The sequence below is a fragment of the Pungitius pungitius genome, chromosome 10 (genome assembly GCF_949316345.1).
Source record: "Pungitius pungitius chromosome 10, fPunPun2.1, whole genome shotgun sequence".
In the NCBI taxonomy this organism is placed as follows: domain Eukaryota; kingdom Metazoa; phylum Chordata; class Actinopteri; order Perciformes; family Gasterosteidae; genus Pungitius; species Pungitius pungitius.
In genome coordinates, this window is record NC_084909.1 from 17,369,136 (window position 1) to 17,509,356 (window position 140,221).

The 140,221-nt window shown below is 47.8% G+C and overlaps 9 protein-coding genes across 22 annotated transcripts in view; 4 read left to right on the forward strand and 5 right to left on the reverse strand.

Annotated features, from left to right (window-relative positions):
- cln5 (CLN5 intracellular trafficking protein) overlaps positions 1-1,475 on the reverse strand; it is a 3,054-nt gene extending 1,579 nt beyond the window's left edge. Inside the window, exons 1-3 of the mRNA XM_037488159.2 lie at positions 1,283-1,475; positions 602-776; positions 245-470 (exon numbers count right to left, since the gene is read on the reverse strand). Of these exons, the coding sequence (XP_037344056.2) occupies positions 245-470; positions 602-776; positions 1,283-1,386 (505 nt within the window). The 5' untranslated portion in view covers positions 1,387-1,475. The remainder of the gene's footprint in view (positions 1-244; positions 471-601; positions 777-1,282) is intronic.
- An 850-nt stretch (positions 1,476-2,325) lies between these two features.
- On the forward strand, positions 2,326-4,354 carry zgc:162944 (uncharacterized protein LOC569993 homolog). The gene is made up of 4 exons (XM_037488734.2): positions 2,326-2,577; positions 2,880-3,051; positions 3,200-3,398; positions 3,949-4,354. The coding sequence occupies exons 1-4, from the start codon at positions 2,383-2,385 to the stop codon at positions 4,142-4,144; spliced, it is 762 nt and encodes a 253-aa protein (XP_037344631.2). The 5' UTR covers positions 2,326-2,382; the 3' UTR covers positions 4,145-4,354.
- A 98-nt stretch (positions 4,355-4,452) lies between these two features.
- On the reverse strand, positions 4,453-9,345 carry acod1 (aconitate decarboxylase 1). Of its 2 annotated transcripts, none has more exons than XM_062565028.1 (5): positions 9,150-9,345; positions 6,547-6,708; positions 6,119-6,208; positions 5,816-6,015; positions 4,453-5,425 (listed from the first exon to the last, which is right to left on the reverse strand). In XM_062565028.1, the coding sequence occupies exons 1-5, from the start codon at positions 9,306-9,308 to the stop codon at positions 4,465-4,467; spliced, it is 1,572 nt and encodes a 523-aa protein (XP_062421012.1). In that variant the 5' UTR covers positions 9,309-9,345; the 3' UTR covers positions 4,453-4,464. The 2 variants fall into 2 exon arrangements, with proteins under 2 accessions (XP_062421012.1, XP_037344627.1); XM_037488730.2 differs by lacking the exon at positions 9,150-9,345 and adding an exon at positions 6,918-8,077.
- A 42-nt stretch (positions 9,346-9,387) lies between these two features.
- kctd12.1 (potassium channel tetramerisation domain containing 12.1) lies at positions 9,388-10,104 on the forward strand. Its single transcript, XM_037488733.2, has one exon. The coding sequence runs from the start codon at positions 9,388-9,390 to the stop codon at positions 10,102-10,104; it is 717 nt and encodes a 238-aa protein (XP_037344630.2).
- Positions 10,105-31,107: 21,003 nt separating this feature from the next.
- On the reverse strand, positions 31,108-69,689 carry LOC119228447 (LIM domain only protein 7-like). Of its 10 annotated transcripts, none has more exons than XM_037488000.2 (30): positions 69,559-69,689; positions 69,227-69,409; positions 66,054-66,124; positions 63,195-63,264; positions 58,095-58,201; positions 51,914-51,944; positions 50,896-51,009; positions 49,841-50,063; positions 48,994-49,243; positions 44,884-44,913; positions 43,993-44,107; positions 43,031-43,167; positions 41,862-42,573; positions 41,210-41,473; positions 40,901-41,015; positions 39,891-40,052; positions 38,925-39,025; positions 38,773-38,836; positions 38,496-38,552; positions 37,379-37,404; positions 36,988-37,095; positions 35,848-35,934; positions 35,116-35,525; positions 34,489-34,544; positions 34,160-34,318; positions 33,699-33,873; positions 33,152-33,463; positions 32,423-32,531; positions 31,896-31,998; positions 31,108-31,791 (listed from the first exon to the last, which is right to left on the reverse strand). In XM_037488000.2, the coding sequence occupies exons 2-30, from the start codon at positions 69,293-69,295 to the stop codon at positions 31,769-31,771; spliced, it is 4,260 nt and encodes a 1,419-aa protein (XP_037343897.2). In that variant the 5' UTR covers positions 69,296-69,409; positions 69,559-69,689; the 3' UTR covers positions 31,108-31,768. The 10 variants fall into 10 exon arrangements, with proteins under 10 accessions (XP_037343897.2, XP_037343894.2, XP_037343895.2 ...); XM_037487997.2 differs by having other exon boundaries at positions 38,925-39,109; XM_037487998.2 differs by lacking the exon at positions 44,884-44,913 and having other exon boundaries at positions 38,925-39,109.
- On the reverse strand, positions 45,638-48,468 carry LOC119228449 (LIM domain only protein 7-like). Its single transcript, XM_037488010.2, has 3 exons — positions 47,724-48,468; positions 47,334-47,480; positions 45,638-46,923 (listed from the first exon to the last, which is right to left on the reverse strand). The coding sequence occupies exons 1-3, from the start codon at positions 47,855-47,857 to the stop codon at positions 46,131-46,133; spliced, it is 1,074 nt and encodes a 357-aa protein (XP_037343907.2). The 5' UTR covers positions 47,858-48,468; the 3' UTR covers positions 45,638-46,130.
- A 1,234-nt stretch (positions 69,690-70,923) lies between the features above and the next one.
- Positions 70,924-74,114, reverse strand: uchl3 (ubiquitin carboxyl-terminal esterase L3 (ubiquitin thiolesterase)). Its single transcript, XM_037489525.2, has 9 exons — positions 73,957-74,114; positions 73,773-73,784; positions 72,928-73,056; positions 72,603-72,759; positions 72,285-72,370; positions 72,018-72,065; positions 71,835-71,910; positions 71,658-71,716; positions 70,924-71,574 (listed from the first exon to the last, which is right to left on the reverse strand). The coding sequence occupies exons 1-9, from the start codon at positions 73,996-73,998 to the stop codon at positions 71,491-71,493; spliced, it is 693 nt and encodes a 230-aa protein (XP_037345422.1). The 5' UTR covers positions 73,999-74,114; the 3' UTR covers positions 70,924-71,490.
- Positions 74,115-74,987: 873 nt separating this feature from the next.
- On the forward strand, positions 74,988-78,917 carry commd6 (COMM domain containing 6). Its single transcript, XM_037489388.2, has 8 exons — positions 74,988-75,095; positions 75,204-75,281; positions 76,279-76,337; positions 76,727-76,792; positions 76,890-76,966; positions 77,219-77,387; positions 77,480-77,632; positions 77,721-78,917. The coding sequence occupies exons 2-8, from the start codon at positions 75,257-75,259 to the stop codon at positions 77,769-77,771; spliced, it is 600 nt and encodes a 199-aa protein (XP_037345285.1). The 5' UTR covers positions 74,988-75,095; positions 75,204-75,256; the 3' UTR covers positions 77,772-78,917.
- An 857-nt stretch (positions 78,918-79,774) lies between these two features.
- On the forward strand, positions 79,775-106,919 carry tbc1d4 (TBC1 domain family, member 4). 4 transcript variants are annotated; one of them, XM_037488567.2, is made up of 23 exons: positions 79,775-80,827; positions 90,253-90,381; positions 90,479-90,716; positions 91,045-91,289; positions 91,935-92,024; positions 92,488-92,592; positions 92,700-92,832; positions 92,911-93,002; positions 93,083-93,193; positions 93,464-93,586; positions 94,349-94,408; positions 96,334-96,551; positions 96,981-97,133; positions 98,797-98,954; positions 99,088-99,300; positions 100,947-101,108; positions 101,193-101,351; positions 101,464-101,564; positions 101,644-101,787; positions 103,127-103,286; positions 103,373-103,542; positions 103,623-103,799; positions 104,411-106,919. In XM_037488567.2, exons 1-23 carry the CDS (start codon positions 80,429-80,431, stop codon positions 104,639-104,641), a joined length of 3,771 nt encoding a protein of 1,256 aa, XP_037344464.2. In that variant the 5' UTR covers positions 79,775-80,428; the 3' UTR covers positions 104,642-106,919. The 4 variants fall into 4 exon arrangements, with proteins under 4 accessions (XP_037344464.2, XP_062420795.1, XP_037344469.2 ...); XM_062564811.1 differs by having other exon boundaries at positions 96,337-96,551; XM_037488572.2 differs by lacking the exon at positions 96,981-97,133 and having other exon boundaries at positions 79,776-80,827.
- The last annotated feature ends 33,302 nt before the right edge of the window (positions 106,920-140,221 follow it).

Here is a 140,221-nt window from a genome sequence, read left to right on the forward strand (position 1 = left end):
CTTGTGGGGATGACTTAAATCCAAATGCTAGATATTGAGACAAAAGGTCTCTAAGGTCCAACTGTGGCTCATGTAAGCAGCTTGATAACAACATGGGATACAAGGGATTTGTTGACAATAATACAAATACTGCCAATTTCGTTGCACACAAACATAGGCTTCCAAAAATTAAAACACCATTTTTTTAAATGTCCTTTTGCCCCCACGCACAGATATACAAGACTATACCCATGTGAAGTCTCACCTGTGAGGGTTCCGATTTTCTCCAAGGTGCCGTTTTGTGACCAGTGGAGGTCATCGATCCCCTCGAAGAAGCAGGCGGCTCCCTGGTTGCACCAGAAAGGCGCGTGCACGTCGGGCCTGACGTGAGGGAAGGTGCAGTTACCCAGCTGAAACAGCTCATACCACTCCATGGTGTAGTTGGCGCCTGATTCGGAGCTGCTGAACCCAACGGCATCGTGCATGATGTGCTGTGAACCAACGGAAAACCTTACATTACATTACATTACATCTGTCATTAAGACTTGAAAGTAAGTACATAATAAGACAATAATGAAGACGATGCATCTTATTCAGCATCCCCAGGATTCTGTAAACTTACAACTTTCCCCAACAAATCTCCATACTTGAATTCCCACACAGGTGTTTGCAGTCGGTACACTGAGATGACGTCACTGTCTCTCATGTAGGGGACACGTCCGTCCCTGTCCCCAGTGGGACAGAACGGATAGACAGCTTCACAGTAGGAGTCCACAGCGGGGCGACGATCGAACCGTCTGTTGATGCATCAAACACGCATTATGGCAGATGGAGAAGATTCCATCTGGCATCATTGGGCAACAACTAGAAAGTTATTATATTAATGTAAAATAGTAAAAATACTTGACTAAATCAGTGGTATAAATGTAGAAGAAAGTGAGAAACAAAAACTCAACCAAAGTCAAAGTACGTCAACATGCATAGTTGTTGAGTGAATGTACTTAACTTAGTTAGTTTCCACTGCTGATGGAATTTAAAACACGGCGTAGAACACATCACTTACTAAATTAGATTTCTCACGCGCTCATTCAGCCACAGGATCTGAATTCCAAAGTTCCCAAAGTCACTTAAACGCACCAGATATCAGCCCGAATAAAAAGCAATAATCGTACTTTAAGACTCGATCGATGAAAGTCTGACTGATACATTTACACTTTGTCCAAAGAGGCACTACAGTAAATGTCCAAGCTGTCACGTGATCGCACAGAGAAGAAGCAGCATAGTGAGCTGGAGGTCTTCGTACCTGTACGGGACGGGCCAGTGCTGCTGTCCGTCGTTAACTATCCGAGCCGCTACCGGGAGCAAGAGGAGCAGATTCAAGCACGCGACAACCCCCGCGGGACTCATGTTAAAGCCTCGCGACGTGAGCAACAGCAAGAGGCGACGGACACTCCCGTGATGCGTCCCCTCAGTGGGACTTCCGCACTGGTCACGTGCTTTTGTTGGTGAAACGAAATCACAGGATATGAGTTATTCACGTGAATATTACGTTGAACAAATTTGGAAGAAATGCTAATTATTTTTATTCTTCTATTATTTATCCATCGTGATCAGTTACAGCTAATGTATTTCGGGCTAACTTTTGTGCCCCGATATAAAGAGTAGTTAAAAAATGAAACAACATATATATACAGTATATATATACAATATATTAATAACAAACAATAAAACAAATAAAATACAATGATATTTACAATCTAAATGCATCGGCATATGAGTATGGATTCAATTAATCATTATCAACTTAGGTGGCACATTACCAGAGGTGTATGGGAAGCAGGCAGTTTTGGACCGTGTCGCAGGTGTCAACGAGGTGGCGTCTTATGCTACACTGTAACCACCATGCATGTAATGCAAGCAAATTGGCATTGGTAATTGTATGCGGAGCTCGGAATAAAGAGACTAAAAGCTTTTTTAATTTGTTTATGGCAGAACACGCGTCCGAACATGTTCCCCCCGTTCGTGGCTCTAACACAAATTTGAAATGTTTTAGGGCCTCTTCCTTTTCGTTCTATTATAGTGCATTGGCCAGTTGTATAAACAATGGAAATAGTACACATATCATAACAGTAATTGTATGATATATTAAATATGTAAATTGACCATATAAAAATGTGTCAGTGGCACCATTTCATGATAATTCATTTTGATGATCCGTTCATTTAATTTACATTACTTTTTATTGACGCATTACAGCAATCCAAATCGTTGGTCTGTTATCGTCGCAGCAGCAGCTCTGCGGCTCGGACACGAGGTGGCGCTGACGTGCAGAGACACCGGCTTCGTGGCCGCAGAAGAAGAAAAGGGGGCAGAAGGGCTCGTCCTCTGCGCTGACAGCCCGCCATGCTCACTCTGCTGCGCCGCTGCGCTCACAGCCCACTGACGCCCCGCGCCGCCCTCACGCTGAACACGAGCTGCTACGCCACAGTGATGGAGAAGCGCGTGGCCGTGGTCCTGGCGGGCTGCGGGGTCTATGATGGCAGTGAGGTTCACGAGGCCTCCGCTGTGCTGGTCCACCTGAGCAGGGGAGGCGCGAGTGTAAGTTTGACACCGCTGTGTAGTCCGACCTGCTCCGTGTCCCTTTTTTGTTGTTCCTTTCCCCGTTAAAACGGCAACACGGAAACCATCGAAATCATTGATGACGATGATAATTCCCGAGTCTGGTAAATTGAATTGAATGGGTCACATAATACTGAGTTCAGAAACTATGTTATCGGTGTGGCAGTTTTTTTCAAAGCCAGAAGTATAAATTATTTCATTTTTTTTTAATAATTAAAAAAAAAGTTGCAAACGTACATCAGTTGCTGTGTATCAGAGTCCGCATATTTTATCTTCTGCAGGTCAAAATGTTCGCCCCCAACATCGACCAGATGCACGTTGTGAATCACCTGAAGGGCGAGCCGTCCGAGGAGAGAAGGAACGTGTTGGTGGAGAGCGCGAGACTGGCCCGTGGAGACATCCAGGACCTGGCTAAACTCAGCGTGAAAGACCACGACGCCATCATATTCCCAGGTTCTCATTCATGCATTGAACGTCTCATGTCCTGCATGATTAAACATGAGAATAACATTGATTGCCATATTCCAACCAATAATCTTCCCTGAAAAAGAGTGTTTGAATGACTCCAGAAATCCCATTTCTTGCTGTCGTCGTCTCGTAGGTGGTTTCGGGGCGGCGAAGAACCTCTGCACGTGGGCCGTGCAGGGGAAGGACTGCGCCGTGAACGACGAGGTTAAGGCGGTGCTGCAGGCGTTCCACGGCGAGGGGAAGCCCATCGGCCTCTGCTGCATCTCGCCTGTCCTGGCGGCCAAGGTGTTTCCCGGCTGCGAGGTCACCGTCGGCATCGAGAAGGACGACAAGTGGGTCTCGACTCGGCTGAACGAGATCTGTCCTGAAGGGGAACTCTCATTTCACACAGTGCTGCTGCATACGGGACAGCAGTCGCAAAAAAAAAAGTATTTTATGGTTCCACTGGAAGCTGTGTGGAGATCAACTCCCTTAAATGAGGTCACTCGGGTCGGCATCAGTTAATGCTGCAGACCTGACATAAACGATACTAGTTGTGGTGTCAGAAACAAATGACCTCACCCAACTTCCTCCCGTCTGGTTCAGTACAGCTGCTCATAGTATACACGGTTTGAGTGTAAGCTTCTGAAAATGAAGACAAACATGTTGAAAAAGAAATGATACCTGCTATTCAGCTGCATCTTTATTTTTAAATATTAGACTGTCCATGAGTTTGGCTGCTAATACGCTGGATTATTCAGGTGCATGAGGCATGTTCTCTCCAGATGACTCGATATGATCTGTGCACACTGTAATATAACCAACCTGAGAATCCAAGACATGTGGTAAAATGAATGCAGAAATTGTCCACCGTAAACCGGCTCCTCTCCTCTCCTCTCTCAGGTATCCCGACACGGCCGACACCGCAGCGGCCATCACGCAGCTGGGCTGCAAGCACGTGAGCAAGAGCGTCGGCGAGAGCCACGTGGACGAGAAGAACAAGCTGGTCACCACCGCCGCGTTCATGTGTAACGCCCCGATACACGAGATCCACGACGGCATCGGGGCGATGGTGCAGGACGTGCTGAAACTCGCTTGATTGGACCGAGACTCCTCAAACGCCCTCGACCGTAACCCCCTCAATCGAAGCAACTTCCAGAAACATGTTGGTAGTAGTGATGTGCACTGCGTCATCTGAATTTATTTAGGCAGAAATCTTGGTCTGAGTAAATCTCAGTGGCCTGTTTTCTAATGACAATCAGTATCAGTGGTATGGTCTAAAAGAAATGCAATAAAATGTAGAAGTTGACTTTGTCAGCGTGCTTTATTTCTTGCTGCCATGGAAGGAAATTCAAAATATTTACAGTGATTTTTGTGGAAAAGTTGAACCATTTTCCTAAAAGTGTATAATGTGAACAATCACATCCTCCTCGTGCTGTACAGCTGCTCCTCTTCACTGCCCGTCATTCTCAGGTATGAAGTTAAGATCGAGCATTCCCTCACCCTCTCAATGTTCCCGACGATGTCGATCACGCCCTCCACCCCCTCCGCGCACAACACCGAGGACGCGTTAACGCTGAACTTCTCCGCCAGGTCCTCCTGACTCAGTGGCTTCCTCCAGTGGCCATAGAAGGTATCGCACCTGGCCGCGTGACTCTGCCCCTGCTCCGTCTCGATCTCCACCTCGCAGTACATCTTGTCGAAGCTGGGTGCGTTGTCCCCAGGAGTCTCCACCTCCACCTTGGACAGCAGCTCCTTCAGAGCAGGCCGGTCCATGTGAGCTCTGCTGAAGGAGGACACCGTCACCTTGTCGTCCAGCAGGGCCGACGAGGCGTTGAACTGAAACGAGTGCCTGGCTTGGTGCTCCGTGGCGGGGAAGGCGCAGTTGACGTACTTGGATGGCGGCACCCTGAGTGTGACCTTTCTGATGTGGCTGAGGTCGCAGTGGCCGACTGCGGCGGTGAGGTTTGCGCGAGCCGCCAGGGCCGCGTCCACCACCCAGTGCATCCCCAGGTGAGCGGGGATGCGCTTGAACGCCACATCCTGGTCTTCCAGGACCCACCGGAAGTCCGCGGAGGAAGGCGCTGCCATTGGCGAAGGACCGTAGTCCTTGTAGTAAACGCCAAACCCGCAGGTCATATCCAGGATGTCTGGGTTCCCCTCCAGCCCCATGCGGGCCAGCTGGGCGGCCTCCAGGCCTCGCCGGGCCGCGTTCCCGATGTGCAGGGGCTTGGTTTGCGTGGCGGCGTTGGCCAGCGGAGCCCCGGCAGAGGAGGCCGCGATGGCCAGAGCGTGGGCGCACTGGGCCGGGGACAGACCCAGGAGCTTAGCTGAGGCTGCAGCGCTACCCATCACCCCAACCACGCTGGGAGGGTGGAACCTGAGAGGGTTGGTGGGGGGGGGGGGGGGGGAGGACCGACACGTTAGGATTTCTTCTTCAACAAGGGATTGCTGATAATTAGTCGGTTAAACAAATATCCTTGGGATTCTGTGACGAAACCGGCTGTTTAAGGATGTTGCCTTGAACTTAAGACTATCGATGACTTGATTAAAGAAAGTAATCTGCAGCTCTCTGGGAAAAGCTGCTACTAAAAAGAACTATTCAAAATTGTCAATTGTTATGAATTCTCAAGGTTTGTTTTTCAACGCAATTACCTTAAACTAAATTCCATTCACCAAACTATCTGTGGCCACATGCCACTAGAGGTAGGTGTTGCACTACTGGTAACGTGGGTAAAGAGCCTGATGCTGGTTATTGCACACGTCTCACCTCTCGGGGATGTTGTAGGCCTCTCTGGAGAACCTCATGAGTCTGCCCTGCACCTCGATACCGACGTTGAAGGCCAGCAGCAGGTCCAGACCCGAGGGCTGCCTGGGCAGCGTCTCTGCCAGGGCCAGCAGGGCGGGCAGCACGGCCCCAGAGGGATGAGTCGCCGGGTGCCAAGTGTCATCAAAGTCCATGGAGTGGACCTATCCCCCAAACGATGACGGAGCAGGTCGTCAGAGATCGAAAGCACCACTTGGTGTCTGTGTGCAGTGAACATTAGGAGTGCCTTTGTTTGTGCGGTCTTACCGCGATGCCGTTGACGAATGCGGCGTAGTGGGGGGGGAGGCTGAGGTCCGTTTGACCCCAAACGCTGCTCCTCTCGTCAGACCGGAACACCTGAAATCAGACGGTGACTTGAGGACACGCGTGGAATCACATGGACGTAACTCTGAGCTCAGAAGGTATGTAATCATGAATCCATAAATAAGCCTGAAAGGGTTCATGTCAACTAATTGAGGAAGCACATGGATTGAATTTATTTCCTAGAAAATAAGTAAATCCCAGAAAAATATAAATTGGTCAGCTGTAAAGATATTTGATATTTAGTGTGTGAGTTTAGGGATCAACACGGACAACTTGCAATGAGGCCAAAAGATAACATATTTAGAATTCAGTTTGTTTTTTTGTTTCTAGTTGGCCTTAGTTCTTTATCATGAGTCCATCCGTGACCTTACCTTGCTGTATGTGAGCGCCTTGTTGAAGACATCTGTCCTGGTTCCTATCAGCCCGACGCCCAGGGTGTCCAGCATCATCCTTTTGCTCCTGTTAATCACACCATCTGTCAGCTGGGGGGTGTTGAGGCCGTGGATAGCAGCTCCAAAGCTCCCCGTAATGCCCTGGAGAGGTTAAAGCGGGTCAGTCAGATGCAAACCTCCAGAGAGACAGGCCAGTTGTGCAGAATCAAACCAGGCAAGGCTAAGTTGAAATATACTGCTTTTTTGTGTTTCTGCATTTAAAAAAACCCCAAAATGGGCCTATATTTATTCTCACATTGTGAAATGCTGACACAATATAACCTAAAAAAAAAGAAAGAAAACAGTTGTACCTTGCGTAGCATTGTTGTCCCTCAACAACTCCAACAAGTGATAAAACATCCAAGTGCAGCCTTCTTTTATAGGTCAGGACGATGTCTGAAGGCCGGACCACGACATTTTCAATGTGACTTAAAACCCCAAAACCTCCATGAGGAGAAGTGGGAACTTTCACAATGACTGGACTTCTGCCATTTGCTTTTCCTCATTTTCAACATATTGGCAATTCTCCTTGGTTTCTAGGTTTTTAGTTTTCAAAGCTAAACTCTAATCATGGTTGCTTTTGATGATTATTACAGTTATAAAAAGTAGTAGTAGTTATGCATGTTACAAACAAACCATACATGATTATAGTGAATCTGTGTTGTAGTTATATGGCCTGTTTTTAATCCTGCGTGAAGTGTAAAGATGATGATCGGTCAGAGCAGATCATCTGCTGTCTTTCACGAAGGGTCCCCAGATGACAGATATTGGAAATTCAGCTGTCTGCAGCAGGGAAATGAGTCACCATCGACACACAACAATCACAAGCGGGGGCTACCTCAGACCCGTTGCGTCAGAGTCAAATAAACATAGAGTCAAATATACAATATTTCCCAGTGTCATTAGGTGGGAGAAGTGCACAGTGGAAATCCCACCCCCCCCCTAACTCTTTTCATCTGACACCAGATGAACTGCAGTAACCTTTGACACCACCCGTCATGCTCAAAAAAGGATTGTGAATTGATATAGGACCTTTGCAAATTTGTATGTATTTGTACTACATTTGTCTATCAATACTTTCTGTCAGAGTTTATGTTGGTTTGGTCAAGTTAGAATTCAGACTACTTGAATGGGCGAAAGCTGAATGATTTAACAATTGATCATTTAGTGTAATAAATGTAACTGTCCATCATTTCAACAAGTTCAATCACTTTGAACATTGAATATCTACTAAAATACAATGATAAACAAAATGCATGGCCATCTATTAAATTAGTATGAGTTAAATGAGTGTTTGTGTGCTTCTTTGTGTGATTATTAAACATAAAAATTTTGGTATTTTAAAATAAATGTAAATAATTCTCATCCATAAATGCGTCGAAATGCTTTCCCAGTTTATTTAGAAACACTGTCCTCTGTCCACAGTGGGCCCTAATGAGAACGCAGGGTTCTAGGGTTAAGACTCGAGTAGTGAAAGGAAAGGGTGAAATTAGGGGGACTGTTAAAGTGAGGCTGGAATCCATTGTTGCATTGACCTCTTGATTGCAACACAGATATCTTAACATTTCTACTCAGAATTTTGTGTGTGCTCATTTGAATTTTACGATTTTCACATCATCACTTCTTTAAAGGGCTTTTTGATATGGCACCAAGTTCAGGTGAAAAGGTTTGATCGTTTGAAAAACAAATGTGAACCTGAAAAGTTTAAGTTTTCTCACGATTCACGATGGCTCATGATTACACCCCATGACTTATGATGACACGCCCCTCACAGTTGCTGCCCCGCCCCCTAGGTCACATGACATCAGGGTCAAAAGTCTGAATGTGAAGAAAAAAGATCCCAACGCGAGAAAAAAAATCTGAAAGTCAGAATATAAGATTTGAATCTAAAAACATAAAATCTGCAGCCGAAAAATAAAATACACTGAATATCAAAAAATATATATAAGTGAAGATTGACATTTTTTTAATAGAAAATTATAGAAAATTGAGTCAAAACTATATTCCACCCAAAAAATACTCTTCCTGCACATATTTTTATTTTGAATACATTATTGTTTTTCAATGTTCAAGAACAAAACTTGTGTTGATCAAACATTTTGACCGGGATTTGGCTTCATAGCACGTGGGACAGTGTGCTTCTTCAGATGGATGCTTTTCCATCCAGTTGCAATGGGTGGCACTCTTCCCATATTTTCTGAGCGTTTGATGTCTGTGCTGGAATATCTCTGGATAACATGAGCTGAAAAACAATCCTCCCGATTTGATGAATTGATTGAGTTGTCATCCCGAGGAGGGCTGCATTAACATTTAAACCCACACTAGTGCGCGCTTTAATTGGCGCATGGGACAGCTGTGTCTTTCTGTCTCTCACACACGTGCACACACAAATAAATAGAGGGAGAGGGCCGTGCGCGCGCTGTGACACGCGGGACCGCTTGCATATATTTGGGGGGGGGGTGTTGGGCTGGGGGGGGCAAAGACATGTGGTTAAATGCTAATTTTACAGTCGAACCCCGCATCGCCCACGCGCACTCACGCACGTGGTAGAGCCAAGGCTTCATAAACAAGCCGCTGGCACCTGGCTGCTCAGTGTTCCCACTGACCCCCACACTCCCGTCCTCGCAGAAGATGGCACTGGCCGACACGGAGCGCGCGGTCTCCAACTGCGCCGACCCCGGCTCCCCGTTCTCGGAGATCATCGAGCTGAACGTCGGCGGGCAGGTGTATGTCACGCGGCACAAAACGCTCATCGCCGTCCCGGACTCGCTGCTGTGGAACATGTTCAGCAAGAAGTCCCCCAAGGATTTGGCGAGGGACAGCAAAGGGCGCTTCTTCTTGGACAGGGACGGGTTCTTGTTCCGCTACATCCTCGATTACCTGCGAGACCTGAACCTGGTCCTGCCGGACTACTTCCCAGAGAAAAGTCGTCTGCAGAGGGAAGCCGACTTCTTCCAGCTGCGGGACCTCGCCAAGCAGCTGAGCCCCCGCGTGAGCAAGGACAACTCGATCAGCGACGAGATCGGCCAGAGCGACCCGGAGGACGGCGCGCAGCAGAGCGGCCCCTCCGGCGGCGCCGAGACTTTACGCGCCGCGTCGGTCGCCGGGGCGACGCGCTCCCCGTCTCTGGACTCCAGGAAGTCGGGCTACATCACCATAGGTTACCGCGGCTCCTACACCATCGGCAGAGATATCCAGACCGACGCCAAATTCCGTCGGGTGGCGCGCATCACGGTGTGCGGGAAGACGGCCCTGGCCAAAGAGGTGTTTGGGGACACGCTGAACGAGAGCAGAGACCCGGACAGGCCCCCGGAGAGATACACGTCCCGGTACTATCTCAAGTATAATTTTCTGGAGCAGGCGTTCGACAAGCTGACCGAGGTGGGCTTCCACATGGTGGCCTGCAGCTCCACGGGCACCTGCGCCTACACCAGCAATGACCCAAACGAGGACAAGATCTGGACGAGCTACACCGAGTATGTCTTCTGTCGGGATTAACCGGCAGCTCGAGTTGATGTAAATAGACATTTCATAATCTAGCGGGGAATGTCTTTTTAATATGCGTTTTGCTGTGTTGAATTCCGCGTGATTGCTGCGTATTGCTCCATCATTCTATCAATGGCAGCATTGCCCCCTCTGTTTGTTTGTCTTCCCTTTTCAGACCAGAGACACAAAATACCACTCAAAAGAATCCTGACCATTCGGACCACTGCTCGGGAAACAAAGTTGCCATCATACATCTCATAGGACTGGATGTGATTGTTCAGTCAAGTGTGACTCAGTGCTGTGGGAGTTGAGCAGAGTCCAAAAAGGAGCAGCTATTAGTATTCAGTGTCATTGTGAGTTGTGTGCTTGATCCCATGTTTTGGCCAAGTCTTGTATCATCCTCTCCTGCATCCATCTGTGTTCTATCACTGGCATGACTGTACGTGTATCTGCTTGCTCGGTAGAGTTGTGTTTGTTAAAAAAAAAGAAAAGAAACCTCTGCAGGTGAAATAAAATCTTGTACTTGACTATTGTCCGCACCGTTGCCAAATAATCATATCGCATCGTCAACATGTGCACAAAGTGCAGCACCATGCTGGCCTTCATCCGCGTCCGACCTTCTCCGCTTTGATCAGAGGGGATTCAGCCTCAAAGGGAGATGCCCTGCAGAATGCCAGCACGCCACGCCACCGAAGCTGCCAGCTCAACAAAATCCTCCACAGTTTGAACTTACTAAATCCGCTGCCACCAACTTCCCACCGGCTCAACTCGCGTCCCTCGCGTCACATCAGCATTCAGCTCACACAAGCAGAACAAAACTCCACATTTGAGTATAGTTTTGCATGTAATTACTCTAAGAGAAATACTTGTCCGTGTTTTTGCCACACAAATTCAGCGCTGATGCAAATGGTGCAGCTGCAAACACATGATGTCATTATCATTTCAAGTGTCAGTAATGAAAGGGTCCAGCTGCACACGAATAGGAAGGTCTGGTCTGAATGGAGAGGGGATTTGGTGCACCTCTTGTTGCAAGAGCAACGTTATGCCCAGTGTACAGCCAGCGCTGGATTATGTTTCATCCACATGACAAAGAGGCCTTTCATCTAGAGCCATGGGTGGGGAGGTGGTTTTACGGACCAGAGGCAGTGATGTAACCCCCCCCCCCCCCCCCCCCGATCCGGGAACGTCCTTCCAGTGGGACAGTCCTCTGGTTTCATGTCGGTCTGGTTTAATTTGGCCTTGGAAGTGTTGTTTTTGGAAGAGCGTAGAGCGTTGTGATGGGGATCAGTTTGAGGATTGTTGAGGACACAGTTTACTCGAATCATCTAGGTGGGACGATTCGATGGGCACTTCAGAGCACAGGGGTAAAAAATGCTGCCACGTTGGCTTGATTCCATATAGATTCCTCTGTTTCAGGGTCCTATGGGACACAGAGCCATCATTTGTGTTTTTAGTAACACAATGCAAGATAATATCTGGTTTAAAAAAAAAAAGAGGCAAAATGGCGACGTCTTCCATAACAAGCAGCCTGTGTTCTTTACATGGACCGCACAGGTCAACAAATGAGTTAAAAATGATCTTTGAGTCCCATTAAAGCTATTTGTGCAGGAGCAAGTTTCTCTGGAAAGTTCATATACAAACTCTACATTAAAATGCAGAATGTATTGTCAATGTAACTTAGTTTTGCTACTGGATGGAATACCTCGTACTTATCTGAGGTCAACGTGAGGTTTTAGGCAAAGCATGTTCTTTATTGGAAGACCTGAGTCCGCTCGTGTTTTCAGGGTCTTCAGCAAAAGCTCAAATTTGATGGTGGCTTCTTTGAGTTGAACCCACAAATTTGTGGCAGTCTAAATAATAATAACCACAACTACCGGTGACCCACCGCAGACAGAGCAGACATTGAATTTCATAAAAACATGAAAAACAGGAGTAATTACTTACTCCATACCAACGTTCACTGGACTAAATACAGGGGAGACCCCCCCGTCTGCACACAGGACAGCACGTGTGTCCCTGCAGGACCATGATGCCTCTGGCCTGTGGGAGGAAGCCCACTCGAACACGTGCAGCGAAGGCTGCCGTTTCTCGCTGGGCAGAATCCTTCAAGCTGTTGCAACACATGCAGATTTAATCCTGCTGGGCACTCGTAGAAATGAGTATGTTCCATTTGGTTTGGAAGGAGAAGGATTCTAAGGGCGCTCATTATCTGTAATTAAAATGTAATCATAGGAGGCACAGATTAGAGATAATTCTAGGAGCCATTGCTTCATTGAGACTGGGATCCCGCTGTCTTTTCCGTGTTCACACACAGGTATTTATATCCTAGTCACGGTATCTGAATGTAATTTTAATGTAATTACTTATTGACTTGCCATTTGTTTTGAAAATCATTGTGGAAAAGGGACGAAAACAACAGAACAACAACTATGATTGTGGCTGGTACTGAATTGTATGAAGTAGTAAGAATAATAACTGCTTTTGCAATTCACAGCACAGAATAAACACCAATGTGTTACCGACAATTGCCTGAAATTCCCATGATTGTGCTTCCTTTCAGTCAAATGCAAATGTGTTGTAAGGTTTTCCAGTATGCTGTGATGGGGGGGGGGGCAGAGACGAGATGGTGAGTGAAGGACAGGGGGACTTTGAATTGTCCACCATTGGACCACCACCACGTCCTGTCCCCCGTCCGATGAGCGCGTGCTCTGCGCTGAGGCCCCCGACACGAGCCGCAGCAGGTCCGCGGGGGGGGGGGTGGTCTCGATCCCATTCACCAGTCCAGGAAGCGTTTCAACTTCCCGAGTTATTCTGGATCAAAGTCGCTTTCATTAGCACATCACAACAGTAACCAAAGGACCAAAGGCGTCATTACTCTATAATGTCATTCTGAGTCAGAAATACATTTTAAACTCGACTTCAAGGCGGGGGGTGGGCGGGGGGGATGTAAATCAGGGGGGGGCCCATGAGAGGATTGCTCTCGCTTTGATGCAATTAGAGGATCCATTTAAAATCTTTTTAGTTTTTGATCACAATCTCTTTTACAGTAAAAGGTCGTAAAATAACCTTTAAAGCTTCATCAGTCGCTGTACTGCGATCACACGTCACACTCAGGTCCAACCAGGGGGAACATTAAGGTAACATTATGGGCACCGGGACTCACTGCGTCACAGGGGGCATGCTGGGAAAAAGACCTCTGACTATATGGGACATAAGATTTATTTTTTTAACCATAAATTATTGTGATATTTAGGTGGAGAAAGTTTCACCAGTCCTGGAATTCAGCACCACTATTGTTGCATCGTGTAAATATTATCTGCAGTCGCCTGAGCGCTGTTTTGGGAAAGTGAATGTAGTCCAATAAAAAACGTGTAGACTTGTCTGAGCATGAGGTTAAAGAGGAGATGCTCATGTTTGTTTTGCTGGGATTGGACCACAAGAAGGTAAAGAAGAGCTTCAGTTGAACATAAATAACAAAGAGAAGACAGCCACGGTTCTTATTCAACTCTCCCCAGGCGTGTAGCAGAGTTAAATTGACTCTGTGAGATTACATTTTGACTCTAAGCTGGTGTTTACTGTATATTGTCCCAATCTTGTCCGTGTTAAATCAACACTCAACATGTTAAAAATTTAACTCGGAATAAGTGTCAAAATAAATCTGCTCAGTGTTGAATACTTAGCTTATTTAGCTGATGCTTTTATCAAAAGCAACTTATGTTGCATTTTTAACACATGGAGTTTACATTTTAGAACAGGGAGCCATTCAGGGTTAGGTGTATTGCTCAGGGACACTTTGACATGGAACATGGGTAAACCAGGGTTTGAACCAACAACCCTGTGGTTCCTGGTGCTCCCTCACCAATCCATGCACCATATTACATGGAGTTAAGCCTGATACCAAGAATTGTGACACTGTACAGTTACATTTCAATCCGATCAAAGAGTTAATTTAACTCTACTAAGTGTTGCAAATGAATCTGATCTTGACACTGGATGATGACTCCAGCTCTTTCGTCCAATTGACTCTGTAAGAGTTTGCAGTGAGATTTCAACTCTGCACTTGAACACTTTTGTCCAACACCGGATAAATAACTCTAATGATTTTGCTGTGTATGACCTGCCTGCTTGTTGCAGTGAGGGCTTTGCATGATTGGGAGCTTTCTAGCTTTAATGTGAATTACATTAGCAGCAGCAGCAGTGATTTTGCGATACGGACACTTCAGCCAATGCAGAAGAAGATCGATTGATCTGTTTAAATCAAAGAACCAAAATGAAAGAAATAAAATGATCAAAATTATGGAGAAAAGCAGTGAGCCTTTAACTTTGAGTTCCTAATGTTCATTTATAGACTCCTCATTATTTTATACTTACGGTATATCCTAATTTATGATCAGCAGCATCCAGACGGATGTGCAGTAATGTTCCCTGATCACCTGAGCTGATATGCTGCTCCATCCCCTCCCATGGCCATTAAACATCCCACCTTGCATGCCGGCGTTTGTAAATTACAGTCATCAAGCAGAAAATGTTCTCTCCACAGCTGCTTGGTGCACTGAGGCCTCTCTTCTCACATGGAGCCCTTTGAGTGCTGCGTGTGTCCCGGGTGCCAAATGAGATGTTGTTTAAGACGGGAAATGCATTTATTAATGCTGTATGTGAGCCTTTTTGTTTCGTATCGGTTTTGAGAAAAAATAAATGCCGTTATGTATAAAATATTGATGATTACATTACATTACTTTTGTAAAATCTACAAGATATTATTAATTGAGTGCTTTTACTTTAAAATATCACATTTTTATGAATAGGTTACTTGGTGTTTGTTAGTAATTATGTATCCTAATTTGATCATTCAAACCAAATAATGTTAACTAAATAAGTGAAGGAATTGTACAACTTGACAACAAAGTTCACCTTTGAAAAACAGTGAAGTGATGAGTTAGGGATAAAAGTGTTTATTGGAAGGATTTTACATGTCTATATTTCATTCATTGATATATACTATATATACATTTGTTTCATTTAAATATCCTCACAGACTTTGAAAATTGAGTCAAATTAAATGTCCTATCAAATGTTTATTAAGTGTGTGTTCTTAAATATTGTATGTGTCCGTCACTAGTTGAAACTTTCACTAGTTGAAACTTTCACTAGTTGCCAAATAAAAGTTTGAAATAAGCTGTTTTGTGTTTTGTAGACAATGGTACGTAAACGTGTGAATCTTTACCTAGATTTTATAGAAGTAAATATTACTGATTCTTTTAAGTAGAGACAACTATTGAAGGCTAAGTATATTTCATATTAAAGATTTTTTCAAGTAATTTTTTTGAATATTTTTGATAAAAAACTATTCTTAATAGTACGTAAACTGAACTTAGAGTGCAAATGTTACCTATGAGGCAGTATGATATGAAGGTGTCTCCATCTGCCGCTGCCTGGGAGGCTGCCTCAAGTTGTCGAGTGGGATTCCCACTCGCAGGTCCACTCACTTAAATTCAGGGGAGTTGGTTTTGGTTCGCAGTGGTTTTCCATATTGGGTTCTGTTTGGAGAATCAGCCTCTCTGTGCTTAGAACCACAGGCAGCAGTAGACTGAAGAGACAACAACTCACTTTGAGCTTGAAGAACGTCTCAATGTGCACATTACTTTGGACGGAAGTGGGAGCACAGTGTGGTGGAAATCTGTGGATAACTGCAGCTCCACGTGTGCCGGTACACTTCAACACACTGTGACGCTGTGCTTCAAGTCAAATCAATACACGGTTCACTCTCCCCCAGAGAATCAAGCCTTTAAATGCGTCTCAAAAAATGTACTTCCAACAATACTGATTGATGTAAACTGTGGCTTATACATGAACCACAGCGGCTTCCTCTTTAACCATTGACTTGCCATTAGCTGTAGTTTAAGTTAAGTGCAATCCACATATGAACCCTCACTCTGTTCCCTCACTCTGTCTGCACTGTTAGCATGTATCTGAAGACAGCTGCGGGTTAGCTTAGCATAATATAGCTTATGACTGGAAACTCCAGCATAGCACATACCCCTCCTCCCCCCCCCCCCCCCCCACTGGCATTGATTACAAATGCTTTTAGGTTTATGTTATAATTGTAGTCTTATAATATCAGACAATTGATTTCCATGCAAAAGGTCCACTCTAAAGTATGGTATCAAGTTATTAAGGGCGATTAAATGTGCAAACCATTTGGCTGGTTTGCACATTTCTATCTGGCAGAATGCTCAGGATAGAAATTCAAAAATATTATTTGTGGCCCTAAATAAATGCACTATACCCTGAAGACTTTAAATGGCACATGTCATATCGACTCTGTAAAGAAAAGCACAAAGAAGGTATATTTGAGGATATGGAAAACATTTCCCAGTTTAATTTTTTCAACTGCAATCAGTGAACTCTCGCCGAAAACACTCAACGCGCAACGTCACAAGGGAGTTGTCACTCTTCATATTCAAAACAGCACTGGGCAATCACATCCAAACCCAGTGAAAAATTCCCTGGGGAAAAGGGACAATTTGTCTCACCGTTCTCCCAGTGAACCCCTTTTATTTCGTCTTTTGTCTTTTGTTTTTTAATGATTCGGAATACAAAGGAGAGCATACCGAAACACATGGTTGGATGGTTAGAATTATAATCAAAAACGTCTTATCAGTTCATTTTGTCCCATGTTGCTCTAATGTCATCTCAAATAGGCATCAGAAAAGACTTGAAACAAAAAAACAAACTTTTGCGCGTTCTGACCACAATAATATGTAGGAAAACAGTGAGAGGAAATGAGACTCCAAATGACAGCAGCCCTCTCAGTGGTACAACCACCACAGAGGCAGCTGTAGTGCTCAGATAAAAAGGAATAAATGTATGTATCTGCCATATCAGATTCAAAGCAAGAGCTGGTGGAGAAAAGGAAAAAACAATGCTCTGTACATATCATTTCACAGGTGATTTCATGGCTGATCGCCTGCCTGACAATCCTCTCCTAGTAGCTGGAGAATAAACACCGGAGAAGTTGATGAAAGCCTTTGCAGATGTTACGTAACACACACTAAAACAACAATTGTCTCTGAAGAGCTACATCAGGCCGACTGTTTGTCCATGCATGAACGAGTCGGTCTGATGTAGGAATGAGGACAGTGAATTGATGATGCAGCTATGGAGATCAGGCTTCATCACGGCATAGCGAACATCTGCTTGGCTCTTTTCTAACAGCCGTCCACCTCCTCCGCGGGACATCCTTCCAGGTTACAGCTTGATTGGATAACCCAGACACCTTTAAATTCTCACATGCAACGGCACATTAGAGTCTCCTTTTGTTTGAACAATTAACATATATGACACGGCTTTCATTAGTTACCGAGGATACAGATGTAGATTTAACATCTGTCTTGTGCCTTTGAATTGAGACACTCGAGCAGAAGTGTAAATCTGTAAATTTATTATACTTATAAGTGCACAACACGTGTGTGTTTTTAGGGTGGTTAACTTTTTTAATTGGATATTTATTCCATTTTAGCATTTTATGTTCTCTTTGATTTGACAGATTTATAGATTTAAAGATGTAGATGTTTTTAAAACAAATTGTGGACCAATTATTGTGAATTATTTTATTTGAATACATTGAAAATATTTAGTTTGACTCTTTTTCTTTTTTAAACTTTTTTAATGAATAGGTCCTCTGAGATCTAATTATACTGAATAAAAATAAATAGTAAAAATGGTTAAATATCTATGCTAATGAAACAAAGCTGTACCACCTGTGTATTGAGTGATGTTTGTTCCTGTTTACTAAAGACTGTTTTTGGGATCCCTGACAGTGCATCGAAGAAGCTGGGGGGGGGGAACCCAGAGACCTGACGACTACCGAAGGCCTCACTAACGCACGGGTTGTGCCAGCAGCCAAAAGTGTAGTACCACAACTTTAATCTCTGATTAGATGCTCCTTATCCTGTGAACTGGGAGCAGGTTTGGAAAAAACACCTGTGTGGTGATGGCATCATGTTGCAGCTCCTCCTCCATCATTTCAAATGATGGATTCGATGAGACTGAAAATATGTTTGCCAATCTGGATTTCCCTCTTACTTCGAGGGGCTGCTGTGCGGAGAGCCGTGCCGAGTCCTGTTATCAATGTGCATGTTGACTCTGTTGCAGAATCTTTTCGCTCAGTGGACTAATTCTCTTGAGTCCAGGTTTATTGGCATGAGCGTTAGATGACCCGTGAAGACGTTGCCTGGCTGTAAATGAGTGTCTCTCACAGATCACACGGAGGTGCAACAGCTGGTCTGATGAGCTGCACCCGTTGCATTCCTTTATCACTCAGAGACACACGTCGGACTGAGGCAGGTGACATTTAAGCCCCTTTAACGCCTGTTTTTTGGCCTCCGCTCCGAAAACGGCATACCCATGATCAAAGTGTCGGACGCCAAAATGGGTAGAATGTAAAACGCTGTTCCAGAGTGACCACTGGCTTACAAACCCCCTCCATGATCCCCAAAAGCTGCGCGGAAGGTGCCCGATATTGCTTGTGGTGCGCATACAATGGCGGCTGACCCTTATCTCGCAAAAAAAGAAAAAGCCCCCTTGATGCTTGGGGGTTATTCGGCAAGGTTTGTCTGAGATAATGATACGGATATCACTGGATCACTGGACGTCTGAGCCAGCGATTCGGTGTCTCATTTTCTTTGAAAAAAGCTTACATGAGCTTACATGCAAATATTCTGGACTCATTTGCATGACATATTTTCTAACTTGTTGGAGTTGTGTTCGGAGCATTTTCAAACGGCTAAGTGGAGATTGTAGCCAAATCTCTAATATTTCGAGCATTGTGAAGCATTCATATATTTGTTGCTGATGATGCACGTGATGATGGAAGTTGGCTCTTGCTCAGTTCTAACCACATTTGGCGGTGCTCGAGCAGAAAAGGTTTAAACCGACAGTGAATTCAGTGAACATTCCTCAACAAGGCAGCTGTTCAGGCCACAATGACTCACAGACTTGTGTGTCATTGAGTCAATGCAGACTTTTGTGGTTGATTTTAAGTTAATTTCGCCCCAAAATAATACAAGGAAATAAAAGATACAATCCAAACATACAACCTCCGAGGGGCCTCAAGTAGATGCGTACGGTGGGAAGATCTACTCACTACTGTACTAGACCAGCAATTCTGTCTGTGCTGCCTCTTGTGCTCTTCATCAAGTATGTCGGCCAGCTGCCTCCGTGTTCAGGTCCAACTTTCTAGATTTCTCCATCAGTCCAAGGCTGTGGGTCTGCCCAAGACAAAGGTCGCAGCAACACCATGTTCTTTTTATCATCACTTATCTGGCTTTGACTCCTGTCTTTGATGTTCTACACTCGAGCAGGTGGAGCCTTAAGTGGTGGGATGTTGCCCTCCACTCTGATCAAAAGCAGGCCCACATTACTGCTGCAAGCCCACTGGTGCTGAAAAGCATCACCTGGTCCATTCGAATTACTCACAGTACATTTTATTCTTCTTGATAGACAGGCGGTGAGGTGAGTGCAGCGTGGGGGAAAGAAGAGACAGATGTATGCTACAGGAACCACGGGGGGTCCGCTATTATACTGTGGCCAGCTGATCAGCCCTGTCAGCACCAGCATGGAGGCAATTAGAGCCCAATTTGCATTAAAATCCTATTCCACCATGGATTCATTACTCAGTCAAATCTGAACATGGTACACTTATTTTTTATTACAGGGTGAATTACACTCTCCAGTGGTGTCATTATCTTACTCCCCATTGTGAATTGACATGCTGTACATTCCTAAATAAATAAAAACAACAACTTAAAAACGTGAATCCATAAGTGCCCCAGATTTCACCATGTTCTAAAGATTCAGTACTGAAGTATAGCCTGTGCATCCATAGATGAGTAGCATAGCATGGCCACACATGGCTCCGGACGCTTTTTCTAAATGTTAACTGTTGAATAAAAAAAATAATTGGGATATCAAATAAATTGGATCCTTTCAAGCCAAAAGCTACTGAAAAAAAAATATTTTAAAGCACAAATATGTATATAATATATCAATATACCAATTATACATGTTACTGGCCAATAACAAGAAGAGTAGAGTTCATCTTAAAACACGCACAGGGTTAAACATGAAAACATTTGTGCCAAAAAAACATTAAAGGCAATTACTTTTTAAATCTTTGGAACGCGTATATTAATAACCTTTAGAAACCTGGCAGGTCACTTAACTTGATTTTAAGGATTTGTAATCTTTTGCATTTAGCACCTTTTACGGGCTATAGTATAAAGTAGTAACGTTAATCGCCTCGTTTTGTTAGTGTTGTTGCTTTGAGTCAGAATGGCAGTCCTTTTTAGATTTTTTCTTTTGTAACTCATCTTATGAAACTCTTGTATCATGGAATGGAAAATCACTTTTATTCTATTTAAATGCATCTCAGAGGATATCATTTGGCTTGTTGCAGTGAGTGTTTCAAACAGAGAACGTCTTGATCCTTCTTACATTCAGCCATGAAACATTGATTAAAAACGGCAGTGATAAGTCGCAGATATGACTTTGAAATGCAGAGGTGATTCATCATCCTGCTGCAGCATCAGGATTATCAGCAATGTGCCATGTGCTCTACAATGAAACCTTCTCGTTGGATTTAAACCAGAAGTATAATAAGAGCAGACTTGGAAGCTGTGCTCCCTCTTCTGCAAGGTTACTGGAAAACAAGAACAATTATGTAATAAATACATTATGCAATGTTAGGGCAATGCAAAAGCAAATTAGACTATCATCACAGCTTTAAGCTCAAGGGATTTACATATCCTGTTTGGACCAATCCAGCTATTGTTGGACTTCACTGAGGAAAACCCGTTTTTAAAGAAGAAGACATTGTCCTGCTGGAGCTGATGAAATAATATCTAATAAATGTCTTACCAGAGAGCACATGTGTCTCCACACTCAAACCCCAGCTGCGGGTGTGATCTCTGAGGGTAGAAGAAGAGCAGGGCAGCAGGTCCCCCCCCCCCCTCCACACAAGCCACTTACAGGACAGAGGGGTAAGCAACCAGCTTCACCCAGAGATGATCTTCTGCTCATCCTACTCACTTAGCCAGCTGATCTCCCCCCTACCTGGGCGGCGATCGACACCATGCAGGACGTTCTGTGGTGCGGATGAGGGGAAGTATATAAGTGCTATTGATCAACGATTGGCTTGGAGAGGGTTTGTGTTGGAGAGACAGCGGGTGGCTGTTGCAGGGGATCTACAGCCCAGCAGCAGCTTCAAGCGTGGGCCTATTGTTGAGAATATCAAACGGAGAGAAATCTCAATCTGCCACCATCGTAGAGGTCAACAGCTGCCACGCCTCAGTCAGGAAATCAAGCTGGCTGTGAGAGATTACAAAAGGGCGCAGGAGATTAGGGCTCCAAAAGATGTGAGATGAAACAACACGCGACGACAATGCACTCGTGCATTTTATCATCCGCCGTTAATGTTCCCTGTGCTACTTGACAAAGAGAAAAAGGCTGTTCTTACTTGGCCTTTAGTCACTGAAAATTGAACTGAAATGTCAGCAAGTGTGTAATTACTTGCTGAGAGCGTGTTGCTATTGGTTGCTTTCATGAGTCCAATCTGATATTCTACACTAAGAAGAGAGCGCTGTTAACATTACCAAGATAAAATCAAAATGGTGCCTCTTGCACAAGAGCTTCACAACAGTAAGAGACATGACCATGATTTTCGGGTGTGGAATAAACCTTTCAGACCGGAAGTGGTTTGTGCTGCACCCAGACCTTTACACAGCGGTGCGAAAAGCCACAATAAGCTGTCCGTAATGAAGGGTTTCAGAGAACAGCATCGTTGTTGTTGTTGTTGTTGCATTCTGAGAGAGAGAGGTCTCTCTTTTAGATTTTGATGCGGGATTGTATTCTGGAAGTGTTTGTCGAGCCTGGAGAAGAAGTGAGGTCCTGGAGTCTCATGGCCAGACAACCACCAATGAATTCTGGAATAGTTTCCCAGACACTCAGAGATGCTCAGTTTAAAGTCCTCAAGCGGCTCGCATTACAATGAATAGCGCCAGTTTCTTAAAAAAAAAAAGGAGCCTGGCTTAGTGGCGTGGTTAATTACAAAAAGGGATTATTCTCCAAAATAATTTAAACCGCGGGATGCGTGGGCGGATGTGGGGGGGCTCTGTCAATATCTCCCAAAACCTGGAGAATCAAAGAGGCTTCTGGGAGTAGAACACTGAATCTGTGCAATCTATGCAATATATAGTGGAAATGTGTGTTGCCCATAGACATTCAACATTTAGGTCATTCAGTCACACAATGTCTCATCACATCTGGATGTGATCCATCCAGCCACATCCTTACGTTTATAACCCAATGGGGTTCCACGTCACAACCCAGTACATGCATACATGCATCAATCATCAAATATTCTTATAAAGTAAAACATCAAATGTATGATTTGTGTTCCCAAATGCAGGCGGGTTGAGGAACAGAAATAAGTATTAACTCTGCTATCTGATCCCTTATGGAGAGATGAGCTCGTCAGTAACAAAACAAGAACATCCAACTCAGTACTAAAGAAACATCAAATACCTAAAATGTTGCTGAAACTATCTCATATTAATCTCCTCTTTCATTTCCTTAGATATAAGTGGGCAAGAGTTAATTAGTACAGCGCGCAACTCTGCCATCTTTTCCAAATATAGCCTGGCGCCTCACTACACTCCGTTCATGCTGTTAGCAGTGACATTTCCATCGCTCTCCATCTTTCCTCTCAAAATGTTTTTTTCCCTCACTGACACAGCACAGGCACATGTGCATAACACATGGTGATCCGCTGTGCCCGAACGCTTCACATCCTCCCCTCCTCAGGACATGAAGTATCAGCTCAGGAGAGCATGAAATTGAGCTTAAAGAGGAATGGGCGTGAGGGATGTTTTTCATGATAACCCAGAGCAAACAGCCAGCCATTAGCAAGTTAACAAGGCACACACTCCGATAGGCTTTCTCTGTGTGCCTCACGGGGGTCTGAGCAACACACACGGGGTTTAATGACGAACAGAGGTACGTTAATGGCTGCACTGCAAACTGGGAGGTCTGAGTACATCAATCTGTCCCCCAACTGTGGAATTCGTGGTGGAGTCTACCAACAGGTGATTTACACGGAGGGAACCTGGTAGAGAGGTTTGTGCGATGATCGATGTGTCTGTGCCACATAATCTAAGGGACACAGTACATACATGCACAGTGCACAGAATAAATAGACAATATAGACATATTTAGCTCTGTTGTAATTGGTCCATTGGAACAGTTTTTACATTCTTATTTTAAACAAACAGAGAGCCCCAGAACGTGAAAATATGTGGAGTGTTCATCCAAAACGGAACGGTGATTTAGGAGCAAGGGCTCGGAATCAAATCCCTCAGGGGCGCCCTGCTCCAGCCCCCCCCCCCCCCCCCCCCCACCTCCTGCTCAGCCCTGTGGACCTGCAGTCAAGTATGAAGAAGTCAGCAGCTGGCATGTCCACGTCCCGGACTCCCGGGACTTGAGGGCACGAGCCTCAGGAAGTTCAACTCAATCGCAGCCTCAAAATCAAAACAAAATCACGGAAAGTTTGGGTGTAAAGAATCGGAGGGACAAGTTGTTTCAGTTGTTTGGGTGGAGCGCTCGGGCCCCCCTTCACAATGTCGAGCCTTCACTATGTCAGAGACTCTCAGGACTATTGCATCCCCAAAGCTTTTATTGATGGCCGTTTTCACTCTTTGTACACGGGGACAAAAGCATCTGCCGGGGTTGCTGGCGTAAAAATGGTTATTATCAATATATTGACAATAGCTCAGCTCCTTTGTTGTTGTGCGAACAAAACGAGAAGCTTACAGTGCAGCAAATGATGGGTTCTGGAAAAGCTATTCACCATACTGTAATTAAAGCTCTGCAAGGGAGATAATGATGTTGAATGGACCACAGACAAAAGACTGGACTTCAGCTCTGCGTTCTAGTGGTGCTTTTCAGAAAGAATATTACCCGCTTGCTGCCGTGGCAACAACAAAGTCCCATTTTGACTTCACAATGTGTCATGCAGACAGCCCGAGGGCATTGTCTACACATTGGACCTACGCTGAGACATTTCTTCTTTTAACAGCAATGATTCAAGTCAAGATCAGAAATCACTGGTTCCCGTGCACCGACACAACAAACAAACCTTTTACGAGAATTTAGCCTGCACGTTTTTCCAGTTTTTGGTGGTTGGATCTTCCCACACAAGAGGATGGCCGACATGAAAAACACACATTGTCATTGCGGGAAAAACCCTTTCGTCAGGAGGACATCAACAGATGACACAGTGTGGCCAGAAGGTTTGAGAATAGAGGGCGGACGCCCTGAAACACTCCATGTTGCCTGCTAGCGCAGAGGAGACTAGTGTGTTCTATATTCCCGTCGGCGGGAAGCAAAGATGACATCAGGCACAGAAAGTGGGGCTTTGTGTAAGTGACATCTGCAGCTCTGACAAAAATAGGCCTCAAACTGATGTGTCATGAGTTTGGTTTTTGCCCATCATGGAAGAGACGCCTCATCCGAACCGCCCAAAACTCCCTTCTGACTCCGACATGCAACCAGTTGATCCTACGGAGAGAACCGCGACACTCTGGTTAGAGCCAGAGGAAGGTGAGGGATACAATCTGATCTATTTCAAGCTCCGGCAGCAAATCCCAAAAAATACAAAAGAAAGCCCTCCATTTTGCTTTATGTCATCTGTTGTACTGCATTATCTACAACCGAGTGTAGCCGGAGGATAATCCTAGAACGGGTCCTACTGAGCATCACACTCATGACTGAGACTTGTCTTCCGGGCGAATACATTTCCATTGAGGCAAATACAAAACAGACACATTGAGGAAGGTAAGTTGGGTTGGTGTGAATGTGAACACGTTGAACTTGTGATAACCGTAGGTCGGTAAATTGCACCTGCTGCCTCATAGAAAAATGTCTCCATCACACATCCAGCTGTTATGGAAGCCTTGTTATCATTGATTTGGAGTCGTGTTTCGACAAAAACAGTTTGGGAGCCACTGGTCGAAACGGAACCGTCTGAGAAGCATCTTCATTAAGGAGCGTGGGTTTTTATGTTGGTGGCAGTAGAGCTAGTTCACTGTTATCACAGTTAGACCCCAGAGGGAGCTCTAGTTTCTAAAAGAAATGACAGGTGAATTCACAACCCCATGATCCCTCACGTTTCAGGTACATTTGTCTCAATTTTAACACTCGGAAATCAAATGTGTCACTAAACAACTTTCTGAGAGGGAAAGCCGCCTCTGATGCTCCATCCAGCTCTTCCTTTATCCCCTGTGAGCTGACAGACCCACACAGCAGTCTGCTGTTAAGAGGACGGGCTCAAGGGGCAAAATGAAGTGTTACGCTGTGAACAGCTGCTTAGCTGCACAGACAGCTTTATAAATCAAAATGAAAGCATGTCTGATGCAAGAGAGACCGACGTGTCTGATGTACTTGTGTTCTGGAAGGTAGAGGGCAATCGTTGTTTGGGTTGGATTTATTATTAGAGACTAGCACCATCAATTTTGAACTGAATACTTAATCATATCTAAATATTTAATATGAAATCTTATCTTAAGGAAATATATGACACCTGCATAGTGAAAGCTAGTGTGAATATAGTGTTGTTTGGATTGTTTAACATAGAACCTGTTAGATGTGGTAAGGATCTGCAACAACTCAGGAGCCATCGGAGTCACAGCAGCAGCTTTAAAGATGCTCTCCGGGGAAAAGAGACACCAGAAAGATGCTTTTTAATAAAAGAGAGTTGAAGCAGTAGATTAGAAATCCGAAACTGGCCCAGTCCCAGTCTCTTGATGTCAGTGATGGTTGAAGATACACTAGCTGGAGGTCACCTTTTAGCTCTTTCCACCTTTATCCATGTTTTCGGTCGCTGCTAAATCCTGGCGGAGATATCTGACTCTTAAGCTGAAAGCTTCGCTAACTGTCTCTACTGTTTGGGGATTGAGTTAACAAAAAGACCCTATTTCAGGCATGAGGCAGGATTAGCACAAAAAAAAAAAAAAAATGAACCGTTCAGGGGAAATGTACAATAACCATGTTTTCTGAACTAGTTATTAAGTTGGGTAAAAGGTCGCAGAAAGTACGTGTCCTTAAATGAAACCCATACCACATCCTAGAATAGCAAAACACTGCGTACACACTTCAGTCACAGTTGATGATGGAGATTCATAGTCATTCAAAACAAAGAGTAAATGGTTTGGTTGATCGGGCGGTTTCTGCCTCTGGTTGGCTTCAGGCTATCCAGAGGATTACTGAGTAGCCCATATGGGAGAGAGAGAGAGAGAGAGAGCAAGAGAGAGAGAGAGAGAGAGAGAGAGAGAGAGAGAGAGCAGAGCAAAGCTGTGTCCTGGCGTCAAACATCCCGTGCTGAATGAGCGCCACTCATGCACAGTCACAAGCACTCTGCGCTGCTCCCTAAGGCGCACCGAGCGGAGCCAGGGACGCATTTAACAGCTCGGGTTCTTTTTTGTCTGCTCGTTTGCATAACCACACACACAGACACACACACACACACACACACACTCAGACACAAGCCGTTTGATCCCCCGTGTCAGACACAAAGATTTCAATGGACCTGGAACTGCACATTCAGATTCATAACAAAACTCAATGCCTGATCAATTGAAAAACTTTTTTTAATCTTTATTTATATCATTGAATTCACGTAAGCTCGTGGTGTCTTTGAAGGTCCCCTACAGCTTTCTTAAAGGTTTAAAGTAACAAGAATACAGTGTGCGTTACCATCGCTCTTTTAATCGGGATGAGGCATGAATCAATCAACAGGATTGACTCACAACATAAATCATATTTCCAATCTGGGCGTGATGATAAACAACCTTTACACATTCGCTGCCTGATTAGAGCTCTTCTGGGGTCTGTGTAGGTGTGTAAACTGCCATGATTGACACCTCGCTGACTCTACCGTTGTCATGGTTATCGGTCCATGGCATTTACAAAGTTCAAACGGGAGGTCGAAAGATATCAAGTTCCCTTGCTGAGGATTTATGTTGAAGACATGGAAATAAAGGAGCAGCATTGTTGGTGTGTTGTAAAGCAGGCCAGCTTTGTCTTTGGAAGTTAAAGACAAGCCTAGATATTAAGAGTAGAAAGCGCTTCTATCTATATTCTAATTTACTGTCATTGTTATTAGTAGTCATATTTATATTATCCCTGCTGCTGCTACTGCTATTGCATGTACAGCTGCGGTCATTAGCAGCAACAATTAGTATTTTGTTTGTCTGGCTATTAATGCAACAGCTGCCATCACTGCTTTTCCCTTTCTCTCATATGGATTGACTATGTTGTCATTTTATTATATTGTTGGAAGATGGATCCTCCCTCATGTGATCTCCTCCCTCCTTTTCTTCAGTTTTTGGGGGAAAGTTCCCCTCTTCCAAGTCTCCAAGAGCAGAGCCCTCTGAGGCACATTTCTATCCATCATATTAGCATGTATACATTTAATGGAATTAAAAAATGTAACGTAATGTAATGAAGAGTGTTGTCATAGGGTGATAGGTAGTGGTAATGTAAAATAGACACAGTTGGGGGCCATGGTAGTTGTTATGTTACTTTAGTAGGTCAGTGAACACGCCATAACAATAAAGGACACTACATAAAGTAGCAAAAGACATTTGTGAGGATGGCCAGGCCGGCTGGATGTTGCGGCTAGCGGACTACAAACAGGACCTCCATTACTCCTCCTCGTCCGTCCCTGCAGTGAGCTCCAAATGTCAAAGTCAATCTCCCAACATGAAATGAAGCACACATTTGTGTGTTTTTTGTGTGTGTGTGTGTGTGTGTGTTCGCTGCCTCTTTTAAGTTTCCCTCTGATAGAATTCTAATTAACTTGGTCCCGGGGTAATGAATGAGGACAGAAAGATGACCTCCTCATAACAAAGTGACAGACAGGCATTGAAGTTCCCACCTGTGGACTGGAGTCAACCAGTGGGCCTGCTGCAGAGCCTCCTCGGTGGTAGCGCACTTCGCTCGGCGTGACGGAGTCGGACTGCAAGTGACGTGCATCCGAAGACACGGCATCCGCTCCACATCTGTCCTCCAGCCCGGATAATGTTGGAACAGATGCCGCAGGGCGGGAGCGGGTGCGGCTTTAATAAATGAATGGCGTTTATGTGAGTGAACGTGATAGCATTCGGTCTCAGCGAATAACCGCGTTTATCTCCCTCCCCGTTTGAACCACACAACAGCAGCAGATAAAGAGTGGAGAGCGCTTGGCTGAGAATCAGTATTCCAGCTCACGCCCAAGGCATACTGAAGCAGGGTGAATTAATACGGGGACAGAAAACGCGGTCCCATGTCACCCCGGGCGTAATGCGGTCTCAAGCATATCAGGGCGCCCCAGCTGTGACCGGGCATTCTTATCATATCTGAGCCGTGGAACACTTTCCACACACCTCCGACTGGAAAAGAAACTCCATCACCATCTCGTTTCCGGTGTTACTTTTTCTTTCCTCAGACACTAACCAGGGGAGTGAAAATAAATCAGAGTGCTCTTTAAGGTCACAAGAGAAATCACAGATATTTCTGATTGAACATAGCTTCTTACTTCCATTTTTTCCCTGCATGTGGATGAATTGTTCTCTTTGTGATTGAACTATCCCAGGAAGGAGGAAAATGTCCTCCCTTGTGGAGAAGCATTATTCTTGTTGAGCCCTCAGTCATCGATGGGATCTTTCTTATTGGAAATTTGAAAATAACATAACTCTAAAGTTGAATCCTTTCAACTCCTCTCTCTAGCGAGTGAAGGATTAGAGTGAGCATTCATAACGAGGACAAATAGGGATCTGGGCTCATCACTTCCTCATTGAACAAAAGGTCACAGATCAATATCTTTGCACATGTTAAAAAATGAAAGGTTTCCCATCTGCGGATGAGAGGATTATCTGTTGATAATGAACAATCGATAGCCACCTGCGCCACCTGTAAAGGTAACCGGTAAGCGACCTACTGTTTGTACCTCATTTCACTTCTAATTAACATATTGACTGCAGGTAGCAGAAATGAAACAGATGCCCCTGATAACCGTAGTGCATCGGCTGAAACACAAAGCAGAGCATTCATCAGCAGCACCTGAGCGGTACGATAGGTTTTTAATGGAAAACCTTTTATGTTAGATTGCTGATACACAATTTAAAACGAATGCCTGAATTGGGATGATTTGTACCACATTTTGCTGAGCAAAAATCTATACGCGCCTTAGTAGAACTTTGCACTAATGTGTATACAAGACGTTTCACATTTAATAGAATACAATGTACTGTACCGTAGCACCATATTCAGCGTCAACACTTATCCATTATTTTCATATATGTGTGAAATTAAATCGAGCTCTATCATTTAAAGACCATTTCAAAAGTCATCAGCGTTTACATGGATGCATCACAAATACGGGTATGTTTCTAAATGTTCTTCTGTTCAAAGGTTCTCCCGTAACATTCAAATACTGTCTTCCCATGAAGTGAAACAGTCTCATTCCATTTGATGTGCTCCCTCATTGCATCTTTTCTTTTTCTACAGGTATGCATGGTCCCTGTAAGCCACGGCAACAGGTCCTTTAAGACCGTGTCACATGACTAATTATAGCATTGGTTCAAGCTGCAGGTGAATTGGCAACCTAATGGCTTCTCTTATTAAGTGTGGAGCTGTGGCGGCACATGGCAGGAGGGTCTGCTTTGTGTGGGATGTCTTTCAAACAGAAGCAAAAACGTCTTTTGGGTCAAAGCAGAGTAGAAATATGCCGTTTCTACTGGAAGAAGAAAGCAAATACAAATGGTCCTAGTGTGACAGCAGAGCTGCGCAGGGGAAAAACTCAGTGTCACATTTACAAACTAAACCAAAAAATCGTATAACTACTCTACTTCCATAAGGAATTCATATTACAAGCTACCCTCACACAAACAGCAGCAGTTAACATCCTATTGCAGCAGAGGGATCCTTTCCATCTTAAGAATCTTGTATCCCAGCGCCCCCTTTCGGTGAGTCCAGGCGGACCCTCGGCTTGAAGCCTCCGGTGTGGAAATAAAGCAAGTTTACAGGACTCACTCTGTTGAGTGTTGATCGAGAGGCGAAGAATCAATCAAGAGAGCCTCACCGGAAATCTACAGCAAAATGTGTGCGAAATGTTGTGAAATTCCAGCAACAGTCCATCAAAGAAAAAAAAGAGTTGTTTGTATTGTTCCTTTCCTTCTTGCATCACTACACAGGTCCTATTCTTCTGGGCGAGCTGCATCGCAGCCAAAGCCCCTGGGCCCCCTACATGGCAGCCTTGGCCCTGGGTTTTGGAGGAAAAAGATGGGATATGCATCCTGACTGGTTTTACATTCCTCATCCATTAGATATTCAGGCCCTGCTTCTTTTCTAGGCATTAGGATTAAAATATCTCTCACCAACGAGAGAAGCCAAGAAACCCCCCCCCCCCAAAAAAAAAGGAATCTAAAAATTTGAGATGCCTGCCTCCAGGGGCTGTCTGTGCTCTTCTGAAGACTAGAAGAGTGCTCGGCCCAACTTATTTCCATACAGCACATCGCTTCAAGTGAGCTTATTTACATCTGTTGGGTAAGGAGGACAGTTTTGTACACTCCTGCTGAAATGCATTCGGGGAAGCTGCGGACTAAAGATGTATGAATATTTAATGTGCCTATGCAGATATATCACGAAAAACAGCCAAAGAAATTGCATATATGCACCAAATGAAATCTGAATGACAAACTGGTGTCAGAGAGGCAGGTCAGCTGAACCCTTTGCACAATACGACTCATTGAAATTCCTTTCATTGACTGTGGCACCAAGGTGAGACGGACAGAGAGAGTTTAATGGTTTCCAATAAGAGGTACGGAAAAGCTTTGCATCGTTCACTGAGATATAGTTACAAGCAATTATGCAGTTTCACTTCCGGGGGTGTGGGGGGAGGGAGTCAACAAAAATCACACGAGATGAGCGTTTAGTCATTTTATTTACAAATGTTACCGTTTGCCTCAATGCCATTTAGTGCGATATATTGTTCACATGGAAACTTGTGTGTACAATTCCTCCATCCATCAGTGAAAACACCAGACAAGTGCTATTCAAGCAGACACCTTTAGATATGCTGAAAGGCTCCTAATAATCTTAATTGCTAATCCCACCAATGAAAAGGCACATAGACGCGATGAGAATACATTGGTCGACAGACCTGTTATTACCACAAGACTCGGCGGAAAAGAAGAAGCAAGAGCAAAATATCTCTCCAGATTTTGAAAAATCCGTCTCGGTGGACGTCATTACAAAGATCTGCCTCAATAATCTTATCAACAATTTCACCATTTGACTAATTTCTGTGGCTAAAACATTTAAAAACCTGCGGATGCATGCAGAACCCAAACATTTTGTACAACGTTAATACTTATTTAGATATAAACACGTTGAAGCCGATAACTTCTTTGCAAGCTAACCCTCTCGATCACACACGGAAAATAAAAAACTAAACGGAAGATCATTTTCATCAGCAAGATTCCTGCAGCCACAAAATGAACAATGAAGAAGGTGTGAGCGCGCTGACGCTCAGGGGTTGTTGTCACACGTCGTCTCTTCGTCTATCTGCTGGAGCACAGTCACGTCACATAGTGGTTGGCTGGCCAGCTGGGGGGGGGAGCGGGAAACAAAGCGCAGTGTTAGCGGGCAGAAATCCCCCCCCCCTCCTCCCCCCCTCCCCTCCACGGCATCACGTCGGGCCGCTCGCTCACCTTTGAATCGCACGTAGCAGGTGTTACAGTAGAGCTGCTTATTCCGTATTCGGACCTCGGCGCCGGCTGCCGACCCGCCGAGGTCACACTTGCAGTCGATGCACTGAGGGAGAGTGTATGAAAGGGAAGAGTTAGGGAGCTGCTCAAAAGCTGTTAGAGGACAGCGTCCATGTCCCAAAGCTGTATGAAAAGGAGAGACTGATGGAGGAAGAAGGACGAACGAGAGTCAAAGATCGGCAGGACTGGTCGCTTGTTCAGGTGCAGGAGGCCAAGCTCGAGTGAAGACCGGAGTTCCAGGGAAGGATCGACAATTAAATGAAGAGAGAAATAACGGACAAAGCGAGTGAGGGGTCGATTAGTCCGTCAGAAAAATACTACTTTGCTCAAGCTGTGAAAGAGATCAGGACCTGGGCATCCGCCAGGGTAGACGTAGAAGATGAGAGGAGTTCGGAGGAGTCAGGGACGAGGTGTGTTGGCGGCGTGCTCCGGGGGGGGGTAGGGGGGCCGACACGGGGCCCAGCGCTCACCTTAAAGCAGCCCAAATGATAACAGAGCCCGAGGGACTCGATGATCATGGCCGCTCCCTTTCCCAGCGGGGTGTCACAGAACGTACAGATTTTCCTGCCACTCACTGACCTGGATCACAGAACGCACAGCTGTGATTTTTAGACCCGCGCATGCATGCACAAGGTGTGTATGAACACACACACACACACACACACCACCTGGTTCACAACTTTTAAACTGTTTGCAAAAGGCCAATATTGGCCTCTGTTGTTAAATATTCCTTTTGGATGAAGGCCGATCACGTCCCCTGTCAAAATGGAGCAGGAGAACCTCCTTGACCATAGTACCAAACATTCTGTAAAATATTAATAAAGTTTATTGCATTCCTCATGAATGTAATTGCTTGGCACAAATTGGCATAATATTGACTAAATATATAACTGCCACTGTGTTGCTAGAAACACGTGAACAAAGATGCAGAGAAACAAAATGAGCATTGTACAGGGGATCTGGGAAATAGCTAAAAATACAAGAAAATGGGCGTCAGAGTTGAACCGGTCAGCTGTGGAGAGAGAGGGTGACCATCAACACACTCAAAAGCAGCACAAGTGAAATCCGTTGAAAGTCAGTTGCCCTTTGCCCCCACCACGGCCGATCAACACCAGCTGGAGCATGACATTCAACCCAGTGCACCAGTGAGAGGTTAGTCGTTGGGGGGCGTTAGGCGAAAGCAGCACTGTGATCTTTACCTGCTCTGCTGCTGGGGGGGGCCTCCCCCCGACGTGGGCTCTGGGGAGATGGTGGGCGACAGAGAGGACGGGGAAGGGGACACTGACTGCCGGGACCAAGGGGCGGAGGGGGTTCCCGCCCCGGACCGCAGGGAGCCCGTGGAGTAGGAGGATGGCAGGGTGGAGGAGCCAGGCCGCTGGGCCCCCGAAACCCCCCCGCCGTAGAAGGAAATGCTGCCGGAGAGCGCCGAGTTGGGCCGAGCGTGGCTGCTGGGCGTCCACGACGAGCGCCACGGGTTGTAGGAGGCGTCCAAGTTGTCGAGCGACTCACCTCTGCAAAGGCCACACCGACGCCGCGCCCACGTTAGCCCATTTAAAAAGTCTGGCTCCTAACTCAACGCGTGGGTTTTGCATTAGATTTGCTCCGATTCCAAATTTCTCAAAGTAAAGTCAGAGTAGCCAGACTTATAAATGTTTGAGTATTTAAGACGGCAACACAGGATATTAGTAAGGATTAAAAGCCAGCCACCATCATCACGCAACGGAGAGGCGACGCTCTGAGACGTACCTGCGCATGGGCGCCGCGTTGGAGTCGCTGGCGGCGGCGGAGCGCTGGCGGATCCAGCTTTTGTCCATCAGCAGCGGGGTCTTCTTCTTCATCTCGTTCAGGATCTGCTGGCGCTCCAGCTCCGCCTGCGAGGCCGACTGCTGACCCCTCCTCTCGCCCAGCCCGCCGCCCGCCGCTGCACACGGAGCGGTGAGGAGAGTTAGAATTTTAAAAAAAAATGACAACGCTTCCTGGAGGTCAAACATAGATCAAGAGGATGGGCCAGAAAGAATGAGGCCGTGATGAATCTGGTTGGATTACACCATTGTTAATCAAGACTGATCGCTTTGCAATTCAGTAGTTCTCAGTCGTGGACTGACTGATGCACCATTTGATTGGTCAGCTGTTAATCAAAGAGCTGTAGATTCCGTGGTTCATTGTGATCATGCCACAGTGAGAGCGGATCGAGGGGCCGAGCCCACCTCTCTCTGGCTCTCTGTATCTCATGGCGTTGAGGATGCTCCTCCTCTCCATCTCCAGCTCGGACGCCGCCCGCTGACTCCGGGCCTCTTTGTTGCTGGCGCTCCTCGCCTGCTCCTCCAGCAGCTGGTGAACCATCCCCCCCGGCCTCACATACACAGCTACAGCAGGCCACGGACCACGCAAATGTGCAACAGAACACCCGGTATCAAGTGAAACAATGCAAATGATGAGTGCTGCTGGTCTCACATTGCATTCGCATTCCATCACTTGCTGTCATTCAAATTAAACTAGAATGATAGGGAATGCCTTAATTTAAAAGAAAACTGACCTTTTCTCTCAGGGTTTTCCTCTTCATCAAGCTGAGGGGATGATTTAGATCTCGTCCTGTCAAATAAAATAGAATAACTGTTATTCAGGAAAGAAAAAAAAGAGCCATATTTACAGCCAAAGATTTTATAACCTTTTTTGTTACCATAACAAAAATCCAGGTTCTACTATTTTAATATGTCAGACATAGTGGGAAAAAAGGTGGTCGTATGAGGAAAGTGCGGATCGCAGACCAATCAGAGGCAACTCACTGGCCCGAGGCCTTCCACTTCCATAAAGAGAATGATTCAGTGGGAATGCACCGAGTGCCTGGACTCACACATGCATTATAATGTGGGTCAGAACAGAAAAAAAGTGGATTACTGCTTGAATTATACGTGACGTCAAAGGATGTACCTGGTGTACATGTTTTCAGGTAAAACTGTTCTTGTTTGTCAGAACCCAGTGTAGGTGTTTAATATGCGTGTGTGCATACAGCACTCAGATAAAGGTCAACTTGCAGCTGAACAGACGTGTGAATAAACCATAAAGCGTGTTGTGTTAACAGTGTGGTTATCCGCATGAAGGAGGGATGATGAAGGTGTGTGTGGGGAGGAGGAGGAGGAGGAGGAGCAGTGGCTCTACTGACCACTGCTGCTGCTGCTGCTCCTCTACCGCGGCTCTTTCACGCTCCCTGCGCTGCTGCTCCAAAGCTTCATGCCGTTTCCTCTCCTCCTCCCTCCTCCTCTGCCACCTCAGCTCCTCCTCCTCCGCCTCCCTCCTCTTCCTCTCCTCTTCCTCCCTGTCCTTCCTCTCCCTCTCCTCCTGCAGCCGCCGCAGCTGGAGCTCCTCCTCGTCCCTCTTCCTCCTCTCCTCCGCCTGCCTTTGGCGCTCCTGCTCCTCCTTTTGCTTTCTCTCCTGCTCCTCCTTCCGTTTTCTCTCCTGCTCCTCCTTCCGCTTTCTCTCCTGCTCCTCCCACGCAGGAGTGGTGGGCTGGCCGACGGGAGAGAGGGGCGATGGAGTGCTGACGCCTCGCCCGCTCACCTCCAAGCGCTCCGGCTGCAAAAGAGAAGGGAGGTCGGGAAAAGAGGAAGCCCACCGTGGCACCAGTCTGACCTTTGTCAACCTCCAGGAGGAACTGAAGGCCGGCAGAGGAACTTGGGTCATTCCCAGAGGGTTTTGAAATTCCATCAATGGGGAGTTTTTGTTGCAAAACTATGACCCGCAGAGACTTTGATGAAACATAACCTCACATGATGCGTGTGTCGTGTGAAAATCCACATGACAAGACACGCTCGTTGCTTTCCCTTTAACAAGGTCAGAACGTCTCCTGAATACCTCGGGCCACACAAGTATTATACGAATAGAACCCTCTAGTCACCTGTAGTTGGTCCACACTCCGAGCAGCCTCCTCCTGATCCTTGAGCCACTCGCCCTGTAACTTCTCCTGGTCGCGTTTATATTTCTCCTGGGATGAAAAGAGGAGAGAGAGATTCTATGCATGCACATGCTCACGCTCACACACAGACATTGATAATGAAAACACATGTATTCTATTCAGGACCGTAGGAAGAAAAAGCTCATCTGATAATAGCATTCATTGTGTCTGTATTGTATCGAGATCATTCCAAATTCACCAACATGTTATCTAACCATCTTGAAAAGAAGCCTTCCCAGGCCGGGAAGTCTCCCCGGCACGTCATGAAACCAGGCCATGTATCCTACAGGGAACCACGGCGGAGGAGTAAAGCCTTCGCCGCTGCAGCGGTTCTGCTTGGACACCTTTGATCTCCATCCACAAATAGGCCGTCGAAAAAACACCTTGCGACAGGATTCTACTACATTTAAGGTGGATACTCGAAAGAGATGCCTTTCTGTCTCAAGCCCATTGGGGGCAGTTTGTTTTGATTGTGTGGACTTCCTGGTGTGTTACTTAAAGCTCTGAGCCCCGTCCCATTGTAAGATTACAGTATTTTAGACATATATGGATTGTGAGGCTGATATTTAGACAAACCTAGCTGAAGCTAATGCAGTCTAATAGTAAGGCAGTGAGTCCTGCCTTCATGCAGCTCATCTCTGTCGAAGCAGATTTAATGATTCAACTTCATTGTCCTTCTGGCAGCTGAAGGTTTTGAGCGCTGTTGAATTTTAATGTGTTTTACTATGAGGTGCTGACCCAATATCAGAATATTGGATGTAGTCGATACAAATTAGAATTTGAGCCTCATTCATTTATAAATGTGAAAAATAACCCAAGGGAATTTTTCCACAAAAAATAAATTAAAAACAAAATACACACTGCTAATTGCATTCCTTATCTACTTCCTTCCTTTCTGAGTACCATACACCTCTCTAGTAGACCAAACAAAATCTAAGATTGTAGGTGCTTGTACCTGATAAACTGGCAAATGAGTGCATATTTGCACATATTTATCGATGCAAGTAGGTCAAAGCTCAAGGCCCATTGCTATGACGTAGTCGTATGTCCCTGTTGCTTTTACTCCGCTGTGCCTTTATGTACCTGCAGAAGGCGCTCCTGTTCCTTCTGCCATTTCTCTTGTCTTTTGCGCTCCTCTTCTGGGTCGAAGGTCCAGCGGCCGGAGGATGATGTGATCGGAGGAACAGGGATCTGCAGACGGGGAACAGCAGCATTACATCGGCCATCACCCCGGATAACCTACTCCCTGACTTTGTGTTGTCGGGTCATTCAGCCAGTTTTCTTCAATATACACTCAACAAATGAAAGCTCCCTAAGATCATACTTAAGACATCTGGCCACTTAAGGAGCAGCAGCTGAAGTCCTTTGATATGAATGTAAGATTCTCAGAATGGTTGCATACATTGAAATAACCTTGCTTTTAAGACTTCCTGTTACAACAGCAAACACAACATGCACGGGTATGACTACTCACATCTGGCATTGCAGACTCTGATCCTCCTTGAAAAGGAAAGAAAAAGCATCCAGTCAGTACTTCTGGCATGCACGGGCAGAGCAACAGAGGAGAAGTAACCTTGAGGCAATGGACTGTAGCAACACAGAGTTGACAGGCTTATTAACTTTTTCAACTGCATTTTGAAGTCAAGTTCCAAGTTGCTCGTCGAAAAGGACAAACAGTACTTTGTGTTTTCATCAAGCGCCCAGAGCAACAACCGTTACATTGTCGGCGCCAGGCCTTATTGATTCTCTCAATTCACCACCAGGTTGACATTTTGATTGGATGTCAGGCCCCATAGGTTTCTGAATAGGAAAATCAATAAACTGATTGTGAGAAAAACAAGATCAAACAAACTGGTCGGAAAAACACACACTTGTGAGCAGCATGCGTTCTGAGGGATGCGCTACGTGCATGCAGGGAGTGTTTTTATCTGCAGCAAAGTGTAGTGGAACCGTGTGTTAAACTTGGAGCATTCAACGGAGCTCCACAAACACTGCAGGACTTCAAGTGTTTGTGCTTGGTACCCTGGGGAAGTGTCTGACATGCCGACCAGCCTCTGGAGCTGAAGGTACTGCTTTGATACATTCCTTTTCCTTTATACATGCCGTGGTCTTGCACAATCTAAGTGGCCTGAGCCTTTTGATCAGACAACAATTCTTTAATTTGAGCCCAAAAATAGCACCGGACTCGGTGGGTTCGAAAAGCAGGTCAGAGTCCCTGGTAGTACCAAGCAAAGGGGAGGAGGTCACTGCACACCCTGTTTACCACAGAGGTAGACCAGCGCACTGACGCGGGACCCCGAGACACCTGAAGGAGGGGAGGGGCCGCAGAATAAAAGGTTAAGGCAACCGAACAGAGCCACGGAGGAATCAGTGCGGACGGCTGATTGATGAGTAACCCATTATGGATTGACCAATCAGACATGAGGGCCAGACCGGGGAGAAACATGCAACACACCGTGGCAAGCTGAGACAAAAGCACAGAGAACCCAGCCACCAAATCACAGAGAAGTCACTATATTCATTATTTGTATATCATTATTTGTGTCATCATAACAATCCACACACCCCCAAATCAGTTTTTTTTTTTTTACCTTTTTCAAAAAACTCTGACCTCCGTTTTAAGTTTTTCAAAGATAAGGGTTCTGAGTCTACATGAGGGATGGAAAACAGGATACATTAAGGGCACAGTAGAGGAGACATACCACCTTATAGTATCAATACAAGAATTACAATTATTCCTTTTAGATAACAGTCCAGTTCTTACAAAGACATTTCCCCCAAAGCAAAGTCAATACTGGTGCATTTCTGTCTTCAGCACACAAGCAGTGATCAATTCCATAACCTTCTGATGTGTGCTGTGCTCTTTACCTTTGTTCCTCATGGTCACCGCCGGCTCACGCAAACCTCCATTTACTCCATTTGCAGCTATGTCCTGCGGGGGGGGGGGCAGCTCATTAAACCGGGGCACAGAAGTTAAACTTGATTTTAAAATCTGTGGGAGTCCACTCCGGGTCACTTACGAGGGCTGGGGGGGCGGGGGCCTCTGTGGGAGGCAGCTTTTCCACGGAGGCGCGTGAGGTGAAATCCAGGCTGGAGCTGGGGGGGTTGGCGTCGGGGGAACCTAGAAGCATCGGATGATCCATACTGGTCAGATTGATGGTCTTATGGCTTTTAAACGGCATGGGAGGTTGATCTCTGTCCCAGTCTGCATGCAGTCAATGCAATGGCAAAAACAAAAGGATGGCACAGGATGTGTATTTTGCACAAAAAGCCACGTATTCTATGCCTTTAATATTTGGTGTTATTGGTGTTCACGAAACCCAACATTCAACCCAGAATTGTTTATTTACACGAAGAACGTTATGAAGCAGGTACCAAGGTGGCTGTTATGGTGTTATTACAGAGAGCAGCAGGGTGTGACTGAGAAAACCTCCAATCACTCTTCACCATACTAGTGGAAATTATGTCTGTTAGTTCTTTGGGACACTGAGGTGGTTGGAACAAGTAAGCCTGTCACAGCAACTATGTGCACACAGCGCACTCAGGGGACCCGGAGAGGGGTTAGGGCCACACGAGGAAAACACACTGCGTGGATACACAGAGGAAGAAGTGCAGATGAGACAGAAAAGGCAGAAGAAGAAGAAACAACCAGAAGGAATTAAAAGGGAAAACGCAGAAAGTAGAAATGAAAACCACTAAGGCCAACGCAATGCAACAACTCTCCCTCGTCAGGTGATGAAACAATCAAACGTTGCAGGTTCTTCACCGCTTAGCTGTCATCATGTCATTCATGGATGGCTTCACAATAGTGAAACGGACCAATTTAAAGTGTCAAAGCGGTTTAGCAACGCAAGCGGCATGAGCAGCGCTGTCAGTCCAGGAGTGCAACCCTTAATGTGGTTAAATTCAATCTCCACACACACACACACACACACACACACACACGCACACGCGTGCGCCCGCACACAAGCACACACACGACTCACTGTTCCTGCCGTAATGGCGTATATCCATAATCAGACTGCCCTCCTGCAGGGCCTCCTCCATGCAGGACTTCCAGTCCCTGTAGCTCATTTGTGCCACCTGGTGCCCGTTCACCGTCAGCACCTCGTCCCCGACCTGAAGCTGGCACATTTCTGCCGGGCTTCCTGCACGAGACAAAGGAGCGTTGACGGGAAGGAGCACACGTTGTACCGATAAAAGGGACACGGTCACTCAGAGGAGCTATCGATGCGCTGTTTTAATCATTTCACTGAAATGGAACTTACAGGATATCATCAAGTTTTGAGACATAATAATTTGAATTACAGTTAACAGATAACAAACACTGCTAGAAGATACTCCCAAGCTACTCCCAAAATATACCTTAGATTGTTTTTCATTTCCACAACCGCCCAGTGAAGCAAGACAAAAAATAGGTTAGATATGTTTATATTTCTGTCTAACTCCTATTAATTAAGATCATGACATGGTTAATAAGAGTATTGCTCAATGACTGCACGGCTGCATCTGCAGAACCGTAGATGAGGTCATGGTACCTTATCCTGCGTCAGCATGCTTTTCTTTTTATTATTTTTAGTTCTTTATGTTCGGTGTTCTGGTGTTCTCAACCAATTCTATTTTAACATTCACACAAATGGTGTTTCATGTGCGTTGTCCCTACAACTACTGAGAAGACAATGAAAAAGCGATGCATAGCGACAAGTACGTCATAACTGGTAAGACGGAGCCAGACCGTTGATGCTTGATGCGGTGTTACACGTATTAAATGAGAAACGAGCGAAGGTGGAAAAAGTTGCATGGAAAAAGAGGCTCAGACGCAGCAGATCTGACCCAGATGGATGCTGCCCTACATACTGTAAGGTCTGGCAAGGCCGCTGCGATGACCTTGAAAACCTGCTGACGCCCATCCAGCAGCGCCTGGCTGCACATTATACAGGAAGGTGAACAACGCTTACAAACCCTGCTTGTTTGAGGGTGCATCTCTGCGGTTTACCTGGCTGGATGGACGAGACGCGAGCTCCTGTAGAGTCCCAGGCCGCCTGGAAGCCAAAGTCCCTGCTGCTGTTGGGCTTCTGGTTCAAGCTGATCCGCTTTTCACAGAAGTTCTCCTAGAAAGCCAAACACAGGAGCACAGGTGAGTGGAGACAAAAAATCTCACAGGGAGAGTTTGGAGATCGTGGTGTCGGGTGTGCTTAGGCAATAAAGCCTTGTATAATCATTCATGGCTGTTCATTAAATGCCACTTCCAATTCATTTACCACAAAGCTGCTGAAAATGTCGCTGCACAATCACAACAGTGTACCTGGCTGCTCTCCGTGGCCGGGGCTTCAGCCTGCACATGAGGAGGGACGGGGGAGACGCTCTGCGTAGGGAGGAGGCTCTCCGTTTTGTCCTCTTCCTCCTCCACCTCCTCCTCCTCCTCCTCCTCCTCTTCCTCGGTGCTGTGGGCCGAGCTGGACTGAGACTGGTGCTCCTCCTCCGAGGTCATGTACTGGTGATAGCGGCTCGGCGCCGATATCTTGTTGAAAGCTGCGTCGCCGTTGACACGCTTCTGTGGGTCATCCACCTGCTCGAGGGGGGATCACATCGTGTAAAAGGGACTTGAACAACACAGATGGATTCATAAAATACTGATTGTAAAAGAATTCATGGGGTTTAAGGTGGAAATGTGCTGTCAACCCTTTAAATGAGAGTGAAACGGTTTCCTAATCTTGAGAGCCATTATCTGATGAAACCGTGACAGTAGTGAATGTGATGCGGGCCTAAATTAGCAGCTCTGACGCTCGGGTTAGCGTTCTAAAAACACTCGCGTCATCCATTATTCACGCAGTAATCAGATCGCACGTATGAGTAACAAAACAAAAGACACTGTACCTGACCAACGAGAAAAAACATTTCTCATTGTCAGCCCCTTTTTGCTGAGTGACAGATGGGCAGAACGGTCGAGTACTCACTGTAAAGACACGTGGAATAGCGCTGAGGCGCGACGACTGGGTCCCGAAGGGGCGTGGCGTGACCACAGAGGTCAGGCGAGCGCTCTCTGCTCTCTGGTAGCTCCTGGGGAGGGAGGCGGAAACCCGAGACACCCCGGGAGGCTTGGGTTCCATTGAGCTGGGCTGTGCTTGTTGTTGGTACGGAGGACCAGAGGAGGGGGCCCCCGCCTCGGTCTGTGGGGCCGACAATGGGAGCCTCGGCTCGGGCAACTTTTTCAGGGAGCTTGAAGACGGCGCTGCCTCGACTGGGCCGACCGCCTCAACTGGACCGACCGCCCCGACCGGGCCGCTGCGTTCTGAGGCGCCGCGATGAGAATTTGCTGCCGCCGCCAGAGGCCGGGCCCTGCGGGAAAAGCCGGGGCTGCTGGGAGTGATGGGAGTGATGGGGGGGGTGGTGGTGATGGGAGTGATGGCGTCCAGAGCGTCGCCTCGCTGTGCGGTGGGGGGGGCAGCAGCGGCCCTGCCGGCAGCCGGGGAGGCGGCTCGAGGCCCGTCCTCTTTCAGAGGAGGCTCGGGGGGTTCAGAAGTAAAGTCGGGAGTGTCAATGGTGTAACTCCTGGGGGGGAGGGCCCGGGTACGAGGAGAGGCCACGGGCTTCTCAAATACGTCCTCGTCATCCAGGAAAGACAGAGATCCAATGCGACCGCCAACGCTGTTGTTTCCTTTATTTTCCCTGAAAACAGAAGAGCGGATGGGGGTGGATGAGGGGTGTGTGTGTGTGTGTGTGTGTGTGTGTGGGGGGGGTGGACAGTGATGGTAAAATTAAAGACGAGGGTGGAAAAGGATGCAATTCGGGCAGATGAAGAGGAGTGAGTGTCAGGGCGGAAAATCAAAGGGTTGAAAAGAAGGGTGGGGCAAATGAGGGGGTTGTTTGCTGCGATTCAATTACACTTTCACACTGAAGGCACATTTACAGAGTTTCTTCATTCACTCCAGCACAGACAATCCTCTCGAACCTGCGTCAGATGGCACTCAACCTCTCACGCATACCTTCTCTTCTATTACCTTAGCAAAGTATCTCCCTCTGAGGGTTTCAAAAAAAGGCGTGGAGAAGGAATTAATTCAGCGCGTGTTGCTTTTAGTGGTCAATCTTTATCATTACCCCTGCGCTGCTGATCAAAGCTTCTTACCTCTCGTCTTGCATCTCCTTTAAGGTCTTGGACCTTCTGCTGCCAGTCGTGCTCTCCTCTATCTTCTCCCTCTCCTCTTTCTTCTTCACTATATCAGAGTTGACACTCCTGCGCCGGTTCTTCCATTTGCTCAGGTCCTGTACAGAAAAAAAGAAGCCCATCGAACCTCATGCATCATTTTTAAGTTAAACTTAGATCTGGATCACAGCAGAGAGGTTGTGCTGCCTGACTGTACATCTGGAAAGTAGGGAAGTTGAGAAGTAAAAGACAAAAAAAGACCAAAAAAAACATGCAGAATGGGCTAGATATGTGCTGCTCTATTTGTGGGCTTTTGGCTCCTCCCAGCTCACCTCTCCTGTGTATTGGGGACTGTGTGACCTAAATGCTACTTTTAGACGCCATTATATTGCTAATGACACCAATCAGACTGCTGACTGACAGCAAGTCACACAAACATGGATTACGTATTATCACTCTAAAATTATCCTCCTTAAAACTGCGCTTTTAACATTAAAGGTTTTTAAGATTGGAGCATCCGCTATACTTTGTAAAAGGATTTTCCAGTAATAACCCCCACCTCAAAGTCAACTTGACACAAAGCAATGCAGTTGTTTTCATCCCAGCGTCTCTGTCCCACATCATCTGTCCATACATGAAGTGTATCGTTAGTATATACAGGACGTTGTGTATCCTGCCACAAACAGGGATTTGGAAATGAGGACAGTCTATAGCCAGAGGGCAGCGCTGCCCCAGTCAGCGTCTGCCTCCGTCTCTGGCTTCCATCTGAGGCGCTGTCTCTTCACCCTGCGTCCCACGGCCTGGACCCGGCAGATCACGCGCCTACCTGTCACTTCTGTGTTGGGGGCCATCGATTTTGTCCTGGTTATCTCGATTTGTAAAAACAAGAATGGAGGGATAGCGGAGTCGTGCGTCAGTGCTCGGCAGACATATTATTTACTCACATCCTGCCACTTATCCTCAGTTTCCTTTATCTGCTCGCGGTACTTCTGCAGCTCCTCGTAGCGGGTCTGCCGGGCGATGCTGGAGTCCACATCGATATCGCTCGTTGATTTACTCCTGTGGAAAGGAAGAGTTGAGTTTTCAAAAATCAACAGCTCAAGTGAGAGGTGGATCGGACGTTTAGTTTGCATATCCGTCGGGAAGCTGTACAAGTAAAAAAAAAAAAAAAGAATAGGTACTGCATGCATTCTTGTTGTATCAAATAAATAGTTAAAACAACCACCACATTCTAAATAGTCCAAATTATTTCCAATGTATACTTTGCATCCATATGTTTGGATGTTGCCGCTGGAAATAAGTCGGAGCTTTAGAGCTTTAACCAGGTCACCGGGTGTTAGTTTGAAACACAGCACACGGGTCAACCACAACGGCTGGGGGGGGGATGCTCAGTGGGTTAGTCACATGTGTCTCAGCGCTGCCCTGCCATGCAAAAAGAAATCACTCCCGGCCTCCAGAAAAGAGCCCTGTGGGTCCTCACCTGTTGAGATGTTTGCGTCAGGGTGGACAGCCCATCGCTCAGTGAGGAGTCTCACTGGGACGCGTTTAGTTTGACCCAGCGTGTATCGCTACTGTGTGCGTCTGTCCACTGGCTTTGTCAATGGAGCAGCGGCACCACCCCCCCCCCCCCCCTCCGCACCTCCATCACCCCATCACCCAAAAACACGCACGGCCCCCGTGCCAAAACAAAGCACCGTGTTGTGTGTCAGCACTTAACAGGCCGGTGAGTGAGAGGAGCAGCACAAAAGCAGGGGAGGGGTGCGGCCGCACAGGGGGGGGGGGGGGGGCGAGCGAATGCAGACGTGCCACATTCCTGGGAGCCCGCATCAACTCACCCGTCGAAACTCTCCTGCGCTTGCGGCTGTCTAGGGAACCGGAGAGAGCCAAACACAAACAAAGTCACATTTCTGCCAAGGGAGCCTGTGACAGCGAGCGCGTGAGAGCGGCCCTCCCAGGCGAGGTCATCCCCTGCAAGCTGGTGGGGGCCACAAATGTACCAATGAACCAAGCTCGGCTGGATTTCACTTCCCCCACTGAGAAGCTTACAGTTATACACAATATATACATATACACATACTATTTTTACTCTTACCCACATTACAAATATCCAGTCGTAGCAGCACTACAGCCTGAATCGTTTTCCAACTATAGGCTTAACTGTCCATGTAAGGTGTTTGCATGCACGTCCCCGTGAAGGATGCCGTCTTTCAGAAGACTCCACCATGTCGGTGGTAGCACAATATGTCATGCGTGTGTGTGTGTGTGTGTGTGTGTGTCTGTTGATGTGCACACCCTGCGGTGCAGGTTACCATGGAGTCCGCGATTCGTATCTTCTTTTGGAGCCGTGGGAAATTTCGACAGGGCTTTCAAGTCTCCGCAACAGACGCGACTGCATTCTTAGAGATTGTGTTCAGTACGTTGTGTTCATGTATTACTAATAGGCTTCAACTTTTCTACACTCACACCTGTGCGTCTGGCGCTTTGCATGTCGGTGTGAAGTTCCCTCTCCCAAGGAAAACACCACTGAACCCTGGACAGGTCCGTGTTGCTGTAGGTGTCAGGTGAGTTCAACAAACGGGCCACATTCCATCACGAGATCATGAAGTCTTTATTTTCTTTATTAAGCTCTTATATATATATTTTCTATTCACAGGCAAACGCGGTCTGATAGAAAAACAAAACCAATGACTAAATGCAGAACTCTGTTGAAACAGCGCTGCATTGTTGCTTTGTTCAAAGTCACTCTTCATAAACACAGTAGCGGCAGGTTTCCATGCGCTCGGCATGCACGTGGCACGTGTTGCTACGGTAAAATGAACCACACCCCCTTTGTGCTGGAAACCCGTAGTTTGTCTCTTGTTGACAGGGAAAACACCTTCTGGTAACAACAAACAATAGAATAAACAAGAAGACGTAGCTGTCGCGGAGGCCTCTGTTGCAGTTGTGACCGACCAAGTGAATAATGAAGGCGGCTATTTGTTTTCATAAAGAAGATGGCCCTCAGACCAGTCCCTTACAAGTTGGAACAACAGGTATCTGATCGGACACATGGACGGTCCACAAAGTCAGGAGGAACACGTCTTTACAACTTCAGAGCAGCCAGCCTCTCCACCATGAGCCTCTTCTTGTATCTCAGCCGGCCGGCTTCCCTAATCTCCTGCCATCTCTGCAGGTCGCCCTCGCTGCAGGGCGACGGCACTGAGGGCGCCATCCGGTTGGCCCGCGCGTCTCTCTTTGAGCTCTGGCTCTGATCGGAACAGAGTTTCCGGACGAGCATGTCATCCGTCTTGGGACGTGGCTCCTTCCCGGCCCCGTCCTGTCCGTGTGCTGCTTCCTCTCGAGTCAGGGGACACGGGGGGCACAGGAGTCTGGCCTTGAGATCGGGAGGCAGAGCCCACGGCTCGGGGACGGCCATGGGGGCGTAGTGGTCCGGGGCCCCTGAGAGCGGCCGCTGCTGCGCGGCCTGCCGGGCTTTCTCCTTGCGGTAGACCACGTCGTCCCGCTCGATGTCGGGGTACTGGTCCTCGTCGCCGGCGTGGCGCTGCGTGACGATGTTGAGCTGCGGCTCGGACGAGTAGGCCCGGCGGTGCGCTGAGAGCTGGGTCTTGGTCATGGCCATGTCCGTGTTGGACTGGAAGGCCAGGGTGCGCCTGGCGAACATGTCGTCGTTCTCCAGGTCAGGGGAAAGGCTCTCATAATCAAAGGGGTCCGGGGGCTCCCGGGGGTCTTGGCGCCCCAAGAGGGCCCAACGCTCACATTTGACCAGCCTGGGACCCGAAGCGGGGTCCACTGGGGCAAACACCAGAGGGGGGGGCTGTAACAAGGGGTGTTGTGTCTTGGGGAGCTGTGGGAGAGTGTGTGCTTGCGTGTGAGGACTGCAGGGGTGGGCAGAAGAAGACAGAAGGACAGAGAGGTGATGAGTGCATGCATGTGAACTGCATCAAGAGCAGGAAAAGGAGGAAGAGAAACATACCCGCTGCCATATTGTGATATTTGATTCAAACATATGTTGATCAAATCAGGATCACTCTAAATAAAACTGCGACAGAAGCTGCTATCCCTCGAATAGATTGTAATAACAATATCAGAAGTCTGAGTGCCAGCCTATTCTCTGCAAAGGTCAGTGCAAGAAAACTGCTCTATAAAGCGTGTTAAGGACACTTCCAGTAGCTTGTCACTATGTATTATTATTAGTATATTAGAAAGCAGCTCCTCATATTGCTCTTTTGTAATGTGGATGCTCTAGAACATCCCGTCATTGTCACATCCATGCAGCTGTATGGACCTTTTCCCCACAACTAGGGTGGCGCGAGCCGAGGCCTCGTGCGTGTGGGGGTGAGAGTGGGGGGGGCCAGAGGGAGGGCGGGCAGAGGAGAGCCAAGGGCTGATGTCGCAGTCGGAATCGTCCGACGAAGAGCCCGACTTCTTATAGCTACAGCCGAGGGAGGCGGGGTGCAGAGGATAGGAGCAGAGAGAGAGAGAGAGTCAAAGGGAAGGGGGGAGAGCAGAAAGTAAAAGTAAGTTGGAGGAATCTGTACCGAAAATGCAGTGAAAGAAAAGATTGTGCAAGAATAAGACATTTTATCCATATTGGTACTGTGTAAAATATGAGGTAATGCAAGTATGTATTTATATATGAAAGAATTCCATGCTGGATTGCAATGGCCTCACACACCTGAAGCCTTGCATCTTCTTGTACCAGGGTCTCGTCTGAGAGCCCAGTTTGATCTTCTGAATGTGAACGTCCTCTTCGGGCGTCCAGAACTTTGGCAAGAACTTGTCATAAGACACCTTGGGTTTGGCGCCCATCTTGCGGGAGTAGAGGTCATCGTGGACGGGGTCGGCGTAGCCCACCTCGTCGTCCTCGTCCTCGGAGTCGTCGTAAAGCTCCGCGAACAGGCTGCCGGTGGACACGGGGCGGCGGTGGTCCACCCTTACGTAGCCCTGCCGGGGGGGCCGCGCTCCCCCACTGTGGACACGGCCGCTGCTGCTCGAGAGAGACAGCCAATCACACGTGTCAAAGAGACCAACTTCGGCAGCAGCACAGCACGCCAGTCACGCAAAGAGTTGCAAAACAACCGCAAACGAGACGAGACAAGCCAACCAGACGCAAGCTCAAAAACAACAAGCTGTAAAAGAGGCAAAACGTTGATTTGAGAAGGCAATGTCATCCAAATCACTCCTCTAAGCTCATCAAATTCAAGAGGCGCAAACAAAAGGCGTGCTGCAGCAAAAAATCTCAAAACAAGTCAAACAGAAAGAGCTTTCAAAGCGAGTACAGAGCTCTGTTAGACGCATCGCACTGCAACCAAGGGGCGTTGCTCATGGTTACTGTCAACCATGCAAACTGAGGGTAAGAGAAGCGCGCTAGTTGGTGCTCATCGGGCAGGCACACCAAAGTCACACGGTCGCTTCGCGCTCTCTGACCTGAGGCCGGTCACATTCGGTCGCGGGGCAACGCTGGGGGACAGAGTGGCCGTGGGCTCGGGGCCCCCGCCGGCCTTGGGACTGACTGGCACGGCGAAGTTGACGGGAGCGGCCGGGGCCGGGCTGTGAAAGCGTCTGCTGGCGAGGTCGTCCAGGACGAGGTCGGGGTCCGGCCGCTCGGCGTCCGAGTCGCTGGCGCTCTCGTCCTCGTCGGCCCACTGCGGGGGAGGCGGGGGAGGCGCGCTCGGAGGCTCCTGGCGGGCGCCCTCGGAGAAAAGCCCCGTTTGGCTGAGGCCCGGCGGTCCACGGGAAGATGAAAGACAACGACGGTACACAACCAAACGGTGACCATTCAGCACAACAACACCACGACCAGCGACATGACGGCAGAAGTGACAGGGGTCAACTCCAGGGGGGGGGGGGGGGGGAGAAGACCTTTGTGTGCGAACACCTCGTGTATCTTTTGCTTTGAAGAACCAAATGAAACAAAGAGCTCACTGCTGGGGGGGTCACGGTACCTGGTGAGTGTGGCGCCCTCCTCTGTGTAGGTGGGGTTGGCCCAGCTGCGGCGGTTGTCCTCGTTGCGCTCCGCCCGCTTCTTCCTCAGCGGAGCGGGCACGTAGGCAGAGGCTTTGTCTTTGGTGGGCAGGAACTGGTTAAACTGGGCGCTGGCCTTTGGCGTGAGGGTTACCGACCGGCGGTAACTGAGGCCGCTCTTGTTGTCGGCCATGCTGAAGAAGGAGTCGGCCTCGGCGTCGCTGAAACAACCTGAGGAGACGAGGGGGGGGATAATGTCAGGAGCGAAAAAAGGAGGAATGAGGTGTGAGCATGGTGTGGATTCTGGCGTGACTCTGGAGGAGTAACAGAGCGGTGCAGGGTGGGGAGAGGGGGGGCTACTCATTTACAAGCCGTAGTGGAATGTCTCACTTCCCGGTCCTACAGCATGGGGGGCGGGGGGGGGGGGGGGGGGCACTGACCACTACTTCAACCTTACTTTTTGTCATGAAACAAGACTGCAGATGTCCTTCTTTGGGTACTTTTTCACTGAAAACCTCCACGTTCACACCACTAGAGGGCAATAGGTGTTTGTTTTCACTGATGGGAGGCAACTTTCTGGCTCCGATGCTGCATAGCTTTCCACTTCACAAATATGTGAAGTTCTGGACAGAACCAAGATGAAATTTGAGAAGGTCTGAACACTTAAATGACAATCTGCAGCTAGGATGTGAGGGGGCTAACACAAACCAACATGTTGTGATCTGTTGAATTCCTCAAAGTCAACTTTAGATGGAAAAAGAAAGCGGTGAAGAGCAAAAGATTTGGATTACGTTTGCATAGAGATGCAAAAGACATGAGTTGTCTTACCCTCGCTGCTGCCTTTGACAGTGATGTCAGAGGAGATGCTCTGGGATCGGGAGCCCAAAGAGTCCAAGCTGTCCCGGGAGTCGTCTCTCCGGTGTCCTCCTCCCCCTCCTCCCTCTCCTCCCTCTCTCAGCTGGTAGGGCTCCTCTCGCTCTGCGCACCAGCTGTCTCCAAAACCGCTGTCTCTGACGCTGCCGCTTTTTGGACCGGACGATTCCTGCAGAGCCTTTTATTCACACACAGACACAGACACAGTCAGACAGGCTGCCAAGGAATATTTTGCTCAGCAGTGTGTGTGGGGCGTTAGAGGTCTAGCAGGTAGAGAGTCTGCACTGGCCTCTCGTGACTGGACATGCTCCTGTACAGTCCATAAGAGACGATGCATTCACTGACATCTCTGTCAGGGTCCTGCCTTTGATGGCTATTTACTGCCCGAGGACCTTTTTGATGGCAACACATAAGCAACCCCAAAGCCACTTTAACCAGCGGAGCTAAGAACAAGCCAAAACATGAAGATGTTTTTTCAGATCTGTAATCCATCAAATCCTAGCAGACAACACAAGTCCACAAACTAAACCCTGCCCAACCCTGCGCCACTCAAACGGATTATCATAGCTAAACATACAGGACGGCGAGGTAACCGACTGCTATTACCGAAAACCCCTGCAGTCAGTTTAGATCATAGGGGACTTGCTCACCAGCTCCTTTAAATCCTTATGAGAGCAAAGTGCCAAATTCAACAACTAAATGAGCAGGGGGTCAGAAAAACAGGCTCCTTCAAAGAGAAGCTATTTTCACCGGCAAATAGGAGCCGACTGTGCGACCGTGCTGTAAACAAGATTTGAAATAGCAGAGTCAAGGGATGGGGTCATCTATGCCGTGATGTGATTGCGTTTTAGAGGCCCGAAATCCAAGGTCCCTCTGCCTTTCACAGACATTCTTACACACATAGTGTACATACTGGGGAGAGGATCCAGAAATATACTGGGCAATATACTGGGCAGTGACTGTAAAAGAGGATCTCCGCCATTATAGATGTGGTTTATCCACTGCCTTACCTTGTATAGTGCAGTGCCCAGTAAGCCTTCAAACGCCTTCAAATTCAGGTAGGACCCGTCATAGAAACCGTCACACTGAGATCTTCTGCCAAGCCAGTAAATGGTGATCAGCACCTGGAAAGATGAAAACAGGTTCTTATACACAGCACACACGTGGAATAAAAGGCGGAAGAACTACCGTCTCCGACTCAAAGCTCCACCTTTGCCCCAGAGCGAGAATGCTCCGTGCAGGTGATTGTTGTGTTAGTCGGCTGCCACCAGGATCAGCAGTGATATCGCTGCTCTTGCTTTCAGGCCCATCCAGAATACTCTGTTGCTGTCTGTGTGTTGGGCTCCGGCAGGTAAACAAACGTACAGCACACGGTCACCGCTACTTTGCAACGTTTTGCTGTTCCCCGTTTACACCATACGGTTGGATCAAACACGGTGGCGCTGTGATGATAAATACTATGCACTTAGTGGGGCTTTAATACCTTCCAGGTTACTTTTCAATTTATTGGATGAAAACTTGTTTCAGTCGCAATATCTTGTTCATTTTCAAGAACAATGTAGAATGAAAGCATTTAAATATGACATAAACCCCACGTTGGATTGTCATCTTAAGAAGACGTGCAATGTGCACCTTTAGGAGCCCCTAAAATAATTCCATCCACAAAATGAATCCGTAAGAAGAAGAATATCTCAAATTGAGTTTAGTGTCTGTCTGTATATCATTTATTTTTTTTATTTGTATTTCTTCTCAACCCGGTTCCTCCAGCTGCTTGTCCCAAATATAGATGAGGCGCTACAGAGGTCAAGTAAACTCATCCCTTTCTAATCCTTTTTATTTTCATTTCTTGTACTTAAAGTCTTGATGGATATTTTGATATTGCACAGCTCTTTGGGGGGACACAACAGGCTTTTCACACACACATGTAGGTAGTACTCACTGACACCCCTATGAGGGATTCTATTTTTATCAATGAAAACTGAACGTCTGATTTTTCCTTTTAAAAAAAGCGTATATTTTTCCACTCACATTTTTCAGCCTCCTGTCGGTCTCTTGATGCCTGCGAGAGAAAGGGCACACAACAGACGTGTGTGTGTGTGAGAGCAAGTGACAATAAAAGGACAGAGGGCATGCTTGTTGGGCGCTGAAAGGGCTGGAAAGTGAGAGCACAATCCAGACCGACTGCCAGCCCTTCACTCACCTCGCACACAACAACACGCGGGCAGAGAAACAAACACACATTTCTGGAAAAAATAATTGCAATCCATAAAGTGTTTTATGTGTGCGTCTATTTTTACACTAATCACACAATCAAGCGCCTGTAAAAGCAGCTAGTTAAAGCCGAGGGCCATGAGGAATGATTTTGTTTGTGATTTCAAACGATCTATCTAATAACTGAGGATTTCCCCCCTGAATAGCTCCACTGTTGCCTGTTGCTGCCCAGCTCAAACACAATTTCCGTCGTATTTCTGGGGTTTAACACAGTTGACCCGACAAGTCAGCAAATCACGCTGAGCGCTTCAAGTGAAACCAAACTACACTCAGTGTCAACCTGCACGCCTGATAAATTCCTTTTTTTTGTGTCTCATGTACATTGTGTACCTGTTGCCTAAGGGGACTCTGGTGTGTATTTAGAGGGTCAGTAAACAGCAACGGCGTCCGCGGTGGCCTTAGCGGCGACAGGGGAAGATATAGATCCCCCTCAGCAGCTCCGCACGCCGCACATTCCAGCTACGCCGCGGTAACACAATAGCCACACAGGACTCTCTTCCCAGGAGCACTTGGATTGCATTTGCTCAGAGTCCCTTTCCCAGCATGCAATGCGAGCAACGCCACTGCTCCAAGTGCGTTGCATGTGTGGCGTCGACACCTGAGCCACGTCAATCAAGCGCCGGCTTCGTATAGGACTCAAATTCAGGTGGAGGAAGCACACACACACACCGAGGACGAGTAGTTGGAACACATCATTTCAATCAGGGCCGCCAATCAAACTAGTTTACGGAGACATTAGATTGTCTAACGCAGCCGACTTCACAACTTTGACGTATAACTTAAGCATAACCATTTCCTGTTGCTTTATATTTACACTTATAAACACTTTCACTTTTTAACCACAAACTTTACCTGACAGCTCCAGTTACTCGACGGATTGCACATTGGTAAAATACAACAGACTGGTAAACACAAATCCACTGGGAAGCGGAACTTTCTCACCAGTATGCGTCATGCTCAGCAGCGCTAATGCTAATTTGCCAGCGGCGGAGACTGAAATGGACGGTTACCAATTTACAGCAAATTTATAGGCCCAATAAAAGAGGTGGGAGGGAAAGAAAAAATGCCCTCTCTTGTGTGGCTTGGAACACCGTCACAACGCCTAAGATTATAGCAGGGTCAGCCAGACCCCCAAAAATACCAAAACTACCAGCCCAGTGCTTCTCGTAATGCTTATTTATTGCTGATAGGGATAGCTGTGTGTATATATATATATATATATATATATACACACACACAGCTATCACACACACACCTAAATGGCTATTTTCAGGCTTCCAAAGGAGCTTCGGGACTACTGAAATCATCTGAGAGCTCGTATGGTCGAGGGTAATCATCAACAGAATGTCATCCGAGTAACACGTAAATTCTGCAGAGAGGACACTATCGGTACGTATATATGCACACACATAAATCTATACATATATATATACACACTGCATGACGTCCGTCGTGTGATTTTATTTTTACACGGCACATATCTTCTGATCTTTTTATGAGTTACCAAATACTTCTGAGACGCAGGCCTTTGTGGTCGTACTATGTTTAATGTTTGGGCAAATACTATATATTACAGTACTGTACGTTAGCTCTCTGTCGTTGTAGGCAGATTGAATTGCGTGTCTCCGTTGTGCCAAAAGGCACAATTCCCTTTGACTGGAAGCAGCCGAGGAGTGTGTTCTGCCAGGACAAACCAACCAGACAAAAAAGAAACACACGCAACCGTTGAAATGTGAGCCACGACTCTCAAACGTTTGGACAAATGACTCCCACACAGGAGCCAGAGTAAATAGTTCCCACTAGGCCGATCAACCCCCACCCCCCCCCCCCCCCCCCCCCCCCCGCCGTGTGCCGCGACAGAGGAGAAACGTTGGCGGCGCGAGACCACAGGATGGGTCTCCGTCCATTGCACACACCGACAAGACGACAAACAAACCCAAAACGAGTGGGTGTGCGTGCGCGATGAGAAGCGTACCTCTGCGATGGAGGTATCCTGCTCTGCAGCATTCACCGTTCATCATTTAAAAGACACACCCAGCCGCTCTCTCCCCGAGTGGCCCGCCCTGAGCGTTGGAACAGAGGGGGTCAGCCACAGGAGGAAGGCCCATCATTGGACTCGTGAGAGACACTGCAGCCTCTGTGCAGCACACATACGACCCTTGTGCTTTTTTTTTTTTTTTTTTTTTTTCCTCCGATGCGGCACGGGCCGCGTCCAGTGGTGTGGACACAATCTGCCACAAGAAGTGACGGCAGTGCCACATACTAAAGAACCACACCCCGACTCCTGCCGCAGCGCACAATGCACCCGAAGGCCATAGAGACGTCGCCACAGCAACAACAGCACACACACGCGATGTGGGCTGTAGTATTGAGTGAATCATGATAACAGGCTGCGTAGATTTTTTGGGGGGGGAAACGGCACATTCCTTCAGGTCGATCAAACATTTGATTTGATCCACAGCCAGGGAGGCCGTTGCGTAAACTGAATCATATAAGAACGCCGCGCAGCCACTCCTCTTCATCTATTGTTTGATTCCACATTCCACAAAAGGACTACTTTGATGTACCTGCCGATCCGGTGCGGGTTCTTTTTTTCCACAGTCAACCCGTGTCAATAATTTGCTTAAAAATCAAACGAGTGAAACTTTGGACCCCTCTCAGCGGGGGACTTGTTTTGGCAGCAGTGGGTCATGGAGCCAAAGCTGGACTCATAAGCTCTTCCCCTCTAGCACGCAGTAGTACTTTAGTAAAAAGTGCCCCATTTAAAGACATCAGCATAATGCGCTTTAAACCTGTGTTAACTGATTTAAGGAAAACTTAAAGTTTTTGCGTGACGATTTCACTCATTTGGAGTCGTGTTTCCGGTGCCTTGTTGAATTCAAGTCAAATTTGACCTCTCTTTTGAGCTGAATGAGCATGAGAATCGCTCAGCAAGAACAAGTACACCAGCACAGTGTGTGAACTTACAGTGTGATGACAAATAAACACTGCAACATCCACCTTTCAGGGCAGAAATCCTTCAGCATCGTTACGACAAGCAGCACTCATTCAGACCTTCAGAGGGTCGAGCATCGAGTTACCATCTGAAATTTCCAAATGGCCGCTAAGTGCCTTTAAAGGAAGGTTAAATTGAGCACTTTTCGACCATGATTCATGTGAAGCACTCCAATGCCCCCAGGCCTCATTTCCTGGGCAGCTGCTATGTACAGAGGTGGCCTAAAGCAGCCCGTGGATCACATATGATTAATCCAAGTCTTTATCAGATAGCAGGTTACACAACACGAGGCAATAGAGCAATGTGTGCTCCATATGGCGTTAGGGCCAAAACTACAACCACCACCAGGCTCAAAGGTCTACAAGGAGATCCAACGATCTTTTATGGCCCGGTGTGAGTTATACTGTGCCCTCAGCACGCCTTGCTTCAATATCATATGCATATCTGACTCAAGCTTTATGCATGAAGGAAGATACTGAGAACTAGATCTCCAGTACCAAGTACAAATAGGTTCTGAAGGAACCGCAGATGAGAAAAACAGATCCATCTCAGGTTAGAGAACAAGTGTTCAGGGATTGTAAATCCCTCATTTTGTTTTATTGCGCCTTTTTTATGCAGATTAGGGCTGTCATTTATTTTCATTTCCTCAATAAATCCATTCATTGTTTGAGCTTTGGAATACCAAAACGTTTGAAACGCCATTTCAGAAGTCAGAATATGTGTGAATTTTCATGGATAAATAATTTAATATGGTACGATTTACACTGTTTCTACACTCAAATTCAACCAAAAGAAAAGTAAGAAAAAATTACATACATTCAAATGTATAAAGGTTCAAAACATCAGAAAAGAGTAAAGGGGAACAAATGCATGAGTGATGCCTTTACGAGGGAAAGGAAAGTTACAGCACCAACACGATAACAGTCTACTGCTGATGACACAGAGAACCGGGAAGCTGAGCGAGGCACCTGTCAGACTGGGTTTAAGGGAGTGGAGGTTGGACACACACAAGTGGCAAAGACAGCTGATCTCTGTGTGTGTGTGTGTGTGTGTGTGTGTGTGTGTGTGTGTGTGTGCGTGCATGAGCCTTATTTGCCTACAGGCTCTGATAAGCCACGCTGAAATAAAACCATTGCTTGTGCTCGTCTGCGGCCATGTTTGGGATCCACTCCTCATGTTACTCTGTGAGCGCCATCTCTCTAGTGCCGCAGAGTGGGGGGGGGGGGCACGGGGGGGACACCACAACACTGTGCCACCAATATTTCTACATTTCAGCCTGATACAACAATGCTGCATTTAAGAAGTGGCTGAAAATCGACTTGAAGAAAGAACTGTGAGTCGGGGCAGCTGCAGGTTCATCAGAAAACAGAATCGGAAGCTGCGAAAGTACCAAAGTACAAGAAACCGCTCATTTAGGTGTTTATTCCTCTGAGGAAGAACCGGTACTTTCTAACTTGCACAACCCCAGGTGACCGAGATCCAAACCACATGTACGAGGGGGGGGGGACACACACTATTAAAAGCTCTTGTCAAAGTGACCCCCTGGGTCCTTAAATTAGAAAGTGACCCTCCCTCCCCCCCAAAAAAAACAGCATGCAGGCAGACATGGCTGCAAAACAGCTGAGTGCACCCAGCTCCAGCAGCACAGTGAGAAAAAGTCAAAACAGCGTTCACTGCATGAATCTGGGCGCCATTTGGTTCCACATTGCCATTTACTGCCTGTTTCATAAGAGAAAGATAATGTGAGAGGGGAAATGTGTCACAGGTGATCCAAAGATCGCCTCCGCATTTATGACCCTGCATGTCTTACAGAAGGTGTGTCTGGATGGGAACAGTGCATTCAGATTTGTTTATTGAGAGTTCATATTCCAGTGCGCAGTACATCGACCTCCTTGTGTGTGTGTGTGTGTTTTGTTTATGACTGCCGTGGTTTTCATACCATTGTACCACCGAAGAATGACTGACCCTGTGTGGATCATGGGAACAATGGTCTTCCACATTGTGGCGACATCTCGGAGGAACAGCTCAGAGACACACGCTAGCTCTACTTTGAGTGATGTGCCTCAGCAGTAGCCCGCTTATCGACGTGATGTTCAACAACACGCAGGTATGGCTGTCACAAGCCCTTTTCTCTTTGTGCTTCCACACTGACTGCACTGCACTCTCAGTATCACCTTCCTCCGAAGGCGCACCTGTGGGAAATAACAAGGACGGAACAGGTTGTTCAACATACCGCCGGCATATCCAACCGGCACGCAAACGCCAGTAGAGCTGCTGCCTGAGAGGGAAAAGTATAAACAGTGTCGCTGTGTTTTTCTTTGTCCCGCTCACGCTCTGGCCGAGCTTGTTTCTGTTGACTCCATCAGAACAGGATACCTTTCTCCGTGTTTCTATACTGCCGTGACTGGATCATTGTGTCAGGATCTTCGATTCTCTAGAGCTGCACCAAAGAGGAAATCACAGCGGACACGCTGGACGGCACGTGGTCCTTCTTCTAGTGTAGTGCCATCAATCATAGAATACACGGTCCTGTTGCTCTCCCTGACATTTCTTACATTTTTTCCTTTAACCCATTGAATGTTTTTTTTTTGGGGGGGTGGGGGGGCTTACTGTGTAGCTGTGAGGGTCCTAGGACAGAAGTTGTCACATGCGTGGATTGTGAAGCTCTGGGAGGCCAATTGGCTTTACGGGATTTTGAGATACACAAAATAGAATGAATTAAATTGAATAGTTTAGGTGAGTGCTCAAGAACGCAAGAAATCAAAAAATACTGAAGTGCCGCTTAAAACACGCCTCCCACGAGGGCACACGTGCTCTGCACTACCTTACATGTCAGACTTACACGTTTATACTTTAAGTGTCAACACAACTCGAAAGATTACGAAAGATAACCGCGTGAATGGCGTGAACGGGGCTCCGGTGGCTCATCAGCTCAGGACTTACTTGACTGTGACTCTCGTGGATAAGTCCTGGAGATCTCCGGGGTGAAAGAGCTGCGCCTCCTTTAGTCCGAGCTTCCGGCAGGCTTTGAGGAAGACGTTGAGGTTGTCCTGGACAAGGAACAGAACGTGGATGAGGGTTGTCCACCTCCAGGAGGCGAAAAATAATCACACGAGAATTCTCTGGCCGCGAAAGCCGCCGAAAACTCACTGCTTCCAAAGTTCACATTGCCAGTGAGCAGAGACAGGACGAGGGAGGAGCATGTGTGTGGCAAATAAGAAGGGACCCAGTGCACAGCACACACACAAACACACTGGGGGAGGGAGGGAGGGAGGGAGGGAGGGAGGGAGGAGGCATGACAGGAGGTGACGGACAGCAGCGAAGCTACCTGTGGGATGGGTCAGGATGGGGACAGCCTCTAACCAGAAAGGATGACATCAACATCAAAGCTCTGCACGACCCACCCAACCGGCTGTGCCAGTGTAGAAGACACACACAAACACACACACACACGCACATCCAGGCACAATGCCTGCTGCGCTCTCCTTCTCCTCACACCCTGAAACCGTCCCCTCCCCTTCCTGTCAAGCCCTTCACTCCAAAATACCTGCGGTGGAGTATTTTGGAGACATTTGGTTGCTATGATACAAGAGGTCGGTTGACAAAAACCGATGGGAGGACATGGGCGTGTCCTCAACGTGTCAATCATTTTATACTGCCTACAGTTGTATTTGTGTGCACGACAAAAAGACATTTGGTTTGTGTCTATAAATATACATGCGTTTAAGCACTCATCTTTCAGTGCTACTCCCGTTTGTCTCGTTCGGCACTTCCTCTGGGACAGAACTCCTTAGGAGGGTTTCATGTAATGACACATGGCCCCAACGTGGGTTTGGAATAATTAAGGGGTAGCTGGTTCTAAATTTAAATGGCAAAGATGCTTATTAGCAAATGGCAGGGACAGTGTTGACCTCTCCGTGCAGTAATCCCTCGCTGACAGCTTTGCGTGTCCCTCAACAGCACTTTGCCGGGCCCTAGGGGTCACGGTGGGCCCCTACAGGCCATGGACCAACCCCCCCCCCCCCCATCTGTCAACAGGCACCGGGGTCACCCGTTATTCATTATAACGGAAGATCGCTCTGCTTTCTACTGCTAATAGACATGACATCGGGCAGAAGAGAGTTGGGGAACTGCTGATGACATCACTGCGTACAGTGGGTGTGACCTTCAATTCTCACCTTGTGACCCTGCGACTCACATGCTCGTTTTTCCCTGACACCTCATTTAGGACCTGCGTCTATACAGCGTGTACGGCCACAGACCGCAAAGCATTACTCGCCTCAACTCGCCTCAACATTCAAGCGCAGGAACTCCGTATGTTAAATATGCTTTAAGCCCAACGCATACTGATATTTAAAGTTGAAGAAATTAGTCAGTGCTCTTTGGTGGACAATCTATGCAACTGTGATCCAGACATGATGCTGGTATTTCATACCGGTCATTTGTTGTCACCGACACGTGATGAAATAATAACAGAAGGCTAATGACTTATAACTTATATACTGGCCCAGATTGATTGATGATCTGGGTGGAGGTAAAAATGTTCTGAAACAATGGTATAGAATGGTATAAAACCAATGATGGAAGGCCCCTGGTCTCCCCCTCGTGAAGCCAACACTCACCATAACCCAATGTCAATAAGGCCTGTAGGTATGACTGTAAGCTCAAAGAGCATTACCAACACACTTAAGCGACCAGCCGCAGAACATGCAGAGATAATGATGTAGAAGGAATGTTATGCTGACTTGTGCCTGCACATAATCCTGCTAAATATGCTGCACCCATCCAGCAGCCTCCTAATCCTCTCATGCAGACCCAAGGAACCCCCCCCCCCCCCCCCACCTCCCGATATTAAGCACTTTCACACCGAGAGTCAGAAGAATCGACTTGCAAGGTGTCCGATTCGGATCCTTATTCCGGTCCAGTTGGGGTCGCTCTGTTTCTTCTACTGCATTCCTGGTCTAGGATGGGCCTTCGGTACCTCTACCCCAAACGGACCCCTTTCGCAGCACCTTAATTGCTAGCTATGGTTAAAACATCAGGCGACTCCTGGGACAATAAACCCAGAGGAGATGGAATACTGGAAATGTTGCTTCTCATGAAGCAGAGCCCCTCTCCCTTTTCCTCCAGCTGTCAGATCCAGACATAACACGCAGCCATACAACACAAACAGAGGGACTAAAACACGGCCGGATGCCTGTCATTGCTCGCATGATTACACAGACATTTACAGGAGTAAAAACACCCTTGGGGGTCATTGGAACTGTCGGTTTACCCCCTCCCACCGCTACCTCTGCTCACAGAGGAGTTGGCGTACGCGGGAACATCCAATTACGGCGCAGAGGCCGAGGGAGTCTTCCCAGACTCCGTCCCCCGTGGACTCAACCCAGGGATCCAGATCCGGGCCCCCGCTCACACTTCGCCTGGCAGTCTCGACCGCACAACGGTCCGCTTCCTGCTTCAGCACCGGGGTGCCGTGACCTGGGCCCACGCGTGGCTGGCCGCTCAGCCACAGGCGGGAGAAGTGGGCCGACGTGGGGAACATTCCCGAGGACACAAGTGAAGCCAAGGAATAGTCCTGGCTCCGGAGCCAATGTTGCTAAATGTTTTTGCAAAACCAGAGCTTTCCGGGCTTTTTGCCCCGCTCTTTTCCATCCCTGGGCTTTTTGGGCACCTACGTTGGAAGCGTGTTGTCCACTTGAGCGCTGAATAATCATGCAGCAGATCTAAATCCACAGCTTTTGACCCGAACGCCAGGACACTGTTTGGGTGTTGGCAGAGAGCATTGCATTGGGCGGGCGATTCAAGTTGTTCTGTGGATGGACATTACAGACACACTGCTCGTCTTCCTCCTCTGGGTTTTTCCTCCTCTGATAAAATATACAATCAATGCTTACATGGTTTCACAATGTCAGAGAACACAGCTAAATTCCAGGACACTATGGGCGAGTGGAAAGAGCCCATCCAAACCACACATTTGGGAGTTTTACTGCTTTGTCTATTTGCGTCTGTGGATATCTCCCCTTCTCCAAACGTTTGCATAATGCCTCATTTGCATTATCAACAGGCACGTGGAGACAGACCCCTGCTCTTTTGCCCTGGATGAGAAAAGTGCAGCCCAATTAGTTCTGCCTTTAATCAATATATAAGAATCAAACTGACTTTCTCTGTCATCAACTCCCCCCAAATGTGTGAGTTAGTTGAGACCGTTTTTTGCCTGTTATTCATCGATTCAATTTGAGTTAGTTTGTTAACAAAAATAAATAGCTTGAAAATATCCTACTGTGTTGTTTATTTGATTATGGATCATTTTGGTGATGGGTGCCCCGTTGTTTGGGTTTGAGCACCAGAATGTGTGCGCACGTGCCTGATTAGGAAACACACTTTGTTTTTTTGTTAACCTATTTTCCCGTAGTAGTAGTAGTGACCCGTGCAGCGGGAGGAGAGACGACCTCCGCAGCGCTGAATACTTTTCTCCCACCGCAGTGAGAGCTGTGAGCGACGGTTGTTTTTTGGAGAGCTCTCCCCTTTTCCCCCCCCGTGCGGTCGGCAGTAACTAATCGGCAACCGGGAGCCTTCACGTCCGCTGGAGAATTTATGATCAGGAGAGGAGACACATTGGGTCTCGTTACCTCAGGAGTTGTCCAGGCCAGTTGTGCTACAAACCGTCCGAAACAGGCTGCCAGTAAATGTCCCAACACCGATATGGTGCCCCCCCGGTTGGGTTACTGCAAGGACCATGTTTGCTCTCAGTTTCTTCTGCTGGAGACTCGTCCTCGTCGTGCCAAACACGGCGAGTGGTTCGGAGGCCGGGCGGCTGCGTTGGGGTTGGGGCTCTCTGTAATTCCTCCAGACAGCTGCACTCAATTACTCCCACAAGAGAGAGAGAGAGCTTTGTGAAGGATGGGTTCAAAAAAGGTAGGGTTTTCAACCCTCTACTTCCCGAGCACTCGCGTCCAGACACTCCCAAAACATTGGTCCCACTGTGGCCCAAAAGGCCTCAATTTACAGACACTGTGGGGTGTAAAAAGGTGAAAAGGCTCGGGAAGCCCTGCTTTAATAACAGGTTGTTACGTGAGCCGCGCTCTGCCCTCCCCCGACCTCCCGTCACTCAATCAAAAACCTAATTATCCTCAGCGGCACAAAGACCGTTCTGTCTGAAATGACTTTGATTGAACGCAGCCTCGAGCGCGGCAGACATCATATTTAGGGTGCGCTCAAATGCGGCCAAATGCGCTCCTAACTTGTTAGCACGGACGGATATGAGGAGCGACAAGTCACTGAGGCAAAGGCCTCTCTCTCTCTCGCTCTGTGCACCACAGCAGACCAGCAGCGGAGGGAAGTGGGAAGGTAGGATGAGCGCCTGAGGGCACGTGAGGAACAAATATACATTTCATTTGTGTAGCGCTTTAAAAAAAAGGTACACTTTACATGATGAAAAGTAAACGCGATAAACAATGGGAGAAGTAATAACATGAACAGAGGTGATGACATAACAGTAAGAAACAAAACATTGTGGCAAACATAGTTAACTGGCATCACGGGTTGAAGGCAGCGTTGTAGATGTGTATCTTTTGAGGAGGGACATCCTGGGGACAGATATGGTTTCGTGGAGATATATATTTCTTTTTTAAATGTATTGAACCGTTTCCAAAGTCGAAGCCCCGTCCTTTAAATATCATGTAAACATATGAAAAGTTTGAAGGCCGATAGACTTTTTATTGAGGCCTCTAGCTGTGAGTGTCCTCCAAATTAATATATTTACTTGCACTATACACCAAACTTTCCAGTTTCAATATCAATATTCGGAAGGTTTATATACCTAAATGAGCTATCTGTTGGCCAGATTGTCTTTATTTATAGAGTGATACATAGCGACACTCAAAAATACTCTCCGGAAAAAATACTTTAATCTAATACATAAACAAAGCCAAGCAAGAACCTTTGACCTAGCCTTTATCTCATTTATAGATTCCTGTAGGTCATCAGGATAATGCCTTATTTACATATTTAAACAGAAATAACTTATTAAACAAGACTTACCAGGCCAGCGATAGGTGTGGGCAGCCGGTTAACCCTCCTGATAAGACCAGGCTTGATCTTGTTGATCAGACTGCAAACAAAAGAAAGAGAGGAATAGCATCGGGGAAGGGAAGAGGGCAAGTGAAAGCACTCGTTGGTTGGCTGGTCTGGTCTCACTAAAGCCAAACGTGTTGCAAAGCCTCCGTGTTGTGTGTTTACGACTGTGTTAAATGGCGGCCACCTGGCTCCGGTTTAGTAGACGGCCGGTGGTGCACTGTGATGTAAACACACGCGGCTCCTCTTCTGCTGCTGGAGCCAACCAGAAATGAGCAACCGCTCGGGTGTTATTCAGAGAGTTTTTTTAGTCAAACACATTAATGATGCTTGTGAAACAAAAGTCTGAATATCCCAAAGAAAAAAAGAAAAGAAAATAAAGTCACTTTTGGATCACAGCGGAATTAGCGGCAAAATTTACTCCGAATGAGGCTACAATTTATAATCAATCTGCAGATTGTTGGCATGATAATGACGCGTTCTGGGCTACACAAAACACCAGAAATAGGAAAAATGCCCTTTTCAATTAGAGCTCAAGGCAACGTCATCAAATGTAATTTTTCTTTTACAACCAACAGTCCAAAAACAAAAATTATTCAATTTACCACAACGCAAACAGTAACAGTATGTGAAGATTGTAACATCACATATATTATTGAATTACATATCGCATATATTAGAGATTACAATCACATATATTAAAGATTACTAACAACTTTATATGGGTTTTTGATCTCTACAACATGTTTCTTCATGTTATTCGGTCCTTTGTTTCTTATGTAACGTCTAAATGGAAAAAGTGTAATATCAGAGTGTAGCACAGCAAACAGGCGACGGGGGGTGGGGGGCAATAGAATGCAACAGGAATGCGATCTTAAGTTAGTCATTTTGCGGTGAAACAATAGAAAGTGGTGATGTGCCACCAGATAACACCCGCTGTGAGCCAAGTAGGATGTAATCATGTGCGCGACCCGGACCAAACATTCTTCTGCGAGCAGCTGTGATAACCACAACACAATGGGAGCGCGGCCTGCGTATCTGGGTTGAAGTGATTTCAATCTCTGCGCCCACCTTTTTCTCGCCGACAGCCCCCCCGAGCCCAAGAGTGTCCACGCTGCTCTCGAGAAGCGAGCAATCAGCGGAGTCCTGCCCGGGTCAGCAGAACAGGGAGCTTTCTCCTCTCGACGATGCTGATTGAGGTTTACAAAGATTCTGCATGGGCCGCTGGGATTTACAGCTTCCCGCTGATGCATGCAGAGCACATGGCTGTGTTCATCCACAGGGCACACACACACAAGTACAAAAAGGGACATGATGCTAACCCTATCACACACACACATGTACAAAAAGGGACATGATGCTAACCCTATCACACACACACATGTACAAAAAGGGACATGATGCTAACCCTATCCCACACACACAAGTACAAAAAGGGACATGATGCTAACCCTATCCCACACACACATGTACAAAAAGGGACATGATGCTAACCCTATCACACACACACATGTACAAAAAGGGACATGATGCTAACCCTATCACACACACACATGTACAAAAAGGGACATGATGCTAACCCTATCCCACACACACAAGTACAAAAAGGGACATGATGCTAACCCTATCCCACACACACATGTACAAAAAGGGACATGATGCTAACCCTATCACACACACACATGTACAAAAAGGGACATGATGCTAACCCTATCACACACACACATGTACAAAAAGGGACATGATGCTAACCCTATCCCACACACACAAGTACAAAAAGGGACATGATGCTAACCCTATCCCACACACACATGTACAAAAAGGGACATGATGCTAACCCTATCCCACACACACATGTACAAAAAGGGACATGATGCTAACCCTATCACACACACACATGTACAAAAAGGGACATGATGCTAACCCTATCCCACACACACAAGTACAAAAAGGGACATGATGCTTACCCTATCACACACACACATGTACAAAAAGGGACATGATGCTAACCCTATCACACACACACATGTACAAAAAGGGACATGATGCTAACCCTATCACACACACACATGTACAAAAAGGGACATGATGCTTACCCTATCACACATGTACAAAAAGGGACATGATGCTAACCCAGTGTGTCCCTTACCGTCCAACAAGGGGGGGTGGTACCATCAGGGGGGCAACTCCTCTAGTCCAGTCTATGGGAAAATGGCTCTCTTGATTTATTCCCTCCGGTACACATTGTACACATAACTTTATGGTCTTAATCCCTAGTTTCATGATGGTCCATTTCAACTAAGCATTGTCTGCTTCAGGGTGGGGCTAGAGTGATTGACAGGCCTCGACCAATGGCGTCCATGGCGTCCCTACGTTACTCCTCAGTAGTTAAAATATGGTCACTTTTGTCCCCTGGTTGCAAAACACGAAGATGTTGACGAGCTTAATGCAGAACTCCGCTTCTGTCTATGGCACAGATAGATTTGCTCACTCATCAGGGCTCCCTCCACTCAACAAAGTGAAGAATGGCACTCAACAGATCTGTGGCCGCAAAATCCTCTTGAAATAGATCACGCTTCGCATCCTCAAACAATTCCACAGAGAGCAGATCCGACACCGGGGGCATCGAATGACCTCACTATACAAGCTCCATTGTGCTGTCTGCGAAACACTCAGAGGCTCGATTCATGTGGCAGACAATCAAACAGCGACCCGGCGGGGGGTCGGCCTGGGAAATATCAGCGACACTTTGCGCCCGAGTGCAGAAGCCGGAGGAGAGCAGGGGGGCTTCCAGTGGAACGAGTGGCTCGAGGGGAAAGTACTTACTCACACAGCAGAACGCCGTTCTCCAGCGCCGATCGGAAGTCGTCGCTCCAGAATCTTTTCTTGGTTACTGCCTGCAACAACAACAAAAAAAAAGGGATACAAAAACCGTGAGGGAAAGAGCGAGAGGGGCTTGGTGAGGAGAGGAGGCGGGGGTTATCGCGAGTGTGTGTGTGTGTGTGTGTGTGTGTATAGGGTGGGGAGGTTGGAGAAGAAAGGTAGGATGTTGACAACAGTAGCAGAGGAAATGAGAGGTATTTCCTTTAAGTTCCTACAGTGTCTCCGGGACAGAGTTGAGCGCTGTCCTTCAGGTGTTCCTCTCCGCAGGCTCAGCCTGGTCCCCACTTGGGTGCTAAAAGTCGCCGGTGAACTGAGTGAACCGAGAGCTGTGCACAAGCGGTTTCGGGCTCCGGAGCATCTGGAGCGCTGCAGAAACACAGCGCCGAGGCTGCAGCCTCATGCCTTTCCCATGATCTCAAAACCACCAGCGCGGGAACACCAAGAGTCATTATGCAGGCGCTGCGTGCACGCACGTGCACTAACACACACACACACACACACACACAGCAGATACATCCAGACAAAAATCCTGCATTTTAAACACGACATATACAGTTATAGCCGTTGATTCATGCAGTCTGTGTTGTATAACACATACTTCCTGTTTTTGTTGGAGTGTTTCCATCCTCCATGTCTGGACCAATCAGCATCTGAGCTGCTAAATCCAACGCGAACCCCAAAACAACCAGAGGGTGCGTCTACCAATTCTGCAGAACCGACTGTGTTTAATCCTTTGCATTGTAGAGAATACCAAAGAAACCCCCCCTTAAGAGATATCGCGCTAAATGGTCCCAGTCTATCGATGAATTGTGAAGAACCCTCCTGACCACACGCACTGCCATGTGTTTGACTTTAAGTCTTTCATTTAGGATACAGACAGGGCAGATGAGCACGCCTTAATTACTCTGTAAGTAGAGTAATGGAAGACAGCTGCCGTTAACCAATGCACACACGCACACACACACACACTCTCTCAAACACACACACAGGGCAAAACAAGTCAAATGACCAAATAGGTGGGATGTGCCCTTCCCTTTGAAGGGACAAAGCAGGGGCAATCACAGGCTCAGCTAAGTACAGGCCACCGTTTGTTAGAAGCTCAAAGTAACCAGAGGAGTACAAGCTCACTGGAGGACATTGTTATTATTATTTCAGTTTTTGACACAACGTCCTGCTACACCTCTGACCACTCCCCGGGTAACTTGAGACGGCCTCAAATACCCATCATTCCTAGGGAATTAGACCATACTGTAGTAGATTAAAGTATTTCCACAACACGATGAAGCTGACGTTGGAAATACTTGTTACCTGCTGCTCCTTCATTGACAAAAATAATATCCCAACCAGACGCTGAATACGAGGAACACAGACAGACGAGCAAAGCTGCAAACACACACACACACACACACGAACGGTGCGGGGCAGTTGGCATCTAGAATCCTGCTGTTCTGTGCGTGCAGCTTCATGTAAACGGAGCAGGTTTCTCCCTTTCCTTCATCTTCATTAGAGGCTCCCTCTGTCTCTCTCACTCTCCCATTGTTTCCACAACAACAAAAGCACCCAGAAGCACGCAAAAAGCACGCGAAGGCCCACAGCGCTTTCTGTGTCCAATGACTGCAAGAGGAGGATGAGCGCAATAACCGCCACGGCGTTGTTGCTCCCTCTGATTGGCTGCCTTCAGAAATCCCAGCGGCATTCATAGGCCGTGTTATTACGTGACGTTAAACACGATCTGTGGCTGTGGTGAAGCCCGACGCCCTGTTTGAAGAGCTATTCAAACCGTTTTGGGTGACACCTACCTGGGTGGCTCCCTGAGAAAATAAATGCTCCATCAAAAGCTACACAAAAGAAAAGTTGGCATGGTGTCCCTGATTCAGTTGCAGATTCGGAAAGATTTATCCTTTTTCTGACACCTTAAAAAAACGGATAAAGGAGCGGTAATAACATGATTCAATTAGCTGGCGTTATTCTGAGCTTATGTGTACAAGTCGACCACAGGCATGATCTTCTGACCTGTAAGTTGCGCAGACACGGCCACTTGTTCCTGCTCGTCAACACGTACGGCCTCTCCCGTTCAATTAACAAGGGGCTCCATTATCCCGCGGTTGCAGGACGCGGCGCACGCCGTGGCCTCTGTTCGCAGCCATGGCAGTAGCTAATGCAGGAATGTGTCCATGTGACGGGGCACCAGACCATTTAGTCTAGTTCTCTCTCTTTTTTTTTGTTTTTGTTTTTATAACAATACCACCAACCTCGGCGTGCACACATGAATCGGTTGAAAGCCCGAGCAGCGCCACAAGCCCCCTCACACCTTCACTCTGCGTGTACCTTCTACCTCTTCAACCTGCTTCCTGCGCAGCCCCCCCCCCCCCCCCCCCTCACTAATCCTCCTGCCCCCACCGCCGCGCACGAGGTAAGCTGCCACAATGGGCCAGTGTGTGGGTGTGAGAGACACTGATGTCACATCGGGAGAATTTGGATTCACCCCCCCCCCCATGAAATTAGAACAATATTTGTTTAGTTGCAGCCACCCCGCTGGGAAGGGAATTTGCGAGATGAGAAAACATCATTTCACTCCTCATAAAAAAAGAAAGAAGGAATGAGAGGCTGGATGGTGGAATGGAAGCTTTGAATGATGTTGACATAAAATGGAAATGATATGGGACTTGCTTTAAAGTAGCTGGTGGGTCATTGTGTAGCTGGTTTGCATTTTGATTTCCGCAACAGGAAGGAGGAAACTTTATTACTAGAGAAGGAATCACTTGTTGAAACCTGCACTCTATGGATGACAGGTTTTACAGAAATGGCCAGAAACGGCGAGCCACAAAGTGTGACTGCTTTCTTCGTTATTTCCCATCCATTAGTCACATGTAATTGAATGCTTCTCATGCCAATAATACAGCAGGTGTCATGAAGCGTGGGAACCCTGCGGCGCGTTGATATATATTCTTATATTCATAGATCAGTTGTTCCTGATTTAATCCCACTCAGCTTTTCACTGAGCAGAACAAAACCCCTGAAAATCCGGAACTAGGATGGAAATAAACCTCAGCCTTTAAACCTCACACAAAAACACCTGCTCAAACACATCTCTCTAAAGAAAGGTGTCCGCTCACCTCAATCCATCTCTGCGCCTCCTCGTAGGCTTCGTCGCAGCTGACGGCGGACTGCTCGCGCCACTCCATCACAGCACGTCAGTATCCGCGCGGTACCCGCATATAAAGACCGGAGACATCCAAACGTGGGCCGGTCCTAAAGCAGCAGGTCTCCACGCACGCACGCACGCACGTACGCACGCGCTGAAGGAAACAAAAGGCAAAACCCGTCAGTAAAAAAAAAGGTGTAAGCCAACTACTCACTCGTGAAAAATGCCTCCTATTGTTCGTGCCCTCGCTGACCGTCGCCGCCTGAATGCGAGGCGGAGCGGCGTCACCTGGCCGCGGCTTACCTGCTGCTCCCGCCCGGCACACCTGGGGCGCGTTTGGTTCCACACCTCACGCTCCGACTGCGGGCTCGCTTTCCACCCAGACGGGAGGGATTCACTTCTGAGCTAAGCTTAAGCCAGCGTGAAGGCTTGAGCGGGGGAGTGAGGGGTGGGGGGGGGGGGTGTCAAAGTGGGGTCCGAGGACCACCCACGGGTCCCTCTGAGCTGCTTCCAGGTGAAAGCACGCCTGCGCGGGCCCGTTATTCCCCCCCCCTCCGGGGATTACTGTATTCACGGAGGGGCGAGGCGTAACCAGCCAACCCCCCCGCAGAACAACGCTTGATCGGGTTAAAAAGTTGAGTCCTTGGATAAACTCTTCCTACTTTGAAGAGTTGGCTCGTTCACGATGAAACTAATCGCTCTCCTGCAGCGCCACCCGGCGGCGCCTCGAGAGCAATGCAAGGCCACTGAGTAATTAAACCTTCATCACTTGCTAATGTCATTGTTTAAGCAGCATAGGAAAGCAATGTTGAGGTATTATAGTTTAACCAGTTATCATCTTCAATGCTTGAAGATCCCTGCTAGCAGAATTAATCTATTCAGAATCAAACCCTACATATAGAATCATCACTGTGCGTCAAGATGGAAAGCATTAAATGTCCCAAAATTATCCAGTGGTTCAAATTAGATCCACATTGACCAGCAACATTAAATTGTGCTTTTATGTCCACGCAGTGGTTCACTCTAACAAGATATTTAGTCAAATTAGCTGATGTTACAACTCATTCCTGGTTGAATTTAACCAGCCTCTTTCAAACTTCTACTCATTTGATTTAATTTCACCGTCTTAGTGATTTAGTGACTACAGAACAAACAAGTCATGCCAGTGATGTAAATATCATGGATACAACTCAAAGATGTCCAAGTGTAGTGTCTTACATGTAAATCTATTGTCCCATTTCTCATTAAATAAAAAATAGTTGAATCCTCAGTACACACGGGAGTCTTTATATTTTAGATATCTTCTCAGCAGTACCCAGCCGAGAACTCAAAGTAGGAGGATCCTCTTCACACTCGTCTTCTTGCGTGTCCCTAACTAGCAAACTGTAACCATGTGTCTGTTCCCTCGTTGATTGAGAATCTTCTGCTGTTCACTTGCCTTCGATGCTGCACCGATCCAATGAACCTGTATTATTTCTCTTGTATCAGTGTCATGCTGGGCCACTGCTGGGTGGAACAGAGAAATCTGGACCAGAATTGCTTTTCTTCCTGATACAGCTGTAGACATAACAAGCCCATCAAAGTGCAATGTATATATTAAAAGGTTTCCGGAAGGATGAATTACTACAATGCTTGTGTTACAGAGAGGATCGACAAAATAAATGTTTAGTAAATTTGCCTTTTATTTGACATTCTTTTTAAGAAAATGTAGGCACCTTCCAGGCGGATGTACACCCTGCATCAGATTTTGATAATCTGCTTACAACAGCCATAGGATGTCATTTTCAAAGCTATGAATAAAATTAAAGCCTTGCTAAATACTTTTATCCAGCGGTTTGGACAGATTGGACATTTCAAAACAAAATCACCATATGCAGTATGCAACATTGAAGAAAGTTATATTTCTCAAAACACTTCATGTGAACAAACTTAAGTGCAGCGTCAGGATAGCACAGCTGATATCGGTTTAGAGCTAGAGGATTCAGCAGTGGGTAACTGGAAGAGTTTGATCTTAACAGGAAATACTTTTACTCCAATTCCCTTAGAATTTAAAGTTATTCATACCAAGAAAATGGAACAATACTTCAGAATGATACCCCTGATATTTTACGATATTCCCCATGGATATTTTGCACAAAGAAAAAACAAAAATCCAATGAATTCAGCACTTGAGAATGTTTGGCAGTAGTGTTTTCTTTTGTTTTTGCTGAGGGACAGAAGGGTGCTTCCTCACAGTTAATCTTTGGAGAGGGCGATGATGGTGAAACGCAGCTCCTGAGGGTCGCGAGCCATGAAGACCTTACAAACCTCTGCAGCGTCCTGCGGGGCAAACAAACACATCATGACTCGCAACTCAGAAACATTTTGTAAGACACTTTGCCTGTTTTACGATGCAGTCTTACCTCCAGGAAACGATCTTCTGAGGTTTTTCCGTGGACAATAGGGAAAGGCTTCCGGCCATCTAGATTCATAGGAATACATTTTAAAAGATTATTTAGGTCCTTAACAACGAGACAAAAGCTGCTTCATATTTTTGATGGAATATAATAGAGAGAAATTGGGAGAGTGCATTAACTCACCCAGTTCATATAACTGTCCTCCGACATTCACAAAAGCTATAAAATGAAGGTTCACTTTCTCATCTAAACTCGGGGCCTAAAAAAGACAAGAAGGATTTTGAGTATTAAACATATTCTTAAACAGAAAACCAGAGGTGTCGCTGTCTGAGGAAATCCTCCTTTTGCTAAGACTTCAATACAAACCTCAGTCTGCCCCTCCTGTGCACTGGATTCATGTGTAACACGTATGCTCTGAAACAGAAAGTAGGAGGAAGAGGCGATGAAGGTAAGCAGAGTTTCCATATATATATATATATTATGGATTTATGGTCATTTTACCAATCTTCTGGAAGTAAGTAGGTCAGTACTATTATCATCACCTGACAGCTACAGAGCCGTTACGCTAAATTGTAACTTACCAGGATAAAGATATTTTTCATCCCTCAAAACATTAACTACTATAAACTATACCTCGTCTTTTTCCAGGAAGGCTGCCCTTTCCTCTGCAGTCATTTTGGACGTTTGTTCAATGAACTTCTTCAGTGGAGAATCGGAATCTGAGCACAAAGGACAACATGCACAAAGAGATTGTGAATACATTAATGTTTCTTTTGTATGTGTCCTCTATTGTACGGGGAACTTCTTAAATACACTCAGAGCTGTAGTCATCTGATTGCCCTTAGAAATTCCACTGAACAGTGTTTCGGGAGGGGGAGGGTGGGGCCAGATGTTCCATGCTAAAGCACATCTCCACCATTAAATAAGATGTGGGAAGCATTAAATACTCACCAAATTCCAAATGAGCTTGATTGTTTGCCACTGCATGTATTAATCCTATCGTTCCACAGGCATTTCCAATAGTTTGCTTGATGAAGTAAACGTCAGGAGAGACCTCCTGCCGCTGACCCTTGAGTTTCTCTTCTTCTTCTTGCTTGAAAGCCTCATACTTCACAGAAGGAGGAGAGAGTATTCTTTTTTTTTTAAAGCATGGACATGATCCTGTAGAACATGTATCCAACCTGCTAAGTCCCAACATGCATGCATAATGTACAGATCTCTATTATGGTCTGGACATGGAGCCAATATATTGGAAATCAAGAGAGGAAAAAGGTACCTTATCGGTCACTGGGAAGAGAAGGAGCACGGCACACACTGGCCTTGGTACCATACCGAGAAGCTCTGGATCCAATCCGTAGACATCTCCAAATTGCCAGGTTGGTCTCATTCCCAAGCAGTTGACAAACTACACAGAAACCGACAGTTTGTTTATTTACATCTTTGCAAGTTAGACGAGAGGAACGCAAAGTGAAGCCATAAGTAACAGCTGGCTCAGGATGCAAATGATTCATTTACTGTCTAACATGTTAAAGTAAAACACTAAACATGCAAAATCAAGTCAATGTTATTACTCAAAGGAATACCCTTTTCCTGTAGATATTTTGGTACCATGCAATGGGGAAATAGGAATATGCATTAAAGACAGGTTTTTAAATCAAATCCCAAGCAATTATTATTTATTAACCTATACTTTATTGGGAAAGTATTTGACATCTGTACAATTGAAACAGGATAGTTATCCCTTTTTAATAATTAAATGAATAGCCTAGAAAGGAACCAGTTGAACAGTTGTTTCCCCTCAATACTTAAATGTCAAACTAAAATCCTGATGAACTGATGACACATCCTCCACCCATTGTTACGTCGTTATGTGGACAACATTGGTGTGATTAATCCGATGTTACATTGAGAACTTCCCAAAGCCTCACAAAGGAAACATCTAATGCAGGCCAGAGGTTACACTTTTAGTTGGAGGATATGGAGAATGTCACCGGACAGCTGCATGTTGTTACGTTGGATGTAGCATCAATGCTGGGTAGGCCTTGTCCCTCTACGAGTGTCCCATGCCGCTATTTATTAAGACCCACCTGGTGTTAAATTACATCAGAAGACAATTCTCACCTTGGTCATGACCTGAAATGAAACCACACAAATAAAATGATTAAAATGTTTTAAGGATTCGTCGAAGCCGCCACACCGGTATTCAGCTTTTGTTCCAACTGCTAGCTAAAGTGAGCTAGCTCTCACATGCTTGTCTATGAATGGCTTAGATAAAAATGTTTGAAGAAGTAACGTCAAAACATACTTCTGGATTTGACTCCAGGGGCAACCAGCGTGGACTGTCCATTCTGAAGTCACGTCAACAGCTACTTTCCCGTCTACGGAGAACTAAAACGCTGAAACTGATTTGCCAGAATGTGTTTGACAGCTCAAATTCACTTCCGCGTGAGGAGAGTGACCCTTACATTTATGCAAATGCAGGGGGACCTTCTTCTTCATAAACCTGAATTACACCACACTTAATACTTTACACCATACAGATTCAAGGTACCTACTTTATAAACGTGGTTGTGTTTTTTTACTACCGCATATACGTGTGTTATGGCTATTTATTATTATTAAAGCATTTTAAATGGGCCTCCACACACCCCGAAAAGTGGATCATTCCAGAGTCGCAGGCATCTTTTAGACGTTGGAAAGACCTGACAGGGGAATTAGTTGCCCCGGTCCCGTTCAGTTCTTCATAGAGCAACATCTCGCCCCATTTATTAACAATGGCCGTGTTTCCAATCTCAATTATTCATTATGTTTTACGAGCAAAATGAGGAAAGGGGAAGAAAATAAATCTTTCAACTGGGAAACCCGTTTGATTCCTCGTACGTATTCCCGTCGCCGCTAAGAGGCGCTGTTAACGTACATTAGCCTGGTTGTCCATGACTGCTCGAAATAGCCTTCAGATTATTCATTGAACTTTCTTCTTTTCTTTCCACTTGAAGGTGCCCACCATCTTATATATGTATATAAAAAAACCTTCAAAATAAAACATGTATAACTGAATTACTTAATATATTACTCAATACAAATATCTTTCAATCACTTTCCACAAAAATTACACTGCTAATAAAACTTTATAAAACTTGAAATACTTTAAGGCCTATTTTGTACTTAATGAGATCGCTTTGTTTACATCCAACTTAAATCCATAATATTAATTAATTTTGAAATTGCCGGTCACCCAACCTTTCCGACTGTAGATTCAGAAAATAACTTATCTTTTATGTTACTCATAATTTGGCCAAGGTGAAATGTCCCTGCTCCTTTTCCACCAGCAAGTTTTGTACAGCCCAAACCTCATAGTGGACGACGCCCCTCCCGCGCAGCAGGTGGCGCTGTCTGGTTGCGAAAAGAAAATAAACAGAAGAGGAGCGCGACAGATTATCTTGAGTGAGAGGACCTTTCGCTGCACAAAAAGTGTCTCGGCGTATTGAGAGGATACTAACAAACGTTTATAATATATTATTTTGTTTGACATGTTCTGACGGGGTTTTACAGTCGCTAGTTGGCAGCACGGCTCGGCGGTCTAACGTGAACTTGTCAGAGAGAGGATGCCTGCAGCAGAGGAATCTAATGGTGAGTTTTAATTTTCACCCTGTTTCTTTACCGCAAGCCTTACGGTGTTTTCACAAGACTACAGTTTCACTACAAAGGAATATACGCTTCTCCCATCCGTGGATTTAGCATCGTTAGTTCAACACGGTAGTTAATGTTTTCCTGTATTTCCTCAACGAACCATAACGTTACCCCTAACCCTAATGCCGCACCCGGTATAACAGATTACAGATGTATTCACATGTATTTTACATTCATTATATTCTGGCAGCTGTGCTATGTAAAAAAAAATAAAGAAGAAAAAGAGGCTTTAACTCGTTTCTCTAGTTGCGGATCAATAACCCATCCAGGTATTAGGGGGACGGCCATCTTTGTTTTCATTCGTAAATAAAGAGGCTGGTTCTCAAGACCTAGAAAACTAAGAACGGACTTGAGTTCTCCGGAGAGTAGACTCCCCAGCTGTTTTGATGACGTCACCAGTCGCTAATGGATTTATTCATCTAATAGCGAATGAATGCATTTCCCTTATTTTTGAGCTGCTTGATCTGATATTAGCACTTTAATTTGTAATCATGTCCTTCCTCAATTTGTGTTGTGTTTAGAACATGGGCTTCATCCTCGATTAGCCATGAGACACTTTAGTCCAAAAACTGCTATATTCCATTTTCGTGGGAGGAAAAAAAACCCTAAAGTGTTTCTTAAAGAAACGAAACCATTATGTCCTCTGACAACTTTCTTGTAATTTAGAAGAATTGCTGAATTTTATTTTCATTTATTTATTATTTTAAATTTTGTGTTGCCTTATGGGCTGTAACTTGTTATCGTTTGGCGTCTTGTCTTCCTTCATGTCCTGTATTACGTTAATTGAGTAAGAGAAAATTATTTCTACGAGATTTTCTAGTCCAAAAAAGGCTGATGTAGTCAAACTGACATGTCATGGAGGAATCAATTTCAATTGGCTTGCGTGGCTTATTAACGTCAGACTTAAAGCGTGACTTGCTTCATTTCTGTACTTCAGGTGTCAACAAAGTTGTGGACAACATCTGCCAGCTTTCTCCACATCTGTTGACGGAAGCAGTGAGTACATGGGACCGTTCTCTTCATGTTGCATGCAGGCCAAGAAAAGGGGTTATTAAAAACCAAACAGTAAGAACCAGGTGTAAAGCAAAGCACAAGAAGAGCACGAGTCACACGTTGTGTCGTCATTGTCGGTCCTGCTACAGATAGAAATATCTTAATGGGCATAAATGTAGCGCAGCATCTCTCTTTGCGGGTCCTCTCGTTATGTTAAAGCTGTGGCGGAGCAAACCTCCCAGTGGGATCGACAACTGAATGTTAAATACCAAACAAAGGTGCTCATTGTCGGGCTATTAGCGGCCGCGCTCTACACAAGTTGCACAGGATGTGGCGTCGTCGCCATGGAGGCTTCGCTGCAGTTCCGATAACTAATCTTCTAATCTCCACAGTGTCAGCACATTCTGACTTATCTTCAAGGGCAAACCGGGGGAGTGGATTCAGCTGAAATTTCTGACGTGAGTCAATATTTCCCTGGATATTTGTTTAACTTCAAGTAACCCAGCTTCCCAAGTTCCTCTTTCATTACTTGTTTTGCTCTTTTTTTCTGGACAGAGATTTCAGAGAGCTGGAGTCCGACTTGAACATGAAGCTCTGCAGAACATGATCAGATTTCTCCTGTTAACATTCAGGTATCTTTTGTCCCATTTTGGTTTCTTCTGTTTTTTTCTAAATGTGATTGTTTCAAAGCATAACGCTGGCGAATGTGTCAGCCCGTGTTTCTTCCTTATGTTATTGATGGAGGCCCACTGTCCTGTAGCATTGCCGCCGATCTCGTAACTCTGCTTGAGCAGCTTTTATGCGGGGACATGTGCCTGGAACATGGCTAATCCCTACATAAAGGTGCACTTAATTACCGTGTAAGGAGACACTTGTGTTATCAGGTCCGCTGGGAAGAGCGGCCTCTCTGGGGATGACCTCGTGTCCAGGCTGGAGGAAGGCGGCAACAAGTGGCCAAAGGCTTCCCTTCAGGTGTTGCACAAGCTGTGGAGTGACCATGGTGCATTGGTCCATGCCCAGCAGGAGGTCCAGGCCATGCTCAGCATTGGCCAGGTGTGCCCTACGTTTCATTTTCATGTATTTCTTAAAAAGCTGCACACACAGTTTGTCTCTCGTCCAGGCTCATGTTGGCTTTATCTTGCTAGTTAGTGGACATGCAGTGGAAGCTGGGCGTGGCAGTGAGCTCCGACACCTGCCGATCGCTCAACTCGCCGTACGTGTCTCTGCTGCTGAAGATCGTCGAGCCCCCCGGACAGATTTGTCACAGATCTTTTGAGATGACCGTTCCACAGTTCCAGGTCGGTGGTTGTTGGTGTGAATGTAAAGTCCTTGGTGCAATCTATCACAGGATTGATTTTATGTTTTTTATTTTTCTGTCCTTTGCAGAACTTTCACAAGCAGCTCAAGGAGATGGCTGCTGTTATGGAGACAGTGTGATTGGGGCCAGTGCACCTAAGTGCTTGGGGGAAATCCCCCCCCCCCCCCCCCAGTACATGTGACCATCATGTGACCATCAGAAGGACATGTGCTTGACACGTGTGTGCGGGTCTTTTAGTTGTCCCAGAATGTGGAAAAAAATGACTGCACATGACCATTGTCTGCCTTACACATCTGTTTTCCCACAGATTGTATCACCGTCTAAATTACTTTTCAGGACATCTGTTCCAATAGTTGAAAATTCTTTTCTCTTCTTTTAATGCCAACATCAAGTGTACTTCCTCACATTAACCTGAAATAGGCAATGAATCCCTCCTAAAGTTACTACGAGGAACTTTCATTTTGTGTTGAATTTGGCGGCCCCTGTGGACAAAAGTGGTAGTGTTCACAAGGACCAGATTGCCTTTAGAAAACCCAGCATTTTACTTCATGAGGGGTCTGTCAGTCTAGTAGTGGGCACAAACGCAGACAGCTGGAGCAACAGAACTTTATTCCTGGATTGTTTAATGATGCTGAGGTTCTAAAGCACGAATTAAAAACTCTCATACCTCAAACACAAGTCTGCGTGTTTGAGCAGCGTTTCCTGATTTGGCAACAAAGGCATCCTAGAGGCGAGTGTGCACTTGACAACACAGACACGCAGTCGTGCACACACAGCAGAGGAGAACTACGGCCGCTTTGTATGTGTCAAACCCGACACCCTGTCTGCGCTTACCCCCCCGAGCACAGCAAAATCAGATCCAGGCCCGAAGACAGTGGGTTATAAGTGATGATCCAGAGGGAATAATTGTGTAATGGTACAAAACGCTGTGGAATGGTATTGCATCAAAATGGTTATAGGTATTTTGATTTGTTACTCTAGCAGTGGAGTGGGTGGACAAAATGATTTTAACTGCCAGTATAACGTAGTACAATACACACACACACACACAAACACACACACCATTTCCAAACCAAACCTGAACTCTTTAATAGGATGTAATGAATGCCCGGGAGACTGCATTGGCTCTGTGTAACTATGTTGTACTTTGAGGGTTTACAGAATCAAAATACGTTGCCCCAGGGAACATGAGGTGTGTTTTTTTTCTACGGCGATAGAGTGGGATTATCCCACTTTATTGCATCCTTTTTACAACATGGTGTTGTTTAGAAATCAAGACTCACGATGCAGTGAAATGGTCCGTGTCAACTTTCAACCTTGTCTAATTTCTGAAAGCTTTCCTTAAGGTGACTTTGGCCCTTTTATCACTGTGCTCCGTCCTCACTTGGTGCCATATGACAATGATGCAATAAACTGACTAAATGTAAAAGTTGCAGTGCATGATTATTACATCACAACCTTACATTTCATAGCAAAGTAAAGCAATTACTGTGGATTACTACCATGGTTTACCATCTCCCTACTCTATGTATTCAGGGCAGACACTAGGAAATAATTGGGTACTTTTTAAGTCTAATGGTTGTTCCTGATGTGAAGTCAGAAGGCATTTTGGTGGAGACACCAGATGCCCTTTTAACAATCTAGTTTCCAAATGTTTCCATTTGCATTTCGATTTTTGACAATGCATCGTAGAGAATAAATAGAATACGACCTCAGTGCACCAATAACACAACTCCAGCTGTGTAATACAAACCAAGATGTGTAAACACGTGCTTCTCCCCAGTAGGCTGCAGAGCTCCTGTGGCTTCGGTGGCCTCAGCGAGGAGGTTAAATATGGCACAGGCGCTATTTTGGGGGACAGGAGGACTTCTCCGAATTAGATGGGAACTCCAAGACTATGAATAAGCTCAGACTGCTATTAAACGCTTCGTCCTCGAACTCTTTCCAAGTGTTGGTCCGAGTCTGGATCACCGCGAACAGGCCACGAGGGGCCCGCAAACACGGCTCCACGCCACCGTGGGAGCGGCTTTCCAGTTGTGCACGGTGGAGAAGAAGGTGGAGCCTCTCTCTTGTCTCTCTCCCCCTCCCCCCCCCCCCCCCCCCCAGCACATGGGATGGTTGGGCGGACACAGCCGCTCCACCTTCACGAGGACTCTGTGGAAGACGGGATCACACACCGCAGAAGAGGCGACCAACACGCGTGCGAGGACCCTTGTGTGTTTTGGAATAACAACACAAACAGGGAGCCCCCCCCCACCCCCACCCCACGGCTGATCCGCGGTGGGACAGGACTCGAGGGCTGGGTCTGTGGCGCGCCGCCCCGTTGTGCGCTCAGCAGCAGGGTCAAAGAAACCAGATTCCTCCGGGTGACTTGTGTTTACACGGGAGCCGTGCAAAGACGCGTTCGGGCCAAGCGAGCTGAGCCGCGCCAAGCACGGGTCGCTCCGTCGTTTTGGGTCGCTGCCCGTGCACACGGCGGAGGACGGGGCCAGAGAAAAGTGGGAAGTTGGGATCAAAAGAGTGACTTCGGATGACATGCAGCTGATCTCCGGGCCGAGCACATGCGCGTAGCGAGTCGCTTGGTGGCGTGCAACTTTCCCCCGTGGGGAGGGACGTGGGGACTGCTGCAGACTAACTGACACGCTCACTACGCGCGGTGTTGTCGTTTGCAGGCGATGGTGCATCGGGATCGGTTCTTGAGTTGAAAAGTAAAAGTCTTTTGAGGAGCCGCGTCGCAGCCAACGAGCCTCGGCCGAGAGTCCCGCCGGAGGTCGACATGGAGACTCCGGGCGAGCGGGAGAGCAGTCCGCCGAAGTCGGAGCGGAGGTTCGCGCTGACCTACGTCGGCTGTTCGTCGCTCGACAGCCGGACCACGCTGCCCATGCTGCCGTGGCTGGTGGCGGAGATCCGCCGGAGAAGCGAGAGGGGCGACTGCGGCCCCGCGGTGCAGCCGAGGGAGGTTCAGCTGGTCCTCAGCCCCCCCTTCGTCCGGTGCGTGCCTTCCTCCAGCAACAGCTCGTCGGTGTTCATATTCGAGCACAAAGCGCAGCTCGTCTCGCGCTTCATCCACAACAGCAATGACCTCACCTACTTCGCCTACCTGACGCGCGGCCAGCCCGACAACCCGGAGAGCGAGATGTGCTGTCACGTCTTCAGGGCCTGCGACCCCAACCAGGTAGGGTCCCCCCACCCCCCTCCGTAGAGAGCGCAAACACGTGACACAACAACAACAACAACAACAACAATTATGCCTGTTACTCCCTCTAAGAGAGAGAGAGGAGAACAGAGAGGACATTGTGCAAATGATAATGAGGGGACTAGTAGTGTTCCATCAAATAACACATGTTATTACTGTATTATTGATCTTGCTCTCTATCTTTCTGCAAAGTCTAATGTCAGGGTTTTTACTACGGCCTACCTTACTGCAAGTGAAAACACACCACACGAAATATGTCTAAATCGAAAACACCTTTGGGTGATAGGTATGTCATTTAATCTCACACACAGAGCAGATTAGTCAATGGTGCGAGCGGAACTGCTTTGGTATTAAGTATTTAGGCCACCGTCCATTTGATGGGAATAATAAACAGAGAAACTGGTGGCTGTAGTGTGACAACAGCAATATAGGCATAATATGGAGTCAGCACATTTACAGGCTGGGTTAGTAACCGAAATGTGCTAAGCAGCCCAAAAAGAGTCAGGAACATGGGAGTTGGTTTAAAAAAAACAAACATGCTGCCTCTTTTTCTTATTTTTGCCCGAAAACACGGTTTGGGTCCCAGACTTTTGGGTACGGGGCTCCCCATGAGTTAACAGTAGTGCCACTGTGCTGTGCTGCGTGTGTGTGAGAGAGAGAGTTCTCAGTAGTTTTTTTTTCTGGGTTTTTATATATGAATCCCAAGTATCTTAGTCCTTCACCCCGTTGATGCTATTTCTGTCCACCCAATCGAATAAACCATTGGACATAGCAGTCAAGGCTATTTGTTTAGCTGCCGAAGGCCGAGCGCAGGAGAGGCAACGTGCTTCGGGCCTCTCTGCTGGCCTTTTTTCAAAGTTTGCTGCAGTCAAGGGGAGAGGCATCTTGAGCATGCCTCAAACGGCATAATTACGCAACCCCGAAACCGGTTTGGCCGCCGGTGAGGGAGCGAATGTGCAAGGTGGACCATGTGGAATGCATGAGGACTTTTTCCACTGGTGCAGTAATAGTTCATTACCTTATTATTTTACAGGCGATTCATATTTACATAAAGATGTTTTGCTGTGCTTTGGTGGAATGTCTATGTTTCAGACATTCTTCCTCCTTGCCTTGTTTCAGAGTAACAGGCATATTTTTTAAAAAAAACACTATTCCTAGCTCGGGGCCTGAGCTGAAAGACCCCTAGCATCTACCATTATGATGTGAAAGGTTAAAAATAAAACAGAAGTCTTTGTATCCTGAAGAGAGGCGCGGCTTAACTGCTTTTTGTCAAAGTGGGACAAAGATATGCAGTTTTAACAAGTTGAAATGTTAAGTAAGCAAAGTTTTTTACATAAATAGTGAATGTTTCATTTTGTGTGTGCTCCTTTTTTAAATCTTAACTCGGCTCAAAATGCAACTCCCCTCCCTGTGTATTATTAATGTGTTTGAACCCGTTCTTAGAGCTTATGCGCAAGGCGCCGCCGTGGATAGTTATGCGTCCGTGGTTTGATTGTTGCATTTTGCCTCCCCAGTGAGACTGATGCACACATTTGTGTCTCGTCACATCTCCAGTGTGCCGTCATCCAGGCAGCAATAGGCTTGCTGCTCGTTTTAGAGCTCAGGCCCATGTGGTTCCCACCTCTGCTCGCACTTGGACCTGGACCACAGTGGAATCGCTCACGTGCGTCTGCTGGGTGCTGGGTCATCATTCAGCGACACGTTGTCAGGCCGTGATAAGGATCACGTTTCACAATTAGAAACTAAGATTCTTATTTGGTTTTCCTGATTGATGACTTCATCCATATCTTAATAAATGTTACATTTAAGTTGTAAAGTAGCTTCGCATGTTGGAAAATATTGCCCGGTTTTACCATCCTATGCTTCAAATGTCATATGACTCAATCTTTTTTTTTTTTTTTCTTTAATAGAGCCGTTGAGTTGGGACATGAACTTTGTTACACTACAGTGCTCAGTTTGTGTTCGGGCTAATGGAAAAGCACTGGGGGGACGTCCCAGCTGTGGTGAAAGCAGTAAGGTGCCTTGGGATTGGAGAGCTCCAGCCACACAAAGACGGCTATGTTGGAAGCCAGAGGGTTTACCCAGGTTGTACACAAGCCACAGGAGATGCATCTATTTCAAGGGCTGGTTTCTGTTTCAGTGTTTCATTCTCCTTGTCTGGTTAAATAGTTAAAAGTCCACTGTTGAAGTTTTGACGAATTGCTGTAATCTGATTTATTTATTTAGAATATTTACGCATGAACTTTGGGGATGGTGTGTGTTGTGTCCCTAGGGGGGGGTTTGATTAAATGGTGCAACAGAACAACGTGTTCAGCTACTGTTTGGCAAAATATTATTAAGGTGCCACGGTTGGTTCGACGTGACGTGAGCCATGCAGCGAGAGCGCCCTCGGACCACCAGATCAGCGGGAAACTCAAAATCCTCATGTTGGTTTCCTCGTGAGCTCTGAAGCAGCCGCTGCTTGTTTGGACGGGCTTTGGATCACAGGTATTGTTGGACAAAGCCGGGCAGTGACGGGTGAAGGTTGGATGTAGAAACCAGTCGGAAGGAGCATTACAGTGGGAGGCTATGTGGGAATAGGATACGGGTGTGGGGAGCGGGGGGAGGGGCCTGTCTTCCCTCTAATCCCAAACAGCTCTTTGCCTGTCTGTGCCGGCTGAGCACCTGCACTGGTTCTGTATTAGGTTGACTGCAAATAATTAATCAAATGGTGCCGTGGCATCATCTTACTCGTGCATAATCCACGAGTAACTTCAATGTGCCTGGGTGGTGGTGTTTTCTGACCCGGCAGAGCAGCCACCGAGGCCTCTGAAAGACCTTGTGGCGAAGGCACCACTGTGGCCAATGCTTTTTTCCAAATATGCAGGAATTAACTGGGATGAACTGGACATTTTGGGGTAATTTAACTGTATTTACCTTGTCTTATATGACAAAACAACATTTTATTTGTGATAAGCAGACACGAATGAGCAAATTTCTAATACATTATTATAACAAGAACAATGAATAGAAAAAGAGTGAGTGTATATATTACAATTTAGCTAAACATGGCTGCAAACTTGTAACTATAGTAAATCAACCTTTTACCCTGGACATCCACATTAAATCACTGTAACAAGGAGACGTCATTGAGCTGGTGGCCGTAACCGGGCAACCGGAAAGATTTTTCAGTTTGGTGCAGCAGGATTGGCGATCTGCCGTGGACCGACATAGAGATGCGCCCTCACTCGCTCACAGGTGCTCGGAGACCTCCCACCCACGAGTATCTCGATGATTACAAGGGTCGGTTCTGTTTGAGTTAACAGATGGCCGAGTATGTACGAACAACACAACCACCCACCACCTGCCCTTCTTCCTCATCTCTGTGCAGCTCTCTGTCACTAGCCACACACGCTCTACCCTTTGGGAAGCCCTTGGAATACGGGACTTTAAAATAGCTCGTGTAGCGACAGCAGGAGTCGGGCATATTTGATCCCTCTGGTGTCTCGTAGAATAACTGGACTCCATACAAAGCAGGATGTTTGTCCTTTCCTGTTATGCCTACTCTCCGGCTTGTGGTCACAACCTTTGCTGTAAGACTGATTTTGTTACATAACCTCCCTCTTCAGTCCACATAATAAAAATGTTTGCTCAACAGTCAGTTGGTTGGTCCTATCAGATTGCCCCTGTTTGTTTTAGCGCTCATTGTTGTCCCAACCCGGCTATTTGACTGACCTTGACTGGGGCCCTCGTTCTCACCTTCTAGCGAGTTGGCACTTGGGGGTCTGTCAGTCCCATTGTTGGCCAAAATAAAGAAAACACTGGATTTTGTAAAAGGGCTGAAAGATTGACTGCCTTTTTGAAATCCCAATTGCTCAAGGGGGCGCTTAGAAAGACGTGCATTTGTCTGTCGTGACTTGTTTGGTTGCTTTTCCTGGATGCGAGTAAACACACATCCTGCTTTGTGCACGAGCTCAACAACCTCCAAGTGCCTCACGCACCCAGTGACGCAGAAACCGGCTCCGTGACCTGCACGTCTCCGATTCCTTCCGGGCCTTCTGTTGTGTCCTCGGTCCCCTAGTGTGCAGGCGTTTACTGTCTCCTAATCCACTTCTGTTTCCAATGAAGCGCTTCGGTCTGCCGTTGACTGATCCGAGTTACTTACAAATACTCTGTGTGGTGGCGGGCGTGGTTTCAGCCCGGCTGCAGAGGGGAGAGAGGGGGAGTGGCTCGGGGAACAGTGCCAGGTGAGAATAATAACAATCACCTGGGGATAATGACGTGTGTGTGTGTGCTCTCCCCGACATATAACAGTGAGGCGGGGGCGAGCGAGGGGGAGAGGAGACGACGAGCGAGCCGGACGCCGGCACAGTTTCCCCAGGAAATACAAAATAAAAGCACTATTCTGCACGACCAAGGTCTCGAGTCGCTTTGTCCGGAGCCCGAACGACCCACATCACCTACAGTGGCGCCCAACTCGGCGGGGACCGGAGAATGTCGAACAAGGAGCAGGGGCATAGTATGACGGCCCAGCCAGCGCTCGCACTGGGCCAGATGATAGGGGAACTGGCGGCGATTCAGCGGCACCAAGCGGAGGCCAACCGCCAATTCCTGGGGGCACTCCAGGCACAGGTAGGGAGGCAGGCCCAGGCCCTGGAGCAATTGGTAGCACAGTCGGGACCCGCGCAACCACCCCCGACCCCAACGGCCATGGCCAGCCTGACCCTCCACCGGATGACGGCGGAGGATGATGCCCAGGCATTCCTAGAAGCCTTCGAGACGACGGCGGAGGCGTGCGGGTGGCCAGCAGGGGAGTGGTCAGTCAGGCTACTCCCGCTGCTAGCCGGGGAGGCGCAATCAGCAGCCATGGGGCTGCCCCCGGCGGCCCGGCGGGACTATTCAACGGTGCGCAAAGCGGTAGTCGACAGACTGGGGCTGCTGCCGGAGGACCACCGGCGACGGTTCCGGGGGGCCAGGCTGGGACCCGAGGACCGACCATTCGCCTACGGGCAGAGGCTCAGGGACGCGGCCGCCAGGTGGCTTCTGCCAAACGGGGTTGGAGCAGCGTCGGACGTCCTCGAGAAGGTGGTGCTGGAGCAGTTCGTGGAGGGGCTCCCGGCCCGGACGGCGGCGTGGGTCCGGTACCACCGGCCACCGACGCTGGAGGCGGCCACCACCCTGGCCGAGGACCACCTGGCGGTGCACCGCAGCGGACGGGGCGGCCGGGAGGGAGCGCTGCCTGCGACGCAACCGGCAGCAGCGCCAGCCGGAGGGAGCCCGCAGCGGACCGCGGGGCGGCCCACACCGGCCCTACGGCGGCCGCCGGCAGCGGTACACCGGGACCCCCCGACCGCAGCAAACCCCGGCACCCTTCCTGACCCAACGGGAGGTTCTCAAACGCCAGGGCAGGAGTGCTGGAAGTGCGGGCGGCTCGGCCACCTGCGGAGGGAGTGCCCGCTGATGGAGGTGGGGCAGGTGATCCGGGTCGCCGGCGCTCCATCACCCTCCCCCGGCCCGGGAGCGACGTACCGCGTTCCGGTAAGAATCCAGGGGGGTACACGCCAGGCGATGGTGGATTCGGGCTGCTCGCAGTCCATGATACATCAGAGCCTGGTTCGGCCAGGGGCATTGGTAGAAGCGTCGCGGGTGAAAATTAGGTGTGTGCACGGGGACATTCATGAGTATCCCATGGTGTCCGTCGAACTTAGGTTCAAGGGGAGAAAATATAGAATAAAGGTCGCGGTTAGCTCCCACCTGACGCACTCCGTAATTTTGGGAACGGATTGGGAGGGATTTAACACGCTAATGGGAGAGGCTGCGGGGGTGCGTTCACGACCGACAGGGACATGCGGTATTTGTGCTGTGCTCAGCGGTGACGCGAGGTCGTCCGACGCCGCCGGGGGAGGGGGGGAACCGGCGGAGCCTCCCGTGGAGACCCCGGCGGTTCCCGAGTTCCGCTCCATGGAAGATTTTCCACTCGAGCAGTCTCGTGACGATACTCTACGCTCAGCCTACGACCAGGTGATAAAAATTGATGGTCATTTGGTGCGCCCTGACGCAGCACAGTCGTACCCGCACTTCTCATTGATTAGGGACAGACTGTATAGAGTGAGTCGTGACACTCGAACGGGGCAGGAAAACACCCAGTTGCTGGTGCCGAAAAGCCGCCGGGAAATGATTTTCCAGGCGGCTCACTATAATCCGATGGCGGGTCACATGGGATACGGGAAAACACTAGACCGGATAATGGCCCGATTTTATTGGCCAGGCATCCGGGCGGGCGCGCGCCGCTGGTGTGCGTCCTGCCCGGAGTGTCAGTTAGTCAATTCACCAGCCATCCCGCGTGCCCCGCTGCGGCCTCTACCGCTGGTGGAGGTCCCGTTTGAGCGCATCGGCATGGATCTAATCGGGCCATTCCACCGGAGCGCACGCGGATACCGCTTTGTGCTAGTCCTCATGGATTATGCAACCCGGTATCCGGAGGCGGTGCCATTGCGCAATATCTCTGCAAAGAGCGTCGCGCAAGCACTGTTTCAGGTCATCTCCCGGGTTGGAATCCCGAAAGAGATTCTAACAGACCAGGGCACCTCGTTCATGTCGCGCACACTGGGAGAACTTTACGGGTTACTGGGCATTAAGTCCGTCCGCACCAGCGTTTACCATCCCCAGACTGACGGGTTGGTGGAGCGGATGAATAGGACGCTGAAGTCCATGATTCGTAAATTTATTAGCGACGATGAACGTAATTGGGATAAATGGCTTGACCCTCTGTTGTTTGCAGTCCGCGAGGTTCCCCAGGCCTCCACCGGGTTTTCCCCCTTTGAGCTTCTGTTTGGCAGATCACCAAGAGGGGTGCTGGACCTTATTAAAGAAAGCTGGGAGGAAGGTCCGAGCCCCGGGAAGAACGAGATCCAGTACGTCCTGGACCTGCGAGCAAAGCTCCACACACTGGGTAGGATGTCACGAGAGAATTTGCTCCAGGCCCAGGAACGACAACAGCGGCTGTACAACAGAGGAGCCAAGCTGCGAGAATTCACACCGGGAGAAAAGGTACTTGTATTACTTCCTTCTTCCAACTCAAAACTCCTGGCTAAGTGGCAAGGGCCCTTCGAGGTCACACGCCGGGTGGGGGATGTTGATTATGAGGTGGTGCGGTCTGACAGGGGCGGGGCTACACAAATATACCACCTCAACCTCCTGAAACCCTGGAGGGAGGCGGAGTCTGTTTCTCTGATTTCCACAGTATCGGAAAGAGAGGACCTGGGGCCGGAGGTGCCAAAAGCGGCCAATCCCACCCCGCTCCCGTGTGAGGGTCATCTCTCTGAGGACCAGAGAGCAGACATTGACCAGTTGCAGGAGCGGTTTGCTGATGTGTTCTCCCCCCGGCCAGGCCGCACCGACCTGATAATGCACCGAATCGAGACACCCCCGGGGGTGACGGCGAGGTCACGACCCTACAGACTACCCGAACACAAAAGAAAAGTGGTCCGGGAGGAATTAGCGGCTATGTTGGAGATGGGGGTAATAGAAGAGTCCAACAGCGCCTGGTGCAGCCCCATCGTTCTGGTGGCCAAGAAGGATGGGACTGTGCGGTTCTGCGTGGACTACCGCAAGGTAAACGACGTGTCACGATTCGACGCCTACCCAATGCCCCGGGTCGACGAACTCCTGGACCGGCTGGGCACTGCACGTTTTTTTACGACCCTGGATTTAACTAAGGGCTACTGGCAGATTCCCCTGTCGTCAGAGTCCAAAGAGAAAACAGTTTTCTCCACTCCGTATGGTTTGTACCAATTCACCATGCTTCCCTTCGGCTTGTTCGGTGCCCCGGCCACGTTCCAGCGCCTCATGGACAAGGTGCTGCGCCCGCACGCCGCGTATGCTGCCGCCTACCTGGATGATGTGATCATACACAGCACCACCTGGGCGGAGCATGTGCGGCGGGTGGACGCGGTGCTGGAGTCGCTGAGGCGGGCCGGGCTCACCGCCAACCCGGGGAAGTGTGCAGTTGGACGGAGGGAGGTACGGTATTTGGGGTACCACTTGGGGGGGGGGCAGGTGCGTCCCCAGGTAGACAAGACAGCGGCAATTGCAGCCTGCCCGCGCCCCAAGACGAAAAAGGAGGTGAGGCGGTTTTTGGGGCTGGCAGGCTACTACAGACGGTTCATCGCCGGGTTTGCGGACCTCACCAGCCCCTTGACCGACCTGACCCGGAAAGGTGCGTCAGATCCGGTCCAGTGGTCGGAGCAGTGCCAGCGGGCGTTTGAGAAGGTAAAACAGACTCTCTGTGGGGAGCCACTCCTCCACACACCTAACTTTTCTCTCCCTTTTGTGCTGCAGACCGACGCGTCGGACAGAGGGCTGGGGGCCGTTTTGTCCCAGGAGGTCGAGGGGGTCGACCGCCCGGTGGTCTACATCAGCCGGAAACTGTCGGAGAGGGAGGCCAGGTACAGCACGGTGGAGAAGGAGTGCCTGGCCATCCGGTGGGCGGTGGGCTCCCTGCGCTACTACCTCCTGGGACGCTCATTCACCCTCTGTTCGGACCACGCCCCGCTCCAATGGCTCCACCGCATGAAGGATACTAACGCCCGGATCACTCGGTGGTATCTGGCCATGCAGCCTTTTAACTTCAAGGTGGTCCATAGGCCGGGGACGCAGATGGTCGTGGCGGACTTCCTCTCCCGCCCGCTGGAGGGAGGGGGGGGGGAGTAAGCTAGGCCGGACGGCTCCCCGGCCTAAGTCGGGCGGTGGGGGTATGTGGTGGCGGGCGTGGTTTCAGCCCGGCTGCAGAGGGGAGAGAGGGGGAGTGGCTCGGGGAACAGTGCCAGGTGAGAATAATAACAATCACCTGGGGATAATGACGTGTGTGTGTGTGCTCTCCCCGACATATAACAGTGAGGCGGGGGCGAGCGAGGGGGAGAGGAGACGACGAGCGAGCCGGACGCCGGCACAGTTTCCCCAGGAAATACAAAATAAAAGCACTATTCTGCACGACCAAGGTCTCGAGTCGCTTTGTCCGGAGCCCGAACGACCCACATCACCTACACTCTGCCCCTCTCCTTTTTATTCTGGCCTTGAGTTATTTAAAGTTGCAGGTCAGGTCACGGTATTTGTTCATCAAAACAAGTTCACGTGTGAACTGCAAGTCTAAACATAGTTTTGATGTTGTGACTGCTCTTTGTGCATTTAGTCTACACGTGTGTCCAACCCCTACATTGGTTATGATGTGACTTTAAACACCATAGAAACAAGTCCAAAACTGTCTTTTGGAGTTAATGGGGTTTTAGCGAAGCAGATACCTGCTTTGTTGTTGAGTACTGACTTAAGTTATTCATAGAGAAATGTCCAGTTCATTTCCCTTTCCCCCTTTTGTTACGCTTTTCCTTGTTAATGTCCTCCCATTTGTCCACTCTCCTCTCTTAAAGGTCTCCGAGGTGATCAGCAGCATTCGCCAAGTGTCCAAATCGGCCTTAAAGGCAGACGCCAAGCCCAAACAGGAAGCGGACGAGGCCTTCTACAACTCCCAGAAGTTTGAAGTGCTTTACTGTGGCAAGGTGCGAACGAATGCGCTCCTCGTCTTTTTAAGTGATTTTCCATTTAATTTGGTCCCATTGCGATGATACAAATCATTTGAAATCCCCCAAAAAACAGGTGACAGTTCTGCACAAAAAGGCTGCGGTCACCCTCATCGATGACTGCATCGACAAATTCCGTCTGCACGAGGTGGAGCGCAAGCGCCAGCGACTGCCCGGAGGGCGGCGAGGGTCCACAGAGGGAGCCTGTGTGGAGTTCCAGATGGGGGGGGGAGGAGAGCCCATCTCCTCGGCTCTGAATGAGCGCATAGAACACACGGAAGGCCCTGGAGTGGAGGACACGACCGGAGGTGGAGGTGAGAGCCCCCTCCGCGTTGTTAGGATTGAACAGTTTATTTTGCTTAGTTTGTCAGGTCTAATCTCAAAAGGCCAGATACCATGGTGTCAAAGCAAGTGTGATTTTTTTCAGTTAATCATTCATCTAGAAATACAAACTATATATACAAGGAAAACACATTATTTCCACGCAGGTATATAACATCATTGTATTATTCTCCGTTATTGCATGTATTAAAAACGTTGATGAGTTGATTAAACGGGAGTAGAAACTCTTCCGATTGGCCATGTGTGCACGGAGAAGTATTGTAAGTGTAAATCAACACTAGTCTGCTGCGGGTGTTTCAGGTAAAAGCGCGTCCAACGGCGGCAGTCAGAGCGGCCTGCGAGGAGCGTTCCCAGAATGCATCCTGGAGGACTCCGGGTTCGAGGAGCCCCAGGAGTTCCGTGCACGCTGCAGCAGCCTGGCCGGGAGCCTGCAGCGGAGGCCCGGGGAGGGTGTCATCATGGGCCCCCTACGCCGCAGACACTCCAGCGCTCCGAACCACGTCCAGCCGTCGGACTCGGACAAGAACCGCACCATGCTCTTCCAGGTAGAGGAGGGTTAACGGGGCAGTCGACCTCCAGAAGTAATGATGGGCTGCCCTTCTGCTGATGTGTGGGGGGGGTTCTTATCTGTGTGTCCAGATAACTGGAGCTGGTAGAACTCAGCCCTGAGACTGAAGAGCTTTATTGTAACTGCGATGTACCCTCATTAAAAGATAACTGCTTTGTGGTTGAGTACTTAGTTAGACCCGGGGCGCTATAATATATTTTCAGTATAGACGAACACCTGAACTATTTTATCTTGTGTTACTATTGCAATAGATTCTAATTAGAATATTGCATTTGAAAAGCTCTCTTTATTTAGCTCTGCACGTCTTGCCACCACAAGTCAATTACTTCTGTGCACTTTCAAAGTGGCGTCAGCCAGCCGCCGCTCCTCACACACCACGTCCATTTCTCACAAAGCTAATTTAAAAAACCAGAGCACGCCGTTCAATATGATACGACGCGTAGCAGTCAATTGTGGGAAAAATCGTTGATGCAGACTTGGTGACCTCCATGTTGAGAGTGGGCTTTTATGTGTGCGTTGAACGGCTCGGAGTAGTGAGATCAGTGTGGAGACGTTATTGTTATGTGTTATGTGCATGAATCTCTTTGGCCCCATAGTTCTTTATTTCAATTTTATTTTCTAGGTGGGCCGTTTTGAGGTTAATCTGATAAGTCCAGAAAGTAAAACCGTGGTGCTGGAGAAGAACTTCAAAGACATCTCATCGTGCTGTCAGGTTGGTTTATTTTGACTCGCTGCATTTACACTGAAAGCCTCTCTTTTCTTACTCTGCTGCAGTCCCAGCAATAAGGCAGGTTTAATGCATTAGTGCCCTTGACGTCTACCTCATTACAGCCTGTCTTTGCAGCGCAGCTCGCTTTTTATTTTCATCCGTTTCATTCATTCTTCAATGAAGTAGAAATATGTTCTTTTTCCCTTTCCTTTTTCCCTGTACATGCAATCCCATTTCTTTAAATAGACACCCAGCGTAAAGATAATGCACTGTCTAGCGTGGACGTAATGAAAAGCGGAAATGGGGGATGTAAAGAGCCATTATGGGGTCTGTGGCCTGTGCACTTTTATTGAGATGCAGCCTAATGGATTTGAAACGCAGGACTGAATGCAAAGGTCCTAGAGTGCGTTTTTACCTTGTCTGCGATTCATTCTAGTTTCCCTATTTACCTCAAAATGTGACGCAGGGCGTCAAGCGGTCCGACCATTTTGGATTCATCGGCCGCGACCACTGCGAGGCCGGGCCCAGTCAATACGTGTGCTACGTGTTCCAGTGTGCCAGCGAGTCGCTGGTGAGTCGCGCCGAAGACGTCGCCTCGGGCTTCCGCTCTTTCATCCGCTACCGGCCTTTTAACCCCGTCCTTGCGCCTGCTTGCCCCCCCCCGCCATCCCCACTCAGGTGGACGAGGTGATGCTGACCCTGAAGCAGGCCTTCACGACCGCGGCGGCCTTGCAGAGCAACCAGACCCAGGTCCAGATATGCGAAGCCTGCCCCATGCACGACCTGCACAAGCTCTGCGAGCGGATCGAAGGTGAGGTGAACCCCCCCCCCCCTCCGAGTTTGCACAACACCAACAAGGAGTCTGACTCTCAGTTCCTCTGTTTTCCAGGTCTCTATCCACCCAGAGCAAAGCTGGCTATCCAAAAATATCTCTCCCAGCTGGGCGACAATGAGCAGGCTGAGATCTTTGAGCGCGTGCAGGTACTTTCATCTCCTTCACTACCGGAGAACGGTGCGATCAAGTCCTCGTGTTTCGAACGTTTGTGTACCCGTGTCTGCAGAGGCTGAAGCCCGCCTCGGACCAGGAGGAGAACGAGCTGGTGGTTCTCCATCTGAGGCAGCTCTGTGGGGCCAAACAGAAGTCCCACCTCCACATCGGGGAGGTCCCGCAGGTAGATGGTTAAACCCTGTTAGATGCTGATAACCAATCAGAGTCATGGATTCCATTCCTTTAACTGCTAGGAAACTCACGATGCAACATTGTCGCTGGAATCCAAGCCAAAAATGGAGTGGTGCCTAAAAAGAGGCCTTCTGACGCCGACCCAGTTCCTTTCTTTCACATTAAATGTTAAGGTCCCTACAGTGTCTTGACCGTGTGGTTTCACTGCAGTTTGCTCACCACATTGTTTCATTCTTTTCTTTCCCCTCTTACCTCTGCCCAGAATGCAGCAAACAGCCCGTCGGCAGGGGACGCCGCGGCCACCGGCAGTCGCTTCAAACTGGACGCCCTCAAGAACAAAGCTCGCACGTCGCTAACCAGCTCCCTTGAGAACATCTTTGCAAGGGTGGGTCACACGAAGGGCTCTTTCTTTTCCACATACGTGTCCTTTTCCGCCCCTGCCTTTGTCTCGATTCAACGTCCCGCTTGTATTGTATTCAACATTTTGTTAATTTAGTAAATTATGGTCCATCCAGAATCAAATACACTATAGAGCCGGGTGCGCGCTACCTCGTGATTGACAGGTCCCTAGTACAGCCTCATACGGCGTCTCTTCGTCTGAGGCAATTTCCTCAAATTTGGCGAAGGAGCCTCCACTTGGACAGGAGGATGAACCGATCACAGGTCACGGCGCCTTCACAAAACACATTCATGGCCGGATTCATATGCCAAATATGACCCGTTCACACTGGATGAAGGGAGGACATTCGGGCAACAACTGGGCGGCCATTCTAGTCCCTCTAAATGTCTCTAAATGTAATCTCTGAGTCTTAATTCTGCGGTCCAGACAGAGCGTGGCCAATATGTGGTCTACCTTGTGTCTTTCTCCCCTTTAATCCGTCGCTGTTTCTGTGCCATTCTCATCGAGGGGATTTGGATTGACCCACATCTGCCAGTGAGACAGCCCAATAATTCCTCAGTGGAGGGATGCTGGTCAACTGAGACCTCTGCTGCCATCTGCTATTGTCTCTGAGACTCAACTCAGTGGTGTTAATGTTAATGTCATCAAGTCAGGACATTCCCGTCGAATTACTTTCTGGAAAATGAAAACTGAACTTTCTATTATTTTGATTTTGACCCAACTTGTTTTGTGCTGTGTAATCCCCAGGGTGCCAGTCGCATGCGGGGCCGTTTGGGCAGCATGGGCAGCGTCAGCAGCTTTGAAAAGGTAAGGTGTCCTCGACTGGTTAAAACCAGAATTCACAGAACCTCACCAGAGTGGCTTTGGAAATCCTTGCGTTTGACCCGGCGGCTTTCAAACGCATGTCGTAGTCCGTCTCTGTGCCCCTTCCACTGTGTCAGCTGGAGGCGAGCAGGATTGTGCACTGCATCCTTCCTTTGTATGAGCCCACAACACAAGAGCACAGCAGGGAGTAAGTCTACAGAGCTGTCAGTCCACCATTTGGGGTCGTTGGCTTCACGGTGTCACCGCTGTGCAGAATGTGGAGGAGTGTGTGATCGATGGTGGGGTTATTCCACTGATATTCCACACTGTCGGGCGCATGGTGGACGGAGTAGAAGACAAAGGATCAGTCTGCTCTTTTCTCCCGAAGGACCAGGGAACATCTGTAATTTTGGCAGCCGGCATCCGTATTGAAGGATGAACTGATTTTTGGGCCAAAATTCATGAATTCCAATGCCAGTTAGGAGCATTTCACACACATTTCATACAGCAAGATAATGAAGACAAGGCATCGGCTTCAGAACCAAAGGTTGCCACCAACCAGGTGCTGGCGCTGTCTTAAAGCAGAAGGGGGCAACTCCTCTAGCCTGGTTGAATAGGAGTCTATGAAAAAAGACTTTGTCTCTTGATTAATTCCCTCAGTAAACATGAGTTCATGCTCTCAAGTCTTTTCCAATACCGCATCATGTTCATTGAATTAATAGTCCATTTTGTGTAAAATGGACCGTAAAGTAGCTTTAGAGCGGGTCTACCTTGTGATTGACGGGTCACTGCCGTACCAGAGTCACTTATCCGCCATACAAATGCGGTCTTTTCCATTCATTGGTTGATTCTTTCTGCCACTTTTGCTCAGCCATTGAGAGGCATATCCAAGTGGTGGGATCTCTTTGAGCTGCTCTTACTGTCACCAAACCCTTAGAATCACAATTACACAGAACAGCTATACTTATGAGGAAAGAATGTAGAATTGTATGTCGTTTCTTTATGAAACAACGTGCATATTCTGAATGTCAAAGAAGTATCTGGCGTGTTCTCTTTCAAGGCTCACCTGCGCCCCTATTTGCCACATTAGTGACTCAGGATGGGGATCCTTTGCCCAGCGATTGTGGGACTCGTCAGGGTTCTGGTGTCGAGCAGGAAATTCAAGTCAGGATGTCCAGTTGTGCTTCTGCTGAGCCATAACCGTCCCGGCTTCCTCCCCACTTCCTTTGCCCTTATCTGAGTCACTTTCTGCTGACATCTGGCATGATTTGCACGTGTTCATGAGGCCAACAGACCCTTTTCCGACCTACAATATGATAAGCACTGCAAAGACCTTTGAGATAGTGGAATCGGCATGGATTATTTTCTTTCTTTGTGTATTGAGAGGAGCAGCACAAATTGCGCTTATCATCTTGTTCCATGTCAGATCTACCATGTCAGAGAGGGAGGTCTGTCAGAGCGATGGGGAGGGAGGGAGATTGGAGGGTTTTCACCCTCCCCACCAATCGCAGTGAGAGGCGGCGAGTCACGTGACGCTGCCCATTAGAATACAATAGATGTGGGTGTTGTTCTGCCAGGCGGAAGGCAACTCTGAGTCCATGAGTTTTGAGGGGAGCTCAACCTGAAACATTGCTTAGCTTTACGCGAAAATAGGTAAGTGTCGGTACGCTGAGCCGCTGCGTTGTTGTTTTTACCAGCATGTGTGGTTTGACTTGCAGAGCTATTAAATGCAATAATTACCCGTAGCTGCTTGAACCCGGGTGATTGAGCTGCGTGGTTGTGCAGAATATCTTAAAGGACTTTGTTGTCATGCACTATTGTGTCACTGTTTCCGCTCTGTCATCCAACCCTGTTTTGACATCTCACGAGTCTACATTACGGCTAAAGCTCTTCGCCTATGGACTGACCTCTTTCCGTCCCCCCCAAAGCAGGATGAGGAATCGCCCGGTCACTCCCCTCCGGGCTCCCCTCCCGCTTTCCCCGACGGCGAGCCGGAATCCGGCCAGCAGTTCCGCCGGCGTGCCCACACCTTCAGCCACCCGCCTGTGAAGAAGCGCATCTCCTTCGAGGGCCAGCCGAGCGGGGGGGGCAGACAGCCTCCGCTGCACAGACAGCAGTCCGTCAACCCCGAGCTGCTGCAGGGCAGGTAACTTACACCTCTCTACGTCCAACCTGGGGGGAGAAAGGACCGCGTGCCCCTCTGGCTGCAGTACTGGAGGCTTTGCACATTTTGAAATGGGCTAAAATGTTTCCCCAGTAGTGAGCTTTTTGTGTTTTGACTATTTCTCCGTAGCCTATGGAATCAGAACCTGTTGATTTGGTTTGAATGAGTTTGAGGCTGAGTAAAGGTTGCGTTGACCTCGGATGGATACGCAGACGGTGTCATCTATTTGCCGTGCTCTCTCCCCCTCCTAACTCTCTCTTTCCCTGAACAATAGCGCGGCAGGTTTCCTGTCCCCGTTCCGATCCCCCCCCCTCGCGCGTTCCTCGGCTCCCACCGAGAGGCGCATTCTTTTCGCTTAACGTTCTGTTGTGTTTTTGTATTTGCGGGCACTTGCTGTGTGGCTCGCCCCAGGCCCGCGGCCGCGTCCAGAACGCGCAGCGTCTCGGAGAGCGAGTCCACCTTCGGCCTCCCCTCCTCCTTCTCCGCCCCTACTTTCCTGAAAAGCATTTACCAGGGCTCGCTGGGCTCCCTGAGCTCCCTGGCAGACAGTGGGAGCCTCAAGAGGTGAGAGGGGGGGTTGTCCCCACTACTGATGCCCGGACCACTAAGGGGTGGGAGGGGTGTGCGGGTCTTTGCTGGGATGGCTGTAGCCATGTGAACGCGTTGGCTGTCCAAACCTTCTAACACCCGGCCTCTCTCTGCCTCGTTAAGTTAACGCTTGTTTTTTTATCAAGTTAAAAAACTATTTCCAGACGTTTTTTTTTTTTTGTGTCCCTGGAGTCGCCCTGTTTTCCTAATTATTTCAGAAGTAGAAGTGGTAGCTGGTCTCCTCTCTCGCATGTGCATTTTCTTTTGCACGTCAAAGCTGTATTTAATGTGTAATGCCTGCCTCTTATTAACCTTTTCCTGGTACCCACGATGTCTCAGGAACCTCTTATGCATCACTTCGGCGTTGCTGCCGGTGTCCCCTGAGCTAATCTCAATGTTTGAAGAAAGCAAGAACCCACGACTCACACGGCAGAGAGTAAAAGTCAACATTTGCATTATGAATGAGATTCAGTGGAGCAGGCAGCGTAAAATGGCATTTCCACAGAGTGTTTGTCCTCCTCCTCCAGCAGCGATCCAACCCTCCGAGTGCCGCTACTGAACCGAAATACAAATGATCGTTTCAATTTCCTAAACGGCACCTTTTTTGAAAAACAAGCCTTGACCTGCAGTGCGTAGATGTGAATGTGCCAACATATTCAAAGGCTGCTTTATCTGTTGCACTGAGATCACTTACCTCCAGTCCTGTTTTCTACTTTGTGACTTCTCTCAACAGGGTAAAAGAGGGATTTTAACCTGATCTGTGCGGAACAGCTGTGAGAGTAAACAAAATGGTCTCACTGACATTTTTCTTAACCAAGATCCCTTCCTGTTTTTCCACTGCGCTCCCGATTGAAGGGGGGAGAGGAGGGGGGGGGGGGGGGGGGGGGCGCCGCCGCGCAGACCAAGCTTATCAAGCGCTGTGGCTGTGAGCCATCCTCTGCGCATGAAAACATTGTTTGACCTAGAGAACCTAAATCAATATAAAGAGACTAGTGCAAGGTATTTAAACGCACGAGTGCAAATTACTGCATAATTCACATAATGTCCTGCAAAACGTCATAAAGCATTCCTTTGACATCTTCCAGCAGCTTTTTTTAGTGATACTCAAATGGGAACTTCCTACACACGAGTACGCACGTTATTTTAGTTATTACGCCGTGGAAATGGGCCTTTTTTTAGTAGAGCCTGCCAGGTTCTCCACGGACACGGCTCCCTTTGTCTGCATTGTCTGGCTGTTGGCTGCCGTGAGTCCATGGCTTCGATAAATGTCAAACATAAATAACTTGAAACGGTGAACATGAATTTATCCGGCAGCTCAGTTACCCGCTTTCCTCTTCACTAACAGAGGTATTTCTTTCCAGGAGACCACCGGGCACGCATGCTCATGTGACCTAACGACACTACCTTCTGCCCTAATAGTAACATGGACATCGTCATCCAAAATGCCCGCTGCATGGTTTCAACTCGTCTAACCGCAGCCTCGATCACTTCTCGTCTGTTTGCTGATGAGAACCCTGTGTAACAATATCTGTGCGCGCGTCTGTGTGCTGAAAGACGGGCGTGCGTGTGCGTGCGTGCGCGTGCCGACACCTGACCCGCCTGCCCGGGGCATCTGTGACGCTGCTCTCCTCTCTCGTAGCAATGGGGAAGGCAGGAAGAGGACCCTGTCCGCCTGCAGCAACGACTCGCTGAGCGGGGGCCCCCCCCCGACCCCCCGCAGGGTCTCCTGGAGACAGAAGATCTTCCTGAGGGTCGCCTCGCCCGTGAACAAGCAGCCCGCCTCGATGCAGCACTCAGGTCTGGTAACCCGACCCGGCCCGGTTGCGAAAGGATCCTCTTCCTGCGCCTTATAGCAGAGGCTCATTAAATTAGTAATATTTCAGGAAAGATGCATTTTCTCAACGTGCTTCCTGTTGACGCTGCGTTTCAGACCACCATGGCAGCAGGGAGCTGTTGCCCCTCTCTCCCCACGGCCCGGGCTCGGGTCTGGACCCTCTGGGCCGTCCGCTGCTCCCGGCGGGAAACCCCCTTTCTGGGGAGAGGCCTAAAAGAACGGGCGCCGACTACCGGGCCCTCTGGAAGACGGCCATCCACCAGCAGATCCTGCTGCTGCGCATGGAAAAGGAGAACCAGAGACTGGAGGGTAAGTTGCATTGGTGCCGTGCGCATGAGGTATGACAATCGCCCCAGGACGAGTCCAGGCCCGGGTCACATGGGGGACAAATCGGTCCCAAGAAGAACACAAGAGGAACCCTTTTGTGGACCTGCTCCTCTGCAGACGCGTTTATGAAGCGTCACGCGGCCGTGCTTGTTGAAACCGACTCACAGTGGGTCTTGTTGTTAAGATGTTGTTGCCATCACGGTTGGAGATTGTGCAGCGGTGGCTATATGAGTGAACTGTTTCGGTTTGCATGTGCACGCAGTTATGAGCACGCGCTCCGTGGCACCAATGTGGAGGAACCGAACCTAACAGTTCAAGTAGCACCTATAAATATTGCCCTCTTACGGCCCAAGTTATTAGGGGGCTTTCCCAGAGTGTGTTTCTGGCACTCCTTTTGTTTTTCTCTCCTCTCACAAGCATCATCTCAGATAGTTCTGAGGGTAAGCAGAGGAATGGAGAGGAGAAGGTCGAGGCTATTTGGAGTCTCTTAAACGCCTTATCAGAAAATGCATCTTCACAGGGAAGTGAATTAAATCTCACTTTCCAAATGTCTGTGACCTTGTTACATCTTTCTAGCTAGATAAAGATTAGACTTGTTCTCACAGAGAGAAAGTCATTATATGACTATAGTATGTTATACTACTATACTTTGCCTGATTGTAATATATTGAACTACTATACTATACTCTATATTATTCCATACCGTAATATATTTGATTAAACTATACTACTATAGTTTATTTAATATATTTTTTATAGTATAGATAGTATAAAATATAAGCCTATATTAAATTAGATTTTACTATATTACTTGTATACCAACACATCTCTTTCCCTTTGTTTGTTATCATGACATCAATGCTGGTCTGAGGGCCTAAGTGAATAACCCTTTTCAATAGAAGGTAAGCCTTATAATATCAGCCCTTGGGTCAAGGCAGATGGATGTTTGCATGATTCGGGGTGTTTGTTTATTCTATTCCTTCAGCTTCTTCTGTTCGCATGTTCAGGGCCGATTATGGTGATTTTGCTGTACGTCTATCCCACAACCTTGATTCATATTCGCTGTCTATAAACAGGGAAGAGAGGCGCTCAGGCAATTTTTAAAAAATGTATAAAGTATGTATATATGTGAGTGTGTAGCGAACATCATCGCACAGAGGTGTTTCCCATCCCCCACCATTCACCAACTCAAGAACCATATGAAAAACCTGTAGAACCATCATACCACCATAAAATGGTTCTTTAGAAGGTGATGGTTCTTTGTGGAACCACGCTGCCTTCTAAAGAACCATCTAAGAACCTTTTCTTTCTGTGCGTAGCCTCTCCTCGCCTCCAGCATAATGGAGATGGATCTTTGGTGTCAATGTGGCTATTGTGGCTTTAATGTGTACACAGCAGGCTCTCCATGGCAACGGGGGACAAAACGCGTGAGGCACTGTTCCCACACTTGCTCTTAGTTCTGCCTTCTTTTAACCCTGCCGGGTTTACAAATGTTGTTGTTGGTCTTTTGATTTTCTGCTGCGATCAGGAGACTCCGCCTTGTCAAAATGATGTATGAATATGTTCCATTGTCTCACTTTCTCTCTTTCTCTTTCTTTTGCCTTTCTTTCCCGGTGGTTGCGTTACAGCGAGCAGGGACGAGCTGCACATCCGCAAGATGAAGCTGAACTACCAGGAAGTGGGCCAGAGCTCCGCAGAAACGCTGGCCTTGTGGGAGAGAAAGCTGACAGCCCCCGGCAGAACGACGCTCGCCCAGAACAAGGAGGAGTTGTACGCCGCCCTCTGCCAAGGTGAGCGATGTGCGTTCTGTGAAGAGCTGGTATGTGTGTTTTGTGCGACCCGTACTCAGTGAGCGATCATTGTTGGGGGTGCAGGTGTTCCCAAAAGCCGGCGCGGGGAGGTCTGGCTGCTCCTTTCTCATCAGTACCGGCTGCGCCACCGGCTGCCCCAGCGCCAGCAGGCCCTGGACGTCTCCTACCAAGACCTGCTGAAGCAGCTCACCGCCCAGCAGCATTCCATCCTGGTGGACCTAGGTGGGCACGGCCGCAAAGAGGGGTCCTCCTCCTCCTTCTTGACACGCTCAATCGCTCGCAGATGCTCTTTTTTGCCATAAGTGTTGACAAGCGTCATGTCGTCCTCGCTCAGGCCGGACCTTCCCCACACACCAGTACTTCTCGGCCCAGCTGGGCGCAGGGCAGCTCTCCCTCTACAACCTCCTGAAAGCCTATTCTCTGCTGGATACAGAGGTGCACACCCTGACCCTGTCTCTACTCTGCCACAGTGCAGTGAATATTATGTGTTAATCTGTGTGTGTGCGCCCCTCAGGTCGGCTACTGCCAGGGCATCAGCTTTGTGGCCGGAGTGCTGCTGCTGCACATGAGCGAAGAACAGGCCTTCGACATGCTGAAGTTCCTCATGTACGACCTCGGGATCAGGCAGCAGTTCAGGCCCGACATGGTCTCTCTGCAGGTCAGTACAGGGATGGCTGGCTGTTGGAAAAGGACAAAATAACAGAAAATGATTATGGAAATGAATGTCGGTTGGCCCGGTGCAAGGCCTCACGAAACAGCCGCTCAACGTATAGCCCAACAGTAAAAATGTCACGTTATAGCTTGATAAACTGATGCTATTAGCAGTTATTAAAATACATAAATTGTTCAATAATAGTGCATTTAGACCCAAAAGTTCAAATCTCAGAGGTCGAAACACTAACCTGACCCTCATCTGAGGAGCAGCAAATTGAATCTCGGTTGGAGAAGGACACGCATGAGCCCTCTGTCAATCAAACTCTTTCCAAAGCCAGTTGGGAAAAGAGAGGAATCCTATTTCCCTTTCGACAAAAGCCAGCTTCAGTGTCGTTGGTAAAGAAATCCTCTTGGGTTCCCAGAGAACTGGTGGGATTGCAGTATCTACGCTTCCATTAGCAAACGGCCCAAACACATTTAAGTACGTTTTCTCATGCGGTATGTGAAGCCTGACTAAATGGCTTTCAGTGTGAAGAGTAATCCCGCGATTCTTGCTCCCGAACAAATCACAGCTTCAACCAGCCTGGTAAATAATAAAGTGTGATTCAGCGCAGCGGGGAATGAAATCCTCCGAACATGAACGCAAGCACCAAAGAAGGGGCGCAAACAGCCAGCGCTTCACCAGGGAAGCTAAAATGTTTCAAATGCGGCATTTTATTTAGGTTGATCATAAAACCTCCACAGTGTGTATCTGAGACTGTCAATCACGCTGGACTTAGCACATTCGTGTCGTGTTATTAGTGTCTCCACCTCTTATTCGAGCCACACCTGCACGCCTGCTCTGTTAGCTCCTGTTAAACATCAGCTGACCAGCGGGGTGAGAAAGCAGCCCAAGGCGTGGTAATCTTTAATCCTTAGCGGGTTAACCATTGAGCCGAGCATACTACTCCCTGCTCTCTGAAGGAGCAAAGCGAGGTGGAGCCGGTTCATCTCAGCGCCGGGGAGGTAAAAGCATTTCTTGTCGTCTTTGTAACCGTCAGGAAATTGTAAGACTGATAACGGTCTAATTTTAGCTCGGGCTAACTTCTGCTTCCCTGTTCTATCGACCTTGTTTCACTGCGGCACACGGAACCGTTGTAGTACATTGACTGCTCGGGCCTAAACGCGTGTCTGGGCAAGACTGGGCGCAGGTGCTGCTCCAGGAGGGTGAAGGGTCCTCCCCAGGTCGCTGCGTTGCCTGCGGATCCAGATATTCCAGTTTATTCTGTGTCTTTGTCTGAACATGCGTGTGTATGTAAGCGTGTTTTATGCCCCTGCACGTTTGCCTCCGCGTGTCATGCCAGGTCCAGATGTACCAGCTGTCCAGACTGTTGCACGACTACCACCGCGACCTCTACAACCACCTGGAAGAGCACGAGATCGGGCCGAGCCTCTACGCCGCGCCCTGGTTCCTCACCCTCTTCGCCTCGCAGTTCCCGCTCAACTTTGTCTCCCGCGTCTTTGGTGCGTTCTTAGAATGACGGGGAAAAAGTGTGCGAAAGGGTTTGGTGTTTGTTGTTGCGATGCCCACTAACGTGTGCGTGTTTCAGATTTCGTATTCGTCCACGGGACCGAGGTGATCTTCAAAGTGGCCCTCTGTCTGCTGAGCAGCCGTGAGGGGGAGATAGTGGAGTGCGACAGCTTCGAGAGCATCGTGGGCTATCTGAAAACCACCCTTCCTGCCCTCTCTCAGACCCAGATGGAGCAGACCATTGCCAAGGTACAGAGTGGGCAGTTAAAATTGTGTCGCTGTGTGAATGTCACACTGTGCACGTTGTGCAGTAATCTGTTGCTTTCCAGGTAATGGAGATGGACATCTCTAAGCAGCTGCACACGTACGAGGTGGAGTACCACGTCCTGCAGGACGAGATGTTGGAAGCCGGGCCGCTGCCCGACGAATCGGACCGGCTCGACAAACTAGAAAAGACCAATGTGCAGCTGAAGAAACAGAACATGGACCTGCTGGAGAAGCTTCAGGTAAGGAAGAGAGGAATGGCACTCCCCAAATGTTACCTGTCACCCGCACCACTGGATAGACTTTTGGAAAACAACTGCAAATGCTGGGTAAATAATCTGCAATATTACTTATTTTAATCAATGATCATTCAGGGAATGGACATGTAGAGGTCAGTTTATAATTCCTTTTTTTGAACAACATTCTTGTTTGGACATACAGATAACTGCTAATACCTCAGACTGCCCATAGATGGCACTAAAACACAATTCAATGAAAATAACAGCAAATCAACGAGAATAAACACCAACTGTTCCCCGAATGCTCTTGACATTTTGATAAGTTGTTTGTGAATCTGCAGCAGGGCCGCTAAAGGCACACCTGATGGTCCTCGCGTTTATCCGGGGCACAGAGGTATCAGGCTGCTCTCGTACTTGGTGACTAAGAAAGAAGTAGAACAACAGGAAGCAAAGCGACGCCTGGATTCTGCACAAACACACAGTGATATCAAATATCAGATTTAACGCAGGGGTTCTGGTTCAAAGTCGCACTAGTGGACTCCTCAGAACGTGAGTGCTTGTTGTTTACCCCCCACCCCCTGTGCTTACTGAGGCGCGACCCCTCTGTCCTCCAGGCTGCGCGGCAGAAGATCCAGACGCTGGAGACGAGCGTGGAGAACTTCCTGTCTCGGGAGAGCAAAATGAAGCACATGATTCGCTCTCTGGAGCAGGACAGGGCAGCTCACCAGAAGACCATCGAACGCATGCGCTCGTGCCTTCCCCCTGACGCCCTGACAGATGTGGAGATGACCCAGATCAAAACGGGACCCAACGGGAAAGCCAAAAACACAGCCAAGAAGCCCTGATTGCGAGCAGGGGGGTGGCTGGGGGGGGGGGGGGGGGGGCAGAGAATGAAGTGAACAAACAGTAAATGCTTGAGCGGGCTCCAGGTCCTGCTGTTGTTCCGCTGCACAGGAGCGGAGCGGAGGGGGCCTCGCGAGCTTGTGACGTGTGGACTTTGGGCTGGAAACATCTACGTGGTGTTCATCGGCGCGCAGCAGAACAGTGGGAGGAGGGTTTCCGTCGTGTGTATGTGAGCGAGACAGACTGTTCCCTGCCCCGTCTCGTCCGTCTCACTGCCAGTTTGAAAGGTGAGATCAAGATGTGCAACATCCTCCCCATTCACATCCTGTTTTTAGTGATCGGCCTCTATGGACTCGCCACCGGTCTCTGTTGCACCACAAAAGCAGTCCAAAGTTGCCTGTTTGCAAACAATCCTTTGGACCTCCGGATCATATAGCCATTGTGTGTGTGCGTGGGTGCGTGGGGTGTGTGTGTGTGTGCGCACTACCTGTTGTTTTTGAACGTGTTATGGAAAGCCTCCCTCAGAGTGTTTTATCACGTCCCCCCCATGAACTGAATGCCATTTCCCTCCAAAGAATAACGGAGCCACCTGAGTGCGCGTCTTTTCTATATCAGGCTTCTTCTACATATACTACACATGTGGTCTGGTGCGCTTGCCGCTCGAAAAACCGCACCGCTGCCGGTCATGTGAAAGACCTTTTTAACATGGGCGCTCGGGAGAAGTCTCACGGGGCAGGAAGTGAGGACGTGTGCATTTTGGGGTTTCCTGCGTGAGTGACCGCGGCGTCGCCTTGTTTTCTGCGCTGCTGTTCAGACGCCAAGGCGAGAGAAAAAAGGAGTGATCTAAATAGATCTCACACAAGCTTCTGCGTGACGTTTCTTGGTTGTTGTCGCCCCCCCCCCCCCCCCCCCCCCGGAGCTTGGCATTGGCTGGCGACGCCCTGGCTTCCTGTGCTTCTTGAAGGTGGGACAGCGAGTTGGTGTACAGGCGGTTTGATGTTTGCAGCGAAACTCGGGGGTTTAGGTGAGCGAAGAGACCGCAAAGGAAACGACAGGAGCTCAAGTTAAATCTTCTTTTTTTTGTTGTTGTTTAGTGTGGCTGGGTGTTTCCCAATGCTGCGTAATGCGCACACACACACACACACAGATGCAAGCAAACAAGCCGTGGACCGTCTGACTGCATGGGGCTGACGGTTCAGAGGAGTTCAAAGCCCGTCCCTGGCTCCCTCCTCCGTTTGGTTTTCATCCCGCCCCCGTGTCTGACTCACCGTCGCCTGTTCTGATTGAGCACAACACAGGCCTGGGCTTCACGCCACCTTCCTGAAATGCACCCTGAATGCACATAAAAAAACAGAAGAAAAAAAAACAAGGTGACGACTTATCACTCGGAGAGCACTTTACCAGCCGCGTCTTCCTCGCCTTGCGCTGGGTGACAACATTTTAGTGCCTGTGTAAAGCTTTACTGTCAAACTTCAGCCCCGGCAGACGCCTCCGGCACACAATGTGATGGCGTTTTTTGTTTTTCAGTGCGGTGCGCTATCATGCACCCGGAGGGCCGTGCCTAAACGTTGCGATGCCGAGTTAAAGGAGCTCCACTTGCTCACGTGAAACGTATGATATGGCGACGAATTCTCCCTGATGCTCCCTATTTTGGTAAAATGTTCTTGTAAGGACAGAGGTGACGCAGATGAGATTCTGTACCAATAAATAACAGAAATAGTCTCCTGCTAAGCACTCATTTTTGAAAGCTGTGGAGGGATAAGTAAGGCCTCTGTCCTTCTGTGGTGTTATGCTCATCTACAGTATTTGTGTAGAATATTAATTTTACCTTTTGAAACCAAAGAAGAGAATGAATGAAACATGTAGGATTTCATCCAAAACACATCGGTGCATTATGTATATGTGTGTTTTAAATAACTTTCTTCTGGTTTCTATGACAAATGCTTCAAAAGTTACCAAATATTTGCAGTAAAAACTTTTTTAAAAAGACTGTTGGCCGACCTGTTTTCTCTGCTGTATTCTTTTGTGCCAAAGTCAAATGATGGCCTTCAATCTCCATTAATTGGAGATCTGACACTGTTTTGTCATCATCCAATGTGGTCAGCAAAGCGTCTTTATTGAACAGCGAGCCCAGGTTACTAAACAGTGCTTGTATGGCTGCATTGTAAGAAGACACTTAATCATAGAGGGAATTCTTTATCTTCTGTCAATACAAGGGCTTCGCATAAAACCAAAACACTGTTGTGAATTCTTCAATAAACTTGACCTTGCCTTGTTTTACTCATGTCTAAATGTCTTCCCTCATGTTCCTTTCCTGCCCTACTGCTGAAATGCTATCCGCATTATTGCGTAAAAAAAGGCCAAGGTGGGCTTCGACAGTTTTCCAGTCTATAAAAAGACCTTTCAAGAGTTGAACTTTTGTTAGCACCTAAAATAACTCCAGTTCTCTACAAGGAAAAAATAGAAACTGTACAGAGTACTGTACTTTTGGGAATTAGCCACATTCTGTTGAATAAAATGAATGTTTGTCTTTGCTTGTCAGTTCACTGAATTAAATGAAGATGTAGCAATTACATGCTTTATATCTGTCTTCAATGGATCCTAATGATGAGCTAAAGGTTTTTCAATAATTAGGTCATTAGCAGGAAGGAAATTCTATAAAACTAGATTTAGAAATGTGAAAAAGCAAAAGTAGGGTGGGGAAACACGGGCAATTGTAACAAATTCCTCTCTGGTGTCCAATTACATGACTGCGATAATAATCTAAATCCATTTTATCTGTAGGTTCTTAGTTACAAACCAACACCATCCCTGATGATAATACAGGTTTTACTAGCTGGAAAACGACATTTTATTATGGCTGCGAGACCACAGTTGGCCTGGAGCCCCTGATTAGAGCGCCTTGTTTGTCTGGTAACCAGGCAACCATCCTGTTGTGAGTGAACCTGATGTACAAGTGTCTTGAATCTTGCATTCTCTCTATTGACAAGCAGGGGGCGTAAACACGTCTGTTTATATAGAAGTCTATGGGAAAGTGACACGACATTATTTCCTCCTGGATAAATGGGGAAACGGCTCAAAAGAGCACAACGAAATGCAGGAATGCTAAAGATAGCTCGCTTCATCTCACTGGGCTTCAGGGGTACATCAGACAAATAAAGGGTGCGCTCCGCCAGCCAAGGAGTGGCTTTGAAAGATAGCAACCCACAAGACGGGCCATTGTTTTTGCCGAGGAAGGCCTTGCCCAGAAAGGTCTGTTGATCAGGCTCTGCCAGGCCTGGAGCTCGTCACACATACAGTCCAGACGCACAGAAACCACCGCCACCGAGGAGCCTATCGCACTAAACAAACGGGGCCACATTCCTTGCGTATTCCCACACGAGGACACATCCTGCAGCAAACGGGGGGATGAGTTGGATATTGGGAGTCCACTGGGGACTGGCTGAGAACGACACTTCCTCCGCCGAAGGTCTTATCAGCTCTGTTTGTGTTTTTCTCTCTCTCTCTCTGTCTCTCTCTCTCTCTCCGTCTTCACTGTCTCCGCACTTTCAACCCATCTCGACCTCCCACTCTGCTCCCCGCTCTCCTCACTCCTCCCATTGGAAGTGTGAGGCTCGATACAAAGTTTGGCTGTAATGTAACGTGTGGCCTACAGTAGGAAATGTAGCAATGCAAGAAGACAGGTGTAAAAAAACACCATGACTCAAACTCATCGAAGCACCGTTGTTTGACAGAGAACTATTGCTGTCAGGCAGTGTGTGTGTGTGTGTCTGTGTGTGTGTTTTAAGAGCATCAGTGCACAGTGTTAGTAGAAAGGGAACAGTGAGTGTGACTGGCTGCTGAAGGGGTAGAGAAGGAGGAGGAGGAGGAGGAGGAGGAGGAGGGATAAGGTTAGAAAGGGTGCTCCTGCCTTATATGGTAATTCATAGTGCTGTGGCGCAGTCTAAAAGCCGGAGTTGTTCCAATGGAAAACGCTGGGCCACAGGTGTCAGTATAAAGCATCACAGGTCACAGAAGACCTACACGCAACAAATTCAACGCGATAATGGGTTTCGGAGGCAGATAAAGAGCAAACGTGACAGAACTTGGCAGTGTGCAGAGAACCAGGGACCATCTGAGCATCACCAGGGCGAGCTGGGTGCAGACAGAGATTGCAGAATCCTGAGGATGGAGATAAGGGTGAGGGAGGGGTGGTGGTGATGGTGGTGGGGGGGGGGGGGGGGTAAAGATAGAGAGGGAAACATCTGGGAGGGGTGGGGGAGAGACTCAGGTGGGCTCTGGCTGGTCCAGAGGGAGGAGCTGATTCCCCAGAGGCTGAAACACACACACACACACACACACACACACACGCATAGACACACACACGCACATGCACGCATAGACACATCTCCCCCACTCCACTGATAGATCGACTGCTTTAGCTTTTTCAGAAGCTCCTTCCTCAAGTCTTTTCCTTCTCTGAAGCCATGAAACACACTCTTAACTCCGGCATTGGATTCTAACAGCTAAAGCACACACACACACACACACACACACACACAACACTGCCACACTGACATGTTTTAGTTAGCCCGGTGACAGATCTTCTCCCTACAGACGGCTTTTCTCTCTCAGTACCTGTCATGGACGGAGCTGCCAGGGGCTCATGGCGAATGGCCGCAGCACAGAAAAGGCTGAAGGAATATGAAGGGAATATCGCAGTAATAAATCCACGGGAAGAAACACCGAAGTAAGCACACAGACACACTCACACACTCTTCCTGTTCTCGTACAGTCCCTTCCTTTGGTTCCCCCTCCATCGAGAGAAGGTCCATCTACAAACGCTGCCCAGAAAACCTTGTGATTAATGACACGCTTGTCATGTCTGAGCCCTCTTTGTGTTTTTTTCCCCCCCTGATGACAGCCACACTTTTTTCTCTTCACTTCGCACCCCCCACACACCCCAGCGGTCTGGCAGACGGGGCCATGCTGCTGCAGCACGTTGGGGAGCGTCGCCCGGCTTACCTGATCCGATGCTTCATCCATCTGCGCAGCCTCTGGAGGCCTGGAAAATACACACGGCATCCTTCCACCCACACATGTGGGGATTACAGATGTATGCGCGTGTCACACAAACTCCCCACGCCCCTTGGCCACTAACGCTTTGTGAGCGCACTCACGCGCTGACGCCTATAAAAAACAAGATCTAAAATAGGTGACGCCATGACAGTCCTAAGTTACAAGAAGATCTTATCAAGGCCATGTTCTCCAAACAATGTGACATCCCCCCCCCCCCCGGTGACTCAGACGATCCCTCTACACCCGGGGACCCCTCATAATCCCCTTGACACTGGCCTCTGCCTGGCCCACATCACCTCAGCAATGATTCAAGGGCAAAGACAGGAGAGAAGAAGGAGGAAGAGACGGCGAGGGACACAGGGAGCGCTGGTGGGTTGGTAGCTTGGAAGGAGGGGGTGGTCAGACAGACAAGGAGTGAGTCACACGGGCAGATATCCTCCTACACGTAGGCCTGATAAATGTCCAAACCAGTCCACTCTGTCTTTGAGCTGACTTTATCCGTTTGTGTGTTTGGGGTCAGTCCCTTTAAGACAAGGGTGTGTGATACCGGCGATAAGGAACTCTGGGTGTGAGCAGAAGTTGGAGAAGTACCTCCTGACATCACACGTGTGTGTGTGCGCACAACCTTGTTTTCTCTCAAGTCCACCAAGGATTACACAAGCAGAAAGACGAGGTGGTGGGCAGTGTCCTCGTGTGTGTTTGTTTGGTGTGACTCAGCACGCTCTGAACGCAGTCTGACGTCAGCCTCTGGAAAACTCCATGAAAGCCAAAGAGATGTGTCCAAACCGAAGTTCGAGGGTCCAACACTCCTCCGGCTCTTTCTGAACCGAGGGTCTCCCCAGAGACATCATTGTGTCCGAGGAACTCAGGCCAGACTGTTGTTTTTCTTTCCACTAAAGCCACCCAGCTGTTCCTGTGAGCATGGACCAATACACTGGGTTTTACTGTGGGGTGGGGGGGGGGGTTGACAGCTGTACTGTGTGGCCCTGGGCGCACCCATCATTAGTGCCAGCCTGTCTTCCTCCATCCCCTCACTAGTTCCAGCTCTCTCTGCCACATTGTTTCCCCCAACTGCACCGCGCCCTTTTTACGATCTTCGCTGACCCAGTTGGTGCCAGTCTTCCTGCACGCCCCCCCCCCCCCCCCTCCCGCCCCATCTCAGCGAGACGCTGCAACCCCCACCACATCTTCACCTTCCCTCTATCTGCCACCAAGGTAACACACAAAAAAACCCCGAAAAGTAGCATTCATTGTGCCGAGTGCTGAGTGCTGTGCCCGCGCCCTCTCAAGATTTTTCTTGAATAGATCATTTCCACATTGATTGGAGCTGGGCTCGCATGCAATGTCTGTGTGGGCCCTGATGTGAGGAGGAGAACATAAAACACCCCGGTGCTTCAAGGCTCTGTTTGTTAATCACTTTGTATTTCATGACTCCTGGTCTATTTTTCTCCCAGTACCTCCTCAGTGCCTTGCTTGCTTTTTTTCCCTCATCATATATACGCCCTTTTTTCATTACACACGTTTTATACCCATTCTCTTTCAACCCCCCTACATCCGATTTCTTGTGATACTTATCTGTGATAGTTAGGGGTTGATTTCCCACTGTGCGTCATTAACCTTTCTCTCTCTCTCTCTCTCTCTCTCTCTCTCTCTCTCTACTCTTGGTTAAACCCAGAGCACGCAGGAGACTGGAGGAGCATGCTGCGTTCCTCAACTCGGATGTGGGGTTTCACCGGCAATGATAGCTACGTCCTTATCAGCCACGGAATTTATACTGTTAAGGCACGTCACTCTCTTCTCGTGTACCAATATGTCCATCTACCTCGCTCTTTCTCCCATCATTTCTCTCAAACATTCTTCTTTTTTTACTTTACCACGTGTCAATGACACTACCTGAAGCCAATCACAAGGCCCGTGTCTCATAACACCCGTTCAAAGCATGAATGCACATGCCTATTCGTCTCGGTGGACCCAAGTGCCGGGCCTCGTCGTGGACGCGGTGCCTGGTGTCGCCGGCGACAGAGGAAAATTAAAAGGTAATATTCTTGCATTGGATAAAGAGTCCTGTAGAAACAGCTCAGAAAGTGTGTCTAATCACAATGAGTGAGGTGTAATTAAGGCTTCGCTGGTCGCGCTGTGTTTGTGCGGTCCAGGACCGTGGGTGAGAGGATATAGTGTGTGCCGTCTCTCTAACAAGCTCCCACTCACCCCGGTGGAGGCAGGCGAAGGGAAGGCTGGAGTGACTGCGAGGCTGTTAGAGCAAGTGGGTTTGCGTTGGACGTGTCCGTGTCTGTGTGAGCGTGTGTGCATGTCCATTGAGTGCGTGTCGGGGTGTGTGTGTGTGTGTGTGTGTGTGTGAAAAAAAAAAAAAACGTGCGTGCGTGTGTGTCCTTTTGTGTGTGCTGTACTGGGATGTGGAAATTGAATGGAGCCTTTCAGTTCTACTGCTCGTCTCCCCGGGGGTGAGAGACTGGTTGCCATGGTTATCCTGGAATCCTGCCGCTAATGGGTGGGAGTTTGTGTAGCTCTGGCAACCTGGCCTGTCTAGGGCGTAATACGTGTGTGTTTGTGTGTGTATGTGTGGGCGTGTGGGTGCACCAGGGGTGGTGGGGGGGGGGGGGGGGGGGGGAGGGGGGGAGGGGGGGGGGGGGGCGGTGGTAGTTGGGTGGAGGCAACATTCTAGGACACAGGAGGTCACATATGTGAGAGCACAAGCTCCCATTCCTGTACGCTTCCGCGCCGATGCAAAAACGCCGACTCTTGTCGCGTGCAAGTGCACTTCAGAATGGATCCTGTGCATGCAGAACATACCAGATGAAGCATCCGTGTCCACTAACAAACCTCAGCGAGGCTCTAAATCAATAGCGCGGCAGTGCTAGATGGCATAGTTGCAGGCAGATGTCACTGTATCTCTCAATTTTCACCATTGCATAAAACATTTCACTTACCCCACTAAGTCCAAATTTGAAGCACAGTGGAAATCACAATTACGTGGTGATGAAATATTCTAGTTCCTCTTACTACATTATTGCAAGTGCAGAAACATAATGCAGTGGAATGGATAAGCCCCACTCCTCCCCCCCACCCCCCCCCCCCCCCATCATCCCCATTACCACCCTTTCACCCTTGGGCTAGTGGGACTCTTAACTTGGCACCGAGAAGAACCCCACTGAACAGGAACACAGTGGATATAATGACAAAAAAGAACTCCACACACAGTAAATGAGTGAAGGGAAAGAAACACCCATTCTTTCTGATCCACAATTTCCAGATATAATTATAAATGGTTGTAGAGGCAAAACTTCCATCTCGCAAATATGTTTGCACACTTAATAGAACATGCTAACTGGGATGGGTCATTCTAAAAACATTTGACATTTAACGGGGTGTGCGAGGAGGGGCTATTATTATTACATTGCTATTATGCAAAGAATAAAGTAAAGGCCTGTGATATGCAATGTGACCCGATAGTCCTCGGTTTCCCCAGTGTTCTGGTAGAGGGGATCAGTCCCTGCTAGTCAAACAGATGTCTCGGCTCATGTCCTTCTCCAGAAACGGATCCATATATGTCGCGTGAACCCATTGTGGATTTAAAGGAACTCGGCTGGGGAATTCACTCTCGTCCATTCCAGCCAGTACGGTACGGCCAAGTCGCTGTGGCCTGGAAACATTAAGGAAAATGTGTCTCTTGTCCGGCGTCCAGCATTCATCGAAAAACAAAAAATAAAAGCAGTGTTGTGATTACAATCATGCATGATGCATGCAGTGTGCGCTGGAGATGAGGCACCAGGGGGCTCAAGGAGATGAAATCATCTGCAAGGAAACATGTTTTATGTGTTTTTTCGGTGGTTGTGCTGAGCCCTTGTCAAAGCACGGCTCCGTGAAAAGCGCGCAGAAACCCTTTAGAACGCAGCCAGCGGAGGCTGAAGAATGTGGGCTGGACCGGTGGTCAAACCCAGCTAGTCATCATGGGGGGTACAGAGGGACCTTGTGGATCCACCCCTTGCTCCTTAGCCCAGATTGTTGCCAAGCAGTTACATAATTCAATAAACACTTCCAAGCCTGCGGCTGAAGTCCAACCACAAGCCTCCAACCCTCACAAGACATGATCAGCATTTTCAGTTCTTTCACCAACTAATTACTCAAACAAAAAAGTCAATGATTGCATGTTGGACAATAGATGACAGGTCTTTTTTTTTAGCAGCCGGATAACATAGAACGGAACGGTGTATATTTTATTTTAATACACACTGAACATGCTAACCCCATTTCATGTCATGCATTCCTTTCCCAGCAGTGAGAGTACATTTGGGAGATTTACAGAATACACCCACATTCATTAGCTCACTCTCCTTCCTCACCAAAACCTTCGAACCAGGTCACGTTGAGAGTTTCCTCTAATCCTTTATTTTGCATGTTCCACTCTCCTCCCCAAACCTTTGGCCTTTTTCTTTTTGTTGAGATTTCCACTCAGACAGCCTCAGCCTTGACTCTGGGCCACCCCATGCTCTCACTGTCCAACTATTCAACCGACCACAGCTTTAATTTCAGCTCTGCTGCTCAGCCCCGGCCCCCGAGCGCGGCGTCGCTTGGGGGTCTTTCTGGAGAGCAGCGGAATGGGGCCCGACAGCCTGCCCGGGCTGGCAGGGGAGGGGGAGAAGAACGGCCCCCGTGCAGTCAGACCTCAGAGACCCCTGAGAACTAGGGACACATACGTCGGTCAAGGCGACCTCCCTCGGGAGCCGTCCAGTTAGTTCTGCTTCTTTTAAATGCTGCTGTGCACCTTGATACACAGAGCTAATAGTCATTGGCAAGCCAATAGTCAACAGACGAATGAAGAAATGTTAAATACTGAACATCTTTGAGGTACTGAATTTGACATATATGACATTTTGAGTGTATTGGTTGCTATGTCTTTTTGTCCTACGACAATTTCTGGCGGCCTTGAAGGTCACACTCTCCTCTTGTACCGGTTTAACTATGACCATCCTTCTAATCATCTGTGAATTTGCATCCGCCACATTTAATTGCATGGACAAGGGGATGTGGTGAGACCCCAACCCTGGCATTATGACCTGGCAATAAGATCTCCCGTTTAACCAAGTGGAATCAAAAATGACAGTGAATTCAAAAACATCTGTTCTAATCTCACAGGACATTGTGAGTAAGATTTGAGTTGCTATTCTTTAAAATACACTTTTCAGGTCAAAGGAAGGGAGCAAGTTTGCAACTTTAAAGGTACAACTGACGCCTTTAGATGACCTACATAAGTAAAATAGATCATCTGAGAGAAGATGCGACCGGACCCAGACCCTGCTTCCCTGCTGCCTTTGACCTGCATCCAGAAGGTCTTGAGGGAGGTGTAGAACTCCATGGCCAGCAGCAGCGTCCCCTCCCTCAGCCAGGAGTAGAGCTTTTCCTTGCTGCTCTGCTGGTCCTCACTGGGAGACGACACCACGCTGTTGGAGGCCTAAGCCCCTTTGTTTGGCCAGCTGGGGGGGAAGAGGGGCCCGGGAGAACCAGAACCAGGACGGTCAGATGCCGGAATGCGTAAAAGTCGCTTACATGCGTCGCATCATAACTACGTAGCTTAGTGAAGGGGGAGTCAGATTTCCTTAAACACCACATTTTCCTTTCCTAACTCCTCATGTCTTCTCCTAATCATGTTTCCTTGACCCAATGACGTTTTCCACAGAGCTCAATCGAAATAGTGGAATGTTTTGGACTATTGGTTTCCAGCCAACTTCCATCATCAATTACAATTCAACAAGGTCCAGTTAGAGAGTTTCACAAAGGTATAAAACATCACACTGATGTCTAACTGCAGATTAATGTAGTCAAACAGTCTGCAAGTAGTCAACTACTCACTCTCAAATCCAATTAGGATTTGACATTAAGTTCATTGCTGGATAATATTTGATTAATATCCCCAAAATATTCCTTGTCAGTTTTCAGGTTGAACTGAATGAGTTATAAAGAATACATAATCCAATAAATCAAATATATAATATGGGATGCATTAAAGAAAGAAATACATAACAAAAGGCTTTGATATAAATGATATTTCAGTTTGGATCATCTTTTCCGCCTCTCATCAGTACATGAAAAACTCAACTCAACCCAAAAAGCCCTTTAATGGGGTCGGAAAAGGTAAAAACCAAAGAGAGAGCAGCACAGGAGGATTTACAGTAGGACTAAAATATAATATGCTGGGCTCTTTATTTTCTGCCGCCCTTCATTCTGGGTGTGAAGAATTAACATTCTTGATTAAAGGCTCTGGTCTCTCTGGCTTCGCTGACCACATTCCACATGTGGAATAACTTCTCTGACTCGGGTTATATTCTCTGACTACTGGATTTCTCGCCCCGTCTCCCCCGTGTTTGTAAATGTCACTCGAGTCAATGCACCACGCTGGTTTTTTTCTCAACCTTACTAAGTGGTTATGTAGCCTGAGCCTAACTTCCTTTCAAGAGGATGTTTGATTTTAAAAGACACCAAGTAATTAAAGAGGTTGAAAACTGACGTGCTGTTCCTAGCGTTTTTTTTGGGGGGGGGGGGGGGGGGGGGCTCAGGAGCTTCGGTAGTAATCAACAGCAAATATTCAAAGCTTTGGAAATCCAGTGTCACACACACACACACAGACTTTACTTTAGGTTAGGCTCCAGTTTCCATTTCTCTTGCTAAGCTTCCGCTTGCTTATTTATTATAAAGATGTAAGAGCTAAAAAATCTTCTCATTTAACTCAAAATGTTAAACTACTTCTTTAGGGTTACTCTTAAATGCTCTTAGTAAACGCCATACTAAATATAATTTTTTACTTAATTTTGCTAATTTTAAGTAGTATCAAAAGGAAAAATCTGTAGCTTTGGACATGCACTATTTCACTCACTTTACATTAGCAGGGCTGCAGGCACATCAGCATCCGCACATGTTTAGTGGGCGACCAGTTTTTAGTTCATTTTGGTTCCTTTTTTGATCCGTCTAATCTTTGATTGATTAGTGGCCTATGGGACCCACACAAGGTTCTAAAACACAGATCTGTCCAAGAAAAAAAATACATATCAATACATAAATAAATATCCAGGTCCAGCCCCGAGAGTTTAGAATTTGACTCTTGGGCACCTTCAAATAGTCCCGGTGTATTGACATCATTTGGGAACCATCTCTGCATGCACTGAGGTTAGAAAGTAAACCACTGGAGCTAAACAAAAAATCACAATGTGCAATAACTGTTATGAATAATATGGTGTGGCTGAATACTTATTATATACAAATACAAATACTTAGAGTATTTGGTTGCAGAATAAAATAGTTGTACCGGATTGGTGGCCAAATTAAAAAGTATAGGAGTAGCTGGTAGAAAAGTGTTTTTTAAGTATGAGGCAAAAACCAAAAGTGAGAAGTGTTCCAACAAAGGTGGTGTGTGTGTGTGTGTGTGTCTGTCTGTCCGTATACTTTTTGCTGACACAGTAGGCTGTGGATTTGTCTGGAAGAAGGGGAATACATTTATGGTTTTTGAGGAGTAAGGGCCCACACCAGCCACCCTGGGGTCTTGTTATCCTTCTCCTATCCCTGTGCTCTTGGGGAGACTTTAATGAACACTCCTGTTCCAGCCCTCTCCGGGCTCCAGTCAGGCTATCTACAGGGCTGCCCCCATCCTCCCTGTCTGCGCCCTGCTCCTCCTCCGGCAGAGCAGGTCCCTCTACAGCCAGGAGGAGGACTGCGCCGCAGACAGGCAAGGAGGCTGGTTGATCGAAATGAATAATTGATGTGCAGAGTTCAGTCGAGAAACACCTCCAGAGTTTTCCTGAACGGACTGACGACCGTATGTGCACTACAAGTTTGGGGGAAAATGGTGTGGGGTATGAGTCAGAGTATAAATCAGTAAATCTAGCTCTGCTAAAAGTGAAACAACAAGTTGCTGGGGGCACCTCCCAAGAAACGGGAGGGGACCGGTTAAGACAGCCAAGAAACATGAAGCATCAACATGATGCAAAGAAATGTTTCTCCTCTTTGTGATGACAAAAAAAAAAAGTTGAAATCTCACAAATGTTCTCAATAAAAGCTGTGCACTGGGTCGAGGAAACATGCTTCATTTACAAAGTCAAGCGAGAGGCAAAGCGACATCTGTTTGGCGAACGTGATGTTAAAGAACACACGGAAGGTCATTTCTCCAATAGTTTGTGGCCAATAAAGACACTCTGATGGTAGATTCCCTTTTGAGAAAACGATACGTGTGACTCAAAGCACTTTTTTTTTAGTTTTCTTGTATTTTGGGGGCTCAGGTAACAGCACAGTACAAAGTGTCCACTCTTCATGTAAGTGTGTGTCTCTAAATGTGCAGAAAGGCTCCCAGAACTAACACTTCTGGAATGCCCCCTGCAGAGCGAGGACTTCGAGGGTTGGATGTGTGTTTATGAGAGCGTTCTTGGCAGGAGGGACCGGGGTCCAGAAATACGGCACAAGAGTGGAATGTGGTACAGCGGGGAATATCCTGAGTCAAACACAAGGCAGTCCTGGGGTCTGAGGAGGAGCAGTCTCGTTGTGGTAAGACCTTCGTAAAGAGCCTTATTTTTATTTTAAGAAGGATGACACCACAGCGCACCATCCCATTGTGCGGCTTGACAGCACCACACGGATGCCTGCAATCGGTTTTTCATTTGACTCTTTTCATTTCACACCACAACTAAATTAGAAGACCATGTCCCGTATAATATCTTTCAAACCTGTGACTCATTCACGGGAAAAAAAAAAAAAAAAAAGAAAGAAAGAAAGAAAAAAAAAAATCTCCATCCAAATGTGAGAGCCTCAACTGTGGCAGTGTCGAAGTCGCAGCGAATGTGAAGTGTTGGTATTCCTCTCCAGGCTGTGCATTAGGCCGGATGCCACGCACCTTCGCCCACATGCCTCCCACGACCCAGCGCCCGTATACACAGGGCAGAAATCAGAGCCCAAGCTGCAAGCAGGCAGATAAAGACAATCTCATTGATGTAGGAGCAGCTCACTGGTTAAAAAAGAGACATCTCTGACACAACCCTACCAGCGTTCCCCCTTGCTGCAGAATCAGATTAACCACCGCAAAAAGAACATTGTGCTGAGGCTCGAAGGCGTATAGTCAGCTCCTCACATGCGCGTCAGGCAGTTATGGTGGATCTGTGCATGCGGATATATATACGTGCGCCTGTGTGTGTACACGGCCATAAACCTGGTGTTTGCAGGGAAAGACCTTTAAGTGAAACATTGACAAGCGGCTCAGTCCATCAATTCCTTCAGGAACCATGTGTGCGCTTGTAATGCCATAAATACACGGCGCGGAGCCACATGTTCCACCCACAACGCACATTTTTACACTCTATGGTGTGTCTTTTTTTTCAGCGTCGACATCCGTCTTTACAAAGGAAAGAGAAACATATACCTGAACATTTCTTTATTCCGGAAGGGGCATTTTATTCTGAACCCCGTTTTTTCTCCTCTTCAGCCGCCTGTGTAATCCACACAGGCCACTAAAGGACCTTTTACAAACACCACCAGCCTTTCTCTCTTGTATACCTCCTACAAGTATCCCAACTAGTTTGCCTGCTTTGAATAACATTTGAGATTGACAGTGGAACGGTTCAGAATGAGCTAACACTGGGCTGGCTCCGTCAACTCATACTCTCCTTCTCCCCCCCCCCCCTCTCGCTCGCTGTCTGTTTTGTCTCCCTCTCTTTGTCTTTGCCATTTTTTTCTACTGCTCCGTCTCTGCCAGACCTCTACTTTACACTCCCCCCCCCCCCCCCCCCCCCCTCCTCCTCCCTCGCCTCCTCCTTGAAACCAATTCCTTGGCAACCAGTTGCAGCGTCTCCCTGAAAAGGTAGACAGCCTCTCCGCGGTGCCACAGCAACCCAATGCAACATCAGACAGCGAGGCACGCTACATTATTAACCGAGAGGGGCCGTCAAGGACGGCGCTGTGTGGACACCAAGAGGAGAATCACGGGGGTTTTACTGGTCCCCAACTGCTGGTTGTTGCATTATAAACTACGGAGGGGGAGACAGGAGCATGCATATGAGCACAGAGTAGAGCAACAGCGTGAGCATGTACGAGAAAGAGAGAGAGCGCACGGTTACATTCAGCCAAATCCACAGGGGGATCAATAAGGAACATCTGGGTCTGGGGTGGACAGGGTGTGAGTTTTTCCCTTTTTTTTTTCACAGTCAGTACATCGGCCTGACACCTCACCCAGATTCTCTCTGAGTTTATACAAGAGGGGAGGGGAGGGGGGGAGAAATTGCTGGGGGAGTGTGATCGTCGAAGAAAGGTGTTTGCTTTCCTGCCTGATCCAAAGCCAGTGTTATACAGTATAACGATGTGCCTGCACCGTAGTGTTTGGAGGGAAATTGATTTAGAAAGTTTCGAAAATTCTTTCTAGTGTCCATCGGGGAGCTCAAAGAAGTCCGTTTGTTTAGAAGTCTATGAGAAAATGACCCTACTTATTTATTCCCCCCGTACATATTGTAAACATGAGTTTATGGACTCAAGTGTTCTTCAATAGAGCATGCTGTTTATTTAGTATATGTGAGTATGTGTTAGGGCAGTGCTACCTTTTGATTGACAGGTCAATGTCCGCACTTGTCTGTGTTTTGTGTGATTTCAGACTGTGAAAGTTAGTTGTAACATTTTGGTTGCCTAAAAATGTCTTATTCAGCACCCAGTTGAAAGGAGCTCCACCCTGTCCTTCACTTCTGGTCTCGGCCAAGAACAAAGATTGCCAAAATTCCAAACTCAAGGCTTCCAAAATTACATATGTCCTCTTGTTATATAGTCTGTGGTCAGGATTCATTTTTTTTGGGACTGGGTTTGTTCACATTGTTGAGATATATGGACTGACAGTTTCTCAAAAAAACTAATATAAAAACAATTTCAACAACATTTCATAAGGAAATATCAAAAATATGACTAGGCTCTTTGGTTGAGTCAAACTGTGAAAGCTAAAATGAACAGAAGTTGACAGTAGAGTGAACATGAAGAGATGGTGGAGCACACCAGGGTGGGTTAACGTGCAAGGGGGCTCCAAGATAGGGTGAGCTTTGGCACCCTAATGGTTCCCAAGTCATCCAAGTACACCTTGTTGCCTTTAAGCAACAAACAAAAATGCCCACAATCACAGCTTTCCAATGCAAACACTTTTGTGGAATTTGACTTTTGGCATTGATGAGAGAAAATATCATCAGTAATTACCAAATTTGGGAAATTAGTTGAACATGTGGAGCAGACGGAGTCCCCCGGTCCATTGTCTGCATTCATAAGCCCGGGAACAGACAAGCACAAAGCTTACTATAGATATTCAAAGACACATGTTAGAATATAAATGTATTTGGCAGTTAGATAACACGGCACAAAACAATATTAATCACAAAAAGTTATTGTATGTTGAAGTGCGGCTTCCAGTGAATGCCTGAATGGGGTTGAAAGGAAATACTAAAAAGGTTTTCTTTACTTTATTAGCCAAAGACTTCACTTAGAATGTGATGAACCACTGAGCCGCACAGACGTCAGAGTCACAGCGACAAAAGAATAACATCATCTATTCTTCATCAGGTAGTTGGCTGCCAACTTTGTGTGCCCTGAGATGAAGGCAACCTTGCTCAATCTGCTCCCCACTTAAAACACAATATGAAAAAAAAAAAAAACACACAAATGTTGAGCCGCAGAGACACACACTCAGAGCACAAACAATGGCTGGGGAGGACTGAAGAGATGAGAGCGGCTAAAGTGGATAGAGAGAGAGAGAGGATAAAACTAAAAAATAGAGAGGAAAGAAGAGTTGGAGTGTGGTTTACTGGGCGACAGAGAGAGAGGGAGGGGGGGGGGGGGGGGGCGAGAGGAGGAGAGAGGAGAGGTAATGAGGCCAGTGACTGGCTTTACACCTCGTCTCTGAGGAAACTAATTGGGAGAGAGCTGGAGGGCACTAATTTGAGCACTCTGCTGGGTAAATGTAGTGCAACGAACTATGAAGGGTAAATCAATGTACTACCTCTCCCTACACCTTGCCTTATCTCTCTTTTCCTCCACCTCGCTACCCTCTCCTCCCATTATTGTTTGCTAATAAAAATTCCATTGACTTCAACTACGCTTGTGGGCATAAGGGTATCGACCTGTGTAGATACGCTGCGTGCTGATGAGGTGCAGCTCACCGGCAGACGGGCCGGGCCAGTTAGCCCTGCAAACCAAATGTCCCTACTCAGCTCCTCGCAACTGTAGGTTCTGTGAAGCTGTAGCGCTGTGCGGTCGGCAGATGCATTTCCCATCAGTCCGGGAGATGCAGCGTTCAGAGGGAGGCAATGACCGGAGACCAGCGTGTGTGTGTGTGTGTGTTCTCCCCCCCCGGAGCAGTGTGCCGTCTGATGGGAAAGAAGAACCAGAATGTATAGTTACACCCCCCCCCCCACCCCCGGGGAGAACCGAGGGTGACTGAACTGAAGGAGCCAGAATTTGTGTGAGTAGGTGTGTGTGCATGCGGTTTTCGGGGGAATTATCCTTGCCCCGAGGCCCCGGGGATGTAGCAGCCTCCTCAGGATCTCTTGTCAACACACGCACAGACTTGAAAAAGCTTTTGACGAAAAGAGAAGTTTGGTTATTGATCACATCTGGCGGTTCTGACTTCACGTGCATGTGTACAGTATGTGTCCGTTCATTCCTCCATTGTTGGGAAAATGTCAAAGGTTATGCTCATCGGTCTAATTCCACCTTCCATTGCAGTGCTCTGAAGGATGCTGATCTGCTCCATTCGTCCGCCATCTGCCCCCCACCCCCCCTCCCTGCTCTCTCTCCCTCTGTGCGACTGTGCCTTGCAGCTCGGCCCCCTGGGAAATAGCTGTGGATAAGTTATTCAATTAGAGGGGCATTATTGGCCCCGCTCTCTCAGAGGACAGAGCTGATGATGCTGTGATTATAGCCCTCTACATTCCTTTATGGCTCAGCACCCTCCCCCTGTCTGCACAAGCATGTGTGTGTGTGTGTGTTTGTGTGTGTTCACTCTTATTGTGTGAGGGTGTGTTACCACAAATCGACAAATAGTTATTGTGGGACAAATGGATGTGGTGGGTTTAGAAACAGGGGTCCATCAGAGATGCTGCAAATAAGCCCCTAAGTGTGAAATGAAATAAGCTCACGCGACACGTGCGTGCTGAGGAGACGAGCCACCACAGGTTCTGAGGGACTATCAGTGTGAGATGGAGTCTCGACAACTCCCGCTTCAACGATCAGCTCATTTTAGAACTATTCCTTTATTGTACCGGGTCATGGTATCCTGATAATGGCAGGCAATAGTTGAGCGGATTCAGCGAGGTCAGGCCATTCCTTTTGTTTGCAGAACACCGGGCAGGTCAACGCGGCTCCAGACAAAGAAATGGAAGCGGGGACGTCTCATCGGGGACAACACAGAAGCGCCGCTCTCTCCCTCTCCGCGGACCAGCGAGGTGGTCTTTAAAGCGCTGCCATGATGGGTCTGCCCTATCTGCCTAGCACAGGCCCACAGATGCCCTCCCGAGGGGGACGGGCTTGAGGGGGCAGCGGGCCTGCAGCCTCATCTGCTCTGCCCAGAATACAAATAGGTCAGTGTGTGGTGGGAGAGGAGGAGGACGGGAAGGACACACACACACACACACACATACGGACACACTGACCATGAACAAGAAGGGGTCCTGCCAGCTGAATTCCTCCATTGGCCGTGATGGGAAGGCCCATCTGGTATCAATGTGGGGAAGTCAAGCAAGCTTGTGGGAGCGCGCACACGCACACACACACACACACGCACACAGCCGACATGATTTAGTGTCTCTAAGAGATGCGGGGCAGCACCTGAACATTGTGTCATGGACCTCACATATTTGGACACTCCCAATGGGGAGACACCATGTCAGCTTTTACACCATAAAACCGAGACGTCCACATGTAAGAGGAGCTTTCACTTAAAGGTTTTACCCCCTACAAAACTAGACTTTACCGATAGTCTGATTATTATTAGAAGGATTCTGAGACAGAAACCTGCAACTCCTTATTCTTACACTCCTCACCGCAGTAGATTACAGTTTCAAACACCCCTGGACCACGTTTAATCCCATGTCTTGACCCGGCTTTCACGACTGCCGTTTCACTGTCTTGCAGCCCTCGGCTGAGTTGGTCGGATTTCTCCTGTTTTGGAAATTCCTGGATGTAAGAAAATCTTCAGCCGGGGTTAAAAATAGACATTGTTTGGACGTGATGTAATCCCATGGCTGTATTTTTAAGTTGTCTTTCTGCTGCTGGTGCCGGCTCAACATATTGCTGTAAAGGGAAAGTGATTTTCTTTGGCTTCCTATCAAAACCTCGGCCTGATGAGCGAAGGCTTGTGCAGGGTAAATCAAGTAGAAAATAAGCAGGGTTGAATTATTTTCAAAAGCCAGAATGCTTATTAAGCCAGAACAGGCTCCATGGCAGCAGCACACAAAAAGAAAACAGGTCTGGGTTTTCCATCTCACAGTTTCTTAATATCAGCACCTCTGCACAGATACATTAACTATCAGGACGACACCGAGAACTTTACAGCGGCATAAGAAGTGTTCTGTACAGAGTTGGAGAGGTAAGCGCTGCTGTTCCACTACCTCGCACAATATGTTTTAGACACTCGGCCACGGAGCTACAGAGAGAGAGATTGCCCTCCGACTTGAAATGATGCTCTCGTGTTATTGAGATAAGTTCAGCGCAGCTCAAGCATCCTTGTTCTCCCAATGTCTGGAGGAAGAAATCATTTGTTGTGAAGCAATATGAGTCTTTTTGATTAACACCCCCATCCTGCTTCCTTTGGCGTGCCCCCTCCTCACCTCTCTTTCTTCCTCCCTCTCCTTCCGCGCACATCCATCTCTGTGATTATTTAAACGTGTGCCAGAAAAACACTGTGACCCGTCTAATTTGGACTGTGTGAGAGCGCGGAGAGGAGAGAAGGGCCCTGCGATTTTCCACACTCCCTTTCTTTTTTTTTTTTTTTTACCGAGTGGGGAAGTGGCGGGTGAGAGAGAAGCTGTTGCCATGGCTACCTGCTGGCAGCTTCTGTCCTTGTGTTTGGAGAGCACTGGCTGTTCCCTCTCTCCCAGAGCCTGGGAGGGAGCGCAGGGAGGTGGAGGAGGGGAGAAAGGAGGTGAGGGGAGAGACTGGGAGGGGTTGGGATGCAAAAGGTGGGGAGGGGGGGCAACGCAAGGTCTCGTCACAACGGAACCAAGGGGCTCCCAGCTCGGAAAAGAGCAACAAAAGAGCAACACTGTGGGCTCTGATGGCTGATCAACCACTGCTCCGCACACACACACACACACACACCAGTGTGGATGACAGGCGTGACAGCAGGAGAGGGTCGGGGGAGGGTGGGGGGGGGGGGGGAGTGGATAATTGCTCCAGCGCCGCCGTACAATTCAAGTGTCCCCACTGCCATGTGAGGAGGCTTATCTCCCATCCACTGCTCGCTGTGTCGTCTGGTTGAAAACTGAAAAAGAGTCAAGATCGATATTCTTGTTATTTTACATTTTGGTTCAATCCAGGAAAACTCTTCCCCGACACACACATATATTTTGCTGATATATATCAATTTGCAAACCTTTTTGCCGGTAGTCTCTGCAGCGTTTGCTGCGTGTGCACCTAGCGACGGAGGTGTTTCAGCGTGACAGGCTCCACCAGCGGTGCAGCCGCCCGGTAAGCTGACCCAGGTAAGTGATAGCTACTGAGTGGACATTATACAGAGCCAGCGGTTTTAAAAAGACACACAGGTCGACTTGTTACTTTCCCAGCTTGCCATTCACCCACTTAATCTTGGGAGCTGCAGTGTCTTTGTCAGCTTATCCAAACTATTGCGCGTCTGATGTTGGTTGTTGATGTGTCTCATGTTATTTGCAGAGTAAAGGTTATAGCTACTTGCATAATGTGTGCACCGGCGCTTGCTAATTTGCAACTTATCGCGTGTCTCTGTGTCGGTGTTAATGTTAATTCTGTTTGCGTGCAAGAGCTGCGCGGCTCTCTATTCGACACAGCAAACTGCTGGGGCCCCGGTGGTCATGCTGAAGCGGCGCTCCTCCCCAGCCCCCGCCCCCGCTCCACCCCCGCCCCCCTCCCCATCCCTCCCTGTGGCAGGAGGCTGACCTTGGCAGGGCCTGACAGAGAGTGGGCCTGGAGGGGGATCCACGGAGCTCCACGCCAGCCCACTGAGCCAACCCACTCAGTCTGCGCAGGTGTACCAACGCCTGGACAAACACACACACACACACACACACACACACACACTCACGCATGCATGCATGCATGGCCACTGGACCAGGGGAAGACACTTGAGTTAGCAGATGTTTCTAACGCTACTTTTCTCTCTATACATTTCTTCTGGTTTTTTTCAAAGTCGCTCGTTTTCTCCATTATTTTTTTCCCCCATGTTTGGTTGTCCTTCCTTCTTTTATCTGTTTTTAGTTTGTCACTTGTGTCTTCTTGGATCCAGTTGATGTTTCAATAAATGTACGTATAAATTTATAATTTACAGTACCAGTGGAAAGTTCATGTTTCTAACCCTGCCTGTATCAGGGAATTGCATGTGGAGGTAAACACCTAAGACGATCCTCACAGAGTTATACTACGTATATACACTCACCTAAAGGAGTATTAGGAACACCATACTAATACTGTGTTTGACCCCCTTTCGCCTTCGGAACTGCCTTAATTCTACGTGGCATTGATTCAACAAGGTGCCGGTAGCATTCTTTTTTTTTGCCCATATTGATACGATAGCATCTTGCAATTGATGGAGGTTTGTGGGATGCACATCCAGGGCACGAAGCTCCCGTTCAACCACATCCCAAAGATGCTCTATTGGGTGGAGATCTGGTGACTGTGGGGGCCATTTTAGTACAGTGAACTCATTGTCATGTTCAAGAAACTAATTTGAAATGATTCAGGCTTTGTGACATGGTGCATTATCCTGCTGGAAGTAGCCATCAGAGGATGGGTACATGGTGGCCATAAAGGGATGGACATGGTCAGCAACAATGCTCAGGTAGGCCGTAGCATTTAAACGATGCCCAATTGGCACTAAAGGAGCCTAAAGTGTGCCAAGAAAACATCCCCCACACCATTACACCACCACCACCAGCCTGCACAGTAGTAACAAGGCAGGATGGATCCATGTTCTCATTCTGTTAACGCTAAATTCTGACTCTACCCTCTGAATGTCTCAACAGAAATCGAGACTCATCAGACCAGGCAACATTTTTCCAGTCTTCAACTGTCCAATTTTGGTGAGCTCTTTAAATTGTAGCCTCTTTTTCCTATTTGTAGTGGAGATGAGTGGTACCGGTACCGGTGGGGTCTTCTGCTGTTGTAGCCAGGTGTTCTGGCTTCACAAATGCTTTGCTTCATACCTCAATTGTAACGAGTGGTTATTTCAGTCAAAGTAGCTCTTCTATCAGCTTGAATCAGTCGGCCCATTCTCCTCTGACCTCTAGCATCAACAAGGCATTTTCGCCCACAGGACTGCCGCATACTGGATGTTTTTCCCTCTTCACACCATTCTTTGTAAACCCTAGAAACGGTTGTGCGTGAAAATCCCAGTAACTGAGCAGATTGGGAAATACTCAGACCGGCCCGTCTGGCACCAACAACTATAACACGCTCAGAATTGCTTAAATCACCTTTCTTTCCCATTCTGACATTCAGTTTGGAGTTCAGGAGATCTTGTCTTGACCAGGACCACACCCCTAAATGCATTGAAGCAACTGCCATGCGATTGATTGATTAGATAATTGCATTAATGAGAAATTGAACAGGTCTTCCTAATAATCCTTTAGGTGAGTGTATGTTCTGCATCCATTTCCACCTCCAAAACACTCATTCTCTGTCAACACATCGAAATTCTGAAGATTACAACCGGATCATTGCTTTATTGCTTTATATATATTATTTTTTATAATATAATCTTATTATCTTTATAAGTGTTGGAGACATTGCTGTAGATATCCTACACGTTTTTTACTCTTTAACCAAGTTAATTAATCCAAGTTTGTGAGGGAACAATAAAGTATTCATGCCAGACATTATATATGTTGTATTAAGCACCCAGATAAATCTGCAAGCATATATTATTTTCTTATGAAAGTTATTAAATTTAATTTAAAATAAGTAGCTAATGAATACATGAAGGCTCAGAATCCACGGCCATGGAGGGCAAGGATCAATTGCTTATGATACGTGTTTATGCAGAACATACTGTACAGCATTCCTTCTGCTGAGCTAGCTCCTTAGCCTAATGCTATCTTAAATAGGATCAATAATGTAATTCCAAATGTAATCAGACACACTTGATCAAGGTCTGGGGGTGAAACAAGTCATTTTACTAAGTTGTGATGCCTTCATGAAACAACATATACATGCAGCTGTATAGAAACGAGGGACTGCAGCGCAGCCAAAGACGGGCCGCCGCGTTTCACTGGAACATGACTTCTGCAAGCTCCCATTGGTCGCTGAGTGACAAGCCCACAAAGAGGGCCCCTCAACGTCAGACAGGATAAGTACGTGGAGCTGCAGAACCACTCATTTGCCGTACGACAACAAAAATGGCATCTTTCTGTGAATCACATATATATTATGTATGTATTATGCTTGTACTGTATATTGCCAAGAGGATTGCTCACGGCCTAGGCTGATTCTTTTCAGAATTCAAACAACAATGGGATTCAAACATTCAATAAAGAAAGATACTCAAATTCAGTACATTGTATAAAACGCCAGGATGGAGCGTGTGGTGCAGCAGTCTCCCCCTTGGGCACACCTGTGTCATTTCTACCACGCGGTGAGAAAGTCGAGACACACAACCAGGCCAGTGAAAATCCAACTGTACTTCTCCGATTTTAATCTGGGGGAGAAAATAAACGTTGACTTGTGAAGCTGAGACCCAGCGCTTCTCATTCTTTTGTGTGAAGCCTTATTTTTTGTGTTGGTGGGGACCGAGCGGGGCTGCGGAGAATAAAGGGAAGCCGCAGAGGTGAGCGTTTCATAGAAACCAGGCCAGACAGTGTGAATGCATTCTTCTCAATCCTGCTTTCAAGGCTTCACGTGGATTCTTCTTCAGGTTTTCTCGCAGACAATTTACTTTTCTATTTTTCTTTTTTTTGGGGGGGGCTTGAACTCTGTCAGCGCGCCTACTCGCGTGCTGCTCTAAATATTTGAAAGCGATCTATAGATCACATTCCACGGTGTGTCTTCTTCCACATGAAAAGCATGGGATTTGATGACCATGTATTGATTGTAGTGTTTTCCAACTCAAGAGTCCTCCGTTTCTTGAGTGTTTGTTTTTCTCCCCCCGTGGTCCCACTCCCTCCCTCCCAGCCTCGGCGGTAACAGGTTGTGTTTAGCTTCTCTGCTCCCTACTTCCTCTTCTGGCATGTCTCTTCTTTCTGTCCAAAGTGCACAGCTCAGCCAGAGACAACGGGACGGCACTCACTCGCAGTGTTTCACAACACACACGCACGCACACACACTCACACACACTTGTATTTGTTTCCACCTTTTCTCAGACCAACACAAGCTTCCTTTGAACACTAAGGATACCCGCCCCCTCTGTGGAGAGATGTAGCGTGCTACCAAACTTCATGACAGTGTAATTTCATGTGACTGGGTTCAGATGATGCAAGTGTATAATGATAATTATGGGTGACGCATTCGCAAACCTATGTGTTGAGTGGGTGTAGCCTCAGGGGATGCTGCTTGTATCTTTACTAAGCCCCGCTAGGTGCGATAAGATGAAGCTGGGACTTGAGCACCATGACACCCCCTTTTTACTGATCCCTCCCCCAATGGGCCTGAGACCATCTCCCATCATCCTCTAGCCTCTACAGCTTTCCTCCCTTCTTTTTCCGCTCCTCACTCCTCTCTTCTCCCTCCTCCCTCCTGTTTGCGCTCCGATCGGCCTGCCTTCCTTTAACACATGCCAGGACTCCCGAGGCCCAAGGGAGGGAAGGTTTCATTTGAACAGAGCTCCTCAGGCCGTTGTTACGAGGATGATCACCGGGCCCCGCGGCTGATGTTCCATCAGACGCGGGGCCTTCAAACTCATCGCGCATATCACAATTTTTCTCAGAGATCGGTGACGGCGTATTCATTTGCAGCTTGTATACGTCAGATTACGCAGAGAAGAGACCTGCAGGGGAGGTAGTTTGACGGTGTCTTGCCACGATACAGCATGTTGGCTTCAATTGCATTGACTTGATTTTCTAACGCAGCTTCAGATGCATATTACCTTCTGTAGGTCAAGGCGATTGAGCTTTTAAAACATGCATTGCTGTTGCAACATCTCTTTTGCCTGCAACACATTGCTGCTGATTTATGGAAGGATTGAAGCACAACGACTAAAACCAACACAAAAAAGGCAGTGTGCATTAGTGTGTTCAACAGCAATTCAATTCCGTGCAAGTCCTTCTCTTATGTTTTTTCTCCACAGTGAGAGCTGTTCCTACGGTGTGATTGGACAGTGGGTGGCTGTGCTTATGGGTATTGTAGCGGCTGTCATGGAAACAGACACACAAAACCATTTTACATTACATTTTAATGACGATAAAAGTTGTAAAAGCCTTTTTTCTCTTAAATGTAGTACAAATGAAACAATAAGATATCTAAAAATATAGGGTGGAACAGATTTAATCTGATGTCAGCTAAAATAAAGCTTTTCAAACATATAGTCTTTAGTTAGTGATATCTGGTCATTATAAAATTCAAAATGAAAATGACTTCATCGAAATGCTTAAAAACAACACATTTGAAGCAATACTTAACCACTATTCTAGAGCTGATGTTTTGTAGTCTACAATTACATCTCATTGCAATTGACACCACTACCAGAACCAATTATAGATCATCATCATTCTGACCATCTAATCATTTAACTGTGCCATGTTTGAGAGCAGTTGAAAATTGTAACCGCGGGGCGGTGAACACTGGAGTATACAGTAATAGTACTCCTTAATCATTAACTGTTGTGCTTGATATTTAAAATCTTACTTTAAAACCCCTTTCTATAATCTTCAATTACTTTTCCAACTTACTCCCTCCCACACACACGCACACACATTAAATGTACTGTAAAATGAACCCAAGTTTATTAGATTATGGGTCAATACATCTTGTCAACCCACCATTCTCACGCCTTTTCCTTTCGACTTTCTTGTTTCCTGTCCCCCCATCAGAACTCGGCTGAGAGTTTTCCCTGATGTCCTGGAGAGGATTTATGCTCTGTTCATGCCGGTGACTCTTGGTGTTACACTGGACAGGGACAGCGGTCTCCTGGATGAAAGCCGTATGGTTGTTTTACCCATGGCACCTTCTGGACTATCTTTCTTTGTGTAGCGGGTCAAGTGCTCTGAACACTGAAAACCAAGACCAAGCAGCACCGACCAACAAGGACAAAAGGATGTGTGAGTTGGGACCAGTGTAAAAAAAAAAAGGCAACGAAAAAGATGACTATGATGCAGGATAGTTTTTTTTAAAGAGGTCTAATCATTTGGACACACAGCCAGACTCTGAGCCCCCTTATCATCGGTCACCTAGAGCTCTATTCAGAAAATACACCTATCACGTCTCCATCATACAATCACCAAGCTGTCTACACTGTCAAACCTCATTCTTCTTGTCTTCCATCCCATTCCTTCCATCCCCTTGTCTCCACCCCACTATTTTATCCTCCACGCATTGCCAACAGAAAAAAGACATTATCTGAAGTGAAACAGGATGAATATTAAGTGGGTGGTAGTTGGACCAGGCTCGGTGTACCACTGTACATAGTATTTTATTTAACTCTCAATCCCTCTCTATCGTCTCTGGTTTCTCCAGCTTCACAGATAACGCATCATGTAGAGTGGTACGGGCTCCATCAGCCATGCAGATGAGCCCCGCTTCCTTTACCTTAATTAGAGCTCCCGGGGGACCAGCTGTGGGCGCCGAGCACCATCAGCCTCTCAAGCCACTGAGGTATAGCTTTCATCAAGCCGGAGAACACCAGGAGGAAAAACTAACATGAGTACAGCGGCTCAGGCATCACACAAAAGAGGTTTTAAAAGCAGTCATTAATGGGAAATGGTCCAGCATGTTATTCAAGGCTGGTCATTTAAACAGCAGGCAGAAATTCGTCAGAACAGAGACTCAAATCCAACCGAGAGGAGCGAAACAATGGCTCTGGTATCCATGCAAGCACATACTATTCATGAAAATATCTTTCAGCCAGTTGGAACTGTAACGATTAGGGGATTAACTGATGAATTGATGAGCAAAGAAATTATTTGCAACAATTTTGGTTATCAATTAAATTGTTTGGGTCTGTTTTTTTGCAGTAAAATATGCCCCAAATCCATGGCTACCAGTTCCCCGTAGTGGATATTGGCTGTGTTTCTTATATTAAAGTGGATTGAATATCAGAAATTCAAAATTAAAATGACGGACTGAACAATCATATAGTGTATATATAATTACTTCAAAAATTGATAGAAGGTGCATTATTTTTGGTCAATTTCATTTTTCTCAAGGTTGAAGGCTGTCAAAACATTAAAAAACAGATATGTTAACCATGAATCTAAATGTCTATATCAGTGGTGGGGGGGGGGGGGGGGTGCTAGCAGTGTCGGCGTCGACGGGGGGAGGGGGGGGGGGGTGCGAGCGGTTGTCTTTGCGGCGCCAACTGAAATGGACGGACGAGCCGGCAAAAAAAACTAGTCAAACGGTCCACTTAAAGCACCGCTATGCTAAGCTAGCTGCTAGGCTAAGCTAGCTGCTATGCTACTTCCCTTACAACATCTAACGTGGCACACAGTCTGCAGAGGACCAGCACTGTGGCCCTAAAAGGCCGTGGTTTAAAAAAGTCTTGGCTAAATGTGGGGAGATTGTTGGCACTTCAAACGCAGCCGTCAAATGATGGAGAGTTGGAGGAGAGCAGGAAGAGTCGCTAGGTCAACATGTTTCACCAGGCGGAATTCTACCTCCAGGAATGTGTGTAGTTTTGTGTTTCCAATAACTTTATCAATTACCCAACAGTGTCTAAAATACATGCTTTCTAAAGTGATTGTTCATTACTTTTAAGATTTAGTCTTTAGAAGAAAAACAACATTCATTAAAAACAACAATGTAACAACAACAATATTAATCGCTATTCATCGCGATGAATGCATTTCAAAATGTGAGATTATTTTTTTTAAATTTTTATCTGTTGACATCTATTACAAAATGTATTTTTATTTCCGACTAAAAATGTGCACTTTTTTCACTTCTTCCAAATGCTTAAAATTGACCGTTAATAATGACCAAGGGGGGGTCATAAAAAATGCCCATACTCTCCGTCCCCTTTAAACGGGGAGGTGCTCCGGCCGGTGCCCCCCCTGCCCCCCCCCCCCCCCCCCCCGCTCCTACCCCGGGGCTCTTCGCCGCGCTCCGGCGGGCTTAGAGAGTGAGGAGCACGGGCTGGCAGAGAGCGGACGCGTCGGAAACCTCCCCGGAGGGGCCCCTGTGTAATTCGATGCATGCTGTTAAAGCTTAGAGTATATTGTCTTCCCCTTCGCTTACGAAGCCTCCACCCACCGGCCCACCATACATTTAGCGGATCATGTGACTCAGGGTAAGTCGTTCGCAAGTACAACAGTTCTCTGTGCGCTCCCATTCATTTCCTGAGAACTGCCCGAGCCGAGCAGCTGAGAGGCAGAAGGGGAGGGAGCTGCTCACTCACATGCGCTCACACTCACTGCCACACACACACACACACACACGCACGCGCGCGCGCACACACACCTACACACCGCGCGGGCTGAGGGGAGAGTGGTGGAGAGGAGAAGAGACAGAAAGGATTGTAAGAAGGGGAAAAACGGTCTCCACCGGCTCTGCAGCTCCTGACCAGGTCTGTGCATTTGCTTTCCCGTGCTGTCCCTCCGCTGGCTGCCCGTGCGCGCCGTTCGTCACGTCGGCGGGGGCTTTGTGCGTGTTGTGCGGCGCGTCTGGTTCAGCTGTCATTTCCCTGTCAAAGCAGAGGTGACAGCTCAGATCACTCATGGCATTGTGTTTAGTGTCCGTCTGTGTGTGTGTGTGTTTGCGCGGGCTGTGGCGGAAACGAGAGACCCTCCACGGGGCCGTGGACTGGACCTGACACACACGTTTCCTTAAAAGCAGATGCGGTCATGACACCGAAGTGAATAGACTTTTTACAGTGCCGGCTCCCCCCAACTCGCCTCACTTAATTTACCTCTAGAGAAACTTCTGAACATATCGGCCCGAGCATCCTAGCGGCTGTGTAGAAGGTACAAGAGGGGGGGGGGGGGGGGGGCACGAGAGGAGTGCAGTCAGACGGCACCAAACTCTCGACCCTGGGAAAACAATAGAAAGAAAGAAAAGTTTGCTGGTTGTCAGAGTTGTGTGTACGTGCACTTGTTTGAAACATTGTGGTGTGTGTGTGTGTGTGTGTGTGTGTGTGTGTGTGTGTGGAAAAAAAGATAGTGAGAGAGAGAGAGAGAGAGAGAGAGAGAGAGGGGAGGGCGGACTTGTTTGCCCCCTGTTGCCCACTGTAGCAGCTTAGAAACAGAGAAACAAGGCTGTTAGCAACGGGTTAAACATTAGGAGTCTCGGGTAGCGGAGGAAGGACACTGGGGGGGGAGGGAGGTGAGTGTGTGTGTGTGTGTGGGGGGGGGGTGTTGCAGGGGTGGTGTCTTGGATGTCATCGACAGCGCTCTCACTTCCAGGGTAATAGTCATTGGTATTGATGGGTGGCTGTCAGAGAGGCAGGGGAGCCACCAGGCCGGGGGCTGGCCCCTGGCTGTTATTTTCAATTACAGGGGACCAGGACAGAGCTGACAGCAAAGGCATTTGTACATCCAGCAAGTGGAGGGAGGAGGCCATGTGTGGGGAGAGGGAGAGAGGGGTGGGGGTGGGGGTGGAAGAGGACTCTGGCCTCTGGCCTCTGCTCCTGGGTTTGATGTGGAAACTGAGCACTGACCTCTGTGACTTTACCCCTGCGACGCAGAGAGGCCCAACCTTGCCTTTAATTATGTGTGTGTGTGTGTACGCACTGGTGCGTGGGTGTGTACTCGCACACACATTTGAGTAGAGGTCTCGTGCACAAAAAAAAAATGGAAAAAGGAGGAGTGGTGGGGGGGGGGGGGGACCCCTGCAGCTCACCGATGTTCAGCGAGTAAGATTAGAGCCCATTTAAACCCTCACTTAAACCCATTTACAAAGGGCCCTTCTCCCTGTGCATGAATAAGCAGGCTGATATGCATGCGGAGGACACTCGGAGAGTCGTGTCGGAGCTCGGTTTTGGAGACGGGGAGACATAAAGTAGTAGGATTCTGCGGAGGTATCATTGCGATGGGTAAAAAGCACTTCAGTTCTAGTACTGCGACATTGGACCATTAAATCCTATATTGTAGCCGCCGCCAGTGGCGTTCCGTACTTCTACAAACAAATTTGTAGAACCGTGACTCTTTAAACTGAAAGGACTCTAATGAAACACTATTGTTGATGATCGAATCAGGTTGTTTAGCAGTGGAGCTCCGCTCACCGCCGACGGCCAGCAGCTCAGTTGTGGCAGGCTGATTGTATAATAAAAGCATAATGAAAGACAATTTGACTGAAATGGTGTGAACCGTTGACTATTTTTTTGTTCCGTGTCCAAAATGTTACAACTGACCTTCTCAAAATGAAAACACAATAAGGAAGACTTCAAGTTCCAAGACAAAAACAAAGACAACTGCAAGACAATGCAGTGGCAGCCACGTGTCAATCACAAACTAGCCCCGCCCTTAAGCATACCCTGCTTTATGCTTTAAGGGTCTCTAAATGGACCATCATTTATTAAATGAACATCATGCTGTATTGAAAAAGACTTGGAACTAGTGATTGATTGAGACCATGAAGTCATGTTTGCAATGTTTACTTAGGGAATAAATCAAGAGACATAGTCATTTCCTCTTAGACTCCTTCTTTTTAGCTGTTTTTTGTCCTAAATGGCGAGCCTTGTGCCGCTCCTGCGTTCGTAGGCCACGGACGTCAGCTAGTTAGCGGCGTGCTGTTATTTCACCATGTCTGAAGATCTGACTTCATTTTACGACCAGAGGCGTCGCCCCCCGATGGCCGTTGCAAGTTTCATACTCTTCAGACTGTATAAACCACGGCTATTGGCTCGCAAGCTACTTTTCAATAGACCAGGTGGTGATGCAAACCCGGGGAGGACATGTAAACTTCAGGCAACTGGGTGTTATCGAACCCGGAACTTTCTTGCTGTGAGGCAACAGCGCTAACCATCACCATCTTAATGCTATAATTCATATTTGATTTGGTTTGGCCACAAGGCTGAGAGCTCTTAATTAAAATTCCCACTGATGGGTTTTATATTCCTTGTTGGGGTGTAGCGAGGTCGGTGTGGCGCTCCGCACATGCTCTCTCTGCAACAATTCAACCGGGTGCCTCACCTTGAGATGAGGAAATAAGATGGTCATGTTTTTGTCTTTTGTTGCTACCATCTGCTCGTTAATGCAGTACATACTGTTGTTATAACAAACAATAGGATGTGGTAACTAGGGACAGCAGAAGCATCGAGCTGCGACAGTGTCCCTCCAATTCCAATTCCCAGCCCCTGACCAAGAGCTTACGGTACAGGTGGGGAGGGGAGGAGGGGGGGGGGACTCGATTAAAAAGCCAATCACCCAACAGACTTTATCTGTCCATCATCACCTCTGTGCAAGGCACACTTAATTGCCCCACAGGATTCCTCCCACCCCCACTAGAGGAATCATCTGTCTGCCACAGATCACAAACGCACAATTTGGATGCGCGCTGACAGACGGAATCTTTCAGGATGAAGCGCTATGCTCGGTCCAAGAACAGAACACGGACGCTCAGTGTCTCCTCCGAGGAGATGTGACGTTACCGCTATCCCCCCCCCCCTGAATCAGTGGGGTTAACCACTGACATATTGACTGACTGCGTCCCCACTGTGGCTACCGTAGGGTGAGTGTATCACCATTCAGTGCAGACGCTATACAGCTGGACTCACTCGCGGTCCGCCTCTGTCCAAAGCAGTTCATGAAGGTTGTTCGTGCATTGTAGAATACTGTGCCCCCCCTCCCTTTCCCCCCAAGGAATCAAAAGAAGTAACACAGTCCCAGGAGACCTCAGTGAGCAGAAGATCCCAAACAAACAGGGGCATGCACATGCATGTGTGACACCGACGACCCACAAACAAACAGGTGACTTTGTTCATGGAGAGATGCACCTGCCTAAGAAATGGTCAGTACAAAAAGGTCAAGAGGGTTAAACTTTACGCCCCAGCATTCGTAGGCCACGGACGTTAGCTAGCCTCCCCCGGCGCGCTGTTATTTCACCATGTCTGAAGATGACAAAATGTTCTCTCCCTCTGCTATCTCTCATGTGGATTCAACCTTCGACCTGCAGTGTCCAGCCCACGTTTGTTTACCAAAATGTCTGCTAAGGTTGTACATGGAGAGAGAGAGAGAGAGAGAGGGCCAGGCCATCAAATGGTAATTCAACAGAGAGCGAGAGTCTCTCTCTCTCTCTCTCTCTCTTTCTCTGGCCCATTGTACACCAAAGAATAACCGCGGGAGAGCGAGGATCTGAGGTCGATAGTCCAAAAAGTGAATACAGACAGAGGGAACTGCAATGTAAGAATCGCTGTTTCAGCTTGTCAAACGTCACTGAGAACTTTCAATTTATTTCGTTGCTAAGCGGAGCTCCTTTCATCCCTCAACCCTCTCTAGAGCAACCAAGCTTAATCTTAATCTAGAAATTAAAATGGCCAGCAATGGAAGGCAGGATTTAGATGAGGTTGCCTGTACAGCTGAGCCATCCGATGGTTCATTTATTTTCTCTCCATTTAATGCCACCATCTCTACAGCAGCACACTCAGTGCTTACTGTAAGTGACTAATTTCAGCAGAGCCCACCCCTGGACACTGATTTTCAGGTTACTCAACATGTTTCCACGGCGAGGATTGAACGGTATTTCATTAGAGGTGTCTGCTTCCCACTTGAGCCGAATACGGCTGGTGGACAGCAGGAAGTAGAGAAGAAAGAAAGCTAAGAAAAGAGCATGGGAGAGTGTTCTAACTCAGCAGCAGAGATTAGTGATTTTCAGAGTTCCAACCTTTTGCAGACTCTTCGGGGATCTGCATCCGTGCCCAAAAGGATGCTGCAGCAAACTTTGTTTCCATTCGCGCTGCACGTCAAGTGAATTATGCTAACAGCATGTGGAATCCATTTTGGTGGTGGTGGGGGGGGGTTGCCTGTGGCATTCCACAGACCCCTTTGGTCGTAACTCAACCGAAATGTAGGTCCCAGCTATGGTCCATAACTCCTCTCAATTACTGCCGCGACCAGGTATCCGCACAGCGCAGATAACGGTCGAACAAGGCCGGGGGAAAACGATGGAGGCGAAGGTGTGAGCGCATGAGTAATGGAGGTAAACACAGCTGTTGGCTTTTATTGGGGAAGAGCTGGAATAGGTCAAACCGAGGGGAGAAAAACCGTGTTTACGTTTGGGTTGTGTCAGCACAGAGACACGTTGGATAGGGTCGGCGCATCATGGTCCCCGGCAACACTGTTAAAGTGAAATCCACGTGTGTTTGTGGGTGTATGCATATGGCTTTGTTTGTATCGCTGGAGATGGCGAGTGAGAAAAAAGGGCGCAGGGAGAAATCGATGCGTATTCATGTGCGTTTAAGGGCCTGTGCTGATATTACTTCTATGGCACACACTGTGGATACTGTAGATGAATCAGCGTGTCAGTGCCTCTGCATGCTTGCATTGTGCATCGTTATATTTAAAAACATCTAGGTCGTTCTTTGGGAGTGCATGTTAGTGCACATGTGCCGTGATGCATTCAGTAGACTGGGCCATTGTGAGTGGTATGTACGCAGTGCATATGTAAACACACACATGCATTCAAACACGCATGCTGTAACAAGCAATCACACACTGTCAGAGCCTAGGGGGATAAAAGGCAGTAGCCTACTCCCAAGAATCCCCCATTAGTGCAGGAGTGTACTGGCTTCCCCTCGGGGAGGGGAGGGCGAGAGGGAGAGTATATGTGGGTGGTTTGTGGTTTGGATGGATGCAGGTTATGGAGAGGACGGCGAATCCAAGGCATCCCACCTCTCCGCCGTTGGGCCAAGAGCCGAGAGCAGGTCCCCCCCCCTCTGACCCTGTGCTGCAGCAGGCTGAATGGCGGCCATGACCTTGGAACGAGAGGAGCGTCCACCGCGAGCCACTTTTCCCCTTGGACGTGTTCCTTGTGAGCTTTTAGCGTTAACGTGAGCTGTCGACCAAAGTTTTCCTTCATTTTTTTTGTAGATCCCTCACAGAAAGAAGGTTTTTCTCTTTATTCACTGTGAAACTCTGCTCAGGGCCGGGTCCACAGTGACTGCAGCGTGGTCACCTCGACCGAGGACTTGTGCGCTCGGAGTAAATAAGGGGCTAGAACAGTCACGGAGTCCATTTCTTTTATTGATTGACCCCGAGCCAGCCTCTTTCTCTCTATCTCGCCGCAGTTTGTACTGTAGTCTTGCAGAGGGTAATATCGCAGTGGGTCCTGCGTCGCCCAACGCGCCTTTATCATGCTTTGCTCGGCTCTACCTCCCCCTCCTTTGGTACAAGTGAGGTTTTTGTGTCAGAGGCTATTTTAAACGCACAGCCACTGACCCTACTGCATTTGTCTGTGTGTGTGTGTGTGTGTGTGAAGGGTGTTCCAGAAAGGTCAGCCGACCTCTTGTTGTGTCGGCTCTTTTGTGGTTTCTTCTGTGCCAAACCAAATCTGGCCCCGGCATATTTAACTCCCCCTTTTTCATTCGGTGTCATGGAAATGATCTTCAATTGGTCATAAACCAGTCCAGGACGGTGTCACAAATTGCTTTGACTTCTAAGTGGAAGCTCGCTTGAGTAATGCCACCTCACTTTAGAGGCGTCACGGTCGCAGCTTGTTTAGCTCTTTCTCTGCAGCATTTGAGGCAACATGATGCAAGAGGATGTCAGACTCTTCTGTTTACCTCTCTCAAGAGCACTGTGGAGGAGGGTGTGTGTGTGTGTGTGTGTATGCATGTGTGCGCACACTGTAGGTGCGTGTGGGTGGCTTTTTGTGTTGAATGGGCATCTATATTCTCTTTTCACAAGTTGAGCTGAAATATTGACACACTGAGTTTAGTGTGTGTGTGTGTGTGTGTGTGTGTGTGTGTGTGTGTGTGTGTGTGTGTGTAGTTGATCTGTGTGTGTCTGTCTCTTAATCGAAAATAAATATGGTTGACTGCGGTTACAGGCAGAGGTCATAAGGTGTGTGTGTGTGTGTGTGTGTGTGTGTGTGTGTGTGGGGCGGGGGGGAACAGGAGCTCAGGAAGTTGTCTCTATAAGAAGTTGCTTTGACACAGACGGAGACAGACAAACCAGACAGCGCCAGACACTCTTCTTTTTCACTTTGAGTGTTTCCTCTCAGAATCAGCCGCTTCTTCATTT

Excerpts from the sequence above, each read along its gene's own strand:
- LOC119228447 (XM_037487997.2), bottom strand. The coding sequence starts at position 69,295 with ATGGAGTGGCGCGAGCAGTCCGCCGTCAGCTGCGACGAAGCCTACGAG. Across the intron at positions 42,574-43,030 it reads AAGGAGATGCAAGACGAGAG|GGAAAATAAAGGAAACAACA; the intron begins GTAAGAAGCTTT and ends TTCTGTTTTCAG. Across the intron at positions 40,053-40,900 it reads CGTCTCGTCCATCCAGCCAG|GAAGCCCGGCAGAAATGTGC; the intron begins GTAAACCGCAGA and ends TGTCTCGTGCAG.
- uchl3 (XM_037489525.2), bottom strand. The coding sequence starts at position 73,998 with ATGGACAGTCCACGCTGGTTGCCCCTGGAGTCAAATCCAGAA. Across the intron at positions 72,760-72,927 it reads TCTTCCCAGTGACCGATAAG|TATGAGGCTTTCAAGCAAGA; the intron begins GTACCTTTTTCC and ends CCTTCTGTGAAG. Across the intron at positions 71,911-72,017 it reads CACAGGAGGGGCAGACTGAG|GCCCCGAGTTTAGATGAGAA; the intron begins GTTTGTATTGAA and ends TGTCTTTTTTAG.
- commd6 (XM_037489388.2), top strand. The coding sequence starts at position 75,257 with ATGCCTGCAGCAGAGGAATCTAATG. Across the intron at positions 75,282-76,278 it reads TGCAGCAGAGGAATCTAATG|GTGTCAACAAAGTTGTGGAC; the intron begins GTGAGTTTTAAT and ends TCTGTACTTCAG. Across the intron at positions 76,967-77,218 it reads TTTCTCCTGTTAACATTCAG|GTCCGCTGGGAAGAGCGGCC; the intron begins GTATCTTTTGTC and ends TTGTGTTATCAG.
- kctd12.1 (XM_037488733.2), top strand. The coding sequence starts at position 9,388 with ATGTTCAGCAAGAAGTCCCCCAAGGATTTGGCGAGGGACAGCAAAGGG.
- tbc1d4 (XM_037488567.2), top strand. The coding sequence starts at position 80,429 with ATGGAGACTCCGGGCGAGCGGGAGAGCAGTCCGCCGAAGTCGGAGCGG. Across the intron at positions 80,828-90,252 it reads GGGCCTGCGACCCCAACCAG|GTCTCCGAGGTGATCAGCAG; the intron begins GTAGGGTCCCCC and ends CCTCTCTTAAAG. Across the intron at positions 90,382-90,478 it reads AAGTGCTTTACTGTGGCAAG|GTGACAGTTCTGCACAAAAA; the intron begins GTGCGAACGAAT and ends CCCAAAAAACAG.
- acod1 (XM_062565028.1), bottom strand. The coding sequence starts at position 9,308 with ATGATCTCCGAGAACGGGGAGCCGGGGTCGGCGCAGTTGGAGACCGCG. Across the intron at positions 6,709-9,149 it reads TGAAGCCTTGGCTCTACCAC|GGCATTACGGGGAGCTTTGG; the intron begins GTGCGTGAGTGC and ends TAACCTCTCCAG. Across the intron at positions 6,016-6,118 it reads CATTCGTCAACGGCATCGCG|GTCCACTCCATGGACTTTGA; the intron begins GTAAGACCGCAC and ends TTTGGGGGATAG.
- LOC119228449 (XM_037488010.2), bottom strand. The coding sequence starts at position 47,857 with ATGGGCGCCAAACCCAAGGTGTCTTATGACAAGTTCTTGCCAAAGTTC. Across the intron at positions 47,481-47,723 it reads AAGAAGATGCAAGGCTTCAG|CTATAAGAAGTCGGGCTCTT; the intron begins GTGTGTGAGGCC and ends CCTCGGCTGTAG. Across the intron at positions 46,924-47,333 it reads ACCCTAGTTGTGGGGAAAAG|TCCTCACACGCAAGCACACA; the intron begins GTCCATACAGCT and ends CCACCCCTGCAG.
- zgc:162944 (XM_037488734.2), top strand. The coding sequence starts at position 2,383 with ATGCTCACTCTGCTGCGCCGCTGCGCTCACAGCCCACTGACGCCCCGC. Across the intron at positions 2,578-2,879 it reads TGAGCAGGGGAGGCGCGAGT|GTCAAAATGTTCGCCCCCAA; the intron begins GTAAGTTTGACA and ends TATCTTCTGCAG. Across the intron at positions 3,399-3,948 it reads GGCATCGAGAAGGACGACAA|GTATCCCGACACGGCCGACA; the intron begins GTGGGTCTCGAC and ends CTCCTCTCTCAG.